Source organism: Pinus tabuliformis, chromosome 5_2, assembly GCF_031772625.1.
Source record: "Pinus tabuliformis cultivar Carrire ecotype Pingquan chromosome 5_2, CPIR1, whole genome shotgun sequence".
Taxonomy (NCBI): domain Eukaryota; kingdom Viridiplantae; phylum Streptophyta; class Pinopsida; order Pinales; family Pinaceae; genus Pinus; species Pinus tabuliformis.
Genome location: NC_142306.1, coordinates 408,169,832 through 408,314,010, shown reverse-complemented (window position 1 = coordinate 408,314,010; position 144,179 = coordinate 408,169,832). Strand labels below are relative to the sequence as shown.

The 144,179-nt window shown below is 36.9% G+C and overlaps 2 protein-coding genes and 1 pseudogene across 2 annotated transcripts; 2 read left to right on the top strand and 1 right to left on the bottom strand.

Annotated features, from left to right (window-relative positions):
* Positions 1–46,315: 46,315 nt before the first annotated feature.
* On the bottom strand, positions 46,316–48,760 carry LOC149159252 (uncharacterized). The gene is made up of 5 exons (XM_089433456.1): positions 48,422–48,760; positions 48,021–48,274; positions 47,778–47,989; positions 47,310–47,577; positions 46,316–46,842 (listed from the first exon to the last, which is right to left on the bottom strand). The coding sequence occupies exons 1-5, from the start codon at positions 48,513–48,515 to the stop codon at positions 46,573–46,575; spliced, it is 1,098 nt and encodes a 365-aa protein (XP_089289582.1). The 5' UTR covers positions 48,516–48,760; the 3' UTR covers positions 46,316–46,572.
* A 5,935-nt stretch (positions 48,761–54,695) lies between these two features.
* LOC149159251 (alcohol dehydrogenase-like) lies at positions 54,696–88,994 on the top strand (annotated as a pseudogene).
* A 655-nt stretch (positions 88,995–89,649) lies between these two features.
* On the top strand, positions 89,650–93,005 carry LOC149159250 (L-ascorbate oxidase homolog). Its single transcript, XM_089434240.1, has 8 exons — positions 89,650–89,775; positions 89,877–89,986; positions 90,093–90,363; positions 90,499–90,604; positions 90,770–91,115; positions 91,855–92,223; positions 92,591–92,669; positions 92,787–93,005. Exons 1-8 carry the CDS (start codon positions 89,650–89,652, stop codon positions 93,003–93,005), a joined length of 1,626 nt encoding a protein of 541 aa, XP_089290366.1.
* Positions 93,006–144,179: the final 51,174 nt, after the last annotated feature.

Sequence of the window (144,179 nt, the reverse complement as noted above, 5' to 3'; positions counted from 1 at the left end):
GAGCGAATCATCTTGTCCCACAAGAGAGCGAATCATCTTGTCCCACAAGAGAGCGAATCATCTTGTTTCAGTGCGCACCACTAGGGGAGGGTGAGTCACCCTGTGGTCGTATGTTGCTCCAGTAGAACTGCAAGCCCCCCAGAGCTCTCAGAGCTCAATGTATGCAACATGCAGGACCCTTTTTCAAAGGTCTCTCAATGACTCCAAGTCGTTCGGGAAAATGACAAATTTGATCTTTCCTCGAGGCTCTGTCCTGTACATCATCTCAGGTCGATGGAGCCTCCTTGATCATCGACTTACCATATCCTAGATAAGGCAGTATTTGATGTCTATCTGCTAGAGCAACTGTCAAATACGGGATTCCTCAATAATCGAATCCCATCTCTGGTTGTCACAGAGAATCACAGTGGTATTCATCATGTGTACAAACAACTCACTGAAGAGCTTCAGCAACCAGACTGCCTCATAGAAGGCCATACTATCAGCAATGTATTCTGCCTTGGTGGTGCTCAGAGCCATTGACTTCTGCTTCCTGCTCATCCAGGATATCGAGGCAGATTGCAAAGAGAAACAGCACTGAGAAGTGCTTTAGTGATCCTCCATCCTGCCTGCCCACTCATCATTCGAATAATCATGTGGTTTCATATTTCCGGCAGTATATCTCAATTCATGAGAGATTGTGCCCTGAAGATATCTTAGAAGATTCTTGGCACCAATCTAGTGAGGCTCAACCAAATATGACCTCACCATGCTAACTGCAACACAGATGTCCGGACAGAGGTTCTCCAAAAACATCAACAAGAATGAGTTTATGAAACTCAGAGGCATTTCCCAAATCTGGTCCGACATCATTACCATATAACTTCTGAAAGTTAAGATCCTCGAGGCAGCCACAAGCTTGCAGCTTATCTTCCCACATTCAGAATCCAACTCCCTCTGTCTCCTATAAATGAGAGGGTCTACACCTGTCAGACATAGGTGCCGGTACGAGAGGTTTATCATCCACAACCTTCGAGTAATGGTTTGGATCGGTTTCACTCCTAGTGAATCTCAGCTGCATTAGACAGCTATCAATCCTCTCATATTATGCCCGAGGTGTTTTTCTTCAAGCCATAGAGGGCTTTCTTCCACCTGTATACATGAGATTCCTTGATCATGATTCTCAAAATCCTCGGGTTGTTCCAAACCTGTGAACCTGCTGCATGAGGGGAATGGTCCCCTTATAATATTTTCCTTCGGTACATTTCAGACATGTACCTTCATGCTTCTTTTTGAATTCAAGCATCCTAGTCACCATCTGACTCACAGACCTCCAAAGTTGAGTCAATGGACATGGTCCCCAGTGGACTTCCTGCAACTTGATACAACCCTGAACTCAAAAACATCTTTAAAAGATCTATTTTCAAACACGTACCTTTCCATCGATAAGTGCCACCCTGTAATCTTTGACTTCCATTTCCGAGATGGACATCAGGTTCGATCAGGTACATAAAAGAGATTTTGGGGTTCCTTGCTTTGGTGGAAGAGTCGACCATTGTCTTTGATGACCCGCATCTCTGTCATTCAGGCACTCCTTCGCATAAGGGCCGAACTCATAACCAAGACATCTACCTTTCCTTCCTGCCCTTAGATCTGAACTTCCCAATGAAGTGATGCCATCAAAAGTTTTGCTGCGCCATTATAATAACATTCTCAGCTTCAACTTCACCCTAGGTGAATTATGAGGAACCCATTGATCCTTTTGTCTTGTCCCAACTGTATTTGCTCTTTCACTCTTGCTTAGGCATTGTCTTCACCTCAGCTCTGATACCATGTTAATTTTTGGTATGTCCTATGCTAGAGAAATTTATTTAAATTTTCACAGTTAGAAATCACATCAGCATTACGATAAACTGCAGATAGAACATAAATATAATATGCATAAGACAAGCCAAGACAAGAGGACACAAGATATGGCGCAAGCCAGGGACAAACCCCACAATGTGTGGGGAAACCCTTTGATCAAATCTTCTTTTATCTTCAAAGTTCAATAGAGAAAGAGAGAGATAATACAAATATACAAGACTGATATTTATGACAGCAGTAGAAAATACATGACCAGAGAAGACAATGTTGGTCGTACAGGACAAAATTTTCCTCTGAAGATCATACATCTGGTATCAACAGGATGTTCAGCAAACTAAGCCAATCATGATCAACCTTTGACCCAAAACATTTCCCAGAACTCTGATGTCTTTCGCTGCACTAGCTGTCACTGCTTCAGCAGTTAGGGCACCAAACATTACAGCACCAGTCCTCCAACAATCATCAAAACAACATTTAACCTTTGTAGTATTAACTCACAAGGCAGCTCCTAGATTATGCTGATGATCTGGGCATATATGAGCCCTTAAACACTCATGAACAAACCTTGACTGTGGTGTTATGGCCTGTGGCCTAACACACAGTCTTCCTGTAGCTTCCAGGCAGCATAACGTTATCCTTGATCCTTCAAAGATACCCCAACAGATCTGATCTAGAGCTCCTCTAACTCGGCCCTCCTACAAGAAGAAAACACAGTCACAAAATGATGCCTAAACAGTCCCTTACCTCATGCTGTCAACAGAATTGTTCTTGCTGCGTTTAGGGCTCCTTTTGCTGCGGCTTAGGGTCAGTCGATGACTGTGTATTATGGCTCCTCAGATCTGCTGCTTATACTGCTTCCTTAGCTGCGAATTAGTTCTCCTCTTAATTGCGGCTAGGTCTTCAAGACCTATAGTTGTACCGAGACCTTGAAATATATGTATCGAGACTCTTAAGATAAGTGTTGAGACTTCTTCGATGCTCTGAGATAAATACTGAGGCTCTGATATATACTTCGATGCTCAATGAGACTTTTGAGACATATGCCGAGACGAGACTTCTGATATATGTATGCCGAGACTAGAAACACCGGGACTTCTGAGATATATATACCGAGACTAGATACACCGAGATTCATGAGATATAAATGCCGAGACTGTCCTTCGAGATATGAGCTTCTGATATATGTATGCCGAGACTAGAAACACCGGGACTTCTGAGATATATATACCGAGACTAGATACACCGAGATTCATGAGATATAAATGCCGAGACTATCCTTCGAGATATGAGCTTCTGATTATATGTATGCCAAGACTAGAAACACCGGGACTTTTGAGATATATATACCGAGACTAGATACACCGAGATTCATGAGATATAAATGCCGAGACTGTCCTTCGAGATATGAGCTTCTGATATATGTATGCCGAGACTAGAAACACCGGGACTTCTGAGATATATATACCGAGACTAGATACACCGAGATTCATGAGATATAAATGCCGAGACTGTCCTTCGAGATATGAGCTTCTGATATATGTATGCCGAGACTAGAAACACCGGGACTTCTGAGATATATATACCGAGACTAGATACACCGAGATTCATGAGATATAAATGCCGAGACTGTCCTTCGAGATATGAGCTTCTGAGATAAACGTCGAAGCTCAATCCTTTACTGTGTATTGAGATATATGTGACCATTCATTGTATATTCGATGTCTGTAATCCAAAGACTTGTGTATGAGTAATTGTTGAGCATACAGAAGATGACAACGTATAGAGTTCATTTGCTGTGCGTAGTTGCTTCCATTGCCAACGTTCAACATTCATCGCTGTGCGTATAAGAGTTGTGCTGTCAGATTCATTATAGATTAGGGCCTGCGTGCCTCGTATCCAACTCTGTCTGCTGCTCATCCTCATATGCCTGCGGCTTCCTGCGGTTAGGGCATCAACCTTGGGCAAGTGTATCTTTTGGTTCTCTCCTTCCAAAACCCCAAACGTGGAGAGGAGATCACCTCAAGAATACATGTCCAAAATGACTTCGTGTCCTCACCAATTTATACTAAAAATGTATAAGTGAATCGACATGACGTTTGGGCTTCTAGAGCCTACATAAGAGCTGGTCGGCTTGACAATAATTACATAAACAAAATAAATTCATATCTCCATAAATACTTATCAGAATTGGATGTTCTTTGGATCAATCCTACACCTCTCAACGAGAGGGATCCAATAAAAATATCAGCTACCAGAAATAAGCTAACCCACATGGATTTTGGCCCTAGTTGCCAATTTAACAACCTCCTTCTTACATGTGTGAATAGTGTGGATGGACTCTTAAGCCACTGCAATCGCATCATGAATCTGGCGATTATTTAGGAAACCAAACTGTTCTCTGGAGATGTGTGAGGATAAGACCAATTTAATATGCATGACAATAACATTTGATATGTGTTTGTATAGAATGTTGCAGAGGGAAATAGGCATGTATTCCCATAATTGTTTTAAGAGGTGTTCTTCGGGATGAGAGCTATAAAAGTCGAGTTGATGGCTCTTGAAATCTTTCCTTCGATTCTGGCTTCCTCCACAATCATCTGAAGGAAGTTGCCCGAAAACTCAAAGAAATATATGAAGAATTCCATGGTCCATCTAACTGGACCTGGGCTTTTATCCTTTGCAAAGGGATCCCAGAGTCTGTGTGATTTCCTCCAAGGTGACAGGGCTGGATAGTTCATCATTAGCAATGTGGTCAAACATAATTGGATATTGGTTTAGTGCCCAAGATTGATCTTGGAATTCAACATCCTCCCTGACTTGATAGAAATGCTCAAAAAAATTTGCAGCTTAAATGTGTATATCCCGGGTCGTGTTCTTGATATGACCCTCTGATGTTTTCATCTGCTAGATTGCATGGCAATTTTTTCGATGAGTATTATACTTGTGAAAGAACTTGGTATTACGGTCTCCTTCCCGAAGCCAAGTAGCTCTACTCTTGAGTCTCTAGCTAATGTCCTGTATATTCAAGATCTCATTTTTCTTTTCTACCAGCAATCTCAAATGGTCCAGATCTTGCTATTTTACATGTTTCTCATACATCCATAACATAATTTATGTGTTTCCGAGCGCTCTACTAAAACTTTTTCCATAAATATATTTAAATGTTGTTAATTGTTTGCATAGAAATACTACATAATTTACTATTGTGTTTCTCCATAATCAATTTTAATTGCCAATAGATGTTAATTGTTTGAATATATGTAGTATTTCTGGTGCTAATACCTAGCCCCCAACTTTTACTTTCACATGTGCATCTATGATATAATGATGTTCCAATACCTAGCCCCCAACTTTTACTTTCACATGTGCATCTATGATATAATGATGTTCCAATCTCACCTCCCTTTCTATTTCCTGGATTTAATGCACTCTGTGCTAAGGTCATTACGATTTGAGGGGCTTTTCCATACTATCATTTCATTATGTGTCCAGGGAAGTTCAAAAGATTTTTTTGCCTTCATTGACGAGTCCATCAACTAACTAACTTATTCCTTAGGCTTGAGATGTTCAAGGATCGACATTGGATATATATATATATATATATATATATATATATATATATATATATATATAAACTACTAGAATCAGTATAGTATTTAGGATGGTTTTTTATTTATGTGAGATGGAGTTGATATATATATATATAAACCATTGGAATTAATATAGTATTTGGGGGTGGTTTGACATAGAGTATATTTTGTTAGAGTGAATTCATATTTTATGATATGGGATATTATTATTATAATTATTAAATATACTATATTAAATTAAGAAATTTTATTAAAAAATTCATAATATCTTACATAACATTTTACATAATATGATTGATTCGTCAAGTGATCTACATTCCTAAGAGCTATCTAATATTAAGGTTATACTTTTAACTAAATATGTCGATATGAACAAACAAATTAATGAATGTCATCTTATATTTTTGTGTTGAACTTTTTTAAATGAAGTTTTAATTTTGATAAATATAATAGTTAAAACTTTGATCATATGAGAATATTATTTTATAATTATTAAGTATACTACATTAAATTAGAAAATCTAATAATAAAATTCATAATATCTTACATAGCATTTTACATAATATGATTGGTCAAGTGAACTACATTCCTAAGAGCTATCTAATATTAAAATTACACTTTTAGCTAAATATGTACCTTCTCCCTTTTTTTTTCTTCAGTACGAAAAAAAGCATGATTTATATTAATATAAGAGATATTTACATGATAGTGGTACTATAAAGAGCAATATCATGTTCTGTATCATGTTTTGTAGCTGGAGAATTTTGTTATAAGATAAGAAACGATCAGGGCCATCATAAGAGCATAGAAAACTCAATTCTTTGGATCATGAATAAGATCAGAAAGATAGACAAATAGTGAGGAGCCAAAAAACACAAATATATACCAGACCCATCACCCATAAGAGTTAGGGGATAGACAACATACCTATATGTGAAAGCAGGAGGCGATTGATTATAATGGAAGCAAAAACCAGTAGAAAACTAGGTACCTAGAATGGAGAAATCTTCTATCAGATATATAGAGTCTTGTATTTGTACCTCCATTTTCCATATACCAAGATCTATTGCAAGGCCCTTCTTTGATAAGTTGTCCACCAGGGAATTCAGAGACATGTCCACATGGCTGATTGTAAAATACGGATTACTGTTCCATAACATTTTTATCCTATTAATCCATCCTAAAAGTATGGGATTCTTGTTTATTAGCTTCCCTGAAGCCAAACCTATTATATTTTTAGAATCCCCATATATCTGCAGCAATTGGATATTTGAGAAGGAGGAAAACTGTAAAAGGCGCACTATAGCCATTGCCTCGGCCTTATTGTTTTTTCCACAACCACCATGCCAATATATGGAATAATGTAGATCTTCAGACATCGATATAAAAACACCACATGCACACATGCCTCTTTGTGCAGCTCCATCAAAAAATGCCCTTGGATAACCCATCGACCGCATTGTATGGATGCCTGGAATGTGAGATTTTCCTGTAGGCAATTTTTTAGGAATAGAAAGATACATCAAAGTGATATGTACTAATGGAGGAAAATTTGTATCTTTCCCCTCACAGAATATGGCATTGTCCCTTTTCTTCCAAACTGTACAGAAGAGAAATAGGGGAATTGATCTATGAGAGACTTTCTGCGAGCTCCACCAGCTTATTGCCACTTGGACATCTGAGTGATCCACTAGATAAAAACCAAAGAAAACTGCAAGATCCTTCCAAAACTGATAAGTATATCTGCAAGTGAGAAAAATATGATTGTTGCTATCTTCCCCATTTTTACAAAGAAGGCATATACGAGGACCAGACCAATTCCTTTTTTGGAGATTCTCCCAGGTTAGAATTTTGTTATGAAATACGAGCCAGGAAAAATGGATTATTTTGTTAGGCACCCCAGTATTCCACAATGATGTGGGAAAGATGAATTGAAATGGGAGCGGAGTCGACCTTGCCAGAACCAGATAGATATCTTTGACCTTTAATTCATCCCAACTCTTAACACCTCTCCATGTAAGATGATCCTTTCCATAATAATTACATATTCTAGAGCCCCTTATTGTTATCATAATACTGGCCCACTGCAGTGCATAAACTTGACTAAGGCCCAAAGAATGAAAATGATTTCATATGGGAATGCCCCCTGCCAATCTTCAATTAGTTGATTCCAAAAAAAGATCCCAGATCTATGCAGAGCCATAATGATAGATAGTGGGATGTTAAAATCCTCCCCCACACCAGTAATATGATCATAGCCTATAAACACATCTTTCCCATTTTGGATGTTCCAGAATAAATTCTTAAGGAAGAAGGATTCAATTCTGCAAAAACTTTTCCAGATAGTTGATCCCTGTAATTTTCCAATTGTGCCTTCTCTATACCAGAATGTAAGGTCTTTATTCTTCATGTACTTCTTTCTGATAGTGGCACTCCAAAAACTGTCCCCATTAATGCACCTCCAAATAGATTTACATAAGAGGGCCTTACCAAAGTTCCTTATATTCATGATGCCCCATCCTCCCAGGATCTTTGAAAGGGAGATTTTCGAAAGACTGGTCAGATGATATTTGCATTTATGTTTTCCTAATATTTCAATGTTGAGCTTTCGAGTGAAGTTTAAATTTTGATACATATAATGGTTAAAACTTTGATCATATCGAAATATTATTTTATAATTATTAATTATATTATATTAAATTAATAAATCTAATAATAAAATTTATAGTATCTTATATTACATTTTACATAATATGATTGGTCAAGTGAACTATATTCCTAAGAGCTATATAATATTAAAATTATACTTTTAGCTAAATATGGACAAATAAATTAATAAATGTCCTCTTAAACATAAACTAATCATGATATTTATGTGTTGAGCTTTCTTGAGTAAAGTTTTAATTTTGATACATATCACTCTTGAAAATTTGATCATATGGAAACATTATTTTATAATTATTAAGTATATTATATTAAATTAGGAAACCTAATAATGAAATTCATAATATCTCACTTAACATTTTATATAATATGATTGTTTAAGTGAACTACATTCCTAAAAGTTATCTAATATTAAAATTATAGTTTTAGCCAAATATGTATATGTTGAGATAGACAAATAGATTAATGAATGTCATCTTAAAAGTAAACTAATCTCAATATTTGTTGAGTTTTTTAGGGAAGTTTTAATTTTGATACATATAGTGATTAATTTATTTTTTTTCTCAGTAAAACTAATTCTATTAAGAAGACGTATAGTACAAAAGAAAGTTACAACCAAGAGTAGCAAGAGCACAGGCAGCCGGAAAGGATAGACTATCCACCTCGGCTCCTGGAAAAAAAGAAGAGAATAGAGCTGAATAGAGAGAAACTAGAAGAAACGAGGAGAAGAAAACAGAGCAGAGGATTCTACCCAACATGGGAAGAGTCAACTATTCTGCATTTTTTCCCTTTCTTTTTACCAACTTTGATCCAGTCAGTAGGGCACTGCTGAGCTGGCAAGATTTGCAAACTGAGCTGGGCTGACTGAGAGGTTTCCTTATCTGAATCCGACGAAGAGGATTCATGATTCCTTTTCTGAGAGATTGGCTGGACAGACAAATCCTCAGGCTCAGCCGAGGGCGGATCCTGTGCCAGCTTTGCTTCCACTTCTTCCTCAATCTCCTCCTCTTCATCCGAGCTGAAATCAAAATCGTCCATGGGGGGAGGGTCGTGAGGCTTCCAGCTTTTGGATTTCTGCTTAGGATTGGCTTTCTTCTTTTGGGCAGGCATTGAGGGACAAGAGCTCTGAAGGTGCCCTGTGTGGTGGCAGTTGCGGCAGCGAAAGGCTGTATTCTTGTAATCCAAGGTCTGAGTCCAATGGAAGTCTCCAATTTTGAGATTGATTTGGTCAGGGAGACCTTTGCTCATGTCTATTTCTGCACAGATTCTGGCGAAGGTGTATAGGCCCTTTTCCCCTCTAGAAGTGTCTATGTCTAGAAGGTGGCCTAGAGTATTGCCGATCCCTTGAAATACAACAAACTGCCATAGATGAGCCGGGAGATTAGGAATTTTGACCCAGATTGGGAGCTTGGTGATGATTGTTGTAGAGGGATCGAAATCTGGGAACCAAGGGGTGAGGAATAAACCCGATGAGCCCCAGAACCATGGCCCTGCAGTTAAAGCTCTTTGGTAGTCCTCTCCAAAGGCAAACACTACAATGAAGAAGCCTTTTGAGCATAACAGAACCTTACAGTTGTTGGTACAATTTGAGTGAATCCACTGGTAGAGGTCTGTTGTGCGTGGCCATAGCCCATTGAACCTGCAAATAATGACATGCTCTGCAAACTTTTGGGTTTGCTCATCCAGCGTTGGATGCATTATTTCAATGGAGGGGGTTTCCTCTAGTTTGTCCACCAGAAAAGGTTTGGGAGCCTGAACTGTTGGAGCTGTCTTCTCAGGCCTTTGGGCATGGGCCGCATCTTTATATGAAAACGCCTTAGCATGATCATAGAAAATTTGTTGAAGATATAATTATTTTGATCATTTTAAATATGCTAAATATGTCTAATATTAATTTGGTCAATTTAAGTTTAACTTTGCTTAGTTGCCTCAGTTTTTTTGAGATGAGAGAGACTTTCATTAACTTGAATGATGAAAAATGATGAAATAAAAATTTAAAGTGCAAAGTGACAATGTAACAATGTTGAATGATAGAAAATGTGAATAATAAGAATATAGTGAATTACAAACAATCTTCATTGCGATCAATCTGAAACTATTTTCTTTTACTATTCTTATTGTCACACCTATTAGTTATTTTCTATTACCACGTTTGAATGAAAAGTGATTAACAATGTTGAATGATGGAAAATGGGAATAATAAGAATGTAGTCAATTACAAATAGTTTACAGTTTTAAGAAGAAGACATTTCAGGTAAGTGAACATTTTATGTAGGATGAAAATTCAAGTATTGTACAAAAGCATGTTAATGTGTATCACTTTTTCCCTTTTTGTGGCAAAGAAGTTTTATAAAAATAAATGGAGTTGGAATGTTTACTCTTAAATTTACAAAATCATCAAGAATTAGGTGGTGGTAAAAGAAGACGAAACATATCAATTTAAATTCAATTTCATGTCATATTTTTTCTAAAATTTAATATATATTTTTTATCTAATTTATTCATTTTCTTTAAAATATATTCATTAATATTTTACATAAACTTTTAAGTAGTGACAGAACTGCGACCCCCCATTTCTCTATTGATTTATGTTTTTTAGTTCCAATTTCTTTAAGAGATGTGTTGTAAACATTCTAAAGGTTGCTAAACAAATTTAAAAATAAAAAGTAAGCATATTTTTTATTTATTATTAAAATGCTAGTAAAAATGATAATATTTTTGTATATATAAAACTACGACCCAAGAAACTATCCTTTCAAGTTTATAAAATCAAATTTTTTTAATAGAAATTTGAAAATAACATATAACAAAATGTTAAAATTATTTTTTGAAATTTTTTAAAATATATTTTAAATTTTTTATAATAAAATTTTTAAATATGATTATAATAACATATTTTATATTATTCAAAATATAATATATAAAATTATTTGTTTAGAAATTCTAATTCTATATATATATATATATATATATATATATATATATATATATATATATATATATATAAAGAGTTTTAGCATTCATTTAACTTTACATATTTAAACCTGCATATTTAAAAAAGTTATTTATATTTTGTGAGTGATTAACCATAGTTTTTACCAATATTTACTATCAGTTGACTTATTTACAAATGTAGTATTTACTTTTTATAACATTATTTATATTTTTTGAACCCATTAAATAGGTTCACTATAGCTTTTCACCAAAATTTATTGTTAGTTACCTTTGTTACAAATTTAGCATTTATTTTTTATAATTAACATATATGAAACTCAACTCATTAAATTGATATTTTTATATTCATTTTTTTTTTAATCTTTTTTTATTTGGGTATTTTTTGCTTTCTCCATATAATGAGACACATTAACATGCTTTTACCCATATAGTTAGAAAAACATTTCTAATTAAAAGTTTTAATATGTAAAATATGTTGTGAGTCGAAGAACGTCTATAAACATATAAACGTTCCATCTAAACGAAAATGTAAAAGTATGTTAGTGGAAAGAACGCTCGAAAAAAAATAAAAAAAAATATTAAACATAAAATTTAAATTTAATAACAAAGTATAAAAAATGTAAATTTATTATTATCACAAACTTATAATATTAAATCTAAATTTAATATCTATTAAAATTTTAACATACCCCGGATGCGGGTGTTCGCACGGTAGAGAGTGTGAGGCCACATGGCCAACATGTGACGCCTCGCGTGGATACATGGGAGGACACTCTGATCGCCGCCGAGGAATTAAACTCCGAGGCATTAACTCAGGGCCTTTAATGAGATCTGAGACGAATTGGGGAAGTTGCAGAGCGCATTTATGGCGCCCAAGGTTCAAGAGAATGTTGAGAAGGTTAAAGCGGAGGTTGGTATGGGGAAGAACCATATTCAGAGTGAGAGGCACGCTGTGCAGGCTGGTGTGGGCAATTTCTTCCTTCTGGCAGACGTTGTGGCTGGTTCAGACAGTGAACAAGAGGCCACGGAATATCTCGTGTTGTTTCTCCCTGTTGAAAGAATTGCGGGCATCACTGTGCTACTGCCAAGAGCCGAGGAGAGAGTCCTTAGCTTCATTGGGAAGAAACTCGAGCAGGAGCTGCCAGCAATTGAAGCTCTGTTCTGCACCTCCAGCTCCACTGTCGAAATGGTCAAGCCAAGAGAAAGAATGCCATGTAGACGCGGCTCTGGTCGAGGGAGCTCCTCACGCCATCCAGCAGCGGATGCCCACCACCATTGCTGCTGCTGCTACTGTCACAGGAGAGCCGGGGCTACCCACATGCAGGCTGCCCAATTCATGGACGCGGGCAGCCCCACAGCAGAACCACCCTCCCTTCCAGCATTTGGCACAGCAGTTTTTACCATTGGAAGCATTAGCGCACACCTCTCCGTCTTATTCATCAAGGATTCCACGGAAAATGAAGACGGTGAGGGCAGCAGGGCGATGCTATACGCTGAACAACCGACAATTGCTGAGGAAAAGGCAGAGGGAACTACGGAGCTGGCTCCCACCCAATCTCAGAAGCAGGAGGCGTCGTCCTCGAAGAACGCTGCAGGGGAAGAAGGGGATGGCCTCCCTGAGTACTATGGATGGGTTCCGATTGTTGAGGAGAAGCCGGAAGAGTAGCACTCAGCGGCAGGCTCCGTCGACCGTCTTTTGGTTCAGGTTCTGTTTAAGTTTTCTGTCACGGTTGCCACCTGTGTCTGGGTATGGGATAAGCTATACGTTTATGTCTGGGTCTTTAAATTTTATGTTCAGTTTTTTATATGCTATGGTTCAGCTAGTTGGTCGCCCCTGCGCGGGCAGTTTTTGCTTAAAAGCCCCTGCGTGGGCGATTATGGTCTGGAATGAAAACTATGATGTGTTTTGTTGTACTGGTCACAACTCCGGATGGAAATGTCGCCCCTGTAAGGGCTGTTATGGAGTTGCAAGACGCCAACCCACAGTGCCACAGTAGGCCTTGGGCATCCTGCTTTACTGACTGTAATGTTTTTATGTACATAATATAATAGATTAGAATAGTTTCACTAAGAAAAAAAAAAAAAATTAACATAAAAATTATTAATACTTATAAACATCAAACTTTTCCATATTAATAAAATTTTCTTGGTAAGTTATTGGAATGAATTTTTTTATTATAAAAAAATTACATCAAGTACCAATAGTTTTTATGTTATAAAAAAACAATTTTGGAAAAGAAGTTTTATTGGGCGTACCCTATAACTCATTAATACATAATTCTACTGAAATCTTAGCTATCATCAGTACATGTGTCAAAACAATTATGAATGATAACATCAGTTGAGCCTAAAAGGAAATTGGGCAACTAAAGGAAATCCCCATCGGGTCAAGGCCCTAAAGTGACACGGCAGGGAGAACTGCCACCAGCTCAAAGGCAAAGCCAGTTCCTATGCAATGAAGAAATAAAACAAAAAACATGGACCCTCTTTTGTTGTCACAACACTGCACAAACCAAGCCAATTCATTGTGGATGAATAAACATGAGTGAAGGTATCCAGAGACTGATAAAAAACATGAAGGTATCCACCCTCTGAGATGAAATATGCCTGATATGGAGACCAAAACCAATCAAGTAGTAAGAAATTCTATATACCACACCAAATATATCTACAAGGTCACCACCCTGCTATAGTGTCTGTGCATTTGTAATAGAGGAACGATGTCTTTGCACCCGCTTTTAAACAACAACTGCCAATGCAAGTGATGTCCTGGGATAGATAGGTGTGATCTTTGGCACCTCGTTTGAACCCTACGTTCCTTCACTTGTACATGCACTCGTCAATGAGCCCACAAGATTTTTTGACAGGATCCATCACTACAATAACCAATCCGCCCACCATAAGCCAATGCCTCTCTGCTATTAATTGAATGTTGTATCACTCCCGTAAGGCGACCCTCGATGAGCGTTTATCATCACAGGACTGGGTTAGGTAAACCCTCTCTTGGAAATGAGATAAGCACCCTTTGATGACTGGGGAGTGAGAAATTTCGGTAGTGGCATTCCCTCCAACAACCACCATCCCTTCCTCCACTCGTACCCTCTACATGGTAATCATGTGGTTAGCTGCAATTACGGACTTCTTTAATGACATCGCCATCGGGGAATTATTAAAATTAATACCAACTTATTAATTCAAATAAGAAAAATATTAAAAATTGAAAAATTAATATTAACACAATAGCAACAATAAATTTTAAAAACAACATCAATAAAGAAAATCCTAATTTAATTTGTCCTTGAATTAAATTAGGAATTAAATTGTAATTATAATTCTCATAGCAACATGTAATAGTTAACTAAGTTAATTTGACTTAGTTGACTTAGTTAATTTGATTTAGGAGTCTATCTATAGTCATGTAGAGTGGTACCTAAATTTTAGGGGCTTAGGTTGAGTTCTTTTGAGTTGTAATTATTTAACTCGGTTTAACTAAGTTAAATTCAGTTAAACTAGTTCCAACTGATAGAGGAATTGGTAGGAAATCCAGTGATGGGGTGTAACCTGCAGTAGTGGGGTGTAACCCACACTGCCCAACTAGTAAATTGAAGATTCACTCATAATTAACTCATGCATGCCAGATCAGAGAAAGACCTAGTTGAGATTGGAGTTCAGGGACAGTGTACTATCAGTTGTAAAATCATCTAAATTAAACAAATGGTGCATGCAATTAAAGGAAGGTCTAAAATAAATCATTCCTTAATTAGAAAAGTCACTAATTTTAGCCATTCAAATTGCCTTTAAAAGGAGGAATGAAGGCACTGTAAGTTTAATCATTGTTTTGGTGAGGACGAGTTGGCGAGACCAAGCAAAAGGAAGCACAAGTTTGTGCACGGATCTTGTGAGAGAAAGGTGTGCCAAGAGAAGCTTGTGCACAAGTTTATAGTGAGATAGATAGAGATAGTGCAAAGGTTGCTCGAGCTTGAGCAAAGCATTGTAATCTTCTCATATTTTCTTACTAATGCAATATACATATAGAAGGGGTTTTTTAGCTGTGGATTTCTCCAAAAAATCATTGTGTTATGTGTGATTGAATTCTCTCTCTTTTATGCTTCATGATTTCATCGATCGTTTATTGCTTTTGCTAATGAGTAGAGTAGATTCAAGTCAATTGTTTTAGCATATTACAATCTGCAGTTTGAATCTACAAGGAATTTCTACATGGCATCAAAGCTATATTTGTAGCAATTTCTACATGTATCAGAGCTAGATTTGTAGAAATATCTACATGGTATCAGATCTAGATTTGTAGAAATTTCTACATGATATTAGAACTGGAATCACTATAGAATATGAGAATATGAGTTTGTCTTTTGCTGGAAAAATCAAATTTGTTGTATCATACTTCAGAGCCAGCAGGATGTCGTTCTAAGGATTGAGACTCGAATATGCCCTTGAGGGTTGTTTGAACTATATTACTTGGAAGGACATGATGGAGGGAGTGTTGGAAGATAACAGGCTTATGGAATTCATAGACAATGATGTTCCTAAGCTAGCTAATGCTCAAGATCTAGCAGAGTGGAGAAAGTGTGTGGAAAAGGTGAGAAGGATTATCTTAGAAGGAGTTTAAGATCATATTGTCTCAAATCTCCACGGTAAGGAAACTCCATTTGCAATGTGGAAGGCCTTGAAAAACCTATTTCAAAACAACCATGACCACAAGGAGCTTGCATTTAAGGACAAGCTAAAAAAGATCAAGATGGAGTAGGGTGAAAATATACCAAAGTACTTGACCAAGTTCACCCAATGTCGAGATGAGCTTGGAAGTGTCAATGTTATAGTTGATGAAGACAATATGGTGAGCCTAGCACTTCTAGGCCTTCCCAAGAGCTAGCACAGCTACCAGGACTCAGTTAATGGGAGGGAGAAGCTACCAAAGTGGGAGCGGTTGTGGTTCGACTTGGTGCAAGAAGATATTCAGCAGAACACTAGAGATGGGACCTCATCCAAAGAATTGGAAGAGGAATTTGCATTAGTCAGCAAAGAAAATAAATCCAAGGGAAAGAAATCCCAAGGAGAGGAGTACAACAAGAAGAATTACTTATCACACATCAACTGTTTTCATTGTCACAAGTTCGGGCACTATGCCACGAAATACCCATAGAAGAAAGAAAGCAAGAAGGAGCATGCAATAGCAACAACAGGTGAAGCTCTAGCTTCACAATTTGAATTTGATTTCACTTTCGTTACATGCATGGAAAGCATTGTAATGGGAAGCATGTGGTATCTCAATAGTGGTGGCTTATTCCATATGATGGGGAATAGAGATATCTTCAGTGACTTGGAGGAGAAAGACCTCAAGAAGAACATAGGGTTTGGAGATGATGGGAGGTATATCACGACCAACATCGGTACTGTTACTTTTCAGAGGGATTTTGGCTCCCCTCTCAGACTCACAAATGTGATGTATGTTCTAAAGCTAAAGAAGAATCTTGTTTCTGTTGCAGTATTGGAAGACCGTGGCTATGATGTGATTTTTAGAAAAGGAAATGTTTTCCTTAGACACATCATCACGGGACAGGTGAAACAAATCAGTGTGCAAGTCAAAAACCTTTATGCATTTGAGGTACAAGATGCATGCAAATCCTTGAGGAGAAAGACAAAGGTTAGAGACTTGGTGGTTGAGAGGGAGCACGAATTACCTCTCAACATGCAGCCTCAAAAGTAGCCTCAAAAAGTTGTGGAGCAACCACAATTGGAGAAACAGAGAGGAGATAGGGTGGAACCATGCACTCAAGCAAAGACCTCTAGTAGGGGGAATTTCGATCCAAGCAGGAAGAAGTAACACATGCAACCATACCTCTAGGTGCGATGTGCGGCGATATGAAACCTTAGTCCAAGAGTTTCATAAATTGGGCAGGGTCTATTAAGGTGTGTTTGTCATGGATCATTACCTTTCTACGGGGGCCTACAATATTTAGTAGCAAGAGGATTAGTGTCAGTCAAATACTAAAGAGTGCAGACCAATGTTGACAACATAGTAGGAGGTTCAATAGCAAAGCTAGAAGCAACACAATTTTCCCAATATACAGTTGCAGACACAGTTGATTCAATTTATTTTGTTTGGATGCTTTTTGGGTTGCAGATGTTGCAGTAGCAACAACAACAGTGACAAGAGTTGCATGTAGAACATTCCAAAGGTACCGGATCAGGATAGAGTTGAATTCCTTTCTTATTGAGAGGGAGTGTTGAAAATAGTAATAAGAAATGGTGAAAATGGCATCAAGAAAGAAAATCCTAATTTGATTTGTCATTGAATTAAATTAGGAACTAAATTGTAATTCCAATTCTCATAGCAACTTGTAATAGTTAACTAAGTTAATTTGACTTAGTTGACTAAGCTAATTCGAGTTGGGAGTCTATCTAGAGTCATGTAGAGTGGTTCCTAAATTTTAGGAGCCCAACTTGATTTATTTTGAGTTGTAATTATTTAATTCAGTTTAGTGGGAGATCTAATAGTGGGGTGTAACCAACACTACTCAATCAGTAAATTGAAAATTCACTCATAATTAACTCATGCATGTAAAAGACCCAGTTGAGATTGGGGTTCAGCGACAACGACAATGAACTATCAGTTGTAAAATCATCTAAATTAAAAAGATGGTGCATGCAATCAAAAGAAGGCCTAAAATAAATCATTCCTTAATTAGAAAACTCACTAATTTTAGTCATTTGAATTGTCATTAAAAGGAGGAATGAGCACAAGTTTAATCATTGTTTTGGTGAGCAAGAGTTGGTGAGACCAGGCAATAGGAAGCACAAGTTTGTGTATGGAGCTTGTGAGAGAAAGGTGTGCCAACTTCCAAGAGAAGCTTGTGCACAGGTTGATAGTGAGATAGATAGAGATAGTGCAAAGGTTGCTCGAGTTTGAGCAAAGCAATGTAATCTTCTCATATTTTTTGATTAATGCAATATATAGATAGGAGGGGTTCTTTTCCTATGTAATTGAATTCTTTCTCTTTTATGCTTTGTGATTTCATCGATCGTTTATTGTTTCCACTAATGAGTAGAGTAGATTCAAGTCAATTGTTTCAACATATTACAATTTGTAGTTTGAATCTACAAGGAATTTCTACAAATTTTTTTATTAATAAAAAATTAATAATAATATAAATGTCTTATTAACATTTAAGATTTTAAATTCAAAATAAAAATTTAATATAAACAAAATTTTAGTTAAACTTCAATATTAATACAATTTTTTATTAAAATAAATACTAAATAAAATAGTAATACAAATTTCTTATAAATCAAAGTTTTTAACTCAAACTTATGCCAACGCTACAAAATAGCTAGTACATATTGCTTAGTTTAATATAGCTAAATTAAAGTAAAAATAAAAAATAAAAATTGTTGATAGATAAATGGATAAACTAGAAATAGTATTACTCTTTTTTATAATGGTTTAAAGTAATAGTAAATCATATTTTCCAATCTCTGAAAACAAATGTTTTTATCAATGATATTGAGCCATGAAAAAACATATTCACTAAAATTAAAAAAAAAAAAAAAATTTATCTAATTTTATTCAACCAGAAAAAATAATATAAATAATAATATTTTATAACATGCACAATTGAATCTAATAAATATAATTGGAACGAGTTTATTAAGAAATGTGACATGTTATTTTATATTATATTTATATTAGAATTTATGCTTCTAGAAAAATATTATGGAATACTAATGAAGCGTTGAGGTTTAGAGTAGTCTACATGGAAAATTTTAGGGGCTAATGTTCGCCCAGTGGGCTAATTTTCCTTGATTTTTCCAAAAAAAGATTCGCCAATTACCAATTTTTATAAAAGACGATTCGCCCAAATTTTAGAATATAAAATTATTTTACCTCAAAAATCGCCAACATTATATAGAGACTATATATAAAATCATTATAGATTTGAATAATTTTACAAATATATCAATACACATTTTATAGTTTGCATATTAGGGATTAGTGAGATTCGCCAATGTTTTTAAACTTCAAGAAAATTTTCCATCCTTAAAATTTTCTTTGAGAGTAGACCTTCAACTCCATTCGTCCTTTATGTTATTTTGAGCATCTACTAAAAATGTCAGATTTTTCATTTTTATTTTACATTTTTTCATAAGCATTAAAACTGATATGAACTAGCACTAAAATCTTACACTCTCAAATATTATATTTAATCATTTCAATAAATTGATAACAAAATCTTAACATAAATATGTGTGAATAATGTGTTTGTTATAGGCTCTCTATTTAGCGTTGCGTAAGGAATTGTCTCTCACTATTTGACTATTGAAACAGCGAAGGAAATCCAAGAAAATTATGCCAAAGTTAGTGGATTATTCAATGCCAATTTAATCTACTTAACAATAAAATAAACTAATATTTATAATAAATACTAAAAAGATATTTATATTAATAAATTTATATTATTATTATTTGTTTACAAAATATTTAAGTATTATAATTTTTTTAAATATTTTATATATAAATGTTTATATATATATATAAATTTTAATACACATTAAATCATCCGTTAACTTTAAACTAAAATAATAATCAATATCACATTATATTTTAAACTAGAATTTAAATTAAATCAATATTTTATATAAAATCAACTTGCTATAAAATATAATGTTTTCAATGACAATGTTTTTAATGATTTCATTTTATACTTTTCATATGAATGAATTGAGGTTGACAAATTGTGAGAGTACAATGAATGTGTGGATAATATTAGTCTGCCACTTGAATCAACCCATGCCAAAATACTATATGTATTTATTGATGTAATTTTATTAAATTGAATGGATCCACCATATTTAATGGCATTGTGTACCCATAGAAGAAATAAGCTAGAATAACATGCAAAACATGTGATACTAAAGAAAGAGTTGTGTTTTCAGGCTTGAAAAGTGGTGCTCTATAATCAATTGCCCACAATACGCCATTCCTCATAATAAACATGCATGTTGCACACCTGTTTAATAAGTGTCTCCATTCTTTCACAAATTAATGAAACAAATGACATGGATGGAAGCCCTATAATCAATTGCCCACAATACACCATTCCTCATAATAAACATGCATGTTGCACACCTGCTTAATAAGTGTCTCCATTCTTTCACAAATTAATGAAACAAATGACATGGATGGAATGTAGAGATCATAGTTGTAGTACACAAATACTATATATATGTAATTAGTCTAGAGGAACTGTCAACACCAAGATCTAACATACATATGTAATAATTGTAGTATCATCCATGAATTATGCTATAATTACAAAATAAGATGTGAACAATGTGAATCAATTATGAACCAATTTGAGAAAAATAAATTTAAATATTATTAGAAAATAATAAAATTTAATATATAAAGTTAAATTATTGTGTAGCTAAGATGGGACTTTTCGCTCTCATCTGGAGCTAGGGTAAGCGAGCGCTCTGAGAACTTCGGCAACGGCGCCGACATCGCTTCTGCCCAGCACACAGGTACAGTAACAGTCTGAAACCGATAGCCAAAACTAAGTTGCAGAGGGCCTGTCACATGGCTCATCTGATGGGGGGGGCGTCAGGGCCCTCCCTGTCACATCCGGAGACGGAGCACGGGGTAGTCTTCGGCACTGTGGATGACGAAATCCTGCATGCACAACAGCATCCCAGCAAGGACGCCAGAGGAAACGACAAAAATGAAAGAGGAAAAAGCGAGGTTCAGAATGGATCAGACGAGCCTGAAAAAGGGCAAAAGGTAACATCTTCCACCTGCAGACCAGTGGCTAAGGAAAGACCCCGTATAGAGTTACCAGGAGAAAAAATAGAAGCACGAATACAGTTCATGCAGGATCATGCCCTCATAGGGAAGTTCATTGGGTTCTGGCCTACGGAGAGAGCACTCCAGGGATGGATAAAGGCGAAATGGAAACCGAAAGGGGATGTCACACTTCAACTGGGACCAAAAGGATTCTTCACGGCTATCTTCTACTGTTTGGAGGACAAGCTTCGGATTCTAGTGGAAGGCCCCTATTTCTTCAATGCAGCTGGGCTTTATCTGAGGGACTGGATCCCCAGATTCAACCCAGATAAAGAAGACTTAACCCTAGCACCTGTATGGATAAGGCTATACTCCCTACCAGCAGAATATTGGGAGGAGGACTCTCTCAAAAGGATAGGCGATGGAGTGGGAACATACATCAGATCCTCTGATGAAACAAAAAGTAGTAAGTTTGTTTCTTATGCCCGCATATGTGTGTTTATCCGCCTAAACGAAGCCCTTCCCGACTCTGTCACCCTCTCCCATTGGGATGAGGAGTATATCCAGCCTCTTGATTACGAGCATGTACCTTTTAGATGTCGAAAATGTCACTCTCTCGGGCATTTATTCAGAGACTGCCCCCAAAATGCCCAATCCATCAAACCCAGCTCCTCAGACTCACCCTCTCAGGATGGCTTTACAAAAGTTCCCAATAGAAGGCGCGCTCACAAAAAACCCCCCTCTGGATCTCAAGCTCATGCACCCAAAACCCATGGTCCCGTAACCAAGAACAGTTTTGATATATTGGGCGAGAACCCAGAGATTCCTTTGCCTGACTCTACGACCAATACTAATATCCCATCTTCCTCAGCTTCTCCTCCTGGATCTAACCCCCCTTTTTCCCCTTCGAATGTCTCATCCCCCTCCTCGCATCAGCGAAGAAGATCTGAATCCCCTGCCAAGGATAGGCATACGGAGAACGAAGGGGAGAAGGAGCGCTCTCAAAACCAGGAATACCCTGGGGAAGAAGAAGAACAGGTGCAAAAAATGGAAGAGGAACCGGAGAGTTTCGATTTACACGGATTGGATATCATAGAGCTGGAAATAGCATGTCAAAAACAAGCATTTGATAAAATACCAGAATTCACGCTCAATAAGCTCGAAATGGTCATTTCTCGAGCCTACCACCAAAGTCAGCTGGGAATACAACCTGACAACCAATGGGATGGAAATCAGTACCTAAAAAATCCCAAGAAAAGAGGCAGAAAAACAGATTTGCAAAGAACAATAGAGATAGGTAAGATCCTGGTGGATTCAGGGAGATGTGCTCAGCTCACAAAGTACTTCAAACCCACCATCAATTGATGATGATGAAGCTAGTTTCATGGAATGTAAGAGGGCTCAATAGCCCAGGGAAACTCAGGATGATCAAACATATGATTAGAATGGAAAAACCACAGATGTGCTTTCTCCAAGAAACAAAGTGTAATAGTGAAATGCTAGGAAGCATTCTTTCAAAAGCATGGCAAGGATGCAGGTCGGTGGCTGTTGATGCCTCAGGGGCTTCTGGAGGCTTGGCGATTGCTTGGAACCCGCAGGCAGTTTCCCTCTCAGATTTCCACGCCTCGCACCACCTCATCCAGGCAACGTTTCACATCCTGGGCACCAATGTCTATGGCAACCTGTCCAATGTTTACTTCCCTCAAGAATCAGGCAGCAAGATGGCGCTTCTAGACACTATAGAAGACCTCAGCAATAATAGAAAGTACCCGCTTTGGATGATAGCGGGAGACTTCAACATGATAACGCAGACGACTGATAAGCAAGGAGGTAGAAGCCGATTGGAACCAGAAGACGCCCATTTCCGAAGTTTCATTCAATCCTCCTCCCTCATCGATATGCCCTTCAGCAACGGCACCTTCACCTGGAATAATCGAAGATCAGGTAAATATCAAATTGCCTCCAAGTTGGACCGCTTCCTCCTTTCGGACAATGCAGTTCACCTAGGCGGCGATTTCTCGGCAGCAATCCTCGCCCACACAGGATCGGATCATTGGCCAATCGCCCTCCAATGGCAGAGGCCAGGTAACACACTCAAACGCCCTTTTCGTTTTGAAGGCTTCTGGCTCACTCATCCCGCCTTTAAAGAGTTTGTTAAATCAGTCTGGAATGCCTTCATCCCTCCCGAGGGCTCCAAAATGTTTCAATTTCAGCGAAAGCTACGCTTTCTCAAAGACCACCTCAAACGCTGGAACAAGGATACATTTGGCAACATCTTCCAGGATCAACAGAAGCTCGCTCAGGACATGGAGAATCTTCATCAACAAGTCATTCAGAAAGGGCATACTGAAGCCAGCCTAGAACAGGAACGCCGTCTGCACAGTCAGATGGATAACAGGAGAAAGCAAGAGGAGATTTATTGGAAACAAAAGTCAAGAGTGCGATGGTTAAAAGAGGGCGAGCGTAACACAAAATTCTTTCACAACACCACGGTGCAAAGAAGAATCCACAACAAAATCCCGTTTTTACAAAAAGCGACAGGCGAGAAGGTGGAAACGCACGAAGGGATTGAAGAAGTCCTACTAAATCACTTCAAGCAGATCCACATGGAAGGAAAAGAAGACAGGAGACAGGCTATCCGAAAAATCACAGACAAAATACCAAAACTCATCTCAGAGGAACAAAACGAGCACCTCATGCGACCCATTCTTCCACAGGAAGTAGATGACGCCATGAGACAGCTAAAGGAAGGCAAGGCCCCAGGACCAGATGGCTTTTCTACCACCTTCTTTCATGCCTTCTGGGATATGATAAGGGAGGAGGTATGGCAAATAGTGGAAGAATCCAGAGCAATGCGATGGCTCTTGCCAGCTCTCAATGCCACTTTCATAGCGCTCATTCCCAAGGAGGAGGATTCCCTCACACCGGACAAATTCAGGCCCATTGCGCTCTGTAATGTGATATATAAAGTAATTTCAAAAGTGATAGCTAACCGTCTGAAACCTCTCCTCCCTGGGCTCATCTCCCCGGAACAATCAGGGTATGTGGAGGGGCGGAACATTATGGATGGCATCCTTCTTTCTCACGAAGTAATTCACTCCCTCAAGCACTCAAAGCAATCAGGTATGCTTCTTAAACTTGACCTTTCCAAGGCTTTTGACAAATTGGACTGGAATTACATACAGGAGATGCTAAAAGCCTTTGGTTTCTGTGCTCCCTGGATTCGCTGGATTATGAATATGATCACCTCTGCTCATTTCTCCATTCTTGTCAATGGCTTCCCCTCAAGTCCCTTCAACCCTTCTCGAGGCATTCGTCAAGGCGACCCCCTTTCCCCCTTCCTTTTCGTCTTAATGGCAGAAGGATTAGGAAGGCTCATTAAGCATGCTCTCCACTCGCATCTGATTAAAGGCATCTCTATTCATAACTCCCCTGCTCACTCCCACCATCAGTTTGTGGATGACACTATGCTTTTTGGTTATCCCTCAGTGCAAGAAGCCCGTCGCCTCAAAGCTCTCCTTAATTCTTTCTCGGAAGCCTCAGGAATGAGTATAAATAATGCCAAATCCCAAATTTTTTTCTTCCACACTCCTCCTTCTGTTAAAAGGGCTGTCTCCCGCATTTTGGGCTTCCCTGAGGCTTCTCTGCCGTCCAAATATTTGGGAGCCCCCCTATCGGCCTCTGCCCTCAAACTTCCTGCCTGGCGACTCCTCTTAGAGAAGTTGGAAAATCGACTCTCTCAATGGACCTTTAGATCCCTCAACTTGGCTGGACGCATTGTCCTTATTAAATCCGTCTTGCAGGCCATGCCTCTGTACTTATTCTCAATTTTGGCAGCGCCTAAATGGGTGTTAAAAAGCTTAAGGAATCTTCAACGCAACTTCCTCTGGAGCAGCGCAGCGACCAATCGCAAGTGGGCACTAGTCAAATGGTCCACTGCCTGTATGCCCAAGGAAAAGGGAGGAATAGGATTGAGGGACCCTGAGTACAGCAATTCCATAATGAATGCCAAGTTATGGTGGCAGTGGATCACCTGCCCAGAAAAACCTTGGGGGAAAGTATGGAAAACCAAATATGCAGAAGACAGGCCTCAAGAGGAGCTCATTCGATTCATTCCCAATGCAAAGGGTTCTCCTATATGGAATTCGGCTAAGCAACATTATCTTCTCATCCAACAGCACAGTTTTTGGGAGATCAGGAACGGACGCATGGCTCGTTTTTGGACTGATGCTTGGAACCAGCAGCCCAAGCTACAAGACACTCTTCACCAGGATATCGTACCAGATGAACCAAACCAACTGCGCAAAACGGTTAATCAGTACTGGTTAACAGATTCGGAGAACAACTTTCGACAATGGAAGGGCAGCGATCGAATCCTCCACCACCCTGGCACTCAAAGACAAGAGGAGCTCACCATTGAACTCAGCAAAAGAAGGATAAGGCATGATGATGGCAGTGATATCCTTAGATGGGGTTATTTGCCAAAAGGTACTTACTCCACATCGGAAGCTTACAAACTGATGAATAACTTCCCCTCTCCCCCAGACTTGTTGTGGAGCAAAATCTGGAAATTGGGACCGTGGCCGAAAATTGCTTACTTTCTGTGGTTGGTAAGCCATAGAAAAATTCTTACTTGGGATAAGCTTAGGAAACGGCGTTATAAGGGCCCTTCAATATGTATGAATTGTGCAAAGGACGAAGAGACTCTCAACCACCTCCTAGTTACCTGTCAATTTGCCAAGAAAATATGGGACAAGGCCAGCTTCCGATGCCAGAAAAGATGTATGGAAGAAAATGATATAGTCTCTTCTTTAAGACTTTGGCCAATGCAACCTTTTGAATGCCAAATCCTCAACCATCTATGGAGCATTATTCCGGGCATTGTTCTCTGGAACATCTGGAAAGAACGCAACCAGAGAATCTTCAGGGACAAACACTCACCCTTAGAAGAAACTTGGAGGAAAATTCACCAGAACATTCAGGAAACTATGGCTCTCCAGAACTGGTCCAAGGAAGACTTCCCTTCCACTGAGGTTGAGCGCAGCATATTAGGCAACTGGCAGCTTCAATTTTCTTCCAGCTCTCTCCTCAGCAAGTCTCCTCCTTATTCCAAGAAGGGAGACTGTAGGTGGAAAGCTCCCCCTAGCAACACCTTCAAAATCAATTTCGATGGAGCCTCCAAAGGGAACCCGGGGGAGGCTGGATATGGAGGTCTCATTCGAGATTCTACAGGTAAAGTTATCAGGATATATTATGGTAACCTAGGGTGGGACACCAACAATTCTGCGGAGTTGGAAGGTCTTCTGCAAGGAATGCTGCAAGCAGAGATTCTCAGTCTTCAATCTGTGATCATCGAAGGGGACTCCCAAATACTGATCAACTTAGCCATCAGGCTACAGAATGGTTCAAAAGCGAGAAGAGTAGCGCCAAGTTGGAGGCTGGAGGCAAGATTGAATGAGGTTGCAAGGCTTATCAGCAATTTCAGAGCCATATCCTTCACTCATACTAAAAGGGAGGGCAACAAAGTTGCGGATCTCCTGGCCAACATAGGAGTTGAATCGAGCAAACCTCTCCTTGCAGGGGATAAAAGCATCCTTCCTAACAGGCAGCAACTTCAGGACTATCAAAATCTCATCATTGCTGATGCTCAACCCCCGGATGCGGGTGATGAGGTGGAGGGCATGGAGCCACACGCCGGGAGGCCGACGCCACTTGCCGCGCGAAGGGAGCCACGTGATGGAGGGGACGGAAGCTTAAATAACATAAGCCTCTGCCCAAGAAGTCTTAATGACCATTAATGCTGGTTGCAGGGGAGAGTGTAGAGCATTCATGGCGCTCTGGTGCCGAGGGAAGGAGGAGGAATTTAAGAATGAAGTGGGAATGTGGCAGAGACATTCTGGGCAAGTTCAGGTTCTGCGGAAGAGTGGGAACATTCTCTGTGCTTGGACGCTTCTGGAGATTTGGTTTTGGGTTTGTAGTGTGGACAGCTTCTCTGCTCCCATGGCGAGAACCAGAGAGAGGCAGCCATGTCGAAGGGGACCTGGACGTGGGGCACCTTCTCGCTCCCCAGCAATGGCAGAAAGGCAGCATCAGTGTTGCTGCTGTTGCAGTCTTCGTCGGGCAGGAATTCCCCATTTGCAAGTTTCTCAATTCCTGGACACAGAGGATCCGCATGAGAAATCGCCAAGGCAGACTGAGAGCCCAGCATTTGGCTCTGCAGTATTCAAGTTGGGCAATTTCAATGCCCACGTTTCCATCTTCTTTGTCAGAGATGAAACGATGGACCTTGAAGGGGCAGATAAGCATGTATTGCCCTCAGAGAACCAGAGGGACCAAAACAAGGTTCAGGGGGAAGAAACAAAAGGCAAGGAGCCTCTCCAGAACATGGCGCAGGAGGCGTCATCCTCCAAAGAGGCAGCGGACGAGGACCTGGACTTTCCCTTTGGCTTCGGGTATCCAATTGTGGAGATGGACCCGGCTGACCTGGACGACCTGGACGACCTGGGGCCAGGCGCATAACTGCATCACTCGCTTGCCGTTCAGGTCAGATTTTGTTGTTTGGTCTCTTGGTCTCTGTCGCTTGGTCTCTGTCTGGTTGGTTGCTCATGTTTGTTTTGGTCAATGTCTCTTTGTTTGGGTCGAGCGGGCAAGCTCTGGTTTATTACGTAATCTTGTTAAGGTGCAGGGTCGCCCCTGCGTGGGCAAGGTCTTCCGGGTCTTCGCCCCTGCGTGGGTGGTGGTTTTTGAGTTTCTGCCCCTGCGTGGGTATGGTTTTGGGTCTCTACCCCAGCGTGGGTATTGTTTTTTCATCTCAACCCCTGCGTGGGCTATGTCTTTGATTAATCTCGGGTTTTTCTGGAGGAGGATATTGGCACTCAGAGCTCAAAGCAAGCCACAGTTGGCTACATTGTCTCAGTGCCATAGCTGGATTGAAAACGTGCTACACTGTTTGTAATTTCTCCTTGTAAATAATATAATTTCTTAGAGTAGTTTTATCGATAAAAAAAAAAAAATTATTGTGTAGCTACAATTTTTTTTGTCAGATCAATATTAATATAAAGTCAATGCAAAACTTAATGTGTAATAACAAATATAATAAGAGAAAATTGAAACTCAAACATAACATGGGAAATAAAACAATGTTGAAAATTTAAATGCAAACTTTTAACACTAACTTATTAAACTTTAAAACTCGATAGACAACAATATTGAAAATTGAAATGTGAATCTATTAAACTAAACTTTTTGTGATTGGAGAAATCTCTAAGATAAATAGACAGACAAGTGGAGATAGAAGATGATTAAGCATCCACATTCACTCTTCCAATTGCATTAATGAGTTCAACTTAAGGTAAGGTAAGGTAAGGTAGGGTAAGGTAAGTTGAGTTGAGTTGCGTTGTGCAAGGCTTTCCACCATTCTCATTATCATAAATCAATAATTAATAAGTAAATAAATTATTATTTTTATATTAATTATTATAAATTGTTGATTAATAAGTAGATAAATAATATCCAGAATTAATTTTATATGTTTATTTATTTCTTAATAAAAATAAAATAAATAAAAAACACAATAAATAAAAAATAAAATTTTATTTTTTGTGAAGTATTATATTTATTTTATAAATAAAATGTACAAAATGAATATAGGAAATGAATAAACGACATGTAATAGTAAAATGAATACATAAAATGCGTGCACAAAATGAATAATGTAAGTACAATAGTAAAATGCATTGTAACCATTATTGAAATGAAAACGTATGATTTAAATGAAAATACTAAAATGTATATAATTGTACAATGTATTCAATCATGGAGATGACAAATATCAATCAATGGATAAGGATACTAACATAAGTAGATACTTATAAATACTCATCACAATTAGAGAATAAGATAAATGTTACAGGTATAAGACTTGTGACAAAGGTTTTTCATGAAAAATGTGATTTCATTATAGTTTGAATTGTGCTATGTGAATATCAAGTAAATATGTAGGACGTTGATAAAGCAATAACGAGGTTGAGATGTGTATGAAGAAGGTGACAAAGTTCTTTGGATAATATATATGATATGACCTCTATAGTCAAAATATTGTAATGCAAGATGTGTTGTATGTGATCCATCCGAAAGACTACAATGCACCAAATAATGTGTAGAGCATGACACTTGTACAAGGACAAAAACATAGTAATTTCACATATGAACAAAATAATTATAAGCAAGAAATGAGGTACAATGTGTTGTGTAACTATGTGCAAAGCACAATGTATGTATTATTACAAAAACAAAGTAATTATAAACAAAAACATATTAATTTAAAAAAAAAAATACATTCTTGTGTGCATGCCTAAATAAAATCTTTGTACAACAACTACTACACTAGACCAATGTGACTCTCCTCTCCTTATTTATGTTTTCCTCAAGCTTCTTTGTTTCCTTCTATCTATGTCTCTGAGTTAGTTTCATTGACTTCTATTTATGTCTAGAGATTGGTTTCATTTTACAAGAGCACTCACATTGGATACCATTATGTTTTAGCTTAACTATGAACATTATAATTTTAATCACAATTAATAATAATTCCCTTATTAATAAGCATTATTTTTTCCCATTCCCAAATATATCAATTACTCAAACATAAGAAAAAAAATATACACAACATTTCATTGACACGCATGATAGATAAGTATTCCATATCTTTATCATGCACAACAAAGAATTATATTCATATTCATTAAATACTAAAAATTGAAAAAAGTTAATACCTTTTTAATTATTTGAAATTTAAAAAGCATTGTAATGCATAATTTTGAAAAGTAAATTTAGTTGCACCTGAAAAACAACTTAAATAACTTCAGCCCATCACAAAGAAGACTTCATACATCAAGTGTAGCAGCAGTCTGAACTTCAGTTTGTAGGTGGCTATGCCAGCCTATTGTAATCTGATTTCTTCTCTCTTGAAATAAAATTTAAGGAAAATCCAAAAAAATTATATAAATAATCAAAAAATAAATAAATAAATAAATAAGAAAAAAAAAGAAAAAGAATTTTTTTCTTGTGATTGTGAAAATCAGTTCTACTAACATGATTGCAAAAGGATCAACCTGAAAACCAGCTTGCTAGCAGGAAGATCAGTTCTAATAAAATGGGAATGTTGCTTGATCTTTAGATGTGTTAACTATCACCAAGAAGAAGCAGGTTCAAGTACAGGAACCAGGTCGTTATCCAAGTTTAGGATAGCTAGCACGAAAATTTTTATTCGGGCAACACTCAATTCCCATTGCATTTATTTTATGGATCAGCACTATACATAAAGATGTCAGGTGAAATTATTCCTTTCTTCTATTCTCATTTTCAAAAGAAAATCCCCTTATTTTCTTCTTTTTATCCCATAAAATTTACCGTCCCTTTCTTCAAAGAAGTTTTTCCTATCCGATTTCGTATTTCCCTTTTTTCCCTTGAAATTTTTTCCCTATTTCGATTTATCACTCTTGGTGGTTTCACTCTTGAATTCCCTGTCGTAATTTCCTGCTCATTCTAAAAATTTACCCCTTTTCCCACTTCTTTTTTTCCCTCATGGATCGATTGTAGGATCTGATGTGAACTCACAAATCAGATCAAAAGGAATATGTCAACACCAAAGAATGGCGAATAAAACCTCCTTTGTATATTCAACAAATTTTTTAATCCAGCCTATGAATTATATCCTATCATAATTTTCTTTTGGTTCCTGTTATGCTACAAATATCCTTGGTGTAGGAATGTGTGTTCAAGTGCAAGCAAATTCGGTGTAGGCATGGGTAGTGCAAGCATGTCTAAGTGCAAGCATGCTTGGTGCAGGCATGGTTGGTGCAAGCACGTCCATGTAGGCACGTTCAGTACAAGAATCCTCACTGCTGAGCGCGCCCAATTCAAAAAAACACATGTTCTGGTGCAGGAACACCTGGTGCAAAATGCGTGTTGAAGCTTATCTTTTGTTTCATGAACTTTTGTACAGGAAGAATAACTGTACCACCTGTAGATAATGGCATTCAGTTTGTATTATGATTAACACTTTGTTTTATCATTTACTAAATTAGGAATAAATCGTTTAAGTACAAAGATATTTTAGGTTATGAAATCTTATCTTTTCAATGAGTACTAAGTACACCTTATGTGAAATCATGGAGTAAATGCGGGATGGTACGATTCTCCCGAAATCCAATACTTACCTTCCCTTGGAAAACTCATCACCTGATAATAATGGCCTCACTCCATATCCGACCTTGCATGACCGTTATGTGAAATTATTGTCTAAATCGTCACCTCTTCCAATCATCATCGCCTGCCTGTACTTGAACCAATTCGCATTCACATCCGTGTAATTTTAATAATGAAGCATGATCTTTCAAGAAATGGTTGATATAACGACGAATGTATAGCTTGATCACCATTTGAGTTCTTTTTGTTGTAATATCTTTTTAAAACTTGAGACAAAGATTGGGTGAATTCGAATAGACATGGCGCCTATAAGAATTGAGCCACGATCCATACAAGAGATGGAACAGACAGCTGAGTACAGGAATAGTCTTGTAATGTTGCAGGAATCTGGGTTCCTCCCGTTTCTGCAGAAGTTTGATGGATTTGACTCAGCTGTGGCAATAGCATTTGCTCGGACCTTTGATGGGAGTTGAGCCAAGGTTGGTTCATTAGAATTTGCAGTCACAGAAGAATCCATATCTCAGGCTATAGGGTTTCCAGCAGTGGGGGAGCAATGGTTCAAGAAGGAGAAGTTAGAAAAGAAATTGTGGCGTCGGTTTGTGGTCAACCCGAAGCAGAAGGTGGACTGGAAGAACGGCCTCCAGCAGAACGCTATGATCGGGAAGTGGAAGGATCTCCTATATGTGTTGCAGAAGTTCCTTACTTGCGAGGGTCGCTACTCACTAACTTTCCTCTATCACATATGCCTACTCTTGCACTTTGAGTCTGGTAATATCATCAATTTCCCGTACTATTTTCTCAGAAGTTTCGAAAAGATGGTGAAAGGGGTTTAGAAAGGGAAGTCCAATCAGGATGCATACAAACTATATCACCATAGGTTGATTACAATCTTAATTAAGAAAGAGCTGGAAGCTAGAAATGTGACTTGCGAATAATTCTTGAAGGAGTTTTAGGGGTGGAGCGTAAAGAAGTCAACTCAGAAGAAGAGTGCAGAAAAGTCGTCTCAAAAGAAGAGTGCAAAAAAGATGGCTCAAAAGAAATGTGCAGGGAAGTCAGCTCAGAAGAGGAGTGCAAGCAAGAATGAGAAATCAAAAATGATGACCTCGCATCCTACTGAGACCAGGAGGTCAGCCAGGAGAAGGACTGCCTCTTCAAGGGCGGGTCATGTTCAGTCGACCTCTCTGATATTGTTGGATGACTCGCCACCTGCTTCACCAGGTAAATATAATCTTTCGGTTCTCACTGAGGCAGCAGCTCATATAGTGGTTGATGGTGACTATGTGGAGAAGGAAGACGACACCCCCTTGTCGGTCCTCCTAGGAAGAATGAAGAGAAGAAAAGTGATGTCGATACAAGTAAGGACCTGGTAGAGGGTTGCATGACGACTTCCTTGGTGATGGGCTGAAAATATACTTTAATACAGTCTCACAGATTGATTCCTCTAGTTTATTACAGTAATAGTCTTTTATTCTTATATGATTTATGAGTCTTAATGTGATTCTCGAGTGCGTGATTTTCATTCCAAAATGTTCTTGATATCTCGAATTAAACATTCTTTTGGTAATTTGAAACTGAACGTCGTTGTGGCACGCTAATCCGTACATGTACGTCATACTGTTTAAGGAAAATATTAGGCTTTATGTGTAATTATTCTTAGAGAGAATCTTTCCAAGTTAAGAAGGTTATGAATGCAGCTCAGTTTGAGTGAATAACTATTACAGGATTGAAGCCTGATGCCACAATTAAATGATATTTTTAGATTGCATGAAGAAGTTCCTTGATTAAAGAATAATGTGTTCTTACTCTGGAAATTAATTATTATTTTAGATGTCAATATTGGTTGAAGCATCTTTTGGGTTAAGGAATTTATTTTGAAAGTTCATTTCACCTTTGCAAATTTTTCTCCCAAAGCTAGCACATTTTTTACTTTCTTATAAGAAGGATTGGAAAACTTGGTGCATGAATCTATGTTCCGATACAAGAAACGATATCCTGATACAGGAACAGAGTGCTCTAGTCTTAAGGCTTAGATTTCCTACATGAAGACATAAATCTTCAAGTACAGGTGTAGAATATACTTCCAACACCTAAACTTTGTTGTGGTACTAGTGCAAGCACATTGCAGAAGTACATGAATAACAACTTAGTGCAGGGAGAAAGATCTATAAGAAGACAGATATCTTCAAGGGTCTAATTATTAACCTGGCACACAACTATACTAAAATTAAACATAGATTTACATTTTTATTAGTCAAAGATTTTTTGCAAGAAGTTTGAGAGTTCCTTTCATTTATTTTCCCGCAAAAGTACTTTATTTCACATTCCAACACTAGAATATCTTTGGTGTAAATTGTAGGGTGATCTTCTTTTTTGGTTCTGCAAGATTACAATTAAGGAAGTAGGAATAGAGTTTGGAAAAGGTCATACCATTTCTGGCATTTCCTGTGTTTCGTCTCTAAGTTTACGAAACCCCCGGGTTGACAATTAAGTGTTGAAGGAGTCTACCTAACCGCAATTCCTACACCAAATAATCTGAAGAAAAAACAACTTTCAAGACAAAATAGATTTTCAAGGTGCATCCTATGGCATATTCAAATGCAAATTGAAAATTGATTACCATCACCATAATTTCCTAACTTGATTGCATGAGGGAGATACTTGAATATGTGATTAAAATATGGATGTAGCCTCCATTACATGGAATACAATTGACAAGTGTTCATGATGTATTAACAAGGAAAGAGAAACATATGTCCTCCAACACTTATCAAATTGTTTATGACCTCAGTAAATTAGTAGGAGTATATTTATATATAATTTTTTAATTAAAGTTTATTTTTTTATCATATATACGAGTTTTGGTTCACCTTGAATTGTTCTTTGAGAAATTAGATTAATGAAAGAATGTTAAATTTTTAACCATTTGAGTTTGAAATCTAAAATGATAATACAAAATTGAAAATGTTTTCATCCATAATTGAATGTTGTTTACTCAAATAAATATAGAAACTACTAAAAATTAGATATAGGCAGTGACAATATAAATAAGGCATGGGTTAAGAAGAGTCTAAAGGCTCCACTTTGATGGGTTCTTTTCAATGTTGAGGGGAGTTGCCCGAGTCTGGTGGAAATTCGAGATGGTCCTCAGTCATCTTCATTCACCTACCTACCCAGGGTCTTCAATATAGCTATAGTTCATTCAAAATTAAAATTGCATCTTCCTTGGCTTAATTATGGCCCAACAGAACTCAAGCTAGCAATATATTCATATGTTGGTACAAATTGACAGTATGCATGTATTGGTTGTTTTTACCTATTGTATGATATGTGGCAAGTATCCAGGAGGTCACTTCACTAGGACATTTATGTCTATTAAGAAACTGGCACTCCCTAGTGATATCTCTCTCTTTTTAATCAAGCTTGGCCTGTATATTTTGTGAGATGTGCTAATGGTAGTGTTGTGCCAAGGACACTACTTATTGATGAGCACAAGTTCCCCCTTGACTCTGATAATATGTCCCCCCTTACAACATCAAGCATACTATCTTGGCATGGTGAATTCCTACTCCCAAAGAACTAATGACTACTATGACCAAGCAAGGATGAGTCTACAACTTGAAAAGATAGACCCACAAACGAGTGTGACAATATGGTGACTCGAAGAAGACACTACTTAGATCGAACACAATGGATAAAGGAGGATATGGAACAGGTGAGAAATACTAGAGATCGATATCTTGAAATTTGATGTGATCATAAGATAGACCAATGACAACAAGGAAAATATAGTACTTTATAGAAAGCTCCCAACTTAAACTCTAGGATAAGCACTTCATACAACTTTAATGAGATAGGGAAGAGTGGCTAGAACCAAGTCAAGGATTAATATTAAATTTGCAAAATAAGCCATAAATTTTCATTGGTATTCCACTAAATAGTTCGTCACAACAGGTCTGATAAAACTTTATTTAAAAATATGAAATCTACATTATTAGGGTTTATTTTTGTTTTTATTTATAAATTTATAGATTATAGTTAATTGTGTATGCATGCAAATTAAAATTATGTATAAAATAGAGAACAGTGAAATAAAAACTCATAAACCACGATTGACATAAGATAAGACCTGGGAAACTATTTTGAGAGAAAACCCAGCTAGAAGGTGAGGTAGTTATGCTCTCTTTCTATGAATAGAAAATCGTTGCAAGTAAAAAGTATGGCCTAAGCCCCATGCCCTACTAGAGTGTATAAATACTCTTTATTTTCTCTATATCCTCTCCTTCTCAACCATTTTTTCTCATCTATGGAATAAATGAACTCCAAATAATGGAACCTCTTTCCTCCTAGTGGCTCGGTTATAACACAACTCGATAGCCTACTAGTGGTTTGGTTTGACTACCTCAACTTTTAACAAGGGTTACAATATGGAATCTTCTAGAATATTCTTTATCATAATCACATGGCTATCCCATTTTCCATGAATAATGGGGGCGAACATGGCATCCTCTCAAATTATGGTGATGAAAATAGGAAGGTCAACTTTTAAGAAACATAACTTTTGCATACAAACTCTGATTAAGGCGATTCTTGTGTCATTGGAAATGTCTCTATGTGTAAAATATGAGAGAAATGTGCTGCATTATATCAACAAATTTTTACCCCCAAAAATGTCTTTTGATGCCTCAAAATTCTCCCACAAGGTTTTAGACCCTAATTTTCCAAATTGGGGCCTGCCACAAAAATGGGTCTGTGAGTTGATTCCTCTCCTTCTCCCACTCTAAAATCATTGATATAGATGAAAAATAATATAATAATCTAATCCAGAACACAACCCCAATGTATCCAAACATATTTAGGCCCAAATGGACTACAGAGTTACGGAGGGGGCTTGCCTAAAGATCATTTCTTCGCTACAAAGTCGGCCTTACAGGAGGAGTAGTGTTTTGCATGTCCATACATAAGACTGAATTCCTAGAAATTCAGAGTGTCATCCTCCGTCTTGAAAGAGTAAATAGCATGGTTGTGTCATCCTTTTTATTCTGGACACGAGGTTGGAAACAAAGCTAAGCCATTAAAAAATAAATGAAGCTCCCCACTAAGAATGGAACCTACAGAAAACTGCAGCCAGTCAAGTAAGCAGGGGGGGTGTTGCTGGTTGAAGAAGTAAAGATGTGAATTTCCAAGGTGATTCATTAATAGTTCTCTTCATATCCATGTATGCAGTGAAAATCCTTGTGTGACATGTAGAATCTTGACAAGATGGCCATTGATGGCCAGTCATTAATTGTTGAAGGATTGAAAAGACTGCACTTATTAGGCTAATTCATGAGAATTGTGGTATCATTCATGGTATACCTTTGCAAATCTCCTGAAATGCCTTTTCACACATGTGATAAACTATGGTAATGAATGTGGAGCAGACCCACTTGGTGTTGCATTGTGATGGCCATCAACATATCATGCAAGACTTAAATGTTCTTTGAGGAGGCATGTTTCCATGTCCCACCAGCTTGTGGGCTGGTAGGGCAGTGGAAAAAAGCTCCTCCCACCCCCCCTTTTTCTACCTTGGTCACCCCATCTAGGGTTGCATTTCTAAACATTAAGATAATTAATCAATGTGAATTTAATAAGCCTTTAAATAATCACTAGAAAATGATGTAAAATCTTATTTTGAAAGTAAATAAAATGTGAATAAATTGTTGAAAGATAAAAGAGTTATAATGTAACTAATTAACATGAAATTAAGAGATTGAAGATTAGATATATGACGTTTAAGTTTTGAAAGGTATAAAAGAGAAATATCCATGCATGTGGTTATAAAATGTAGGAAAACCCACAATTTTTTTCCATCATATTTTATTAGAGATTTTATCCTTTGAGAGGAAAGAAATTTAATTATCGATTTTGTAGGAAAAATATTAAAACACTTTAGAGGAAAATTAATGTTTTAAGATCAAAATTTTAGTAAACACTTTTAAAGAAAAAAACAAAATGGAAAAAAAATTATGAAAAGTCACATAGGAAGATATCTGAAGGACATAATAATTGGAAACATAGAAGTTTCATCCTCTATTTTGAATAGAAAGATGATACCAAAGATGATTGTTGGGTGTGGGTTGAGGGGTGGGAGTGTAGATTTTTCTTAACATTTTAAATTTATTTCATGTTAATAAAGAAGTTATTTATGGGGGAAACTTCTATAAGACATATTTTCTATCATCATGAACCCAATTGTAGACTATTGTCTTTTTTCATGATATGTTGGATTGTTGTGAGGTTTGATTCTTTGTTGTAGACTACTCTCCTATACTTGGTGTTTTATATCACTTTCATTTATATTGTTTTAGCTAAATTTTGATGTGGAGTTGCAGTTGATACTTATACTTGTAATCTTCCCTCAGTTTGTTATTGGTAGTCATGAGTTTTATACAACATATTTGATTATGAATTTCATCCAACTCACTATCTTGTATTTATCTTTTAACTTCATAACATTGGTTCTTTTAGCTGACTAGCTTGAGTGCATGCATTTGAATTATGCACAATGTATCTTTGCATTCAACAGTTAGAATTCATTTTCAGAATTATAAAATAGTAATGGTAGCTAGTTTAGAATTTGGATGGTTTTCTAGGGCCAAATGTTGTGAAGTCTAATTGTGATGTCTCCCTAAGGTGAACCCATGATGTTGATTGTGGGACATTTCCCTATGTCAATATCATGTGATAAGGTTTCTATACTACATGTTCAAGTAGGAAATATATGTATTTCATTTCAAAGTCTCTAGAATATAGCATTGAAATTGAGGAGAGCTTTATTTTCTCTAATCATGAGTCATAAGGGGCTTATCTATAGATTAAAGGATTAATATAACTAGGATTTCAAGCCTATTTTTGTCCCCGCCTTGGGCACATTAAAATATTTGACAATACAATTAATCTTTTTTCCTTTATCCAATTTTACATGGGTGTGGGTTGAGTCTTTGTATTGCCAAGACTTTCTAGCCACCTTCATTACAGGGAAGACAACTCTATTAGGACATTGTCTAACTTAGGATATAGAATTTCATTCTACTTGGATGCTTGATCATGTGAAGTGCATTACTTTTTGTAGATGACATTGATCCAAGTGGTCATCAAGGACTATCTAAAAAATAGCCTTAATATTGAAAGTTTTCAATGAAATTTTTTTAAAACATTTTTTTATTTCATTCCATACATTTTTTTACAAAATTATACTCAATGATGAAAGATTTAATTGAGTCTACTAATTTTCTTGCCAACCAATGAAAAGAAACTCAAAATAAGACATTAAAAAAAAGCTAGCAAACTTACCTTTTTAAAATGAGTTAAATTATCCAACTCAATATTCCCACTCAACTCTAATCATACTCATGTTAAAGTTCCGATATATTAAAGCTCTTATTGCTTAGAGTGTGTCAACAATACTATAGTTTTAACTATTTTTGTGATTTTTTTAATAAACTTAGTCATTACATTTCTTCATTATAAATTACTATTATTCCAACCTCTATATTACCATGTATATGTATATTGCACTACTTTTTTTTTAGTGATTAATACATTTTTCATCATGAATTTTACCGCTCTCCAAAAATAAATTGAAAAATATCTCTTATATCTAATTAACTTAACTCAACTTCTATATAAATAAAAAAATCAACATATAGTCAACGTGGAAACCAACTCTTTAGTCCGAGTGACGTTACTCCACACAGTTTGTCCGATAATTATTTCGAACATTAAAATATAAAAAAACTATTTATTTATTTATTAAAATAGATCCAAAAGAATCGATAAACTTTTAACTCAAAAGAAAAAAAAAAAAAAAACTATAGTAAAAAGTGATAGAACAAAAAGAATATTCATTGATTTCATTTCTTTTGCGATGCAAAGAAATGTGAACCCGTCTCAAAGAAATGTGAACCCGTCTCGAAGCCCAAAAGAGTCACTCTTATGTATGACATACGACACTTAATCATGTGATCCTTTCATTCATATAGGTATGAGACACCATTTCATATCAAAATAAAGAATATTCTTTATTATTGATTTTTTTTGGCCATGGAGTAATATAATTATTATATATTTTTACAAATATAATAATATTTTTTTGAAATTATAATTTTTTAATGTATAAAAAAATATTTAATTAATGGTTTTGGAGTATGTTTTAAAATTGTTTATGTTTGGTTAAGAGTTAGTTTTTCAGTTGTAAAATCATCTAAAATCAGTTGTAAAATCATTTAAATTAAACAAATGGTGCATGCAATCAAAGAAAAGTCTAAAATAAATCATTCCTTAATTAGAAAACTCACTCATTTTAGCCATTCAAATTGCCTTTAAAAGGAGGAATGAAGGCACTGTAAGTTTAATCATTGTTTTGGTGAGCACGAGTTGGTGAGACCAAGCAAAAGGAAGCACAAGTTTGTGCGTGGATCTTGTGAGAGAAAGGTGTGCCAAGAGAAGCTTGTGCACAGGTTGATAGTAAGATAGATAGAGATAGTGCAAAGGTTGCTCAGGTTTGAGCAAAGCATTGTAATCTTCTCATATTTTCTGCTTAATGCAATATACAGATAGCAGGGATTTTTTAGCTATGGATTTCCCCAAAAAATCATTGTGCTATGTGTAATTGAATTCTTTCTCTTTTATGCTTTGTGATTCCATCGATCGTTTATTGTTTTCACTAATGAGTAGAGTAGATTCAAGTCAATTGTTTTGGCATATTACAATCTACAGCTTGAATCTACAAGGAATTTCTACATGGTATCAAAGCTATATTTGTAGAAATTTCTACATGGTATCAGAGCTAGATTTGTAGAAATTTCTACATAATATCACAGTTGGAATCACTATAGAAGATGAAAATATGAGTTTGTCTTTTGTTGGAAAAAACAATTTTGTTTCATACTTCAGAGCCAACAGGATGTCGTTATATGGATTGAGACTCGAATATGCCCTTTAGGGTTGTTTGAACTATATTACTTGGAAGGACAAGATGGAGGCAGTGTTGGAAGACAATAGGCTTAGGGAATTCATAGACAATGATGTTCCTAAGCCAGTTGATGCTCAAGATCTGGCAGAGTGGAGAAAGTGTGTGGCAAAGGTGAGAAGGATTATTCTAGATGGAGTTCAAGATCATATTGTTTCAAATATCCACAGTAAGGAAACTCCATTTGCAATGTGGAAGGCCTTGAAAAACCTATTTCAAAACAACATTGACCACGAGAAGCTTGTACTTAAGGACAAGCTCAGAAAGATCAAGATGGATTAGGACGACAGTATACCAAAGTACTTGACCAAGTTCACCCCATGTCGGGATGAGCTTGGAAGTGTCAGTGTTATAGTTGATGAAGACAATATGGTGAGCCTAGCACTTCTAGGCCTTCCCAAGAGCTAGCACAACTACTAGGACTCAATTAATGGGAGGGAGAAGCTACCAGAGTCGGAGCGGTTGTGGTTTGACTTGATGCAAGATGAGATTCGACAGAACACCAGAGATGGGACCTCATCCAAATAATTGGAAGAGGAATTTGCATTAGTCAGAAAAGAAAATAAATCCAAGGGAAATCAATCCCAAGGAGAGGAGGACGACAAGAAGAAGTACTTTTCAAACATCAACCATTTTCATTGTCACGAGTTTGGGCACTATGCCACAAAATGCCCATAGAAGAAAGCAAGCAAGAAGGAGCATGTAGTAGCAACAACAGGTCAAGCTATAGCTTCACAATTTGAACTTGATTTCACTCCCATTGCATGCATGGAAAGCACTATAATGGGAAGCATGTGGTATCTTGACAGTGGTGACTCATTCCATATGATAGGGAACAGAGATATCTTCAGTGACTTGGAGGGGAAAAACCTCAAGCAGAACATAGAGTTTGGAGATGATGGGAGGTATAACATGAACAACATCGGTATTGTTACTTTCCAGAGGGAGTTCGACTCCCCTCTCAGACTCAAAGATGTGATGTATATTTCAGAGCTAAAGAAGAATCTTGTTTCCGTTGCAGTATTGGAAGATTGTGGCTACAATGTGATTTTTAGCAAAGGAAAGGTTTTCCTTAGACACATCACCACGGGACAAGTGAAACTGATTGATGTGCGAGTCAAGAACCTTTATGCACTTGAGGTACGAGATGCATGCAAATCCTTGAGGAGAAAGGAAAAGGTTAGATACTTGGTGTTTGAGAGGGATCATGAATTACCTCTCAACATGCAGCCTCAGAAATTTGTGAAGCAACCACAATTGGAGAAGTAGAGAGGAGATAGGGTGGAACCATCCACTCAAGCAAAGACCTCCAGTAGGGGGGAATTTCAATCCATGCAGGAAAAAGTAACACATGCAACCATACCTCTAGGTGTGACGTGGGGCAATATGAAACCTCAGTCCAAGAGTTTTAGAAATTGGGCAAGGTCTATTGAGGTGTGTTTGTCTCATGGATCATTACCTTTCTACAGGGGCCCACAATATTCAGTAGTAAGAGGATCAATGTCAGTCAGATACTAAGGAGTGCAGACCAATGTTGATAACATAGCTGGAGGTTCAGTAGAAGAGTTATAAGCAACACCGTTTTCCCAATATATAGTTACAAACACAGCTGATTCAATTTATTTTGTTTGGATGCTTTTTGGGTTGCACATGTTGCAGTAGCAACAAAAACAATGACAAGAGTTGCATGCAGAACATTCCAAAGATACCAAAGCGGGATAGAGTTGAATTCCTTTCTTGTTGAGAGGGAGTGTTGAAAATATTCATAAGAAATGTTAAAAATGGAATCAAGAAAGAAAATCCTAATTTAATTTGTCCTTGAATTAAATTAGGAATTAAATTGTAATTCTAATTCTCATAGCAACTTGTAATAGTTAACTAAGTTAATATGACTTAGTTGACTCAGTTAATTCGAGTTGGGAGTCTATCTAGAGTGGTTCCTAAATTTTAGGGGCCTAGGTTGATTTATTTTGAGTTGTAATTATTTAATTTAGTTTAACTGAGTTAAATTCAGTTAAACTAGTTCCAATTGATGGAGGAATTACTGGGAGATCTATTCGTGGGGTGTAACCTATAGTAGTGGGGTGTAACCAACACTGCTCAACCAGTAAACTGAAGATTCACTCATAATTAACTCATGCATGTCAGATCAAAGAAAGACCCAATTGATATTGGAGTTCAGCAACAGTGAATTATCAGTTGTAAAATCATCTAAATTAAACAGATGATGCATGCAATCAGAAGAAGACCTCAAATAAATCATTCCTTAATTAGAAAACTCACTAATATTAGCCATTCAAATTTTCATTAAAAGGAGGAATGAAGGCACAAGTTTAATCATTGTTTTGGTGACCATGAGTTGGTGAGACCAAGTCATAGGAAGCACAAGTTTGTGTGTGGAGATTGTGAGAGAAAGGTATGCCAAGAGAAGCTTGTGCATAGGTTGATAGTGAAATAGATAGAGATAGTGCAGAGGTTGCTCGAGTTTGAGAAAAACATTGTAATCTTCTCATATTTTCTGATTAATGCAATATACAAATAGTAGGGGTCTTTTTAGTTGTGGCTTTCCTAAGAAAATTATTGTGTTATGTGTGATTGAATTCTTTCTCTTTTATGCTTTGTGATTTCTTCGATCGTTTATTGTTTCCACTGATGAGTAGAGTAGATTCAAGTCAATTGTTTCAACATATTACAATTTGTAGTTTGAATCTACAAGAAATTTCTACAATTTTTTTTATTAATAAAAATTTAATATTAATATAAATGTCTTATTAACATTTAAAATTTTAAATTCAAAATAAAACTTTAATATAAACGCACTTTTAATTTAAAATTTAATATTAATCCAATTTTTTTATTAAAATAAGTACTAAATAAAATAGTAATACAAATTTCTTATAAATCAAAGCTTTTAACTCAAACTTAATACCAGTGCTACATAGTAGCTAGTACACACTGCTTAGTTTAATATAGCTAAAAAAAAAAATTGTTGATGGATAGATGGATAAACTATGAATACTACTACTTTTTTTGTAATGTTTTAAGATAATAGTGAATCATATTTTCCCATCTCGAAAAACAAATACCTTTATCAAAAATATTGGGCCATAAGGAGATATATTCTCTAAAAATTGAAAAAGTAGAAAAAAAATAAATTTTTAAATGATATGATTTTTTAATTTTAATTATTAAATAAAATTATAATTTTTTCATAAAATTATTAAGTTAAAAAATTTAATAAAAAAATTTAAACTTATCTATTTTTAAGATATTCAGCCAAAAAAAAATAATAATATTTTATAATATGCTCAATTGAATCTAATAAATATAATTGAAATGGATTTATTAAAAAATGTGACATGTTCTTTTATATTATATTTATATTAGAATTTATGCTTTAAAAAAATATTGTGGAATACTAATGAAGCCTGTGAGGTTTAGAGTGGACCTTCAACCCCATTCATCCTTGATGTTAGGTTGAGCATCTACGAGAAATGCCAGACTTTTCATTCTTATTTTACATTTTTTTTATAAATATTAAAACTGATATGAACTAGGACTATGAAAACCTACACTCCCAAATATTATATTTAATCATTTCAATTACACTCAAATATTATATTTAATCATTTCAATTAATTTGAGAACAAAATATTAACATGTGAATAATGTGTTTGTTATAGGCTCTATATTTAGCATTGCGTAAGGAATTGTCTCTCACTATTTGACTATTAAAGCAGTGAAGGAAATCCAAGAAAAGTATGTCAAAGTTAGTGGATTATTCAAGGCCAATCTAAGCTACTTAAGAATAAAATAAACCAATGTTTCTATAATATATATATTAACAAATATATATTATTATTATTCGTTTATAAAATATTTAAGTAATATATATATGGATTAAAAATTATGTTTTTATTGTTAGATATACATTAAATCATATTTTAATTTTAAATTAAAATAACAATCATTATCACATTATATTCCAAACTAGAGTTTAAATTAAATCAATATTTTATATAAAATCAACATGCTTTAAAATGACAGTGTTTTCAATAATTTGATATTAACACTTTTGATATGAATCGAGGTTGACGAATTGTCAGAGTACAATGAATGTATACTAGCAATTGTCCCAAAAGGTACAAAGAGAGGCCGATAGGATTAGTGAAAGGAAGAAAGTTTTATAGATAGTGAAGCATATATAAAGGTATGTAGTGACGAAGTTAATAACCACATTGACCATCCTGTACCAGTACATTTGATATTAGAAGAACAAAACCAAAACCAAACCATTCATATTAATATAGTAAGTGTAGAACGCGTTCATACTTTTAAAGTTCAATAGGTTCAATAGATTATTGGCAGCATGCTTTGTTGTACATGGTAAATGAAAAGTGAAGAAATTTGTTATTTGCAAATGTTAAAACAAATCACTTACATTACTGGTTGACAGTAGAAGTAAAACATTAACATTATTAAAATTTTGAAACCGATTTTAAATTCATGTATTGTATTTTTCAAAGTATTTTGTTTTACATACTTAAGTCCTCAAATATAGTGGTTTTAGATTCCATTTTGGCAAACCCACCATTCAAAACACTATGTATTTCTCATATTTATGGACATTTCTTAGCAGGCAATGAATCATATACCATACACAACAAGAAGAAATGATATTCAAAGGAATAGAATAATAGCATGAAGCATTTAACTATACAAGACAAGTGACATATAATATTCAAATAAATAGAATAATGGCAGAGACAGGATATATATTTTACCAGGATGATGTTGTAAATCCACACCCATTGTCCGTACAGGTGGACATAAATTTTAATTGAGTCTATGTTTCTTTTTTGTGCAACATTGCAATTTAAAGTTACTTTCTAATGTATGGCTACCGAGATGAAATTTGATGTTTTCTCTGGTTCTTAGTATAGCAATAGGGGTAGAGTATGAAAGTTCAGGGGGTTATTGTTCCTCCTAACAATAACTGTGCTAAACAGAATCAGTCACAGAGCCTTTTTCATGGCAGGTTCTGTATTACTGACCTCTATTAATGTGTTTTAAATTAGTTATTGCTACCCTGTTTCTCTTTACATGCATGCTATTTTTAATTTATTTGTATTAAAGTACTGGACAAACATTTTGGTTCTAGAGCTGTCCCTGTTGAAAGACAATGTTGTACTTTTTGATGCTCTCTGCAAAAGTTTCATACTGAAGGGATAGAGTGCAATGGAGAATGAAGTACTGCTGGATTAAGAGTATTGTTCATGCTCGACAACTTAGCATTATGGTTATTGGACAAGATGGCTTGAAGATGAGGTGAATTCCTTTTTACTTGTAAATATGTAGCCTCTTGATTCAATCCAAGAAGGGTAAATTGTTTATAATTAATCTTTCCTTAACTGGAAGAAAGTCGTTATAACTGTATTTTTTAGGGGATACTGCTTTCTTATTAAAAATTTTAATTTTTATTGTTGGATCATGTTGCTTCACTATGCACTATCCTCGTTGAAGAATACAAAGAACATGCATATGAACTCTTGCGACTTCCTTATATACGGAAAATTTTGGTACACAGTTCATCTTTATTCTCCATTATGTATTTTATCTTTTGTTCTTAATGTCTATGGAAACATTTGCAAGGCAAAGAGTCTTCACTATTTTGTGCGCAACGTTCTAATCTTTGTGAGCTTTTGAGTCTCGGACACATCTGCATTTTTCTTATTTTCATTGTTGAGTCTTTGAGGAAATTACAACTGTCAGCTTGCAGGTATTTTTCTTGATTCAACTGCTGGATATTTCACCACAAGGGACAGAGTTGCAGTTGATTTACTGCTTGTTGGTTGCAGCCAATATTATAGTACCATGGCAAATAATTTTATAAGTCTATCCAAATTAAAATTAATTTAATCGTATCTTTAAAAAAATTCCAGAACTTCAAAAGGCACTCTGTCAACCAATTTCATCAGTACTAATGTCAAATAATTTAAGAGATATATTAAAATTAAACTTAATTTAACCGCACATTCACAAAACCTTAGAAAACAACAACCCACAGTCTAATCATATCTCATTTGTCAAGCAATTTCATCAGTACTAATGTCAAATAATCGAAGAAACATATTAAACTTAAACTTAATTTAACCCCACATTCACAAAACCTTAGAAAACAATAACCCACAGTATAATCATACTTCAAGAGCAAAAGCATTTGACCATGTGATTTTCGCTATCATATAAGATTAAGCATTTGACCATGTCATTTAATTTCATGAAAAGAGTAATGGAAAGTGAAGCAGATATGGCTGCAATGGAAAGTACATAAAGCTGCAACAAATCATTTGTACATGCTCTGCAACAACTGCCCGTGAAAAGGGGTATTGGAGAAAATTCCAGAGATGCAAAGCACTAAGTTTAATATCCATATATTGCAAAAAAGAAAACCACTTGGTCCTAAATGGAGTAACTGAGATACAGGTCTAATTAACCCTGTTTTAACATTGCTCTCCCAACAAAAAACACTTCAAAATACGATCAGGAATGCCTTCCATTTGGTTGAATAAGTGACCAACCCCAGGAAGGTCATGATAGTGGATGCAAGAAAGCTTTTCACCAATGTAACGCTGCAAAGTCACCGGCACTAATGCATCCTCATCCCCTTGCCATATATGAACTGAAACATCATTGTTAGGAAATGGGTTATTGAGTTCCAAAGGATCAAAATCCCACTTGCCAAACATGACCATCAATGCTGCCTTCAAACGCTGTAGAGGCAAATGAATCAGTAAATAAGGAGAAAACAAATCTTGGATCCAGAATCAGGCATAGTACCAGTATCTTGTTAAATTGGAATTCTTTGTCTAATCTTAGCATTGGTTTATTGAGAAAGAGAAAAGTCAATCAACCTCAAGCAAATTCCACAATTCAATTTCGTTAAGAACAACATAGCATTCTGATTTGACTTTTGAAAATGGTTTTTTCTAGGAAAAGGAGAGATCAAGGTCTCAGATGGAAACCAAAGTCTGTCAACCTCAAGCAAATTTCGAAATTCAATTTAGTTGAAAAACATAGCATTCTGACTTGCCATTTGAAAATGGTCGTTTCTAGGAAAAGCAGAGGTCAAGGTCTGAGTTGCAAACCACGTTAAATAACATAAATAGACAAGAAATTATAATTCACTTTCCAAAAAGAAGTGAGAGGTATAAGGCCTAGATCAAGGAAAAATAAATACTTCAGCAGATCTTCCACTTGCAGCTAAGTTGCGGCCTAGCTCGCGGACATGCCTGTTCAGAGGTTTCCATGTCCCTTGAATAACGCTTGAAGAAGGAAACCATTTTTGGGTATTCCACCAATAAGTCAGCCAAGGGGTATAATAAGCAACACGAAGTGCCCATTGATCTTGTCGGGCTTGCTGATAATAAGCTTCTTTAGATAAATTAACTGGGAAACCAGGCCACCTGTAGTTTATTATAGGTGCTAAGAGTGCAGCACCCGCTAACCTGTGTTACCATCATTCATATTTCAATGTTATTAAAGTGCAGAATCCCAAAATTTCTTAGAAAAGGATCTAGCACAACCGTTGTGTTTCTTAACTATAGTCACAGAGACTGCAAAGTTCTCTGTGTGCACCCTATTTAGTATTATATCAACTAATATCATAGACAATAGATGCAAAGTTGGGAAAAAAAAAGATGAGAACCTGTGTGGTATATATTTGAGGGATCTCCATATCGCGTATCCCCCAAGGGAGAAGCTCATCACATAAAATTTGGGACCAAGATCAAGTTGGTCTGCAAGCTGTTCAATATCTAAAGCCGCACTTCTTACAGATCGCTTAGGATGAGGATCGCTTTCTCCGTACCCAGGCCTGTCGAAGGTTACAATGTACACTCCCATCTCTTTCACAATTTCCTGCAAAACCTGAATGCCATTGTGCAATTACCTCAAAAGCTGGAAAGGTATCATTTCTAGATCCTGTAAAACCATGTGCCATAATGATAGTATACTTTGCTCTCTCTCTGGGAACTCCACTTTCCCTGTAGGCCAAATGTCTTCCATCTTGAAGCCGAATTCGAGGGGCAATAACTGGAGGGCCATTCAGAGATCCACAGATAGCAGAAGGGGGCGGCTGGATGGACTTGGATGCCCATGCAAGGAACCCCACCATTAAAACAATGGCTAATTTTCTCAATATACCTGAAATGCTATGTTGTTACCTTTGCTTAACACTTTGAGTATTTGAGTATGTTAGCTCATAAAATAGGGAAGGCATTCAAAACTACAACAAAATTGCCATTAATGATCAAAAAGAGCAGAAAACAATTTTAGGTTAAACTAACTTACCTCCACTCAATGCATCAGATCTTTTGTCCGACTTGCCCGTTCTGGTATGGGCTCGGGCAGCTGCAGCCGAAACTTTTCGGTTCCCAGCAGCCATATTCTATAAAATATACTATGCCTCCCAGAAAACTAAAATAAAGAGAAAGAAAAGGCGCTTATCTCGGCAGCCTTCCAATAAAATCGACCACACCAAGAGGGCTCAATGCATATGAAAAATACCCAAATGCAAAAACAGGGCATTCACTATGCTTCCTGTCAGGATTTTCCTTGCCAATAAATTCAACAGCTGAGATCCTCCTCAATTTCTTTATCCTTAAACAAAATTCTATGCATGCTCCTATCTAAGGATAGAATTCCCCCCGGTTAGGCCAAAATGTGAATCAACTGTACTGTACATGATAAAATCCAAACACCAAGAAGCAAATCAGAGAAATCTAGGCAAGCCCAATTCAGAAAAACCCAAAAATGTCACATGCAATATCATGCAGAAGCCCCTTTTCTGGTTTATGAATGTCCAATAGCAATTATCACAAAACTTACCTACAGAAACGAATCTCCAATTGCAATTATCACAACACTTACCTCCATCTCGGTTCTGGGTTCAGGCATGCAATATGATGAAGTTGGAGCTATAAATGAGGTTGAAACAGAGCAGAATCCCATCGCATATAGCTTTTCCAAGTCCTTATGCAGAACATTCTTATACCAGAAAACTACTTGCATCATAACCAGTCCCTGCACATGAATTACTTATGTGTTGGCTGGTAATTTGGCTAGGGTGAATGTGTTCGACATTGTCCACTTGTCTCAATGAGCAAGTGCAGACTCGACACAACTTTTTGGACTCTTTTGAGAAAATTTGTTGTTTTGAGTTTACCATTAAGCTGAATAACAAACCAATCACCAAAGTAAGCACAGCTAAATCCAAATTTGTAGCTACTACCTAACATTCATCAACAGGAGCCATTCATTCAAACATGCAACATAAAAACAAAATGCTCAAGAAAAGAAAACTTGTGTTGTTAAAAAGCAAACAGACATTCACCTTCGTAACTCCAAGTCCTTGCAGACCAACCATATGAAGTCTAAACCTTTCCGAATCAGTAGTAAAAGTGGATTGTGCAATGCAAGATGCAATTCGCAAGCAAAAGGATCATATCTTAGATGACTGCAGAAAAAACAAATATTTAAACAACAAATAAATAAATTTTTGAACTAAACACAATTGAATGAAAAAGCTAAAAAAAAATCGTAGCTACTGCCTAAAATTCATGGACACAACCCATTCATTCAAATATGCAGCATGAAAAACAAAATTGTAGCTACCGACTTAAAATTCATGAACAGAACCCATTCATTCAAACTTGCCGCACAAAAACAAAATTATCAAGAAAAGGGAAATTTTGTTGTTAAAACCAAAGAAACATTCACCTTCCTAAGCTGACCCGGCCGTATGAACATTGCAATACCAGTAGTAAAAGTGGCTTTTGCGATGCAAGATGCGACTTGCAATCGAAAGGATCATCTGTTTGAAAAGCTTTCTTTCGATATGTTTACAAAATTTGGCTCTGGCGATTAGGCTTTTTGTTTTGCACTTAGGGTTTCCTATATTTTTTCTTGGCCGCCCTCATTGCATGGGGAGGCACCATTAATGTAATACTCTCGCTTGGAAATCACCCCAAATATCACTGTGTTTTCTGAGTTTTGATGAGTTTATCAGTGAAGATTTTCGTCAAACAGATTAGTAGTATACTGCTATAGATGTCATTTGATGTTTGGGTTTAAATGTATATGAACAGTGAACAACAAGTACCCAAATAATACCCCAACAGCTGACAAATAAAGAAAAGGGCTTTCTAAACACACTTTTAACAACAGATTGGCGCTAGCATCGAATCAGTAATTTGACAAATAACATAAGAGGCGTGATCATTCATTGACTGAACCATTGAAAGATTACACAGAACAAGGATAAGAGGAACCTGGTTTCATTTACCAGTCCATGAATAAAACCTATACAGGCCCCACGTTACTGCACTTCAGCAACCACAACTTCAGTAATACGCTGACCAGGAGGTATACATTAAGAATCGATTAGACATTGAGAACAGGTATTGACATAAGGATAGGAATACTCGACATATTTAACAGAACAGCCTCTGTTGTTGGGCAATCTAAGCCAAAGGTTGAGTCCATTTCCCTAAGAAAGAGCCATTTACCAACAAAACACGGAAGCCATATGAGATGCATGTGCACAGTTCATCATAAAAAGGAGGGCAGTATAGGCCAGAATTTTAAGGAATCATCTGCTTGAGTCTAGGGATTTCTATCTCTGTCCAATGCACAAACTAAGGGAATTGACGTCATGTGCGTATACACGAGTTAGAGATTTTGCTGTAAACGAGATTTGAACAGACTGTCAAATTAAGTTTTTACAGCAGAACCTCTGCTGATGACTGGTCTAACTATAATGAAGATAAATAAATAAATAAGAGATTATAAAGAAGGAATAAGATAACAGTCCATAACCACAGAGAAGATAGGTGGTTAAGGCATTATTGTGGAACAAAAAAATTTCATATATAAATAAACATCCAAAGACTAAGAAAGAAACCATGAACAAACTTGCCTGGAGCGATCACCTCTGTCACGGCTAAACTTGCAGGTAAAAATAGGAGGACTGTCTTCAGGGCGTCAGGGATTAGGGTAAAAATTGACCACGTGATGAAAGCTACCTGCAGCGAGTTGGCAGCAGGGGTCAAAACCGTAGCTGTAGTGGAGAAAGGCGCCTCTCTTCATAACCAAAAAAGACGCAGCAGCAATAGTTGCATTCAACAGACCGATGGATAGAATGAATGAAAAGAAAATAAACACAGAAATAGCAATCACCTCTGTCACAGGTAAAAATGCGCTGATGATCTTTTCCTTGCGCTTGCAAAATGTGAGGACTGTCTTCTGTCTTCAGGGCGTCAGGCTGTCGAAGAAACTGGAAAATAAACCGTGAATGAGGTTGTGTTCTAACCTCCATAGGAACCCCAGAACAGTTAAACGCCGGCGCCATTTTCTCGCAGAACATAAATATCCACCACGCCACTCCCTCAGAACTGTTCCGCCACTCCCTCGCAGAACCGTCCCGCTGAAAAACTTCTGGTTTTCTACCTGCACGAGACTGGAAAACTCCTGCAGAATCCGATGCCACGTGTCGGTATGAGGAGCGAAGGGGCTATTCAGAAAAAGATGCCACGTGTCAGCACGAGAGTGAAAGGAACGACGAAAGTCTGTTCCAAAGGAAGGCCTATCGGCCTAATTAGTCTACCACTTGAATCAAGCCATGCCAAAATACTATATCTATTTATTGATGTAAGCCCAATAAATTTAATGGATCCACCACATTTAATGACATTGTGTACCCATAGAAGAAATAAGCTAGAATAGCATGCAAAAGAGGTGATACTAAAAAAAGAGTTGTGTTTTCGGGCTTGGAAAGTGGTGTCCCATAATCAATTGCCCACAATACGCCATTCCTCATAACAAACATGCATGTTGCACAACCTGTTTAATAAGTGTTTTTGTTCTTTCACAAGTTAATGAAACAAATGACATGGATGGAACGTAGTTTCACAAATTAAACTAGCCGTTTAATATAGTTGTTACTTAATAATATTTGTTTTTAATATATTAATATATTAATATATTAATATTATAATTTAAACATTATTGTTCAAGTATAGCTATTACTTCAAATTACTTCTCTACATTGCTCTCTATTTAAGCCTTGGCCATGGTTTGCCTCTTCATCTGGTCCTGATGATGAACCACACTTGTTGGTTCGAAACACGTAGGCCAAAAAATTCTCTCATGTGATTTCTACCAAAAGACTTTGTTTAATTCATTATGGATCACAGAAGCTTGAATATAGAAAATATTAAAATGTATATAATTGTACAATGTATTCAATCATGGAGATGAGTGGATAAGGATCCTAACATAAATAAATACTTATTAGGCCGATAGGCCTTCCTTTGAAATAGACTTTCATCATCCTTTTGATTCTCAGGTTGACACGTGGCGTGAAATTTGGGTCCAACGAAACGCGATTTGCAGAGGAAGGTCGGGCATTCAGGTTGACACGTGGCGTGAAATTTGGGTCCAGCGAAACGCGATTTTTTAAATGTTTGTAGTCTCCGCTATATGCAAGCAGTTCACTATAACTTTCCTTTCCTCGCACATTTCCACTGGAATCGCTAGCTTCCGTATCTTGAGAAGGTGGAGACTATCCAGCGTTAACAAAGTCATACTCATATCTCCGTGGTGGCATGGAGTCTGCATTGAAACCTGATCCCATTTCCACAATTGATTCTAGCTCCTTCAATACTTCCCTCATCAACGGTCGCTCAGAACCTAATTCCTCAACGCAGCTCAGTGCCATGCCCAAGAGCCTCTCAAACCCCGGTAGTGGATTGGTATCAGCAGATTTTCTTAACAATGGATCCATTAACTCCTCCTGCAAACCACTTATTCCCCTGCTCTATAGGGCCGCCTTCACCAATCTGACCACGAATTTCCCGCCCTGAATGGGGGACCTCGCTGTCTTGGTGTGCGTCCATAGGGAATTATCTACGCAGGCACGAAATGCACTGGATGTGTGGAAAACCGCTGAGTCCAGCCGAGGTAGAAGTCGCTAATGATGCACACAGGGCATGACTTCTGCTGTTGGATCCACTTCTTGATTGGCTCTGCTAACAATCGAAATGAGTAGACGAGAAGAGGGATGAATTTCCGGGGAATATCTTCTTGTAGTTCCTTTTGATCTGATGGGAGGGGGATGTACAGAGGCCGAATGTCCAGGGACTCTGTTTTTGCTCACTGTAAGAAATGTTGCAGGGGAGGGGAATGAGAACGCGTTGTCTGCCATGAGTCCCTTATTAGGTCATTATTAGGTCATTCAGGTAAATGGTTGGGGGGATTTGACAAAGCAAATAAATGAATCTCAATTGTCGTTCTAAATGAGTAGTGAGACTTACTTTAATATCTGAAAAACTTTGCTGTGAACTGGAAGAAAATCCATGTTTAATGCCCCTGAATTACATTAAATTTAAAACACCATCCACTATGAAAGACACACTTGCTAATTTTTAGCTCTAACTATTGCAGAGCAATATTGAAGAGCGCAGATGCTCGAGTATCATCACATAGTTACACGTTGCAGTCACTAGGGCAATACCAAATTTTAAACTATAATCAAAACTCCAACCAAAGAAAGTAATTGAAAAATTACAAAACCCAATCCTGCTTTCTTGCATAATCAATACTGAAATTTGAAAATATAAAATCCTAAGGATACACGTGCACATCCAATTACCAAATTTTTCATGATCCTCTGCAGATTAATCTCCTTCCATTAATGAGCCAAAGGAGTAATCCAAATTGGCAATGCAATATCACCCTGTTTTTTTGCATTTCATATCCTTTTAGCATAAATGCAATGCAAAAGAGAACATACTTCTAGGTAGGCTAATTTGTTTGCATTTTTATTTGCAGGGTTTAATTTGATTTCTGAAATATTTTGGAATAGAAATGATTGAGGTAAAACACTGATATTTTTTTATTTTTGGAATGGGGATTGCCAAGAGTTTCGCTGCTACATCTTAGTTCTAACAGCTTTGAAGGAAGCATTTCTAAAGATATTGGCAATGCTAGAAATTTATCTAACCTACAAATTGACTGTAATAGATTTTCAGGTAAGCTTCCATCTGAGATTGCCAAGGTAGAGCTTTTATCTGTTTTCAATGCTAGCAATAATAAATTTTCAGGAAGTATACCAGATGCGCTTTATGGGTTACATAATCTTGATGTATTGGGTTTGCAAGTAAATTTACTTTCTGGTAACATTTTGTCGAGTATTGGGTCTCTGAAACAGCTTACAGAGCTTAACTTGAAAGGAAATGATATTTATGGTGAAATACCTATGTTTAGCCAACCTTACGTTTAGTTTCCTAAATCTATCAAACAATCAACTGTCTGGAACAGTCCCCAGTAGCTTGAGTAAATTCAGAGAGGCATTTATAGGCAATCCAAAACTCTGTGGAGAAGATTTTCAAGATATCGAACCCTGTGTCAAGATATCAAAAACGATTCTACATCAACAAGAAATTCAACATCATTCACTCAAGGCAATTTCAAAGGAAGTAGAATATAAATTAAGGATCCATCTCTGCCTCCTGCAACACCAACGCGAAAGGCAAAAGTAAGTTTGTTTGTTTGGGCAGAAAGGAAAATGGCAAGCTGTACTGCATGCCAGGTTATCAAATGCAAAGGTAACTACTTCAGTTCAGTTCAGTTCAGTGCAAGGAGTCAGGGCCACATTCTTTTTATTTCATGTATATCATTTCATGGAAAAAATGATTTTCAGGGTCAAGCTGGATTTATGCAAACTGTATGTGTGCAATTTATGCTTCTTGAAATCTGATATATTTTGATTTGAACTTTTGTTACAGCTGCTATTGCATGGGGTGCAGGGGAGCCTCTGAAGATTGAAGAAGTGGAAGTGGCTCCTCCACAGGCAATGGAAGTCTGGGAAGCAAAGGTATGCTATGAATAATTATCATTAAACATCAAGTTTCTGGGAAGCAAACGTATGCTATGAATAATTATCATTAAACATCAAGAAAATTTGAAGGAAGGATATTAATTACACATATCCAACTGCACTGCACTGTATAACACATACAAATATTGCTTTTAACAATGAAATGGAATGACTGATATTGATACTGCTTTGGTTGCAGGGCCAAAATCTCTCTTTCCCCACATTTTGGGACATGAAGCAACTGAGTATGCACTCTGCTCTTGCCCATGAGTTCTATGTATTCAAAAAAATTAGTTAGTCATATTAGTAGGTGTGTGGAATTTCAAAAAAGTTAATTAGTCATACTAGCAGGCATCATGTAGAATTTCAAAAGGGAAAAGGGACAGTAATTTTATTATGATTCATTGGTCACTAACTATAGATATGTTGCTTGACACATAGTTGTTGAGAGTGTTGGAGAAGGGGCGAATGACCTCAAGGAGGGTGACAATGTGCTTCCCTTATTTACTGGAGAATGTGGAGAATGCAGACACTGCAAGTCAGACGAAAGCAACATGTGTGATCTTCTAAGAATTAATACTGACAGGGGGGTTATGATAAATGATGGGAAGTCGAGGTTTTCAATCAATGGGAAACCCATTTACCACTTCCTTGGCACATCCACTTTCAGCCAGTATACAATTGTGCATGTCAGTTGTGTTGCCCAAATTAATCCAGAGGCTCCTCTTAACAAAGTCTGTATTCTCAGTTGTGGGGTTTCAACAGGTAAATCATTTTCTGGACTTTTTGAGGGTAATTTGTTGATGATTGTGAAAAAGAGATCATTAAAAGGATATAATTGACATTGTATATTGTTTTATCCAATTCCTAAAGTTATGGTTTCCTGGACTGTTAATAATAAAATCATCCATGATCGTTCCCTTGATTGAAATTCTTATTCACAATTTATTTTGTTGTGGGATCAGGCATGGGTGCGACTTTGAATGTAGCAAAACCCAAGAAGGGTTCTCTTTATATTTTGTCATTTCAATTATATTATTATTAATTATTATTATTAATTATATTATTATTATTATTATTATTATTATTATTATTATTATTATTATTATTATTATTAATGTTTAAATAAAAATAGTTACAAAATTATTTATAGATCACAAAATTAACTGTATTTTATTAAACATCACATAAGAATACAATAAGTATTGGTTTAAGAATATTATAATTTGACTTTCTAATCGCACTATACAATTACGGGGCCTACCTTATTTCCATCTGGTTATGGTTACCTTCCGGATTTCTATTTCTATGTTTACCTATAAAATAAATAAATAAAAAATGTCTTTCAATTCGAAATACACACAATGGTAAATGTTGACATAATCCAAGTAAATAATGTTGATATTGCGGAACGGTTAATGTTTATATAATCTATTTAAATAATGCTTTTCAAACACTCATGGTTTAAGTAAATAATGTCTTTTCTTATTTGAAATCAACTATTGTTGATCTTACCTTCACTTGAGGAGTTATCATTATTAATTAAGGTGGTTTTATATATGGTATAAGTGAACAACAATTTTAGAAATAATTAATGAGTTTACAAGTTGAAGATAGAAATACATTAGATAACGCGCGGTTATTTTAAAATATTAAATTACAATGTGGAAAAGCATATTACAATTACATAATGTTTTAGTCGTAGTGTCAACTAGCAATGTAAGTGGTTTGTTTTAATATTTGCAAATCACAAATTTCTTCGCTTTTCATTTATCATGTAAAACGGTGTAATTTATTTTTTATTTAAAAAAATAAAGTGTGTTGCCAATAATCTATTGAGTTTTTAGTATGAATGTGTTTTAAATTTAATATATTGATATGAATGGTTTGGTTTTGGTTTTGTTGTTTTAGTATGAAATCTGCTGGTATGGGATGGTCATGGTGGTTATTGCCTTGGTCACTAGTGAGCTTTGTATATGCTTGACTATCTATAGAGGTTTCTTGCTTTTAATAATCCTATCGGCCTCTCTTTGTACCTTTTAGGACAATTTCTAGTAAATACTCATGATAATTAGAGGATAAGATAAAGGTTACATGCATAAGACTTATGACAAAGTTTTTTTCATGGAAAATGTGATTTTATTACAGCTTCAATTGAGCTATGTGAATATCAAGTAAACATGTAAGACATTATAAAATCTTTGCACAACAACTACTACACTAGACCAATGTGACTCTCCTCTCCTTTATGTTTTCCTCAAACTTCTTTGTTGACTTCTATCTATGTCTCTGAGTTAGTTTCATTGGCTTCTATTTATGTCTATAGATTAATTTCATTTTACAAAGACATTCACATTACATACCATTATGTTTTAGCTTAACTATGAACATTATAATTTCAATCACACTTGATAATAATTTTTTTATTAATAAGCATTGTTTTTTCCCACTCTCCAATATATTAATTACTCAAACATAAGAATAAAAATATACACAACATTTCATGGCCACAAATAAGTATTTCATATCTTTATCATGTACAACAACGAATTATATTCATATTCATTAAATAATAAAAATTGGAAAAATTAATAAAAATTTAATTATTTGAAATTTAAAAAACATTGTAATGCATAAATTTGAAAAAGTAAATTTAGTTGGACCTGAAAAACAACCTAAATCATTTTGGTCCAAAAGGTCCATATCAAATTATTCAATTGGTACAAAAAGTTAATATAATAATTTTATAATTATATTAATTGAATATAAGATAGTAATATATTTTATAATTATCTTAATTAAATATAATATAGTATACAAATTTTTGGTTGTGTGCAACATTTTAGACATCAGTCATTTAAAAAAAAAATTAATCATATTTGGAAATTTAATATAATAATTTTATAATTATATTAAATAAATGTAAAATAATAAGAAAATTAAGTAATAATATATAAATCTATTTCCCTGTAATAAGATTATACTTGCATATTTAATTAATAACCTCTTTAATTCTTAATCATAAAATTAAAATTCCTAATTAAAAATTTTAATAGGTAAAATATATTGTTTGAAGAACTTTTCTAATTAAAAGTTTTAATACGTAAAATATGTTGTTAGTTTTTAAACATATAAATATTCAATTACGTTAGACTTTTTATGTTGGTGCTATTATCTTATTGTATATTTGTTTTGTTTTGTTTTGTTTTTTTTTTTTCGGGTCTGTTTTAAGATGCCACTGTTTACAATATTTTTTTGTATGATTATCTGGGATTCTCATCTAACTATTTTCTAGTTATGTTTAGTAGTTATTTGTAAGCATTTATTATCTTATTATATAGATGTTTTTTCGTCTGTTTTAAGATGTCATTGTTTACAATATTTTTTGTATGATTATATGGGGATTCTCATCTAACTATTTTCTAGTTATGTTTAGTAGTTATTTGTAAGCATTTTTGGCCAACTCTTTTCCTGGGATGGTCACTCTAGATATGGAAGATTTTTGTTTCCATCAGTTTATTTTGGTAGATACATTTCTTAGCTTATAATTTCCTAACTTGATTGCATGAGGGAGATACCTGAATATGTGATTAAAATATAGATGTAGCCTATTGAAAATGGCAAGAAGAAATGCTAAAAATAGAAGTGCTAAAAATAGCAGTTTGGGTATTAGTTGGACATAACAATAAGGAATGAAAAATGGAAGTACTAAAAATAGAATTGCTATAAATAGCATTTCGGGTTAGATTCCAATTTTAGTTAGTCCCTGAACTAAAATTGAGAATTAAAATTCGAATTTGATCTTAGAAGTTGTTTGTAAAATAATTAATTAATTCATCTTGAGTTAATTAGTTAGAGAAAATCAAACATGAAGTCTATGTGAAGACATGCAACAATTATCCCTTTGATTGAGGAAGTTATCCCTTAATTGAGGAGATCGGGATGAGTTGTACTCTGAATTGTAATTAGTTAGCTCAATTAACTGAGTTAAGTCCAGTTAGATTAGTTCCAACAGTTTGTGGCACTGATTGTAAGTTCGGTTAGTTAATGCATGCGTGCATGTAACTGTTGCACTTCATATAAATGAATATTCTGTCATAAATAACTCATGCATGTTAGTTCAGTTAGAGACCCAGTTGAGATCAGAGGAAGGGATAGTGTACTATCAGTTGGAGGAATTTTCCTATATAGAAAACTCATCCGTGCAGAAGGAATTATCTCCTTCAAGATTGTGCAGTTACCTCTGAGTTTAGTGAGCAGTGTGAGAGGTGAATTCACACAAGTGGCAGCATTGGACCCCAAGAGAAATTGCACAAGGAAATAAGAGGCTTAGAGGGCAAAGGAGAAGGTTTGTGAGAAGCCTTTGACTGTCTATGAGCAGCAATTGGATTGTACTGAGAACTTGATAGCTTGTGAGCTAAAGCTTTGCGTAATCCGAACATATTTCCACTTGTATGATATTACAGAGATCAGGGATTTTAGCTGAGGCTTTCCCCAGAGTATTCTTCTATGTTTCATGTGTGTTTGAATCTTCTTCTCTGTTATATGTGTTCTATTTGATCTTGCTCAAAATTGATTAAGCTTCCACAAGTTTGATGGTAGAAGTAGATTAAGTATTTTTCTTTAGTACATTGCATAATTAGTTTAATCTACTGTGAAATTTCTACATGGTATTGGAGCAAAGGTGATCAAAGCGAAGAACAATATACAAAGAAGGGAGAAGTTCGAAGTTTCAAGTTCTTGATTATAGAATTCGAATTCTTATCACATCTCAAATTTCCCCAATGGCATTCAACGGTTTAAGACTCGAGTATGCCCTTGATAGCAATTCGAATTATATAGTCTGGAAGGATCGCATGGAAGTAGTATTAGAGGACAATGGTCTAAAGGACTTCATTGATCAAGAAGTTTCCAAGCCAGTAGCGGCTAATGCTACAGAATTAGCGGAATGGAAGTAATGTGTGGCTAGAGAGAGGAGAATCCTCCTAGAGGGAGTTTGAGACCACATTGTCTCGAGCCTCCATGGGAAGGAGACACCATTTTCAATGTGGAAAACATTGAAAGATCTATATCAGAACAACAACGATCAGAGGAAGTTGGCGCTGAAAGACAAGTTTCAGAAAATCAAGTGTGAAAAGGGTGACACGATCTCTACATATCTGAACAAGCTCACCACCTGCAGGGATGAGCTTGGAAGTGTAGGGATCACGATAGCTGATGATGACATGGTGAGTCTTGCTCTCCTTAGTCTTCCTAAGAGCTGGCATAGCTACCAAGACTCGATAAATGGAAGAGAGAAATTGCTAGCTTGGGAACGACTTTGGTCAGAACTGATGCAGGAGGAGATAAGAAGAAGCACCAGAGATGGTTCTTCATATAGGGAGAATGAAGAAGACTACGCCTTAGCGAGTAAGGCAAAGAAAGGGAAGGAGAAGGATTCTCATCCCAAATCGAGTTCTTCCCATGGTGGGAAGAGGTTTGACAAATCAAAAGTGTGATGCTTTCATTGTCATGAGGTGGACCATTTTGCAACAAATTGTCCATTGAAAAAATCCAAGATGTGATCTAAGGAAGGATCAGATGGTGAGGCACTGGCCTCAAAGTTTGAGTTGGATTTCACCCTCTTCGCATGCATGGTTTCATCCATGGTGGGATGTGGTTGGTTTCTTGACAGTGGAGCTTCTTTCCACATGACCGGCGACAAGAGTTTGTTCAGTACCTTGGAGGAGAAAGATTTCCAGATACTCATAGCGATGGGTAATGATGAAAAGTATCGTGTCTCAGGTGTAGGCACAGTTGTTTTTCAGAGAGAGCATGGAGCTTGCATTACCTTGACCGATGTCAAGTATGTACAAGGACTGAGGAAAAATTTGGTGTCGATCACAATGCTGGAAGATAAAGGCTATGATTTAGTCTTCAGTAAGGGAAAGGTTTTCCTTCGACACATCACCACTAGACAAGTGAAGCAAATCAGTTCACGAGTCAAACCTATATGCTCTTGAGGTTCAAGATGCATGCAAAGCCTTGAGGAGCAAGGCAACTGTTGGAGACTTGGTGGTTGAGAGGGAGAGTACATTACCTCTCAACATGCAGTGCCAGAAGAAGTCTCAGGCAATCGTGAAGGAGCCACAATTGGTGAAGCAACTTCAGGAGGTTGTGGAGCAGCCACAACTGGAGAAGCCGAGAGTAGATCAAGTGGAGGCATCCACTCATGCAGAGACCTCTAGTAGGGGGGGAATTTGAGCCAAGTGGGCAGAGGGATCATATGCATCCATACCTCTAGGTCAGAGGTGGAGCGATGTGGAGTGACAGCCCCAAGAAGGTTGGAATAGGGGTAGGATCATTGAGGTACCCAACCTCTTTGATTAGACCTTGCTACGGGAGCCCCGATGAGGAGTAGCAGGACTGGCTGAGTGGGTAGAGACAAATACGGATGGAGCGGTAGAAAGAGCTATAGTGCAGGAATCCCAAGACAATGCAGAGCTAGCAGGTTGCAACAATGCGAGAGGCACAGGAGTGTTGCACCAGTGCAGGATGGCACAAAGAGGTGTGCAACGGTGCAAGATGCATGTAGTGTTGCAGCAGCTTCGAGGTCAGAGAGGGAGCACTTGTCAGTGGCAGAGGGAGCATCAGCATCAAAGGATGTTTCTAGCCCAACAGGGAGGTCCGTTGGGAGATTTTTTGTTTCTAGAGTTGTTGGAGCAACAACACTTGGGAGAAGTGTTGCATGCAGAACATTCCAAAGGTTTAGGATTGGGTTCGAGTTGAATGCCTTTCTTGTTGAGAGGGAGTGTTGAAAATGGCAACAAGAAATGCTAAAAATAGAAGTGCTAAACATAGCATTGCTATAAATAGCAGTCCGAGTACCAGTGTTGGACATAGCAACAAGGAATGAAAAATGGAAGTGCTAAAAATAACATTGCTATAAACAACATTTCAGTTAGATTCCAATTTTAGTTATTCCCTGAACTAAAATTGAGAATTAAAATTCGAATTTGATCTTAGAAGTTGTTTGTAAAATAATTAATTAATTCATCTTGAGTTAATTAGTTAGAGAAAATCAAACATGAAGTCTATGTGAAGACATGCGACAATTATCACTTTGATTGAGGAAGTTATCCCTCAATTAAGGAGATCAGGATGAGTTGTACTTTGAGTTGTAATTAGTTAGCTCAGTTAACTGAGTTAAGTCCAGTTAGATTAGTTCCAACAGTTTGTGGAACTAATTGTGAGTTCAGTTAGTTAATGCATGCATGCATGTAACTGCTGCACTTCAGATAAGTGAATATGCTCTCATAAATAACTCATGCATGTCAGTTCAAATAGAGACCCAGTTGAGATTAGAGGAAGGGACAATGTACTATCAGTTGGAGGAATTTTCCTATATAGGAAACTCATCCATGCAGAAGGAATTATCTCCTTCAGGATTGCGCAGTTACTTTTGAGTTTAGTGAGTAGTGTGAGAAGTGAATTCACACAGGTGGCAGCATTGTGAGCTAAAGCTTTGTGTAATCCAGACATATTTCCACTTGTATGATATTACAGAGATCGAGGTTTTTAGTTGAGGCTTCCCCCAAAGTATTCTTCTATGTTTCATGTGTGATTAAATCTTCTTCTCTGTTATATGTGTTCTATTTGATCTTGATCAAAATCGATTAAGCTTTCGCAATTTTGATGGTAGAATTAGATTAAGTATTTTGCTTTAGTACATTGAATAGTCAGTTTAATCTACGGTGAAATTTTTACATAGCCTCCATTACATGGAATACAATTCACAATTGTTCATGATGTATTAACAAGGAAAGATAAACATATGTCCTCCTACACTTATCAAATTGTATATAACCTCGGTAAATTAGTAGGAGTATATTTATATATAGTTTTTTAATTAAATTTTATTTTTTGATCATATATATATGAGTTTTGGTTCACCTTGAATGGTTCTTTGAGAAATTAGATTAATGAAAGAATCTTAAATTTTTAACCATTTGAGTTTGAAATCTAAAATGATAATACAAAATTGAAAATGTTTTCATCCATAAATGAATGTTGTTTACTCAAATAACTATATAAACTGCTAAAAATTAGATATAAGCAGTGACAATATAAATAAAGCATAGGCTAAGAAGAGTCTAACGACTCCACCTTGATGGGTTCTTTTCAATGTTGAGGGGACCTGCCCGAGTCTGGTGGGAAGTCGAGATCGTCCTCAGTCATATTCATTCACCTACCTACCTAGGGTCTTCATATATATCTATAGTTCATTCAAAATTAAAATTGCATCTTCCTTATCTTAATTATGATCCAGCATAACTCAAGCTAGCAATATATTCATATGTTGGTACAAATTGACAGTATGCACGTATTAGTTGTTTCTATCTATTGTATGATATGTGGAAAGTATCAGGAGGTCACTTCACTAGGACATTTATGTCTAATAAGAAACTGGAACTCCCTAGTGATATCTCTCTCTTCCTAATCAAGCTTGGCCCGTGTATTCTATGAGATGTGCTCATGGTAGTGTTGTGCCAAGGACACTACTTATTGACAAGCACAAGTTCCCCTTGAATCTGATAATATTTCCCCCCTACAACATCAAGCATACTATCTTGGCATGGTGAATTCCTACTTCCAAAGAACTAATGACTACTATGACCAAGTAAGGATGAGTCTACAACTTGAAAAGATAGACCTTCAGACAAATCTTACAATATGGTTACTTGAAGAAGACACTACTTAGATCAAACACAATGGATAAAGGAGGATATGCAACAGGTGAGAAATACTAGAGATCGATACGTGAAAGTTGATGTGATCATAAGATAGACCAACAGCAAAAAGAAAAATATAGTACTTTATAGAAAGCTCCCAACTTAAACTCTAGGATAAGCACTTCATGCAACTTTAATGAGAATGGTAAGATTTATACCATGCCAACTAATGAATGTTCACCAATGCCACATGCTAGAATGAAGTAGTTATTAATTACAAGTTACAACATCATCCTAAACCTCTTAACCACCCCTACAAATCATGATAACCAAGTGTGGAGGGATATGCTAGCACAATGCCTGTAAGTAACTTCAAATAATGAAAATCAAGTAGCATTACAATGGATATTTTCAACCTAATTTCTCTTATCACATTGTAATAAATTTCAGATTGACGCAACATCAAAGTGGAGTAATGGCACATGGTTTGTTGTACTTCAAAATAATTATCACCTTTCATCTTTGGGGTGGTGCAATAGAACATCCTTAATTTGCATGCTTGGTGGTATGGATGCCATGCGGTCCTTCCACATAGCACCTCCCATATCACCCTTTCCACGAGAGAGAGAGAGAGAGAGAGAGAGAGAGAGAGAGAGAGAGAGAGAGAGTCTCTCTACATAATATAAATACAAAATGTAAAAGTTGATTGGAATGTAAAATGTAAAAGTTGATTGGAATGACATTATCTAAAAAAAAATAGTACTAATTTGTGTTATTAGAAGACAAATAACCATTAACTATTTAACAAATTTTGTGACATAGAATTATTTTTTAATCATAGGATTTTCTAATAACATTGAAGAGTCTAAATATGACCAAGGTATATTGATTTTATTTTTTTCTATTAATTGGGACGATCTTTGCTTTTATTTGGATTTCTAGCTTTCTTTTTGTGAGGGAAATATTTGAATTTTCTGATAATAGATATTTACATTCTAAGCATAGGATGTTTATGTTATCCTGCCACTATGGAAACCAAACCAAACACAAAACCTCAATTGTTCCAAAATATCAAAGGGAAAGGAGTTTTTAACTCCAAAAGAGAAAACAACTAGATAATTTGTTTGGCCATAGCAACCCTTCATCTGCATAATGTTAAAAAAATATACATAAAATAAAAAGTAAAGTAAAGAGGTTGATATGCATGCATGCTTTTTTTTTAGAGTCTGTGGTCTCAACATGGATGGGCTCCTTATTGCTTTTAGGAGAGAAACTAGGATCTAGAGGAGGTCCGTTTTTTCATTTAATTCTTGCAAGTCTATAATTCATTTCCATTACTAGTTGCTGCATTTGATTCAAATATGGGATGGTGTCATTCTTGAGCTCATTGTCATCTATAACCACTCTTCCCAAGAGGAATTTAAGGTGCTAGTAGATATCAATTATATACATATATTGATTATATTTTACCCAAGTATGACCAACATGAGGAACCCTATCTACCACCTTATAAAGCACTAGAGCTCAGCTGCTCGCTAGAGAGATCTCGCTCCACTTGAGTAACTTATTCTTGAATTGGATAAGGGGTCATCTCTTGATACCGAGTAGTTGAGCTCTCAGCTCGAGTTCGAGCTCTACAATTGCCTCACTCTTGATAATAGTATGGTCCATTTTGAACTTTGGCCCTTTGCCTTGGCATGGTGACTAGCGAAAGGGATGAGAGGTTTTTAGATGGGCGCACTGAAACCAACAAAAGTAGCGGGTTCCTGATATATCCTCGGTTACTTGACTCAACGTCCTAGTGGCTGAACAAATACATTAGCAAAACCATCTATGGAAGAGTAGCTAGAACCAAGTCAAGGATTAGTATTAAAAATTCAAACTAATCCATAAATTGTTATGGGTATTCCACTAGATAGTTCGTCACAACAGGTCTGATAAAAATTTATTTAGAAATATGAAATATACATTATTAGGGTTTATTTTTGTTTTTATTTATAAATGTATAGATTGCAGTTAATTGTGTATGCATGAAAACTAAAATTATGCATAAAATAGAGAACAATGAAATAAAAACTCACAAACCACAATTGATATAAGATATGACCCGAGAAACTATCTCGAGAGAAAACCTAGCTAGAAGGTGAGGTTGTTATGCTCTCTTTCTCTGAATAGAAAATGGTTGCAAGTAAAAAGTATGGCCTAAGGCCCGTGGCCTACTAGAGTGTATACATATTCTTTTTTTTTCTCTATCTCATCTCCCTCTCAACCATTTTTTCTCATCTATGGAATAAATGAACTCCAAATAATATAAACTCTTTCCTCCTAGTGGCCCGGTTATAACACAACTCGATAGCCTACTAGTGGTTTGATTTGGCTACCTCAACTTTTAACAAGTGTCACAATATGGACTTTTGTAGAATATTCTTCATCATAATCACATGGCTATCCCATTTTCCATGAATAATGGGGGTGAACATGGCATCCTCTCAAATTATGGTGATGAAATAGGAAGGTCAACTTTTAAGAAACATAACTTTTGCATACAAACTCCGATTAAGGCAATTCTTGTGTCATTGGAAATGTCTCTATGTGTAGAATATGAGATAAATGTGTTGCATTATATCAAAACATTTTTACGCCAAAAAATGTCTTTTGATGCCTCAAAATTCTCCCAAAAGGTGTTAGACCCTAATTTTCTAAATTGGGGCCTACCACAAAAATGGGCCTGTTAGTTGATTCCTCACCTTTTCCCACTCTAAAATCATTAAGATAGATGAAAAATAATATAATAATATAATCCAAAACACAACCCCAATGTATCCAAACATATCTAGGCCCAAATGGACTATAGAGTTGCGAAGGGGGCTCGCTTAAAGGGCATTGCTTCGCTATAAACTCGGCCTTATAGGAGGAGTAGTGTTTTGCATGTCCAGACATACGAATGAATTCCTAGAAATTTAGAGTGCCATCCTTCGTCTTGAAAGAGTAAATAGCATGGTTGCGTCATCCTTTCTATTCTGGACACGAGGTTGGAAACAAATCTAAGCCATTAAAAAATCCATGAAGCTCACCACTAAGAATGGCACCTATAGAAAATTGCAGCGAGTCAAGTAAGAGGGGGAGTTGGTTGAAGAAGTAAAGATGTGAATTTCCAAGGTGATTCATTAATAGTTCTCTTCATATCCATATATGTAGTGAAAATCCTCATCTGACAAGTAGAATCTTGACAAGATGGCCATTGATGGCTAGTCCTTAATTGTTGAAAGATTGAAAAGATTGCACTAATTAGGCTAATTCATGAGAGTTGTGCTATCATCCATGGTATACCTTTGCAAATATCCCGAAATGCCTTTTCACACAGGTAATAAACTATGGTAATGAATGTGGAGCAGACCCACTTGGTGATGCATTGTGATGGCCATCAACATATCATGCAAGACTTAAATGTTCTTTGAGGAGGCATGTTTCCATGTCCCACTAGCTTGTGGGCTGGTAGGGTAGTGGCAACAAGCTCCTCCCACTCCCCCTTTTGCTACCTTGGCCACCCCATCTAGGGTTACATTTCTAAACATTAAGATAATTAATCAATGTGAATTTAATAAGCCTTTAAATAATCACTAGAAAAGGATGTAAAATCTTATTTTGAAAGTAAATAAAATGTGAATAAATTGTTGAAAGATAAAAGAGCTATAATGTAACTAATTAACATGAAATTAAGAGATGGAAGATTAATTATATGACGTTTAAGTTTTGAAAGGTATAAAAGAGAAATATCCATGCATGCAGTTATAAAATGTAGGAAAACTGACACTTTTTGTGCATCATATTTTATTAGAGATTCCATCCTTTGAGAGGAAAGAAATTTAATTATTGATTTTGTAGGAAAAATATTAAAACACTTTAAAGGAAAATTAATGTTTTAAGATCAAAAGTTTGGTAAAGACTTTTAAAGAAAAAAAATGGAAAAAAAATATGAAAAGTCACCTAAGAAGATATATAAATGACATAATAATTGGAAACATAGAAGTTTGATCCTCTATTTTGAATAGAAAGATGATACCAAATATGATTGTTGGGTGTGGGAGTGTAGATTTTGCTTAAGATTTTAAATTTATTTCATGTTAATAAAGAAGTTATTAATGGGGGCAACTTCTATAAGACATCTTTTGTATGATCATGAACCCAATTGTAAACTATTCTCTTGTTTTCATGATATGTTGGATTGTTGTGAGGTTTTATTCTTTGTTGTAGACTAATCTCCTATACTTGGTGTCTTATATCACTTTCATTTATATTGTTTTAGCTAAATTTTGATGTGGAGTTGCAAATGGTACTTATACTTGTAATCTTTCCTCAATTTGTTATTGGTAGTCATGAGGTTTATGCAACATATTTGATTATGAATTTCATCCAACTCACTATCTTGTATTTATCTTTTAGCTTCATATACATTGGTTCTTTTAGTAGACTAGCTCGAGTGCATGCATTTAAATGATGCACAATGCATCTTTACATTTAACAATTAGAATTCATTTTCAGAATTATAAAATAGTAATGGTAGCTAGTTTAGAATTTGGAGGGTTTTCTAGGGCCAAATTTTGTGAAGTCTAATTGTGATGTCTCCCTAAGGTGAACCCATGATGTTGATTGTGGGACATTTCCCTATGTCAATATCATGTGATAAGGTTTTTACACTTCATGTTCAAGTAGGAAATATATGTCTTTCATTTCAAAGTCTCTAGAATATAGCATTGAAATTGAGGAGAGCTTTATTTTCTATTTTCTCTAATCATGAGTCATAAGGGGCTTATCTATAGATAAAAGGATTAAGATAACTAGGATTTCAAGCTTATTTTTGTCCCCACCTTGGGCACATTAAAATATTTGACAATACAATTAATCTTTTTTCCTTTATCCAATTTTACATGGGTGCGGATAGAGTCTTTTTATTGCCAAGAATTTTTAGCAACCTTCATTACAGGGATGACAACCCTATTAGGAAATTGTCTAACTTAGGATATAGAATTTCATTCTACTTGGATGCTTGATCATGTGAAGTGCATTACTTTTTTAGATGACATTGATCCAAGTGGTCATCAAGGACTATCTAAAAAATGGCTTTGATATTGAAAGTTTGCAGTCAAGGTCTTTTAACGCATTTTTTGTTCCATTCCCATGCATTTTTTTTACAAAATTATGCTCAATGATGAGGGATTCAATTGAGTCTACTAATTTTCTTTCCAACAAACTAAACGAGGCTCAAAATAAAATATTAAAAAGAAAAACTATGATGGTAGTAAGCTTTCCCTTTTTAGAATAAGCTAAATTGTCTAACTCAATATTTCCACTCAACTCTAATCATATTCATATTAAAATTATGATATATTAAAGCTCTTATTTCTTAGAATAGATCAATAATACTCTAATTTTAACTTTTTTATTATTAATTTTTTAATAAACTTAATCATTACCTTTCTTCATTATAAATTACTATTATTTTACCTCTATATTTTTAATACATTTTTCCATTATAAATTTTACCACTCTCCCAAAAAAAAATTGAAAGGCTTAACTCAACTTTTATATAAATAAAAAAACCAACATATATACACTCGAAGATGTAACGTGGAAACCCAACTCTTTAGTTCCAGTTAAGTTAATCCACATAGTTTGTCCAATAATTCTTTTCAACAATGAAATATAAGAAGACTATTTATTTATTAAAATAGATCCAAAAGAATCGATAAACTTTTAACCCAAAAGGAAAAAAAACTAAAGTAAAAAGTGAATGAACAAAAAGAATATTCATTGATTCCATTTCTTTTGCGATGCAAGAAATGTGAACCCCTATCTCAAAGCGCAAAAAGAGTCACTCTTATGTCATATCACCCATCTCACTCCATGTATGATGTTCAACCCTTAATACCCACTCACACCATAATCATGTGACCCTTTCATTCATATATGTATGAGGCACCATTTCCTATCAAAATAAAGCATATTATTTATAATAATAGCACGGGGCCTTGATTCATACAGAGCATGTCGCTTCCACAAGTATGGTTGTCCTAGTAATACATCACAAACTTCAAGGGGAGCAATGTCACACAATACCTCATCCGTGAAGGGCTTGATGTTGTATGGAAGGCGACACTGCTGGCTCACACGAAGATCTCGTCCTTGGTGAAGCCACCCAATGGTGTATGGTTGTGGATGTGCTGTGGTCGGTAAGCCCAACCGCTTCACGATCTCTGCTGAAATGAGGTTCTTTTGACTCCCGCTATCAACAATGAACTGTATCGGGGAGCCCTTTACCCACATATGGGAGTGGAAGAGACACTCCTCCTCCTCTGGATCTTCGTGTTCATTTTTCTGGATCTTTGCGGTAGCAACTGTGGCGCTGGGATCTGCATCAATGATCTGCTTCCCTTTTTCATACCCCTTATCGGGTTCTGACTCAGAGTCGGAACATGCATCCGATTCTGAAACCTTTAGCTCAGCCACCAGTGACTGCTTGGCCCGACACTCACTTGTGTTGTGAGTGGAGCTCTTATGGAACTCGCACCATTTTCCAGTGTCCTTTCTCGGCTTCGCAGCGTTGTTCTTTGCTTGCAGCTTCGGCTGGTTGTCTTGGGTTGTCTCGCCTTGACTTTGTCCTTTGTTCTGTGGTTTAGGGGCACCTTTCCCCTGCTTTGGATTCGTAGATCCAAAGTCTCGCTTCTTTTGTTTAAACTTCTGCTCGACCTTGACGGCATATCGGTATGCTGCGCCGAGCGAGGGGATGTTTAGGAATTGTATTTCTTCCTGGATGTACTTGTTCAGGCAACCACGGTATTTGAGTATCAAATGTTGCTCCGAATCCTTGATACCCAACTTTGTGCGAAGGGTATGGAAAAGATTGGTGAACTCCGGCACGTCTTGGTCCCTTCCCTGCCACGGCGTGGTCCACTTTATGTATTCATCCTCATAGCTTCCGACAGGGTAGTACTGCTCCTTGATGGCATCCCGGAACAAATCCCAAGTGGGTGCGGCTGAAAATAGTGAGCCAATACTTTTATCCTTCTACTCGCAGTAGGTTTCCCACCAGTCCTTGACGTGGGGGGCTGCTTTGAGAAGAGCAAAAACAATCTTTTCCCGACTCGAAAATTCATGAATAGAAAAATAACCCTCTAGCAGATTTAACCATTTATCTATGGCATCTGCGTCTATTTGACCCTCGAATATGGGGATTTCAAAATTAACTTGTACCTTAAAGGGTGTGGCATTTCCAGAGTAGCTGCTGGAATCCGATGCGTTGCTTCTGGGTAGCCGCTGAAGGATCTGGGCAAAGCTGTCCATCATCGCGTTCCATTGTCGCTCGAGGGCTTCTTCGAGCAAGATTTTGATGGGATCTCCTGCCCCCTCGTCTTTCTTCTCGTCCGCCATGGGAGGCTGTCGGGATTTGCGAGGCTGGTATTGCAAAGGTTCAACCAGTTCAAGCCCTAACTCCTTATATCCCGACCTTGTTGGGGACATGCAAAGAAAAACAGAGAAAAAGCAGACCGCTCTGATACCACTGATCTGGATTTAAACAGGAACGCAACATATTACAGAGATAACCATATACACAAAGATGCAGCGGAAATAATACTTCATTTCATTAATGGAAAATACTGAAATATGCTTACAACTAGAAATGGAAATAAACCAGCTAGGGCGAAGGTAGCTTATCTCTGAGAAGAGATGTGGTGGCTACATGCCTCTGAACTGTCTTACAATGAGGCTCGAAGGCCTATTTATTGTTGAGAAATAATGGAAAACCCTTAACATTCCAAAGCCTAACCCTAGGAGATGAAACGCCAAACTGTGGGCCCCGTTTGGGGTAAATTGGTACATCAATTTCCCGGGGTCGTAACTTTGGCATATGATCTCCGTTTGACGCATACAATAGCTCGTTCGAAAGATATGTCCGAGAATTATCATTGTTGGAATGGGAATCATATTCCATGGACTCATGTTGCCCCCGGATTCCCCAAAAAACGTCGTTTAGGGCCTCAAAACGGCTCCTGAAGTTCAGGACCCGAAAAACTGCTAAAAATAGTAAGTTGTGCTACAATTAAGGAAACTGAAAATGCTGAGAAAGACAATGGTGGGGATCCAGGTGGACTTGGCAAGTGGCCACCAATATCCACCTGGATCATTCCTCCCCCCTTAGGAAGCAATGGTCCCCATTGCATTGAGCTCCTCCATGAGATGAGGAAACTTTTGCTGAACTTGTTCCCTGGTGAGCCACTTGCCCTACTGAAGGAGTTGGCCTGCTTTGACAACTCGATACAGTTGGATATTCTGTTGGCGAGTGTTCTTGATCTGTGTGTCCATGATCCGATCAGTTGCAGCTTGTTCCATGCAATCTGGATTTAATTCTGTGGGTTTGAGCTGTTCTGCAATGTCGGATGTGTCTAGCAATGGTGGAAAGTATGGCCGAAGGCGGTCCACATTGAACACTGGGTGCAAGCCAAGGAATGGGGGAATGTTGAGCTCAAATGCATTGTCTCCCATAGCCTTAGTAATGGTGTAAGGACCATATCGGAGTGGTCTCAATTTCCGATAGGCTCCAGTAAGGCGTTCCTTTTGCAAATGCAACCAGACTTTGTCGCCCACCTGAAACTTGTGTGGCACCCGATGTTGATCATGTCGCTGCTTGTACTTGGCATTTGATTTCTCAAGAATGTCATGGACCTACTGGCGAATATGTTGGATGCGCTCAATGAAGCTGGTGGCCTTATCTGTTTCGGACTGGACATGAGCTGAATTCATGTGAGTAGCTACAAGTGGCATGGCCACATCAATGGGGCATAGTGGCTGGAATCTCAAACCCACCTGAAAAGGGCTATGGCTAGTGGAGCTGTGAAGAGCTCGGTTGTAGCTGTGCTGAACATAGGGGAGGCTCTCGTCCCATGTGCGTGGATGCTTTGAGTTATACATGCGCAGAATGTGCACAATCATCTTATTGACAACCTCTGTCTGGCCATCAGTTTGAGGATGGAAGGCCGTGGACTTCCTGAGTTTGGTGTCCAGCATTGACCAGAGACTGGACCAAAATGTGTTGAGATACCGACTGTCCCGATCTAAGATGATAGACTGTGGGATCCCAAAGTGCACCCACACTCGTTCAAAGAAGAGTTTAGCAGTGGCTTCTGCTGTGATATTCTTCTTGCAGGCCACCATAATGGCCATCTTCAAGAACCTGTCGACGACCACAAAAACACAGTCATTTCCATGCTTAGTGGAAGGAAGGCCTGACATGTAATCCATGGAGATGGATTCCCAAGGTCGACTAGGGGTAGGCAACGGAGTATAGAGGCCGTGCTTCTTAATGGTCGGTTTGGCAATGGCACAGGCAGTACATGATCGGATGTACTTCCCAACATCCTGTCGAAGATTCAGCCAATAGAAATAATTTTGCAATACTGCCACTGTTTTCTCGACCCCGAAATGCCCAGCAGCCCAACTGTAGTGTGCTTCCCAAATCATCTTTGCACGCTCGCTTGAAGGAACACAAAGGTGACCGAGGTGGCATAATAGGGCATCCTGGAGGTGAAAATCTGCAAAATGCCGACCCTCCAAGAGTGTCTGGTATGTGTGGCCGAATTCTGGGTCGCTTTTGTAGAGAAGTGGCCAATCAGAAGTCTCGTGCCCACAAGAGTTGAGCACGGTGGTTAACGCCATGATCGGTGGTCGACTGAGGCAATCTGCAACATTATTGGTGCTACCCTTCTTATACTTGATATTCAAGTGGAACTGTTGCAGGTATGTAGACCACTTCTGATGGCGATCATTCTGCAATTTCCCTTGGGTCTGTATGAACTGCAGGGGTCGGTGGTCTGTGTGGATGACCGTTTCCTTCCCCAAAATGTAATGCTTCCATTTTCGGCAGGCCTGTACAATGGAATACATCTCTTTATCATAAGTGGGGTACTTCCGGACTGTGTCTGAAAGTGTTTCACTGTGATATGCCACTGGATGTCCATGTTGAGTAAGGACTGCCCCAATAGCATAGTCAGAGGCATCTGTCTCGACCTCAAATGGTTGTTGTAAATCTGGTAACGCGAGCACTGGTGCCGTGCAGAGGCGATCCTTCAACTCCATGAATGCCTTCTGTTGAGATTCAGACCAAAAGAATTTTTCTTTCGCCCCTCCCTTGGTGACTTGACTCAAGGGCCAAGAAATATGAGAAAACCCCAACACAAACCTGCGGTAGAAGTTTGCAAGACCTAGAAAGCTGCGGAGCTCTGTTAGAGTGGTTGGAGAGGGCCAATCCCGAATGACTTGGATCTTGGCTGGATCGACATGCGCCCCCTGTTCATCAATGATGTATCCCAGATACTGAACCTGGGTCATGCCAAAAGTGCATTTCTCCAAATTTGCACATAGCTTGTGTTGCCGCAGTGTTTGGAGAACCTGTCGGATGTGGTGGAGGTGCTCTTCCCAACTCTCGCTGAAGATCAAAATGTCATCCAAGTATACTACTACAAAGGAGTTGGTGAATGGCCGCAAGATGTCATCCATTAGCCTCATAAAGGTTGCAGGAGCATTCGTCAATCCGAAAGGCATGACCAACCATTCGAAGAGGCCCTCCTTGGATTTGAAGGCAGTCTTCCACACATCAGAGGGTTCGATTGGTACCTGGTGATATCCTGACTTCAGATCGATCTTGCTGAAATATTTCACCCCCTTTAGTTGGTCTAGGAGGTCATCAATCCGCGGGATCGGGTACCTATTACGAACAGTGATCTTGTTCAGCGCCCGATAGTCAATACAGAGTCTCCACGTCCCATCCTTCTTCTGTACCAACACGATCGGGCTCCCATAGGGCGATGAACTCAGACGGATGTGACCTTTCTGCAGGAGCTCCTGAATCTGCCTCTTGATTTCATCGTTCTCCAGAACGGAGCGCCGATAAATTGGTCCATTGGGTAGCGGCGCACCTGGGGTCAGATCGATGGAGTGCTTGACTTGACAGTGCAGAGGAACCCTTGCCGGGGAGGTGAAGATGACCTCGTACTCCTCCACAATCTTGTCCATCTGTAGTTGTCGTGCAGAGGGACCCCGTCTGGAGGCCGCGACCACTGTCTTCTTCTTTCCTTGAGGGCGTATCATCAGGAAAACAAATTTCCTGGTTTTGGAAATGATCTTACTGCATTGTTTTGCAGTAATCAAAGAGATGGCGGCAGGTGGTGCTACCTCTGGTATCCTGAACAACTTATTTCCCAATGTAATAATAACAGCACGGGGCCTTGATTCATACACAGCATGTCGCTTCCACAAGTATGGTTGTCCTAGTAATACATCACAAACTTCAAGGGGAGCAATGTCACACAATACCTCATCCGTGAAGGGCTTGATGTTGTATGGAAGGCGACACTGCTGGCTCACGCGAAGATCTCGTCCTTGGTGAAGCCACCCAATGGTGTATGGTTGTGGATGTGCTGTGGTCGGTAAGCCTAACCGCTTCACGACCTCTGCCGAAATGAGGTTCTTTTGACTCCCGCTATCAACAATGAACTGTATCGGGGAGCCCTTTACCCACATCTGGGAGTGGAAGAGACGCTCCTCCTCCTCTGGATCTTCGGGTTCATTTTTCTGGATCTTTGCGGTAGCAACAGTGGCATTGGGATCCGCATCAATGATCTGCTTCCCTTTTTCATACCCCTTATCGGGTTCTGACTCAGAGTCGGAACATGCATCTGATTATGAAACCTTTAGCTCAACCACCAGTGACTGCTTGGCCCGACACTCACTTGTGTTGTGAGTGGAGCTCTTATGGAACTCGCACCATTTTCCAGTGTCCTTTCTCGGCTTCGCGGCGCTGTTCTTTGCTTGCAGCTTCGGCTGGTTGTCTTGGGCTGTCCCGCCTTGACTTTGTCCTTTGTTCTGTGGTTTAGGGGCACCTTTCCCCTGCTTTGGATTCGCAGATCCAAAGTCTCGCTTCTTTTGTTTAAACTTCTGCTCGACCTTGACGGCATATCGGTATTCTGTGCCGAGCGAGGGGATGTTTAGGAATTGTATTTCTTCCTGGATGTACTTGTGCAGGCAGCCACAATATTTGAGTATCAAATGTTGCTCTGAATCCTTGATACCCAACTTTGTGCGAAGGGTATGGAAAAGATTGGTGAACTCCGGCATGTCTTGGTCCCTTCCCTACCGCAGCGTGGTCCACTTTATGTATTCATCCTCATAGCTTCCGACAGGGTAGTACTGCTCCTTGATGGCATCCCGGAACGAATCCCAGGTGGGTACGGCTGAAAATAGTGAGCCAGTACTTTCATCCTTCTGCTCGCAGTAGGTTTCCCACCAGTCCTTGACGTGGGGGGCTACTTTGAGAAGAGAAAAAACAATCTTTTCCCGACTCGAAAATTCATGAACAGAAAAATAACCCTCTAGCAGATTTAACCATTTATCTACGGCATCTGCATCTATCTGACCCTTGAATATGGGGATTTCAAAATTAACTTGTACCTTAAAGGGTGTGGCATTTCCAGAGTAGCTGCTGGAATCCGATGCGTTGCTTCTGGGTAGCCGCTGAAGGATCTGGGCAAAGCTGTCCATCATCGCGTTCCGTTGTCGCTCGAGGGCTTCTTCGAGCAAGATTTTGATGGGATCTCCTGCCCCCTCGTCTTTCTTCTCGTCCGCTATGGGAGGCCGTCGGGATTTGCGAGGCTGGTCTTGCAAAGGTTCAACCAGTTCAAGCCCTAACTCCTTATATCCCGACCTTGTTGGGGACATGCAATGAAAAACAGAGAAAAAGCAGACCGCTCAGATACCACTGATCCAGATTTAAACAGGAACGCAAAAAATTACAGAGATAACCATATACACAAAGATGCAACGTAAATAATACTTCATTTCATTAATGGAAAATACTGAAATATGCTTACAACCAGAAATGGAAATAAACCAGCTAGGGCGAAGGTAGCTTATCTCTGAGAAGAGATGTGGTGGCTACATGCCTCTGAACTGTCTTACAATGAGGCTCGAAGGCCTATTTATTGTTAAGAAACAATGGAAAACCCTTAACATTCCAAAGCCTAACCCTAGGAGATGAAACACCAAACTGTGGGCCCCGTTTGGGGTAAATTGGTACATCAATTTCCCGGGGTCGTAACTTTGGCATATGATCTCCGTTTGACGCATACAATAGCTCGTTCGAAAGATCTATCCGAGCACTATCATTTTTGGAACGGGCAACATATTCCATGGACCCATGTTGCCCTCGGATTCCCAAAAAAACGTCGTTTAGGGCCTCAAAACGGCTCCGGAAGTTCAGGACCCGAAAAACTACTAAAAATAGTAAGTTGTGCTACAATTAAGGAAACTGAAAATGCTGAGAAAGACAATGGTGGGGGTCCAGGTGGACTTGGCAGGTGGCCACCAATATCCACCTGGATCAGTTTGTGAGAAGCCTTTGACTGTCTATGAACAACAATTGGATTGTACTGAGAGCTGGATAGCTTGTGAGCTAAAGCTTTGCGTAATCCGAACATATTTCCACTTGTATGATATTACAGAGATCGGGGATTTTAGCTGAGGCTTTCCCCAGAGTATTCTTCTGTGTTTCATGTGTGTTTGAATCTTCTTCTCTGTTATATGTGTTCTATTTGATCTTGCTCAAAATCGATTAATCTTCCACAAGTTTGATGGTAGAAGTAGATTAAGTATTTTGCTTTAGTACATTGCATAATTAGTTTAATCTACTGTGAAATTTCTACATGGTATCGGAGAAAAGGGGATCAAAGCGAAGAATAGTATACAAAGAAGGGAGAAGTTCGAAGTTTCAAGTTCTTGATTATAGAATTCGAATTCTTATCACATCTCAAATTTCCCCAATGGCATTCAACGGTTTAAGACTCGAGTATGCCCTTGATGGCAATTCGAATTATATACCCTAGAAGGATCACATGGAAGTAGTATTAGAGGACAATGGTCTAAAGGACTTCATTAATCAAGAAGTTTCCAAGCCAGCAATGGCTAATGCTACAGAATTAGCGGAATGGAAGAAATGTGTGGCTAGAGCGAGGAGAATCCTCCTAGAGGGAGTTTGAGACCACATTGTATCGAGCCTCCATGGGAAGGAGACACCATTTTCAATGTGGAAAACATTGAAAGATCTATATCAAAACAACAACAATTAGAGGAAGTTGGTGCTGAAAGACAAGTTTCAAAAAATCAAGTGTGAAAAGGGTGACACAATCTCTACATATCTGAACAAGCTCACCACCTGCAGGGATGAGCTTGGAAGTGTAGGGATCATGATAGCTGATGATGACATGGTGAGTCTTTCTCTCCTCGGTCTTCCTAAGAGCTGGCATAGCTACCAAGACTCGATAAATGGAAGAGAGAAATTGCTAGCTTGGGAACGACTTTAGTCAGAACTGATGCAGGAGGAGATAAGAAGAAGCACTAGAGATGGTTCTTCATCTAGGGAGAATGAAGAAAACTACGCCTTAGCGAGTAAGGCAAAGAAATGGAAGGAGAAGGATTCTCATCCCAAATCGAGTTCTTCTCATGGTAGGAAGAGGTTTGACAAATAAAAAGTGTGATGCTTTCATTGTCATGAGGTGGGCCATTTTGCAACAAATTGTCCATTGAAGAAATCCAAGATGGGATCTAAGGAAGGATCAGATGGTGAGGCACTGGCCTCATAGTTCGAGTTGGATTTCACCCTCTTCGCATGCATGGCTTCATCCATGGTGGGATGTGGTTGGTTTCTTGACAGTGGAGCTTCTTTCCACATGACGGGCGACAAGAGTTTGTTCAGTACCTTGGAGGAGAAAGATTTCCAGATACTCATAGCGATGGGTAATGATGAAAAGTATCGTGTCTCAGGTATAGGCACAATTGTTTTTCAGAGGGGGCATGGAGCTTGCATTACCTTGACAGATGTCAAGTATGTACAAGGACTGAGGAAAAATTTGGTGTCGATCGCAATGCTGGAAGACAAAGGCTATGATGTAGTCTTCAGTAAGGGAAAGGTTTTCCTTCGACACATCACCACTAGACAAGTGAAGCAAATCAGTTCACGAGTCAAGAACCTATATGCTCTTGAGGTTAAAGATGCATGCAAAGCCTTGAGGAGCAAGGCAACTGTTGGAGACTTGGTGGTTGAGAGGGAGAGTACATTACCTCTCAACATGCAGCGCCAAAAGAAGTCTCAGACAATCGTGAAGGAGCCACAATTGGTGAAGCAGCTTCAGGAGGTTGTGGAGCAGCCACAACTGGAGAAGCCAAGAGAAGATTGAGTGGAGGCATCCACTCATGCAGAGACCTCTAGTAGGGGGGAAATTCGAGCCAAGTGGGCAGAGGGATCACATGCATCCATACCTCTAGGTCAGAGGTGGAGCAATGTGGAGTGACAGTCCCAAGAAGGCTGGAATAGGGGTAGGATCATTGAGGTACCCAAGCTCTTTGATTAGACCTTGCTATGGGAGCCCCGATGAGGAGTAGCAGGACTGGTTGAGTGGGTAGAGACAAATGCGGATGGAGCGGTAGAAAGAGCTACAATGTAGGAATCCCAAGACAATGCAGAGCTAGTAGGTTGCAATAATGCGAGAGGCACAGGAGTGTTGCACCAGTGCAGGATGGCACAAAGAGGTGTGCAATGGTGCAAGATGCATGGAGTGTTGCAGCAGCTTAGAGGTCAAAGAGGGAGCACTTTTCAGTGGCAGAGGGAGCTTCAGCATCAAAGGATGTTTCTAGCCCAACAGGGAGGTCAGTTGGGAGATTTTTTGTTTCTAGAGTTGCTGGAGCAACAAAACTTGGGAGAAGTGTTGCATGCAGAACATTCCAAAGGTTCAGGATCGGGTTCGAGTTGAATGCCTTTCTTGTTGAGAGGGAGTGTTGAAAATGGCAAAAAGAAATGCTAAAAATAGAAGTTCTAAACATAACATTGCTATAAATAGCAGTCCAGGTACCAGTGTTGGACATAGCAACAAGGAATGAAAAATGGAAGTGCTAAAAATAACATTGCTATAAATAAAATTTCAGTTAGATTCCAATTTTAGTTAGTCCCTGAACTAAAATTGAGAATTAAAATTCGAATTTGATCTTAGAAGTTGTTTGTAAAATAATTAATTAATTCATCTTGAGTTAATTAGTTAGAGAAAATCAAACATGAAGTCTATGTGAAGACATGCGACAATTATCCCTTTGATTGAGGAAGTTATCCCTTAATTAAGGAGATCAGGATGAGTTGTACTTTGAGTTGTAATTAGTTAGCTCAGTTAACTGAGTTAAGTCCAGTTAGATTAGTTCCAATAGTTTGTGGAACTAATTGTGAGTTCAGTTAGTTAATGCATGCATGCATGTAACTGCCGCACTTCAGATAACTGAATATGCTCTCATAAATAACTCATGCATGTCAGTTCAATCAGAGAACCAGTTGAGATTAGAGGAAGGGACAATGTACTATCAGTTGGAGGAATTTTCCTATATAGGAAACTCATCCATGCAGAAGGAATTATCTCCTTCAGGATTGCGCAGTTACTTCTGAGTTTAGTGAGCAGTGTGAGAAGTGAATTCACACAGGTGGCAGCATTGTGAGCTAAAGCTTTGTGTAATCTAGACATATTTCCACTTGTATGATATTACAGAGATCGAGGTTTTTAGTTGAGCCTTCGCCAGAGTATTCTTCTATGTTTCATGTGTGATTAAATCTTCTTCTCTGTTATATATGTTCTATTTGATCTTGCTCAAAATCGATTAAGCTTTCGCAAGTTTGATGGTAGAAGTAGATTAAGTATTTTGCTTTAGTACATTGCATAATCAGTTTAATCTACGGTGAAATTTTTACATAGCCTCCATTACATGGAATACAATTCACAATTGTTCATGATGTATTAACAAGGAAAGATAAACATATGTCCTCCTACACTTATCAAATTGTATATAACCTCGGTAAATTAGTAGGAGTATATTTATATATAGTTTTTTAATTAAATTTAATTTTTTGATCATATATATATGAGTTTTGGTTCACCTTGAATGGTTCTTTGAGAAATCAGATTAATGAAAGAATCTTAAATTTTTAACCATTTGAGTTTGAAATCTAAAATGATAATACAAAATTGAAAATGTTTTCATCCATAAATGAATGTTGTTTACTCAAATAACTATATAAACTGCTAAAAATTAGATATAAGCAGTGACAATATAAATAAAGCATAGGCTAAGAAGAGTCTAAAGGCTCCACCTTGATGGGTTCTTTTCAATGTTGAGGGGACCTGCCCGAGTCTGGTGGGAAGTCGAGATCGTCCTCAGTCATATTCATTCACCTACCTACCTAGGGTCTTCATATATATCTATAGTTCATTCAAAATTAAAATTGCATCTTCCTTATCTTAATTATGATCCAACATAACTCAAGCTAGCAATATATTCATATGTTGGTACAAATTGATAGTATGCACATATTGGTTGTTTCTATCTATTGTATGATATGTGGAAAGTATCAGGAGGTCACTTCACTAGGACATTTATGTCTAATAAGAAACTGGAACTCCCTAGTGATATCTCTCTCTTCCTAATCAAGCTTGGCCCGTGTATTCTGTGAGATGTGCTCATGGTAGTGTTGTGCCAAGGACACTACTTATTGAAGAGCACAAGTTCCCCTTGAATCTAATAATATTCCCCCCCCACAACATCAAGCATACTATCTTGGCATGGTGAATTTGTATTCCCAAAGAACTAATGACTACTATGACCAAGTAAGGATGAGTCTACAACTTGAAAAGATAGACCTTCAAACAAATCTGACAATGTGGTGACTCGAAGAAGACACTACTTAGATCGAACACAATGGATAAAGCAGGATATGCAACAGGTGAGAAATACTAGAGATCGATATCGTGAAAGTTGATGTGATCATAAGATAGACCAACAACAACAAGAAAAATATAGTTATTTATAGAAAGCTCCCAACTTAAACTCTAGGATAAGCACTTCATGCAAATTTAATGAGATTGGTAAGATTTATACCATGCCAACTAATGAATGTTCACCAATGCCACATGCTAGAATGAAGTAGTTATTAATTACAAGTTACAACATCATCCTAAACCTCTTAACCACCCCTACAAATCGTGATAACCAAGTGTGGATCGATATGCTAGCACAATGCCTGTAGGTGACTCCAAATAATGAAATCAAGTAGCATTACAATGGATATTTTCAACCTAATTTCTCTTATCACATTGTAATAAATTTCAAACTGACGCAACATCAAAGTGGAGTAATGGCACATGGTTTGTTGTGCTTCAGAATAATTATCACCTTTCATCTTTGGGGTGGTGCAATAGAACATCCTTACTTTGCATGCTTGGTGGTATGGATGCCATTCGGTCCTTCCACATAGCACCTGCCATATTAGCCATTCCTCGAGAGGGAGAGAGAGAGAGAGAGAGAGAGAGAGAGAGAGAGAGAGAGTTACATCATATAAATAAAAAATGTAAAAGTTGATTGGAATGACATTATCTAAACAAAAAAATAGTACTAATTTGTGTTATTAGAAGACAAATAATCATTAACTATTTAACAAATTTTGTGACATAGAATTATTTTTTAATCATAGGATTTTCTAATAACATTGAAGAGTCTAAAGATGACCAAGGTATATTGATTTTATTTTTTTCTATTAATTGGGACAATCTTTGCTTTTATTTGGATTTCTAGCTTTCTTTTTGTGAGGGAAATATTTGAATTTTCTGATAATAGAGATTTACATTCTAAGCATAGGATGTTTATGTTATCCTGCCACTATGGAAACCAAACCAAACACAAAACCTCAATTGTTCCAAAATATCAAAAGGAAAGGAGTTTTCAACTCCAAAAGAGAAAACAACTAGATAATTTGTTTGGCCATAGCAACCCTTCATCTGCATAATGTTAAAAAAAGATACATAAAATAAAAAGTAAAGTAAAGAGGTTGATATGCATGCATGCTTTTTTTTTTAGAGTCTATGGTCTCAACATGGATGGGCTCCTTATTGCTTTCAGGAGAGAAACTAGGATCTAGAGGAGGTCCGTTTTTTCATTTAATTCTTGCAAGTCTATAATTCATTTCCATTACTAGTTGTTGCATTTGATTCAAAGATGGGATAGTGTCATTCTTGAGCTCATTGTCATCTATAACCACTCTTCCCAAGAGGAATTTAAGGTGCTAGTAGATATCAATTATATACATATATTGATTATATTTTACCCAAGTATGACCAACATGAGGAACCCTATCTACCACCTTATAAAGCACTAGAGCTCAACTGCTCGCTAGAGAGATCTCGCTCCACTTGAGTAACTTATTCTTGAATTGGATAAGGGGTCAGCTCTTGATACCTAGTAGTTGAGCTCTCAGCTCGAGTTCGAGCTCTACAATTTCCTCACTCTTGATAATAGTATGGTCCATTTTGAACTTTGGCCCTTTGCCTTGGCATGGTGACTAGCGAAAGGGATGAGAGGTTTTTAGATGGGCGCACTGAAACCCACAAAAGTAGCGGGTTCCTGATATATCCTCAGTTACTTGACTCAACGTCCTAGTGGCTGAACAAATACATTATCAAAACCATCTATCGAAGAGTAGCTAGAACCAAGTCAAGGATTAGTATTAAAAATGCAAACTAATCCATAAATTTTCATGGGTATTCCACTAGATAGTTCGTCACAACAGGCCTGATAAAAATTTATTTAAAAATATGAAATATACATTATTAGGGTTTATTTTTGTTTTTATTTATAAATGTATAGATTGCAGTTAATTGTGTATGCATGAAAATTAAAATTATGCATAAAATAGAGAACAATGAAATAAAAACTCATAAACCAAAATTGACATAAGATATGACCTGGGAAACTATTTCGAGAGAAAACCTAGCTAGAAGGTGAGGTTGTTATGCTCTCTTTCTCTGAATAGAAAATGGTTGCAAGTAAAAAGTATGGCCTAAGGCCCATGGCCTACTAGAGTGTATAAATATTCTTTTTCTTCTCTATCTCATCTCCATCTCAACCATTTTTTCTCATCTATTGAATAAATGAACTCCAAAGAATGGAAACTCTTTCCTCCTAGCGGCCCGGTTACAACACAACTCGATAGCCTACTAGTGGTTTGATTTGACTAACTCAACTTTTAACAAGTGTCACAATATGGACTTTTGTAGAATATTCTTCATCATAATCACATGACTATCCCATTTTCCATGAATAATGGGGGCGAACATGGCATCCTCTCAAATTATGGTGATGAAAATAGGAAGGTCAACTTTTAAGAAACATAACTTTTGCATACAAACTCCGATTAAGGCAATTCTTATGTCATTGGAAATGTCTCTATGTGTAGAATATGAGATAAATGTGTTGCATTATATCAAAACATTTTTACCCCAACAAAGTCTTTTGATGTCCAAAAAGGTTTTAGACCCTAATTTTCCAAATTGGGGCCTACCACAAAAATGGGCCTATTAGTTGATTCCTCTCCTTTTCCCACTCTAAAATCATTGAGATAGATGAAAAATAATATAATAATATAATCCAAAACACAACCCCAATGTATCCAAACATATCTAGGCCCAAATGGACTATAGAGTTGCGAAGGGGGCTTGCTTAAAGGGTATTGCTTCGCTATAAACTCGGCCTTATAGGAGGAGTAGTGTTTTGCATGTCCAGACATACGAATGAATTCCTAGAAATTTAGAGTGCCATCCTTCGTCTTGAAAGAGTAAATAGCATGGTTGCGTCATCCTTTCTATTCTGGACACGAGGTTGGAAACAAATCTAAGCCATTAAAAAATCCATGAAGCTCCCCACTAAGAATGGAACCTATAGAAAACTGCAGCGAGTCAAGTAAGAGGGGGGGTTGGTTGAAGAAGTAAAGATGTAAATTTCCAAGGTGATTCATTAATAGTTCTCTTCATATCCATATATGTAGTGAAAATCCTCGTCTGACAAGTAGAATCTTGACAAGATGGCCATTGATGGCCAATCATTAATTGTTGAAAGATTGAAAAGATTGCACTAATTAGGCTAATTCATGAGAGTTGTGCTATCATCCATGGTATACCTTTGCAAATATCCCGAAATGCCTTTTCACACAGGTAATAAACTATGGTAATGAATGTGGAGCAGACCCACTTGGTGGTGCATTGTGATGGCCATCAACATATCATGCAAGACTTAAATGTTCTTTGAGGAGGCATGTTTCCATGTCCCACTATCTTGTGGGCTGGTAGGGCAGTGGCAACAAGCTCTTCCCACTCCCCCTTTTGCTACCTTGGCCACCCCATCTAGGGTTACATTTCTAAACATTAAGATAACTAATCAATGTGAATTTAATAAGCCTTTAAATAATCACTAGAAAAGGATGTAAAATCTTATTTTGAAAGTAAATAAAATATGAATAAATTGTTGAAAGATAAAAGGGCTATAATGTAACTAATTAACATGAAATTAAGAGATGGAAGATTAATTATATGACGTTTAAGTTTTGAAAGGTATAAAAGAGAAATATCCATGCATGCAGTTATAAAATGTAGGAAAACTGACACTTTTTGTGCATCATATTTTATTAGAGATTCCATCCTTTGAGAGGAAAGAAATTTAATTATTGATTTTGTAGGAAAAATATTAAAACACTTTAAAGGAAAATTAATGTTTTAAGATCAAAAGTTTAGTAAACACTTTTAAAGAAAAAAATGGAAAAAAAATATGAAAAGTCACCTAAGAAGATATATAAATGACATAATAATTGGAAACATAGAAGTTTGATCCTCTATTTTGAATAGAAAGATGATACCAAATATGATTGTTGGCTTTGGGAGTGTAGATTTTTCTAAACATTTTAAATTTATTTCATGTTAATAAAGAAGTTATTAATGGGGGCAACTTCTATAAGACATCTTTTGTATGATCATGAACCCAATTGTAAACTATTCTCTTGTTTTCATGATATGTTGGATTGTTGTGAGGTTTGATTCTTTGTTGTAGAATAATATCTTATACTTGGTGTCTTATATCACTTTCATTTATATTGTTTTAGCTAAATTTTGATGTGGAGTTGCAGATGGTACTTATACTTGTAATCTTTCCTCAATTTTTTATTGGTAGTCATGAGGTTTATGCAACATATTTGATTATGAATTTCATCCAACTCACTATCTTGTATTTATCTTTTAGCTTCATATACATTGGTTCTTTTAGTAGACTAGCTCGAGTGCATGCATTTAAATGATGCACAATGCATCTTTACATTCAACAATTAGAATTCATTTTCAGAATTATAAAATAGTAATGGTAGCTAGTTTAGAATTTGGAGGGTTTTCTAGGGCCAAATTTGGTGAAGTCTAATTGTGATGTCTCCCTAAGGTGAACCCATGATGTTGATTGTGGGACATTTCCCTATGTCAATATCATGTGATAAGGTTTTACACTTCATGTTCAAGTAGGAAATATATGTCTTTCATTTCAAAGTCTCTAGAATATAGCATTGAAATTGAGGAGAGATTTATTTTCTATTTTCTCTAATCATGAGTCATAAGGGGCTTATCTATAGATAAAAGGATTAACATAACTAGGATTTCAAGCCTATTTTTGTCCCCACCTTGGGCACATTAAAATATTTGACAATACAATTAATCTTTTTTCCTTTATCCAATTTTACATGGGTGTGGATAGAGTCTTTTTATTGCCAAGAATTTTTAGAAACCTTCATTACAGGGAAGACAACCCTATTAGGAAATTGTCTAACTTAGGATATAGAATTTCATTCTACTTGGATGCTTGATCATGTGAAGTGCATTACTTTTTTAGATGACATTGATCCAAGTAGTCATTAAGGACTATCTAAAAAATGGCTTTGACATTGAAAGTTTGCAGTGAAGGTTTTTTAACGCATTTTTTATTCCATTCCCATGCATTTTTTTTACAAAATTATGATCAATGATGAGGGAATTCAATTGAGTCTACTAATTTTCTTTCCAACAAACTAAACGAGGCTCAAAATAAAATATTAAAAAGGAAAACTATGATGGTAGTAAGCTTTCCCTTTTTAGAATAAGCTAAATTGTCTAACTCAATATTTCCACTCAACTCTAATAATATTCATATTAAAATTATGATATATTAAAGCTCTTATTTCTTAGAATAAGTCAATAATACTCTAATTTTAACTTTTTTATTATTATTTTTTTAATAAACTTAATCATTACCTTTCTTCATTATAAATTACTATTATTTTAGCCTCTATATTTTAATTAATTTTTTCATTATAAATTTTACCACTCTCCCAAATTTTTTTTTGAAAAATATCTCTTATATCTAATCAGCTTAACTCAACTTTTATATAAATAAAAAAACCAACATATATACACTCGAAGATGTAACGTGGAAACCCAACTTTTTAGTCCCACTTAAGTTACTCCACATAGTTTGTCCAATAATTCTTTTCAACAATGAAATATAAAAAGACTATTTATTTATTAAGATAAATCCAAAAGAATCGATAAACTTTTAACCCAAAAGGAAAAAAACTAAAGTAAAAAGACAATTTATTTATTAAGATAAATCCAAAAAGATCGATAAACTTTTAACCCAAAAGGAAAAAAAACTAAAGTAAAAAGTGATAGAACAAAAGGAATATTCATTGATTCCGTTTCTTTTGCGATGCAAGAAAGGTGAACCCTATCTGAAAGCGCAAAAAGGGTCACTCTTATGTCATATCACCCATCTCACTCCATGTATGATGTCCAACCCTTAATACCCATTCACACCATAATCATGTGACCCTTTCATTCATATACGCATGAGGCACCATTTCCTATCAAAATAAAGAATATTCTTTATGATTCATTTTTTTTGCCATGGAATAAATTAATTATTATATGTTTTTTAAAATATAATAATAAGATTTATTTAATTATGGTTTTGGAGTACGTTTTAAAGTTGTTTTTGTTGAGCTAAGAACTAATTTTTCTCGGACTTAAAGAAATAGATTAAAAGATTGAGAGGCATATGAGCTGAGTGAAAGTTTACTCTTTTATAGAAGAGCGAAAGTTTACACTCTTATCGATTACCAATAGTTAATTACAAGTGATGTGGTCATTTTTGCATAACCAATGATGAGAAATGTGAAAGCTTATTCCTTTATAGATTACCAATAAATAATTACAAGTGATGTGATCATCCTTAAATAACAATGATAAATAAACTTACATTAATAAATAATAATCAATGATTACAATCATCGTAAAAATTCTCTCACTATTAAAAAAAATAAATACTTTTAAAAATATTTTTAAACTCTTTTTTTTTTTAATATAATAAAAAACATGTTAACGAACCATAATCATTATCCCACTGGTTACATAAATTTTCATACTATTTCAAAAAAAAAATTAAAGATAAAAATTAAGATTCACTCCATTCCACAGTATTCACACTATTTCATCCCTGAACCTAATGAGCACATTACACTTTAATATTCACACTATTTCACCCCTCAACACGACTTTAATATTCACACGATTTCATCCCTCAATACGATGATGACATTTGTCCAACGCAAATCAGTTGGAGACCACATGCAAACACTGCACCTCTTTTTCTGAAGATCCTAAAAACTTGCAGACAATTCCCAAGCCAAGAAATTCGCAGACTAAAAGTTTCAACCACAGGATCGACCGTTCAGATCTCCGGTAAAGGAGGTTCAGTTCCGACCTTCATACTTTCTCACAACTAAATATAAAAAATCAAACACCACCTGCCACCACCTCCTCAGCTGCGCCACAAAACACGAACAGATTTGAAGATCACCATCATCAACCAGAAGACAGGTTTGTTACTGCCTGCATTTCCGTCCAATACATCAATGCAGCGTGCTTAAAGACCATATGCTGTCAACCATAAAAAACAATAATCTCTATTGTTACGCTCTAATTCTTCTCTCGATTTCATGGCAGATACACTAGATTTTGATTTTGAGTCGATTGCTCCAACAAATTGCGATTACCGACATGGGTTTTCTACGATTCTTTTGGAACTCAGAATTCGGAATTCTGCGGCGATACAGAATGCAATTAGTTGGTATGCGGGCTTCATATCTTTTTATGGCGATAATTTGAGATCGCCTCGATATCCTTGGCTTTATAAGCGTGACCCATTTGGCACCCTCATTACACGCTCAGAGAGTGTGCTTGTGAGACTTTTCTGCTTTACATTACTGACGGAGGCTGAGAGGAGGACAATAACGAGTCCTTGAGCTTTATACTCCCTATCATCTTAACTCTGTCAGGGTTGTAGATCAATACAACCACAATCACAGCTACATTTTTGAAAAAAAGAAAAAAATTACAGGCCAGAGGTAGAATGGAGTAAAGACCTGCCAAAGAATTTGTGCATTTTGTGTGTAATTTTAAGGCCTGGCTTGTGTTGGGTTGTTTACAACAAAGTTGGAATAAGGTATTGATCCATTCAGTTTGATTAGAATTGTTTTCATTTTAATGGTTGTGGATTACAAGATTTATGTTGATCGAATTTAAGTTTCTTTGATTTATATCAGAAATTTTTTTGGTCTTAATTACATTAAGATTTATTTGTCGAAGCTTTTTGAACCAGCTAGTATGATTCATTCTCAGGCAATTTGAGCTCATAGCAAATAACAAATCTGTTGAGAAACTAGAATGTTGTTTGCCCATCCTTTTCTTTTTTATATATGAGAATGCAACAGATTGTCTGAAAAAGTCAATTTCCTTTTCTTTTTTATATATGAGAATGCAACAGATTTTCTGAAGAAGCCAATTTCTTAACATGCAGAGTAAAAGAAACCGTTGTTGAAGAAGCCCATCTTGTTGGAAACCAATAAACATATGAAGCAAGCCCTAGAGAAAGGGCCACATATGTTCAGCAAGAATTTGATGGGTTCTTTGAGGCTGTTTTTCATCATAGCATTTTTTGGGTATTCTCTAGCAGAAGATCCCTACAGATTTTTTACATGGAACGTTACATGGGGCACAATACAGCCTCTTGGTATTCCTCAGCCGGTACAGTTTTAAAAAATCTCAGGCCTGTTTCAATGCCAATAGTTGTAGCTCACATATGATTTGCCAGGATTTGTCTGACACATATTCTGCGACTGTTGCAGGGGATTTTAATAAATGGACAATTTCCTGGACCCCAGATCGCCAGTGTCACCAATGATAACATCTATGTGAATGTATTTAACAACCTGGAACAAGCTTTCTTAATAACTTGGTAAATCCTTTGGGTTCTGTCTTTGTGGATTGGCCGATTTAGATTCATGGATTTGTTTGCTGATCTGCAATATTGCATTGAGGTCCTTACACAAGTTCTGGTACAGGAGTGGCGTCCAGCAACGGAGAAATTCGTGGCAAGATGGAGTACCTGGCACAAACTGCCCCATACCACCAGGGAGAAACTTTACGTACAAGTTCCAGGTGAAGGACCAAATAGGTAGCTATTTTTACTTTCCATCATTGTATTTCCAGAGAGCTGCAGGGGGCTTTGGCGGACTAAGCGTAGCTAGCAGGGACCTGATCCCTGTTCCATTCCCTCCACCTGATGGTGATATCACTCTGCTTATAGGTGACTGGTACAAAACCAACTCTACAGTAAGTTATTAATCCATCCCTGAAACATGCATATCTCTTAAAATTAAAGAGACTGGCTATGTTCAAATTCAGCCTGTCCACCAGAGTGTTCTCTTGCAATGCATCAATCTCTGACCATATTCTATCTTTGGGCAGGTCCTTAGAAGAACACTTGATGTGGGCAGATCTATTGGTAAGCCTGATGGTGTTCATATTCATGGCCATGGGCTACCAAATGAATTAGCAATTACAGTGGAACAAGGTACTTATCGCTAATCTCTCTCACAAGGCAGTTTGTTAGATTTAGTATAGGTGTTTCTAGCCTTGCAACGATGGTCCAGTTTAATTTTATTTTATCTGATGGCTGTTGAATCCATTGCTTCTTCTCTTGAGATGTATCTAAAATGACCCATCTGTTTATCTGCAGGGAAAACATACCGCCTCCGAATTTCAAATGTGGGATTGTCATCATCTTTGAACTTCAGGATTCAAGGTCACAAATTGAAGCTTGTGGAGGTAGAAGGATCTCACACCGTTCAAAATGTCTATGATTCTCTTGACATTCATGTTGGCCAGTCCTACTCTGTTCTGGTCACTGCGGATCAGCCACCTCAGGACTATTACATTGTTGCATCTACTCGTTTCACAAGTCCCGTTGTTTTTAATACTGGCATTTTCCACTACAACAATTCCCAGAAGCAGGTTTCTGGACCAATTCCAGGGGGTCCAACAATCGAGATTGATTGGTCTGTGAACCAGGCCAGAACCATCAGGTTTGGTTCTTGCCCTGCTTGCTTGGGTTTTAGAATAATGTATGGGTGGGATAATCGTATAGATTTTACAGATAGATGAGTGTAATCTGTATGATTGCTAATGTTTTACCATTACTAGAAACTATAGATAAGAGATCATCAGGGAAATTGGGGATAGTTACTAAAAATAAATTTTAAAAAATGGTTCTTGGTTTTTAGTTTGAGTGGTTGGGATTGTGGTTTGGAATCTCATTAATTTAGGTTCAAGTTTTTGGAGATATATTCTAGTTTACCTAGATTCAAATCTCTAAAAATATGTTCTAACCTATATTGTTTAAGTTTAAAAAACAAATTAAATTAAAAAAAAAAACTTAAATTAAATATAGTTGAGTTTAGGTTTCTGTGATCCATATCAAGTTAGAGAAAGATTTCGGCAAAAATCACATGGAATCTCATTTGTCGACGCGTTTCGAACCAACCAGTGTGGTTCACCACACTGGAATCTCATTTGTCGACGTGTTTCGAACCAACCAGTGTAGTTCATGGTCAGGACGATGAACCACACTGGTTGGTTCGAAACGCATCGACAAATGAGATTCCATGTGATTTTTACCGAAATCTTTCTCTAACTAAATATAGTTTTCAAAATTTGAATGCTATTGTTATACAAATAAAGCTTAAAAACCAGTGCATTTTAAAATATCTAAGAATTTATACCCATTTTATAGTTATCAAAATTTAAATAGATATTGTTGTGCAGATGGAACTTGACGGCCAGTGCAGCTCGCCCCAATCCACAAGGATCTTTCCACTACGGCACAATCAACATTACTCGAACAATAATCCTCTCAAACTCGGCCCCCATTATCGATACCAAACAACGTTATGCAGTGAATGGTGTTTCCTACTTGCCTCCCAAAACACCATTGCAGCTTGCAGATTACTACAACATAAGCGGAGTGTTCGTCTCTGGTGGCATTCCTGATAGTCCCAACGGTATATCATCTGCTTACAAGGCGGCGGCTGTGCTAAATGTGGAATACCGGACTTTCGTTGAGATAGTGTTCCAGAACAATGAAAACACTATCCAGTCATGGCATTTGGATGGATATTCCTTCTTTGTAGTGGGGTAACTTCTAATTTCCATTATAATTTTATCTCATAAATTTGTTAATGGTTGATTGTAGATTTTGGGAATATTTAGGAATTCAATATCAGGAAAAATTCAAATAATTAAATTTTTTTTTAACTATCAATATTTAGCAATTAATAGTATCTTCAACTTTGTTGCCGAAGATGGTCAATGATAATTTTTATCAAATTTTATATCGTGAGCTTAAGTAGATTATAGATTCTTGAAATATTTGAGATAAAAAAATATGGACGAACTCAACTATTTAACCTCACCCATATCTAAATGCTAAAATATTCTAAAAATCAACAATCAACATAAGAATGCTCTAAATTTTAAAACCTTGAATACATATGGTCTGCAGAGTGGAGAGGGGTGTATGGACACCTGCAAGTAGAGCTCGATACAATCTTTTTGATGCAATTTATCGTAGCACAACCCAGGTTAGTCACCAAATGCATATTTTATTATTATTATTATTATTATTTACCTACATTATTCCAGCTTTATTGCCACAACTACTGCAACAATGACGGTTGTGTTTGTTTGTTTCAACGCAGGTGTATCCACAATCATGGACTGCTGTTCTTGTAACATTTGACAACGCAGGACTGTGGAACCTGAGGTCAGAAATATGGGGACGCCAATACCTGGGTCAGCAGACATACGTGAGAGTGAAGTCTCCTGTGAAATCATTGAGAGATGAATATAATATCCCTAGCAATGCTATCCTCTGTGGGTTAGCTAGAAACCAATCACGCCTTCCTCATAAGTACTAAGATATCAGGGATCTCCACGTCAGCGTGCATAGCTGCTCTAAAATGGAGGTTATCTAAGATAGAAATAAAATGGATGTCCTCGACTTAATAAAGGGACAAGCTCATATCCATCTCTCAGACCACCTGTTTAGCTAGGGTAGGATAGCTTCTTTATCCAGAGTTATCATGGAACACTAGTATATGAACTCCACAGAACCTGTGATAAATCATTACTTACAACTAGATTCCTATCTCATTGTCAATAGGTTATTTATTATTATTTTTTTAATAAAATGGAAATTTTAATTTTGAAGTATTTTATTCATTCTGATTGAATTAATGATAGGTTATTTATTATTATTATTTTAAAATGAAAATTAAAATTTAGAAGTATTTTATTTAAAATTAAATTATTATTATTTTTATATTATAAAATTAGTTTTTTTTAGTTATTTTAGGCATGGTACAAATAAAAGAATTACTAGTAAAATTCTCGCTTTAAATATTTGATTCTTTGAAGGTTTTTTGTTTTTTTTTTTGTTTTTTTCGTTTTTGTTTTAAATTCCTAATTACAACTATAATAATTATCTTTTTAAATATTTGATTCTTCAAATTATTTTGAAGGGTTTTTTGAGTTTTAAATTTTTAATTTTAATTATAATAATTAATTGTGAGTTGGTTGCTAGAAAATTCATTTTTTTTAATAAAGAATAAGTTTTTTATTTAAATTAAATCATTTTTTATTTGTTTAATGGTGTTAAATGTTTATATTTGAGTGGTTCGATCAGTTTCTTTGCTAGTTTTTGTAATAATTTTGTGAATAGATAAAGTTATACATTATTTTGGTATGAATCTTATTATTTCTTTTATAGTAGTCATGTTTGTCTTTCTACTATTTGCAATTTTTAGTAAGTTATTTTTATATTTTTAAATGTTTCTCAATAATTTTGTTTAGCAATGTGTTTTTCTTTTCCTTATCCTTGTAAGTCACGAATTCATTTTTTCTTTATCACCATGACAATGTCAATATTTACGAGTGAAATAGTAAAAAACAAATCTTAAATGTGATTTGTTGGTAGAAGAATGAAGTGCTTGATTGTAAAAATGTTGGATGTATAACAATTAGTTTCTTCAAGTCTTTCTATGCTTGTTATTGTACTTTCTCAATAATTGTACCAACATTCGATTGACAACTTCCATTTGTTTGCAAATTTGGGGGATGAAGTATAGTGAAGTACCTCAACACAATATCCATCCTCTCCCAAGTGTTGTCTAGAACCTAACTAAATCATGAATATATTTGTCAAACATGATCGAGCTTGACAATCCAAAATGTACCTAAACATGGCTGAAAAATATTTCGATTGCTTCTCATCTTGAGATCATCTCTTTTTGCATGGAATGAGTATACATGTCTTGTTTAAGTGGTCTACTAATATGTAAACTGCCATGGATATTCCACTAGATAATTTGTCACAATATATCTATAAAACTAAACTTAAATCTATAATATAAAGGGTTAATTCCTTTTGGATTCAAGATTTGTCATTATTTGTCTTATTGTTTATGCATGCAATAAACAATCTACAAAAAATAGAGAACAAGTTAATACAATCACTAGTAAACCACAATAAACACCAAGATTTGCTTTGAGAGACCCTTTCAGCAAAAAACCTAGCTGCAAGATGAGGTTGTTTTGATCTCTTATGTTTGTAATGGAAATGATGCAAATACAAAGGAGAAGGAACTCTCTATAGAGTTTCCCAAGACCTATGGCCCTTGGAATGATACATAACACAAATCCCATCTATTTTGCGATAACTCTATCCACTCTCAACTACTCTGCTCTACTATGGAACAAAATTCACTCAAATAGAATGGAACCCCTTTTCCTCATAATGACTTGGTTATAATATAACTTAAGAGCCAACTAAAGTTCAACTTTGACTCCTTTAACTCTGAATTAGAGTTACAACTCAGACCCTTTTAGAATGATCTTTGTAGTCTCCATGTGGCTAGCCCATATTCTATGAGTAACAAGGGCTATTGTGGCATCCTCTCGAATTATGGTGGTCATCTCAATAGGTCAAGTTTGATGAGGCATAAATTTTGAATTTGAACTCTTAATGTCTTTCTTAGACCGTTGGAAAGGTATTTATTTGTAGAATACAATTAGAAGGTGCAATACTTATGTTTACAAATTTTACCCCGAAAAAAACATCATTTAAGGCCCAAAACTAGCCCTAGAATATTTCAAACACTAATTCTCCAAACTAGGTCCCACCACTAACATTACTCCACTAAGCTAATTCTTCCAAATTTTGCACTCTGAAAGAATCGAGATGGATGAGAAACTATGTCATGATCCAATCTGGATCATACCTCCTTATTTTGGGAGGATTTTGATCCCCAAAATATTTTACTGAGGGAGGTAAGGAAATTTTCCTCTACTTTCTCCATGGAGTACCATTTATCATTTCCTTAAGTTTTCCTTTCAACCCAATCTACCAATGCTCACGCTTCCTCTTCCTTGTCATTCTAGACATATTCTACAAAATCGTATCCTCGATTAACTCTACTTAAGCATCTAGTGTTAAATCCTCTATGGAAGGTTGGACCTATTCCTCTTCCTAATCCAACATGGAAGGCTCATAGAGATTTAGATTTCCCATGTTTGCCACTAAATTAATGTGAGTGTGTGGGGGTACACTGAGTTTATAGGCATTATCTTCCACATTTTCAAATATTCAAAAGGACCACATCGTAGATCCTTGATTCTTACTAGGACCTTGTAACCTCTCCTTGTTCTAGTGAAACCATACTGTCTCTCACTATGAATAACTTCTCTATTTTTTGTTGATCATGCTTGCCTTTGTGTTTTTCTGATGACTTATTCAATGTCTCCTATACTTGCAAAAGGATATGTCTAATATTCTCAACATATTTATATTCCTTAAAGCATCCCCTATGACATCCTCCCTCATTCTTCCTTATTCTCCATATCCAATATCCATAGGTGAAGGCGAAAAATGTCCAAAACGAGTTTCAAATGAGGACCTGCCAATAGAAGTGTGAATTTCTTAGTCATAAGAGTGTATGTACTATATTTTCATCCCAATTCTTTAGATGCTTCTTATTGTATCCCCCCAAAACCTACAACAAAGTCCTAATGACTACATTTATTTTCCCATTTGTTTTTGGATGGAATGTTGTAGACCTCTTCAACTTTGTGTCCATCTTCTTCCACAATGTGGTCTAAAATGCATTGATAAATCTAGTGTCCTTGTATGAAATGATGCTTGTCAATATCACAAGGTACACCTAGGTCTGTCCAAAGAACAAGTTTGTTTCTTCTTGCCCACTAATGGTCTTTTTACAGGGCATAAGAATGCACATCTTACACAACCTTTCAACTACCATGAATAGTTAGTCATGTCCCCTCCTGTTTTCTAGTAAACCTCCCATAAAGTCCATGGAAATTCTTTCCCATGGAAAAGTGGGCACACGTAAGGGATAACATAGACCTTGTTTGTTATTACTATGCTTGTTGTTACAACAAATCATACATCCTCTTATGATAGCTACATCTTCTTGCATTCTCGGTAAGTACACATACCTCTGCAAATTAGTAATTGTCTTACTTACACCAATTTTTTTGTGCAATATTAGAGGTGTGAGCCTCTCTATTTAATTGTAGTCACTCAACTTTAGGAACACATAGCCTATCTAGCCTGTAGAGTAACCCATTCTCAAGATGATAATCAATTTTTCTATCTCCATTTTCTACATGAATTTGGCTATGAAACTACTAAAACACCTCCTTGAAGTCCTCATCTTTATATGTGCTTCTATATATGCATCATGGGTGAAAGGATTCGCATGTGCATAAGAGTTTGCAAAGTTGTAGTTTTTTATGTGGGTGGCCTTGAAAGCATGATGGTCAATGTGTTTCTATTTCCTTTCTTGTAGTTGATCACTAAATGAAACTACTAAAAACCCTATCCACTCATAATTCTTGGTCTATTGTACTATTACTCTTGGCCCAAAGGTATTGTAATGGTCAATGATCTGTGTGGATGACTATCTCCTTTCCCATCAACTAGTGTTTTCATTATTTTACAACTTATTCTATGGCATTGAGCTCCTTGTTATAGGTATGGTATTTGATAATTTCCCCATGAAACACTTCGTAATGGTAGCATATAGGCCTTCCTCCCTACATCAAGGCCGCTCCCATAACATATGCACTTGCATCTGTCTCCACTTTGAAGGGCTACTGCAAGTTTTCTAATGCAAAAATTGATGCTTGATTGATTTTATTCTTTAACTCTTCAAATTACTTCTATTGACCGTTCCCTAATTGAAAAATCTTACCTTTCATTGTAATGGCATGGAGTGGTGTAGCTATTGCGAAAAATGAGGTTATGAATTTCCTTAGGTATTGTTCTGCCCCAACAAAACTACTAATCCTAGAAACATTTGTAGGCACCAACCATTTCATGATGGTCTTCATCTTAGTAGTATATATCCTGAGCTCCCCTCCACCAACCACATAGCCTAAGTACACCAAAGACTACTATGAAAACTCACATTTATTGATATTTTCCTATAGTTGGTGCTTCTTCAAAGTCTCTAGCAGTTGCATCAAATGTTCTAATGTATTCCTTCCAAGTACCATTACATACCAATATATCATCCAAATAAACAATAACAACTTAATCTAGATAAGGGTGCAATATGTCATTCATCAATCTCATGAATGTAGTTAGTGCATAGCACATGCCAAATGGCATGACTAACCCCTCATACAAAAATTGTCTAATTTTAAAGGAATACTTCTAGGTATCTTCTTCTTTGACAAGAACCTGGTGATACTCTAATTTTAAATCCATCTTGGTAAAATATTTTTTTTGCTGCAACTAGTCCAACACGTCATCAATCTTGAGTAGTGGATACATGTTCTTGAGTGCAATTTTTTTTAATGCCTTGTAATCAATTCACATTCACCAAGTCCCATCCTTATTACTCACAATTATGATGGGTGACCCACACGAAGATGTAATTAGTCGAATAACACCCTACTCTAGTAGTTATTGCAACTACTTGTTCACCATGTTTGCTTCTAGAATAGACTACCTATAAAGTACAATATTTGGTAAAGGAGACGCTAGCAATGATTGAATATCATGCTCCACTTCCATCTTGGGTTGTATCCCTTTAGGATCATGGAAAAATCCCTTATATGCATGTAGCAACTCTTCTAGTTTTTGTCTCTATTCCTTAGTGCACCCTTCTAGGGATTCCTTTGCTCTCATTAACTTTTCTACATATTGATTTTTCTTTTGAAATATTAAAACATACTTCTTAATAGAAAAGATAAATTTAGCACTTATTAGTGAAATTTTAAGCTTTCCCTTATGCATGTTGATTATGAAATATTTTCCATTCCTAATAATGTGATATTAGTTGGTTGTTTACATGAATATTGCATCCCACATGTACGTATAGGGACTCCCAAACATAACTCCACATACTTCAACTGGAACTACATCCAATTCTACTTTGTTAATAAAACTAACACTAATAGCAAAATATTTATTTTACACTATATTGTTACCTTTATTTTTGCATCCTTATTCACCCATACCAATGGACATATGTTAGGATGATCTCAAACCTCCAATCCTAATCCCTTATGTAGGTTTGTTGCAATGAGATTTCATATGATCCTAAGTCAAACACAACATCAAATTTTGTATTCTTGGCATTTATATTTGTATGAAAGAGGTTGGTCATATTTCTTTAGGCTACTCAGATTCACCCCCTCTACACTGGTGTGCAGAAAATCTTCTCATCCACGTCCAAGCTACCTTCCACCTGGTTTCCCAAATATGTGGCTATCAAGTTTTTCTTTTTCCTATCCTTATTATAGTTCTTTAGGTTGTGTTATAGATGTAATTTCTAGCACTTATTCCTTATGTTCCCATCAATGATACAATGGTTGTAGTGATTGCCAGAATTTTTTTACACTAGTATGTTTTCATTGTTGTCTTCTTGTCCTCCCCACCTTTCCATGCTTCTACCCTTCTTTGAAATATTCCTAATGTTTCTTCTACTTTGAACCACTCAACTACCCTTTCTTTTGGCCTATGTTTTCCAAGTATTATTCCTCCACACAAGCCTTGTCCAAAATTTTGGGTTTGAATAGTATCACTTACTTTCAACGACAATTGTGTAGACCCAAAAAATACTTGAAAAGTAGGTATGGGTTCTTAGAGATACCCAACATTATTAACATCTTCCTAAATCTTGTGGTGTACTTTGTATACTCTACCCCTACCTGTACTTGAAGAAATGTCACCAAATCCACTTGTCCTCTACATCCCCTATAAGAGTATAATTGGGACTTTATGAGGATTTTAAAATCCACCCACTTATTTACTAAAAGATCCCCCTCCAACCTCAAGTTTTTCATGTGGATTTCCCAAGAAGTTAGGGCACGACCTTCTACTTTAAAATGAGCCAACGGAATTTTCTATTCCTAATCTATGCAACAAAAATTGAAGTAAAAATCGACCTATTGCAACCAATTATTTGATTTCTGAAAGCATCGATCTCACCTTGATACGACATGACGTCCACCTTTGCTCCCATCTTTAAGAGGGAATGTGAATGGTTCACGGTGCTTGAACTCCACTCCTCTTTCTCAAGTTTTCCGGACTCCTCCTCTAGTTCTTCTTGATCCCTCAATTCCCTTTTGATATGGCCTTTGTGTTGGAACCTCCATATTCTCTAAAAATCCCAATCCTATTGGTTATGGATGCCATGAAGAGGCTCACATGATAGTTTATATTTACAACTTGGACTTCGAGCAATGAAAACATCTTCTCCACTAGATATAGAGGGTTATCATAAACAAATTCATTGTATGTTACTTTGGTTTTATGAACTTTTTCTTAAACCAATCTAATCCCTTACACATTCAAAAAATTCCCAAAGAAACCTACTTTAATACCAATATGATCTACAAAATTCCATGGATATTCCATTGAATAGTTCATCACAATAGTTATATGAAACTAAAATGAAATTTACACTATGAAGGGTTAATTTCCTATATATTCCATATTTGTTATTATTTGTATTGCAATTTATGCGTGCAATAGATAATATAGAGAAAATGCAGAACAGGTAAAGACAATCACTCACTAACTACAATAAACACGAACATATGCTTTGGGAAACCCTTTTGGGAGGAAACCAAACTAGAAGGTGGAGCTACTCTTCTTTCTTATGTCCGGAATGGAAATGATGCAAATACAAATGAGAAGGAACTCTCTATGGAGTTGCCCAAGACCCGTGGTCATGGACTGCTACATAACACAAATCCCCTCAATTTTACTCTCTATTTATCCACTCTCAACTATGGAACAAAATGCACTCGAATATAAGGGAACCCCATTTCCTCTTAGTGGCCCTGTTATAGCACAACTCAATAACCAACTAGTGGTTAACTTTGACTCCTTCATCTTTGAAACAAAGTTACAAATTTGACTCTTTTAGAGTCTTATTCATAGTCGCCATGTGGATATCCCCATTTGCATGATTAACGGGGTTTGTTATGAGATCCTCTCAAATTATGGTGGTCAATATCGATAGATTAACTTCTAGGAGGCATAACTTTTGCATCCAAACTAGCATAGCATTGGGTAGTTGAACAAAATATACAAGAAAAGTATGAAGAAAAAACAAATCCTTAGGGAATTTTGAGGTAAAAAATGAGATTCAAAACAAAAAATATATTAAGAGAATTAACTTTAAAAGAGCCAATAGGATTCAATATGGCGATGTCGTCCATAGGGGAAAATATTTTGGAAGGAAAAGAAGAAAACTACTCTTTTTAATTGTATTTCCAGCTTATCTCCTTGTAGGTTCACTCAAATTCAAGAGTAGACATTTGTTGGATGCAGAATTAAATTCCACATCCAACGAGTACCCACTCTGCATACTTCTGAGTTGATCCATATAAAAATACTTAAAAATACATGAAAAATATGTTGAACACATTTTTTCATGTACTTTCAAGTTTTTTGATGTGGATCAACTCATAAGTACGCATATTGGGTACTTTTTAGATGTGGAATTTAATTCTGCATCCAACAAGTGTCTACTCTTGACATTTGAGTGAACCTAAAAGGAGATAAGCCAAAAATACAATCAAAAAAATAGTTTTATTTCTTTTTCTTTAAAAGATCATAAGTATTATTCTATTATTTTAAATATTATTTTACTATTTTCTTTAGGAGACCCATTTTATACCTCAAAATTTCCCTAATTCCTATATTATATATATATATATATATATAAACAACTCCAACAGAGTTCTATATCAAGAAAATCAACATGTTTTTTTCATAGTATATATCTCGAGAATATTGGATAGAAAATATCAATAAGTTAAAAACTAACAAATAATTATAATAATAGATATTAGTGAGATAAGATCTAGGTTATTCATAATGTAAAAATAAATAAAAATTGCATGTTAATATTTTTCTATGTTGATGTTCACATGAAATGAATATTGTGAAAATATTATGAATCCTTATTAGAGCCATGGATGGCTCTTTTAGTAATTGTATATGAACTCATTTCTTCAAAATTTAAGAGGAATCAAAAAGAAATTCCCTCTTCTCTTCTTAGCATATTCTCATGGAAAAATCCCTTGTTCGGACTTTAGAGAAAGCTATACTGGCAAGGTCGCCTCCTCCAAAGACCTAGAATAACAAGAGGCTTGATTTGTAAATGACGAACTTATATCCCACCCACTTCACCAACACGGATCATATGCAAAAATCTAAGTTCTTGTCTTTGCGTTCTCTTGGTTGAAAGGTATGTTCTTTCTTTAACAATCTACCTTACCTTCTAAAAAGATGATAGGCCTTGGTTCTCATTTTAGTCTACACACAACAACCAACTCTAATCTAGATTGAGTAGATGGCTTCTTCTCCCACATAATCTTGCAATTCACTTGCTCATAGTGGTTGAAAATTTTGTTTTGCCTTCAAGTCTAGTTCATTTCTCTATTTTTTGGCTAGGTAGGACCAATGTTATCCACTAATGGCACACCTTGGTGGTATTCAAACTACATACTACTTTCCATAGCTAGTGAGGTTGGTGTCAAATGCACAATGCTTCCACTCCCTTCAATGTTACTTATTCAAAATAGGAATTGAGTAGATGGCTTCTTCCCCCACATAATTGTGCTAGTCACTTGCTCATAGTGACTGGAAAATATTTTTGCCTTCAGGTCTAGTTCATTGCTCTATTTGTGGCTAGGTAGGACCAATGTTATCTGCCAATGACACACCTTGGTGGTCTTCAAACTACATACTACTTTCCATAGCTAGTGAGGTTGGTGTCAAATGAACTATGCTTCCACTCCCTTCAATGTCACCTATTCAAAATAGGAACATAAATCCTATTTGGTCATGCTAAGAGTTTGTGTAGATGTTGAAATAACAATGGAAATATCTTGACAATTGTTTAAGTGCAAGCCTAGAGTACCATCATCAAACTATCAACTAGTAACAACTCTAGTTTTAGCTTCCATGAAAAGGAAGAAAAATGATGTGCTAAGAATTAACTTGACCAAAGAATAGAAAATTTGACTAGCTAATGAACAAACCATCTAAATAAATGAGCAAGTCAACTTACCAATAGATAAGTTGACAATATGAGTGCCTAGTCAACCAAGCAAGATAAAATCGACTAGGATGGAGTTCAATTAACCCAAAGGGAATTATAATATTCTAGTGTGAAATTCTAATAAACCAAAAACTAAATTTCAATATAGAGAGGTCATACAACATGTGGGGATGTACAACTAACAAATAAGTGTAATCATCTAGAAAATCACAAAATTGTAATGTATGGCCCTTTAGGTCAACCTAGGGAATGATGAATCCCTCCAATAAATGAAACTAAAGTGTAGTGAGGGAGAAACTTGCTCCAACATTTAAGAAATCAACAAGCAAAATATAGTAAGCATAGGGAGGAATCTAATTGACTAGACAAGAAGAAATTCCCCCCAAGTAGAGATGCAAGTGACCATTCCTCAAATAAAATTCTTAGGGGCACACAAAATCATCTGAGTAAGTAGGAAATGACATAGGAAAGTGGAAATGTCTAGGAAATGTAAATTCAACTCAAGGATTAGTTTTCACACCCAAGGGGTTATGAGCTTTCCCGAGCATGAACTAAAATTCCATATGTGATGGAAACTTTATAAGGAAATGGGAGAGTAGACATGATTTTCTCATATAGAAACTAATCAGAGTATATTATTCAATCAAAAAATAATACAATATAAATACATCAAACTTTATCTAAATATAGAAATCTTAACCACACTAAAAACTTATTGAAAGAATATTTCAACCACACACAAAACTAGGAGCTAACCAGATAGAGAGATCTCTCAAGCCCAACTAGATCTAACAACCTCCTAAATATTTAGAAACAAACAAATCACACACACACACACATATATTATCTTTACCTCACAATGACCTATACATTAACAACCCACAACCGTATGATATGAGAAAGAATCACATAGTAAACAATAATCCAAGTAACTATTAATAATTCCAACAAAGTCACCAATGTAAGAAGTAAAATGTCCCTTGTAAGTGGTAAAATGTCTCAATTATAGGACAGAGTCACCCAAAGAGTGAGAAATCAACCTAACTATGTAGAGAGTCACCCTGTAAATGAATCTCAATTCAAATGGGGAGATGGTAGTTTGTAGGAGAGAAAATATGTTATCAATCATAAAAAATAAATTTAGCAACTCCCTACATTTTTGTAATACACAAATAACAACATAAACTTTGAATCAGGAACTGATACAATTATCCGTTTTGTTGAGGTAGTTAAAAAATCAACCGATTTTGAAAAGTGGTGATGCAGAATACGCACACACACACACACACATATTAGCATAGTTTTTGACACTTCAATTTTTTTATGTACATTAGTTTTTAGAATGTTAGTGATTTGCATGCTGATTTTAAAAAGTGTTGATTCTGCATGAGGCCCTTTTTTTAAAAGGCTTATTTTTTTACTTTAAATTTTATAATGTATTAAATGTGAATAACTATTTTCTAAATTTAACGAATGTATCTTCGGATCGGCGAATGGAGACTAGGCGATCGGCGGGCTAGGGTTTGCAGGTGGAATAGCAGGGAGGGCTGGAAGAAACGAGCGCAGGGGAAAAGAGCAGGGGAAGTCGGGGTGGAGCGAAAGGGATAGCAAGAAACCCTCGCACAGGAGCGGAAGCTTTTCAATCAGTTCGTGCTGAGGGCAAAAATGGAAAATCGGCAAGGGAGGGGAGAGATCCCCTCCTATAAAAACATAGTTGCAGGAGAGGCAAGCGGCAACGGCATCCAGAACGAGGCCAGGGAGAATAATAAAGAAGCACCAGTGATGGGCAAGTTGTGGCAAATGAAGACCGGAGGAAAGTGCTTACCTAGGGCACAGAAAAAACCCAGATACGTAATACCCAACAACAAGCTGGAGGAGTACAACAGCTATATGAAAGATCATGCACTGATCTGCAAGTTCGTAGGGTATTGGCCTACTGAAAAAGAACTATACAGGTGGATTTACCAAAGGTGGAGGCCAAAAGGGCACATTGAGTTGAAACTAGGAGCAAAAGGGTTTTTTACAGCCATATTTGCGAATCTGGGGGATAAAGAAAGGGTTTTTGAGGAAGGGCCATATTTCATGAACAACGCAGGACTGTTCATGAAGTACTGGGAAGAAAGATATAACCCTGATAATGAAAAGATGCTGGAAGCCCCGATCTGGGTCAGATTGTTTGGATTACCAGTGGAATTTTGGGATCCTGAGATTATGGAGGGGATAGGTAACACGATTGGTGCTTTTGTCAAGGTAGCGGAAGCAACAAAAAAAGGCAAGTATACATCTTACGCAAGATTGTGTGTATACATGAATATAGCTGAACCTCTGCCGGAATACATAGAACTGGAATACCACGATGAAGTTTGGCAACAGCCATTAGATTATGAGCATATCCCCTTCAGATGCAGAAGATGTCATGAGTATGGTCACCTATATAGACAATTCCCTTTAAACAAGGAGGAAGAATACATAAGGAAAAAAGAAGAACAACAAAGGGAAGCAGAGAGAACTGAGGAGACATACAAGGGTTTCCAACAGGTTACCAGAAAGAAGAAAGTAGGTAAAGAAGGACTAAGAGCGCAAACACAAACGAAATCACTGAGCATTGAAAGTCAGAACAAGTTCAAAATCCTCCAGGAAAATAGTGAAGAGGGTGAGGACAAAGTGGTAGAGGAAGAAGATCCAGAAAATGAACCCATGGAAATAATCAAGGAAACCAGAGAAAAAGACACAGGAGCAAGAGCAATGAATGAAGGGGAAACAGCTAAAAAGATAGAAATACTAACTAACCAAACCCAAATGGAGATGGAAAGCCAGAAGGAAAACGAGGCAGAGGAAGAAAGAATTATGAGACAATTAATTCAGGAATGGAAAAACTTGGACGAAAGATTCATACCAAACAGTAAAAAACAATTATATAAGGAGGATTTTCAAAAATATAAAGAAAGGAATGGGGAGAATATGGATAAACATGATACCACAATAGGAGAACAGGAAAAAGGTCAGATTGGAATAGGCAGGGCTGGCAAAAGCAGCAGGAAAAGAGGGAGGAAAACAATGAATGAAACGATCCAAACAGTTGGCGAAGTATTGATAAATTCAGGTAAAGTGATACCTCTATCAGAGGTATTCTTCCTCTCCTCCAAGAGTTTAAAATGATTATTATCAGTTGGAATATTAGGGGTCTGAATAGTAAGGGTAAGCAGAGATATATGAAAGAGAAACTTAAAAAAGACAGACCAAGTATTATGATCCTACAAGAGACAAAGATCACCATGCAGCAGATGGAAGGAATAATCAAAAATAGTAAACTCCAATACGAAGTCATGGGACAAGATGCAATCGGTTCAGCGGGAGGCATTGCAATATTGTGGAACCCAAACGAGATAATTTTTGAGAGCTGGACCAGCATGACCAGAATCCTTACAGGCACAGGAAGAATAGCGGGGACGAAGGAAAGGGTCATCATCTCAGGGGTGTATGGTCCTCATACTCCGGGAGACAGAGAAAATTTCATTAAAAATTTGCAAGCAACTCGAAGATTACATCCGGAGACAGCATGGATTGTAGGAGGAGATTTCAATTTAATCCGGTCCCTAAAAGAGAAAAAGGGAGGTATAAGGAAAACATACCAATATATGGAAATGTTCAATGACATGATAGATGGTCTGAGGCTGGTTGATTTACCAACTATCAACGGAGTCTATACATGGAACAATAGGAGAGGGGGAAGGAATCAGATAGCATCCAGATTAGATCGGTTCTTAGTATCAGAAACAATTATGAACAGAGATGTATTCATAGAAGCAAAGATCATGCCATCTCTTGGCTCAGATCACTGGCCGATTAGACTGGAAGTGGATATTAAGAATAATCTTGGCAAGAAGCCCTTCAGATTTGAAGCCTTTTGGCTTAGAGACCCGGAATTTATCAAAAAAATGGAAGAATGGTGGACGCAAAGCACAGTACAGGGAAAAGGAAAAATGCATACCTTCCAACTTAAACTTAAGGAGCTAAAAGGAAGGATAAAGAAATGGAACAAGGAAGAATTTGGAAATATCATGGAGGAAAAACAGAAGCTGGAAGAAGAAATGGAAGCTTTGCAACAAAGGATAATAAATGAAGGGAGAACAGAGGAAAGTAGCAGAAAAGAAGGGATAATTCTAGGAAAACTGGAGGAGAGGAGAAAGCAGGAAGAAGTTTTATGGAGACAGAAATCTAGAATAAAATGGCTCAGGGAGGGGGAAAGGAACACTAGATTTTTTCATCAAGCAATGATACAACACAGGCAAAGGAACATAATACTTTCTATCAAGAACGAGAGTGGAGAGAGGATTGTTGATTAGGAAGGGATTGAAAAAGTGTTGATGGAATATCACAAAGGAATATTGACTGAACCTCACATGGACAGGTCTGAAGCTATAAAGGAAGTTTGCACGACCATTCCTAGGGTTGTAACTAAAGACCAGAATAGAGCCCTAATGAGAGAAGCTAGTTTGGAAGAGGTGGAGGAAGTGGTGATGAGCATGAAGAAGGGTACAACGCCAAGACCGGACGGCTTTACGGTTGATTTCTATCAAGCGGGCTGGCACTATTTGGGAAGGGAGATTCTGGACCTGATAGAAGAATCTCGTATAAATCAAAAGGTATGGCCAACACTTAACTCCACTTTTTTCACTTTGATTCCTAAAAACGACAATTCAAAGGATGCTAAGGGATTTAGACCTATTGCCTTATGTAATGTTATCTACAAAATAATTGCATCACTGATGGCCAAAAGACTGAAACCCCTGTTAGACAGTTTAATATCCCCTGAACAAACTGGTTTCGTAGAAGGTAGACAAATTCTAGATGTTCTAGTGGTTACTCAAGAAGTAATTCATTCACTGAAGGAAAAGAAGCAAAAAGGAATGATGATTAAATTGGACTTGTCGAAAGCTTATGATAGAATCAACTGGAAATACTTGGAAGAAATTTTGGGAAGTTTCGGTTTTGGTAATAGGTGGATAAAGTGGGTTCACAGTCTTATATCAACTCCAAACTTTTCAATATTAGTCAATGGAACTCCCTCGAAAACCTTTAAGGCATCTAGAGGAATAAGACAAGGCGATCCCCTATCTCCTTTCCTATTTATTCTAGCAGCAGAGGGTCTGGGAAGGTATCTTAAAAAAGAAAGAGCAGCAAATAAAATCAAAGGGCTAAGACTATGGGGTAATTAATTTCCAATAACCCATCAACAATTCGTTGATGATATCATGTTATTTAGGGAGCCAACCGTAAAAGAAGTGAGAAATCTGAAGAAGGCTTTGGACTTATTTGCGGAAGCATCTGGGATGGAAATCAATAAGGAAAAATCTTGCACCTTTATATTCAATACCATAGAGTCAGTCAAAAGCCACTTGACCAGGATGCTAGGTTTTAACCAAGGGGAACTCCCAACGAAATACTTGGGAAACGTACTGGATTTCAACTCTAAAAGATAGAAAAACTGGCAAGGAGTCCTAGAGAAATTAAAAGACAGAGTGGCTAACTGGGCCTTCAGAACCTTAAATATTGCTGGAAGGATTGTTTTAGTGAAATCAGTGTTGCAGGCAATCCCCATATATCCGCTATCGATTATGGCAGTACCTCAAGGGGTTTGCACCAAGATCAGAGAAATCCTGAGGAAGTTCATTTGGGGAGGTTCGTCCCAACAGAAGAAGTGGGCCTTAGTATCATGGAAACATCTGACGAAACGAAAGGAGGAGGGAGGCTTGGGTCTGTGCGATCCGGATAAACTCAACAAGGTGCTCGGTGCAAAACTTTGGTGGCGATGGCTGAGAGGGGGCAATGACCTATGGAAGCAACTATGGAGGCACAAGTACAATATGCCAGATACTACGGAGGATATTTACCGGATGCAGGAAACCCCGAAGGGCTCGGCAATCTGGGATCTAGCCCGTCAAAATCGAGATATAGTAGAAAAGAACGCTTTCTGGGAAATTCGAGGAGGAGGGGAGGCCAAATTCTGGGACGAGAAATGGCAACAAAGGGGGAAAATGAGCAGAATACAAAAAATCCAGAACATACAGGAAAAAATAGGAGACAACCATATATACGTCAAAGATTATTGGAAAGAAGACGAATTGGATGGAATATGGCGGAAATGGACAACACCAGAGGAATGGGGCATCGAGATAGATCAAGAGCAACAGGAAGCGTTCATGGAAGAGGTAGAGTCCAGGAAAGTAAAAGCTCGAACGGGTAGGGATATCCTTAGATGGGGGAAGTCAATGAAAGGATCCTTTACGGTCAAGGAGGCATACTATCTGGCAGACCAACAGAGAATCAATGAAGAAAGCCAAGACTGGAAGGTCATCTGGGGTAAAAATTGGTGGCCGAAAATTACCTTATTCACATGGCTAGTAGCTAAGGACAAGATCCTGACGTGGGATAAACTTCAAAAGAAAGGTTTCAGTGGGCCTTCAAAATGTTATCTGTGCAATAAGGAAGCGGAAACTCAAGATCATCTGTTAATCAAGTATGTATATGCCAGGAACCTATGGATGGAAACCGAAAAACTATTCCAGAAACCTGAGAGGTCCCCGAGAGAAACAAATGAAGTGATTTTTCATTGGCAGAAAGAAAAATTTCAATGTAAAGTATTCCGAAAGGCCTGGGATCGCATTGCGGGTTTTGTGATTTGGATGGTATGGAAAGAAAGGAACCACAGAGTATTCCAAGACAAATCTAAAAACACGGTAACAATATGGAACAGAGTAGTGAACTTAACTAGAGAATCAATTCTGGTAGAGAAGTGGGATGCGGATGACTGGAAAGCAGATCAGGGAGAGGAGCAAATTCTAAAGAACCTAAATTTGAAATATGAAATGGTGCATAACAAAAAAATTGATAGACTTAGTACGAGACCTCAAAGCTATGACAAGTTTGCATACCCCAAAGACAATTTTATGAAGTTAAACTTTGACGGGGCATCGAAGGGGAACCCAGGTAATGCCGGATTCAGAGGAATCTTCCGAGACAGTCAGGGAAACACCAGATGGATCTATGCAGAGTGGGGCGGCGAGATGACAAATAATGAGGCCGAATTATGGGCGATTCACCAAGGTTTGAGAATTGCGATTCGAAATGGCTATAGAAACTTGGAAATAGAAGGAGACTCTCAGATAGCAATTGAAATCCTAAAGAAACTTAATAACGGGAAGAACTGGGAGCAGGTCACCAATAGCTGGCGAACGGCAGGGATCGTTCAAGAAATGGCGGATCTTCTAAAAAGAATTGACTATAAAATCTTTAATCATGTGAAAAGGAATGGAAACCGAGCGGCAGATTTCCTTGCGAATTGGGGTTGCAAGGGTCGAAACGGCAAGATTGACAATCAGTGGAGAACGTTGCGGCCCAACAGAGAATGGGAGGAATTGGCCGGTATTATTAATTATGACCATGAACAAGCAACGAATGAAAATAATGAGCAAGCAGCAAACGAGAATCATAGCATTCGTGCGACGGGCAGGTGAGATGGATCGGCAAGCCCAGAAATTTAATGAATGTCAGACAAGGCGGGGAAATGATATAATGGACAGGCATGCTGCAGTACAGCAGAAGTGTGCGACGACAGGAATGAAGCAACCACCACACAGCAAGATAATAAACGCAAGTGATCGGAGAGGAGGAAAAAGAGGTATGTCAGAATCCATAAATGGAAATGAGGGAAGACGGATAATTGATAGGAAAGGCAGAGGGCAAAGAAACAGGTGGCAGTGGAAGGCCAAGTTGACAGGTAAGCGGATTAGAGCAAGGAAGATTATAAACGGGCGGCAGCGAAGGAATCGACAACGAGGAAATTGTTTAGGAACGCAGAGAGTGAGGAGAGGAAAGGTGGTGGAGAACTGGTACAGAGCGAAGTTGCGCCGAAAACTCACTAAGGCCGCTATGGAAACCAGGAAGAGAGCAAGGGCAGTAGAAGAACTGGAAGCCGAGGAGCGCAGAGATAGGGACAAAAAAGGCAAGGCGGTAGCGAAGGAAGAGACAGTTGAGGAGATATATGAAATATACGACGAATCTGAGGAGGAAGAGGACCGGCAAGATCAGTGCAGGCAGGGTAAGGAGCGAAGCAGAAATGTAGAAGGCTGGGATACCTAGCAAACCAGTGATGAGCAGCTAGGACAGCGGGGAGGAAAGGTAAGGCAGAGCGGCAGACAGAGGGGAAGAAGAGGTGCGAGAAGCGGGATGGAACCGAGCAGCAAGAGAGGCAGAGGAACGAGCAGATACCAAGGAGAAAGGGGAGGACGACAAAGGCAGCGAGGGAGACCGGGAAAAAAGACAAGTCGGTCGTTGGATAAGAAAATTCAGCAAGCAGAGAAGGCGTATAACCAGAACACGAACCCAAGAATTAGGAGAATTATCCAGAATATGGAGGAAGACGCCCTTCAAGCTCAATCCGACTCAGAGATGGAGGATTGGGAGTTCCTACTCCACGACCCTGGCAACACTAGGGGTAGAATGTCTTTATTTAAACAATCCTTACATATATATTGGGTGATGAAAAGATTGCTGGCTAAAGCTCTGGAGCAAGCTGCAACAGAGATGGCAGAACTGGCGCAAGGAGTCCCCAACCTAAGGAGGGAGCTGAGAATTATTCAGATTACATTGGAGATGCAAGAAAAGAAGCTTGAGGAGATTCAGCAAATGATAAGGGAAGGAAATCAGAATGCAAACAAGGAGACTACCCAGCGACCAGAGGCAGAAGCTGACTAAATATAAATATGTATTAATTTTGATGAAATTGCATAGTATAGATAATTTCAGTTTGTTTCAAATATTAGAAGAGGAAAATCGTTATATGCATGCAAGTAGGATTAGAAACCTGCAAGACTGTTTAGTGTATTTAGCCTGGATAATCAGACTATGGATCTTTTATTTTTGGTCGGCTATTAAGAACTTTAGGTGGCTTAAATACTCGGTTTCCCCAAGAGGGCGAGTTGAAGGCAACCTTACTCATGCTGTTTATTTTGATTTGAAGTAATAGAAAAAAAGAGCAACACCGTAGCTTACAAAAAAAAAAAAACTATTTTCTAAATTTAACAATTTTTGAAGTGGTCTTCTTCTTCATATTTTCTTGTTTTCCTTTAATATTTTTTTTATAGTGAGGTCTTTATTTTTTTGCATAGTTAAAGAAGAAGGTCGATATTTTAAAGTTTTGATATTCTGCATATTTATATATCGTTATTAATTTTTCAATGCACATCAAATAATTGTCTCTAAAAAACAATAAATTTTAAAAATTGACATAAAAATAAACATTTTGAACATAAATATAACTAAGAAATTACACATTTTGATATTTTTTGCTAGAAATGACATGTCAAAATCACAATTTTTATAGGAAAAAATTAACAAAAAATGGTTAAAAAATAGTTTTTTTTTTTTTTTTTTTTAATGAATTTCATGTCAAAAAATAATAATAATCACAAATTTTTACAAAAAGTAATGATTCACATAAAAATTAAAGCGAAAATCACATAATACAAATATTGAACATATAACAACATTAACTGAATACTTATTCGTCTCATAAAATGTGAAAGTCAAAACATTACAAGTATAACTAATTAATAGTTACAAAAAATGAGTTTGATTTCCAAACATAACTTAAATTTAATCAACAATATCACATAATCCAAACTTTTCATCCTCTAGAGTTTCATCATTCTCTTCTTCCACAATATTTTCTACTTCATTTTTCTCATATTCCTCTTCTGATGGATTGTTGATGTTTGTGAATCTCTCAATGTACGCCTTTCCAATCATTCCATATAATGGTGGTTGAGGTTCCTTTTCCTTTTTTCCACACGTGATTCATTAAAATCCCCTTTCCTCAACCCAATTTCTTGCATTGCATCTAGAAGAAATTAAAGAGCATTAATTCTTTGCTGCATAAATTTACACTGTACTAGGTCTTTTTCAACGACAATACAATTTCTTCATTTTTATAGGCAACATGCTAGTGTTGTACCTAATTATCAAGCACAAAATAAATAATGAAGTAAATTAGTATAATGACATATAAATTAAGGAAGATGATATTGAAATTCAATTCTATATAATAAAACTTACCTAAGTCTGAAAATAAATCCAGAACCCAATCTCCTTCATTTGAACATAAGTCTATAAGATAGTTAATCAATGACTGCAGTTTTTGATAAATGTTAACTATCTCTCATTTTTCTTCTTTATCTTCATATGTTAGTTTTTTCACAACAACATTACAAACCAGTAATTGGTTATGCCTCTTTCCATCTACCCGATTAAGAAGCATAGACTTATAGTTATCATCTTTTGCCCAACTATCAATATGGATGAACTCACAATCATTTATAATAGGTTGATCTTCACGCTTAAAAAGATTTGAGTTCTGCCTATAACATAAAATAGTAAAAGTTCAATTAACTTGTACATAAATGAATTCTTTAACATTAATCAAACATAAAATTTCAACATCTTACCATGTGTTAAAGCCTCGAAAATCACTATGACAACATGGGGGAAAACCACCCGGTCCAGAACTTAAAAGAAACTCCTTTTCCGTTTCGTATAGTGGCTCCGACTGGGGATACACGGACCAATTTCCTAGAAATGGTTGATTTTATAATGTTGATGGAATGATATAGGATGCAACGGGAAATGACTAATCTAAATTTAATCTAATCTAACTACTAAACACATGCATATATCTTTAATCTAACATTATCTAACTACAATATACCCGGGAATCAAATATGATTTGCGATCTACAATGATGTCTTACAACAATTTGTAATAAACAACATTCAACTGCCAAAAGAAATTAAATCATTTAAAAATAATTGTTTTGGATAAATAGTTAGACAAAATGATTGAGAAAAATATATCACATATAAAAATTGTTCATGTATTCAAAATATAACCAGAGTTAACATCAACAAAAGTGCAATAATGCGAAACTATAATTCTGGATTTTATACACAAAACAATTGAAAGAAGAATTATTGCTTAATACATAAATAAAACATAATCATACGATAAAAGTACCATATATGATAAGTCTTTCTCATGTGCTTCAACAATATTGACCCAATCTTATTCAATCCAACACATTCTAAGAGTACAAAAGTGCATTTGAGTAGAGCATGCTAGATATTTAAAGAAAAATAGATCTTGTTCCATTCATTTCATCAAAACCTCCTCAAAAGTACATAAGTGTAATGTTTTGAAAAGTGTTTGATAAAAATTTTGGATCCCTATCTAAATGCATGAGAGGGGTTTAAATACTAAACTATATGTCTCAAAATAGATTATTACAAAAATAGTTGAGGAGGTTTCAAACAACCTTCCTCAGAATATGCAAAAATAAAACTAAAACAAAAATAAACTAATGACTAACTCCTTTGAACTTGATCTCTAAGGTCACAAATATCAGTCATTGCAAGGCGGTTGACCAATTGCATATTTTAACTGCCCAACAAATATGGCATCTGTCATTGCTGGTACCATATTTTGTGTAGAGGTTTTTAAACACCTCAGAGTCATCCACAAGCTGTGTGGTTTTACTAGAAACTTCCAGTACATTTCCAATTTAGCCCGTTTAACTGTTTGATTGCCTCCTCCTTTTCCCGTGTTGCCTGTTTCCACTGCTTCTCTAGTTGTTTGACATTTGGAAGAAACCCTGGTACACACTTCTTGACAAGATTGAGGCCATGAAGATTTCCATTAATGGATTTTATTATGTTGTTTGTGGCTATCATTTTTGTCCTTTATGCCTGTTTCAACTGAGAATCCTAGTCTGTAAACAAAATATCTTTATGAGACTCTTCCAGCTTTAGTAGGTCAACCTTTCTTCCACACTTTGATTCTTGCCAGGTGATAAATTCATAAACCTTTTTGTGGATTTCGTCGTACTCAAACCTCATATCAATAACTTGATATGTTAATTTATCACTGGTCTCACAATAAGGATTTATCTGCGAGATTTTCTGGAAAAATACTTCCTTTTGCTGCATTAGTAGGGAATTGAGGCTGAGTGTTTCTTTGATGAATTCGTCGATTTGTGGATATCGTGGCTTGTATTTTCGAATACTTTTCTGCTAATCTGGCTTGGTGTTGTATCCTTATCTATTCGAATTCTCTTGGAGCTGGGCTACTTATAATTCTACTTGTTGATTAGATTTTTCTTGGGCTAATTATTGTTCTAGCAACATAATTTTCTGTTCCTTTTCCTTCAGCGGCATTTGGACCTCTGTTGTCTTGTCGATGGTTGTTGTGGCATAGGCTCCTGCGAACTGCGACATCTTTGTGAAATTCTTAGATGGGTCAATAGGTGAGTCCTTCCATACAATATCCATTGGTTCATTTTCCGGAGTTGTAACATCCATGACATCTAGTTTCCTTTTCTTCCTTTGTCTTTTGACTACAGCCTTGTGGGTAGGACTGTAGAATACATCTAACAGAGGTATTTCCTGAATTCTTAAGACAATTTCTGAAGTAGGAATAGAAGGAATGATCTCAATGTCCTAAGTTCCTGTAGCTCCTTCCCGTGCTGTTTCTGGATTTTCTTTATGCTGGGTTTGCTTGGGAGTTTGCATTTCAAATGTTTTCTTAGGGTTTATTTTTGTGTGGATATTTTTATTGAACTGCTCCCATTCTTGTTCCAGGTCGATGATTGGAGCTTTACTTGACTGAGTTGAAGTAGAAGCAACCTCTTCCTGTTTCATTGCTAAGGCCTTCTTGACCATCTCTTCTGTACTTCTAGCTGTGTCTTTTTCAAACTCTTTATTTGTGTTTCCTCCCCCATTTTGAGGTTGCCTCTTTGAGTGCTCTGACTCATGAGTCGACCTCTCTTGGGTTTCTTCTTCCCTCCAAGCTTACCCTGGGAGTTGGCTCCCTTATTTGTTCAATTTTCAGTAGGTCCAATGGGACCTTTAATAATCTCTTTTTCCTGCACACATGGAAATCATTAATATCTTCTGGGGTCAAAAGTAGTGATGCCATATGCAAAACTTGTGAAAATGTTTTTGCATGTAGGAAGAGGTCATCAAAGGTGTCCTCTTCATGGGTGAACTGTTTAACTTTTACCATAGTAGTAAATTCCTTAACAGTGCCATTTGGGTCGTATTGCCTTCCCGGAACTATAGCTAATTTTAGAGACATAATAATCTCTACTTCTTTTAATGCATGCCCATAATCGTGTAGTGCAAAATAACCACATTGTAATGGGAATGTAGGCCAAGTGGCCTTCTTCTGCTCTTTCAGTCCTCTGGTCAATCCGCCTTGCCCTACTATTTGGTAGACTATTTCTCTAGCCATTAGTTTGTCGGGGACATAATATGGGAGGACAAGCAGTGAAGCAATGCTCCCAAAAAATCTAATGTAGGTGAATGTCTCTTCCCCAAACCATTTGGCTACTGGCAAGATATCTACTTTGGCCTCTTTAGAAAACCTAGGGACAACTCTATCGAACACTACTTTATGAATAGGTAGCATAACCCCTTGAAAGATTTTATAAAAATGGGGGTGGAATTGAGATTCCCACAAAATTTTATGGTATATATGGATGGGAAGCAGGTTTTGTAGATTCCACTTCCATCCCTTATTGGGAAATTGAGAAAAAAAAAAATTTGCATCCAAACAAAAGCACTCGTGAAGAAAGGGGGAAAAGTCCTAAAAGAAGGACTTCTTTTCCTTCTATATTCTATAATGGCCTTTGCCAAATTGTATGATAAAATTTGAGCCTAGTTCATAATTTTTGCATTCACTGTTGCATCTATTAATGGGAGCCATTCCACGGAAAACTTGGTGCTATCAGGTCTATCGAATAACCTACATATCATTGTTGTTGTGAAACTATGAGGGGGAGAAATGGATGTCGTTGAGTACATACCAGTTTTATTCCGTTTGAGTTTGCCTCCGCTTGATCTCCAGTTTTATGTAACATCTAATGGGTCCTCATTTTCTTTGGCAAATTTCTCAAGGAACTGTTTGTTGTAGATACTTTAAGGCTCTGGTAATTGGTACATTAGTCGTAGGTTTTCTAGTGAAAAAGACCCCATGACCTCTTACTTGTTATTCTTGAAGCTTCTGTCTGAGATGTCTACCTCATCAATTACCCATTTGGCCATATTGTGTATGGTATTATCTTTGGTCTCACAGATATTTCGTGTAGGAATGAACATGCTGTTTCGAAATAGGAGGTGTCAGATGACTCTTGAGAATCAGTCGTGGCCTTTGTTACTAGTGGCCTAGGCTTCTCTTCTTCTAGCAAGTTATACATGGACTCCCATGTCGTGGTTCCTCCGTCCTTGTTGCATGTGGTATTAGAGAAAAGCGGCACCATGTATGATTTCTCAGATGTAGTCGCCTTTCCCTTCTTTTCCATTCTTTCTAACGATGTTCTCTGTGGAGGTTCCTTGAAATGGAGAAAAATGGAAGTTATCGGATAACCACAAGAGAGAATGACAGTGAGAACTAAATGATAGAGTTAACCTCAAAAATGTGACAAGAAAGGGGCTTTTATTCAAAACGCAAAAGAAAAGATATCGTATCACGTCAAGCCACTCTTTAACATAAATTCCATTAAACTTATTAAATAGCCACTAAGGTCTCTTATCATTGCCTTTATTACTCATTAAACTACCACATCGCAAATGGGAAAGAAAAACTTTAAGGTGGTGATTTTAAATTGTGAGAACACTGATTTTGCAATTGCGATAAGATTATCGCAATATCGCACTATCACATTTTGGTTGTGCGTTTTCCTAGATTTTTTTAATATTCTGTGGGATGCGAGATGAGCAACATATTATTTATTATTTAGAGCATAGTTTTCCTAAATGAGTAATTATTTCATAAAGTGCTTTTCACTAAGTGCCAGACTTAACTTACAATTTATAACATTTTCTTTTATCGGGTCTAGGTTCTATCGCACTTCGCGAACTCTCGCAGTTCATAAGATTGGCTTTTAAGTAAAGTGTTGCAATAAGTATTGACTCTCTCTACCGCAATATCGCATTTCGCATATTACGACATGCTTTGTGAGTTGCGTCCTTTGTGAAAGCCGATATGCGATTGTGATAAGTGCTTCATTTTATAGGAAATGCCTTAAATTTTAGCTTTGAATGAAAATTCTAATGATATCCTAAGTTAAATACGATGATTCCTTCCTTTGCAATTCACGAATTTCGGTTGTTAATTAACCTTTGACATGCTTGGTCCAGTGATATGCAAAAAAAGCCTTAATTGCTAGTCTTAAAGGGTTTTGACTCAATATCTTTATTTATTTCTAAAAATTTAAAAGAAAGCGCCTAAGTAGTAAATTTTCCTTGGAGTGTTTTTATAAAGGGTCCTCATTTATTAATATAATAATAGCCATTAAATCAATAAATGGGGGGGGGGGGGTTGTTGAATAGCACAATAATTGGTGATTCACTGGAAGAACCAGTTATCTCTAATAGTTTTTTGAAATTTCTAAAACTTCTAAAATAAAGATAGTTCAAAAAATAGGAAATACATGAAATCTAAGATAACATTTCTTTGAATAAGAAAACAAAATCCACCTAATTATCATCCATTTGATTATCCTTTTCAAAATTAAAATTCCTTTGTTTACATCAGTCTTTACTTGGTTTTAAAGATAAAGCAAGGGGCTCTTGTAAATTAGCTTTTAGATGTACTCATTTGTCACGGGTAGAGCCTTTGCTACTAACAGGAATCCATAGCCTCAACAAGGTTACCTTTTAACCAGAAATGATTCAGTATCCCATCTAGATAAGAGTGCAATTTTTAGAGATAAATTCAGATTCATATACTTACTCTTTTTTCTTTTTTTTTTCTAAACAGTTTTTTTTTCTTTCCATTTCTTCTACTTAAAGGTCACTGTCTTGGTTTGGTGGCCATAATTGACAATGCCATTCACCAGTTGTAAATCAACTGAACAAGCTGGCTTGTGATGAGACCCATTGTCTCTTGACTAAAATAATCTCAAGACATTATCCTTTTTTGATATGTAGTATTGGTAATGTCAGTTTATTACTTTCCTATGAACATGGTAAGTCAGCTCTTGATGAAACCTCTTATCCTTTAAGTTTAATTATATTTTAGAATTACACTCTAAAAAGAGAAAATTTTGCCAGATGGGGAGAACCATTGACTCCTTAAGAGTTTCTGGATGACAATTATAGAGTTGAAGATGCTTATCTACAAAGAGTCTTTGCTTTGTTAAAGATATTTTTCTTGACTTATGGTAGAACAAAGGTTTCTTTATAAAGTTGAGTTTTTGTAAAGGACAAGTAATTTTGGTGGAAAACTAGCAAGTTTCAAAGCAATAGAACTTAACTTATGTTTCAAATATGAAAATTAGCTTCTCAACAATCTCTATTTATACAAGCGAAAATTCAAAATATAAAAGAGATTATTATTGTAAAGGCCAAAAGTAACTGTTGTTTAACTTTTATTTTCCTAGAAAAATTAAAGGCAATAGTGTACAAGGGATAGAAGAGGTTATCTTATATGAAAAATATTTCTTCAAAATCTACCCATTAACAGGTAGAGAATCTCTCTTGCTTGATAAATTTTGCAATAAAAAGGTGGATGGGTTGATTTGTTCCACAATCCGAAATGGGCCAAGCCACATTGTCTAGAATTTGGTATGCTTACCTTTTTCCTCATGTGCTTTATCCAATTTCAATACAAGGTCTCCGAGCTAAAAGGATTTAGGACTTACAGAATTTGCATCAAATGAATATTTAACTAACTGTTGATGATGTGCATGTGTGATTTTGGCTTTGTCTCTTTCTTCTTTGAGCTTGAGTATTTGTGATTGCCTTAATTGCATAGAAGAGGAAGGAGTTTCTTCAATAAATTGAACCAGGTATAGAGAGAGAATATCTACATTTGTAGGGAGAACAACCTCTTTCCCATAGACCAAATTAAAAGGAGAAGTGCCTATTGAGGCCTTTTATGTTATTCGATCTGCCCATAGAGAAAATGTTAAAGATTTGTGCCAATTTTTATGACTTTGATTAATGGTTCGTTTGATGATTCTTATGAGATTTTTGTTTGTAGATTTGGCCAAACCATTTCCCTGAGGATAATAGTTAGCAGAATATTTAAGTTTAAAACCTCTTTTAAGAGAAAATTCTGTCATAGCATTGCTTGTGAAATAAGATGCATTATCAAACATGAGGGAAATTGGTAGACCAAATCTGACAATAATAAGTTGGCCAATAAATTCAATGATGTTTTTAGAATTGGCTACCTTAAGTGGAATTGCTTCCACCCATTTTGTGAAGTAATCAGTTGTTGTAAGGATATATCTATGCTGCTTTGAAGAGTGAGGAATGATCTCACCTATTATGTCCAGTCCCCATTGTTCAAATGGTTGTTCAATGTTGATCGACTGCAATGGTAATGCGGGTTTCCTCTGTCTTCCAGCAGCTATTTGAAAATTTTTACATTTCCTTACATATTCATGTGCATCTTTGAATAAGGTTGGCCAATAATAGCTAGCATGCAGGATTTTATGTGTTGTTGTGTCTCCTCCAAAATGTCCACCAGCTGGTCCATCATGGATTTCCTGCAAAACCTTTTCTGCCTCAGATTTTTCAAGGCATCTGAGTAAAACTGAATCATATTTTTTTCTAAACAAAACATCATTGATGATCTCATAGTGCTTAGCTTTTATCCTCAAAGCCCTTTTTCTTTTGTAACCTTGACATTTAACCATTTTAGTTGGTCTAATCTCAATGTCATATTCTTGCAATGTTGTTATTGAATTTGCTCTTTTCTCGCCTACTTCTCTTTGCTTTAGTAAATTTCTCACTGCTGAGAATGGAACTACTACCTTAGCGTGAGTCTTGAGAAGAAAGGGTCTGAAATGTTTTATTGATTTGAAAACAACGAAAGCTTGTTTTTCAATGTCTGAATAATTTAATTCAGCCCCCTACAGCTTGGAGCTAAAAAAAGAAATTGGTGCTTTGATTTTGTCATCATTGACCTATGTCAATATAGCTGGATATGATGTCTCAGAAGCAAATGTATATAAAATGAAATGATTAGAAAAATTCGGAGTTGCTAAAGAGGGAGAATTTAGGATTTCTTGTTTAATTAGATTAAAAGCTTCATGCCCGATATATCCCTATTTAAAAATAGAATTTTTCTTAATCATAGATTGGAGGGGTAAAACAATTCATGAAAAGTCAGGGACAAATATTTCGACAAAATTTATCTGACCTAGGAAAGATTGCATGGATTTTTTATTATGAGGCAAAGAGATTTCAGAAATTTCTCTTATTCTATCAGGATCAATGTGAATTCCTTCTTTGGATATGATAAATCCAAGGAGCTTTCCTTCACTCAAAGCAAAGAAATATTTATTGGGATTTAGAGAAATTCCATATCTCTGACAACGCTCAAAGTTTTGTTTCAAATATTTAAAATGATTATTGCGCTTTTTTGAATACATAGTTATGTCACCTAAATAAATTACCATTGATTTATTAACCAAACCTTTGAAAGTTATGTCCATGGCTCTTTGAAATGTTTCACCAACATTGATTAAACCAAATGGTATATTTTGGTAGGCATAGGTGCCCCATTTGGTTCGAAACGTGGTCTTTATCCGGTCATCTAAATGTACGAGAATCTGATTATAACCTGAAAATCCATCCAGAAAATAAATTTTTTTTGAGCCTGCAACTGATTACAGTATCTGTTCCATAGGACGTAATGGAAAGTTGTTCTTTTGACAATCTTTGTTGAGATTATGAGATTCTATACATATTTGAATATCACCATTCTTTTTCCTGATTGGAACAAGGTTAGAAACCCACCTTGAATGCCTGACATGAAAATTTACTTTGTGTAGTATTTACCGGATTATCCATAGTATCATATTCATCATGTTGACGTTTCAAACCCCAACGGGGATCCATCATCAGGACCAAAAAATGGAGTTCTTCTCTCAATTTTTATCCTTGAGATTTTGAGAAGACAAATCTCATTCCATGTATCCCCTCCGTACAGGGAAGTAATGTAAGACTTTAAGCTCATGTGGTCGTTATTTTGTGTAGTATTTACCGGATTATCCACAGTATCATATTCATCATGTCAACATTTTGAACCCCAAAGGGGATCCATCATCAGGACCAAAAAATGGAGTTCTTCTCTCAATTTTTATCCTTGAGATTTTGAGAAGACAAATCTCATTCCATGTATCCCCTCCGTAGGGAAGTAATGTAAGACTTTAAGCTCTTGTGGTCGTTATTTTGTGTAGTATTTACCGAATTATCCACAGTATCATATTCATCATGTCGACGTTTCGAACCCTAAAGGGGATCCATCATCAGGACCAAAAAATAGAGTTCTTCTCTCAATTTTTATCCTTGAGATTTCGAGAAAATCTCATTCCATGTATCCCCTTCGTACAAGGAAGTAATGTAAGGGAAGAAGTAATTTATTTTGGCTTTGAGAAGCTTATTCAATTCAGATTTGATTTGATATTCTAAATTCAAATGAATCTTTCTCAACTTTTGATGTATAGGATTTTTATCGGATATCATGGGAATGGTATGTTGAATGATGGAAGTATCATATGTCTTAATATTTTCATAGTTCCAAGAAAATACATTTTTGTATTTATTTAACAAATTAATAAAGACTAATCTTTCATTAGGTGTAATACCAAGTCCTAGATTGATATTTTGAGGTTTAAGGTCAGTTCTAAGATTAACTAATTCAAACCTCAAAGTTGAACTTTGAAGTTTTGAGTTAGTGGGTTCCTTGAAGCTGTCCTTAAGATCATATAAGTCTTCTAGCTTAACCACAGATTTATGTATGGAATTTGCAGTTATCTCTTGCTTAAGTTAGCTGTCATGTTGATCTTCATCTATTATTTGGTCATCGTAATAGCCTTTAGATGTTAGAAAATTTATGACATATGAATCATTGTTAAAGACTCGCCAATTGGTGATATTGTCAAGAATAGAAGGCCTAAAAATTAATTCAATAGAAAAGTGATCGGGGCTATAATCTCCTGGTGGAATGAGCTTGGATGCAACATTAGCCAGAAGTTCGGCACTTGCATTTTGGAGTCTTGTGATCCAAATCTTGGGAGGAGGCCCCCAAGATCTAAAAAATTGAAATCGATCTTGGGGGGAGATACCCCCAAGATTTGAAAACTTGAATTGCCATAAGAAAAAAAGAGGAGAATGCCCAATAAATAAAACCACAAATAAACTTTTATTTAAAATAGTAATGAAAATAAACCATCTAGGGTGATGGTAGCTTATCTATGAGAAGAGATGTGGTGGCTACATGCCTCTTAATTGTAAAGGCTACATTGTGGCAGACAATCTGTCCTTTTACAAAATGTGACTTGTTACTCATAGTATTTCTCAGTTACAATACCACGGGTCAATTCCATGGGTGAATGAATACCAAGGGTGGATTTTACAATACCACGGGCGGATGCCATTTACAATACCATGGGTAAATTCCATGGGTGAATGAATACCATGGGTGGATTTTACAATACCACGGGCGGATGCCATTTACAATACCATGGGTAAATTCCATGGGTCGATGAATAATATGGGTGGATGATTACCATGGGTTGATGCCATTTTCCATTCGGATCATTCCTCCCTCCTTAAGAAGCAATGGTCCCCATTGCGTAAAGTTCCCTCCTGCGAAGCCTTTGTGGAATATGAAGAGCCACTGAAGATAAGGGTTTTATGTGGTTAACCCAAAACCCTGATAAACGAAGATCTGAGGATAGAGATACCCTGTAATGCTTGTGACCAATTGTGATTCTAACAGTGTGCGGCTTAGCAAATGGACTTCGATGACAAGGATTTTATGCGGTTGACCCATAACCATGACGTTGGTTGCTGATGAAGTAGCAGGTGCCTACATAGCCTGGGGTGGGAGGGCACGTCTCCAAATAACCCAAGCCGAATGCGGTTATGTTGAAAGTGATGAATGTGAAACAGGTGCCTACTAAAGTGGGGTGGGAGGGCACGTCTCCAATGGGAACCCACTCCGAATGCTACTCCAGAATTAAAATGGACATAACTCGGCCAATATAACTCAGAATATTTATTATAACCTGTTTTTAGAAGCAGAAGGATCATTTTGCATCTTCCCATGAGTTGGAAACCCTTATCTGGACACTTTGAGATCTCAGATTCGCAGTGCAACAGTTCCGCCGTCACAAAATTTTTGATAAAATAGCTGATTTTAAATCAGCGATATCTCCCACATCCGAACTCCGATTCGACCCATATTTTTTTTGAAATTGGGTGATTTTTCGGGAGGAATCCAGATCTGGTATTTGTTTTTGTAAATTTTTTACAAAATGTTTCAGATCTGATCTGCAAAGTCGCCGCCCAAAAAAAATTCCTGCAAAAAAATGAGAAAAGAAAAATTCTTCTTGCTTGACCCAAGAAAGTGCTCTGTGGAGGTTGTAGCACATGCCTAAAGTTTGTTGAATATTGCTGCAAAATTTGAAACTGAAATATGCATCAAACCCTCATTCCCATGGAATCATAACCTACTCTGATACCACTGATCCGGATCTTGGAGGAAGGCCCCCAAGATCTAAAAAAAAAATTGAAATGGATCTTGGGAGAAGAGACCCCCAAGATCTGAAAACTTGTATTGCCAAAAGAAAAATAGGAGAAAATGCCCAATAAATAAAACCACAAAGAAACTTTTATTTAAAATAGTAATGAAAATAAACCATCTAGGGCGATGGTAGCTTATCTATGAGAAGAGATGTGGTGGCTACATGCCTCTTAACTGTAAAGGCTACATTGTGGCAGACAATCTGTCCTTTTACAAAATGTGACTTGTTACTTATAGTATTTCTCAGTTACAATACCACGGGTCAATTCCATGGGTGAATGAATACCAAGGGTGGATTTTACAATACCACGGGCGGATGCCATTTACAATACCATGGGTAAATTCCATGGGTGAATGAATACCATGGGTGGATTTTACAATACCACGGGCGGATGCCATTTACAATACCATGGGTAAATTCCATGGGTCGATGAATAATATGGGTGGATGATTACCATGGGTTGATGCCATTTTCCATTCGGATCATCTTGGGATAGGGGAAATGTTAAACGCTGTAAAATGGGAGGTGAGGTCCTGGACTAATGATTGATAATGTTTCAAATGTCCGGAGAGACAGTGTATAGTATTCCTCACTTGTTTAATTACAATTTACGAATATCCAAACACTTGAAGATATTTTATATCAAGGTCGATGGCTTTGTACATCCATTGAACTAATGCTTCATATTTAGCAGTGTTATTTGTGCATTCGAATTCAAGTCTGCATGCTAACATAGTTTTTCCCCTTCGGGGCTAACCAATATGCAACTTGCTCTAGCTCCATCGTTAGATTTAGATCCATCAAAAAATAATTTCCAAAATAAAGACTCAAATATAGGTTTATCTACAAAATTTATACACTTAGAAGAATCTATTTGAGAAGCGATATAATATAATTTTCTAAAAAGGGTGAAGTATTGGCATTGAAATTGCTTAGAAATGATTCAACTGAATAATTTTCAATGATATTGCTGTTGTATGCGACGGGCTCATTTTCTCCCTCTAGTTCTGTAACGATATATTTTTGATGTTTCTCATGGTCAACCCTTATTTGATTTGTCTTACCATTATAAGGAAGCCACATATGGGACCAGTCGGTTGCGAAATAGCCATGAAAATTTTCTAACTAGTCTCTTCTAAGGATCAAGTCGTAGAATTATGGGATATCAGCCACAAGAATGTCAATGACTTGACATATTTTCGGGTTTGATGAGAGTCTAATAGTGACTTGATTGAGTTCTCCTATAACTTTGACTTGAGATCAATCTAACTGCATAATGCGAACAACATATTTTTGAGGTTCCACATTTAATTTCGCACAAACTGTTCTTGGTATAATGTTGGATGAAGCTCCAAAATCAACTAAAAAATTGTGTATATTTTTATTGAAAACTTCAAAAGTCAAAAGAAATGGAGGTGTATGGGATTTGGATCTTCCTCCTATTAGAGAAATATCAGTTGAACTAATTTTGTCTTGAGCAACCTATGAGATTACAGTAGCGGGAAGAGGAGAAGTCGGGACTAATTTCAATTCTTTGAGCAATAATTTATGTTGATGTTTTAACTTGCTAAGCTCATAGAATGTAATATTAGCCCTAGTCTTTTTCATATCTTCGATGATGTTGTATTCCATTTCATCAGAGACTAGTAAGGTTTTGGCTGAAGGTGAAGAATTTGATTGAGGAGTGGTTTGAGTGGATTTGGGGGAAGATTTCTTAACTATTTCCTTATCTTTGGGAGCTAGAGTTGATGCTTTCTGTTTTTTATTTGTTTGTGGAAAGTCAGCAATGATCCTGCTCTCGGTTGCGACGGGTAATGCCTCTTGTGATTCTTCATCAGGAAGGATGAAATCCCACATTCCTTGTAATTCAACTACTTCGTCATTAGTTTGTTCTTCAGATGTTGAGATTTCCTCTTCCTCAACATTCGATTCAACATTTGATATTGTAACTGGAGGCTTAGGATCAGAGGAAGGAATTCTTTTGTAAGGTCTGTAAGATTTCCTAGAGGAAGTCTCAGCTAGCTTTTTTTTTTATGTCGATCATTTCATTGGACATGGTTTTAAGGACTTTTTGTAGACCTTCAAGATCAAAAAGGATCTTTACGTGCTTTTCTCTTGGATTCATCCCTTAAAGTAACCTTCTTGGATTTTCTTTCTTCTAATGCATTCTTTTTCTCTTAAGAGAAAATGCATTTTTCTACAGCTATGTATTATTTCATGTTTTCAGCCAAAGTCAGTTTGGCAGCACTATCGAGAAAAATGGTTGCATTTGAGGGAAGAGAAGAAATGTACCATTCATTTTGAACTTCATCACTAGGCTTGAATGTCATTTAGATCTTATTCAATAACTTATTAAAACGTGAATTGAATTCCTTAATTGGTTCTCCAGGTTCATCTTTCAAGTTGGAGAGATCGTTGAGAAGGGTTGTTGTCGATCGGTCATCTCCAAACTTGGTTAGGAATTGATATTGAAAGGCATCCAAACTATTAATGGAACTAGATGGTAATGAAAAGTACCATGATCTTGTTGCTCCTTGTAAGGTATAAGGGAATAATCTTACAACTACATCTTCTTCTACCATTGCATTCAGATTGATGGACAACATGAAGTTGTTTATTTGTTCTTTAGTAGGTAGACCATGATCAGGGTTAAATTTTGGCAACCATTTCATTGGATGTGTAGGTAGTGGATGTAATGGTCATGCCACTCGAACAACTCTTGGATTTTTCCATGGTATTTGAGACATTGTGAGTATCTGTGTAGAACGATGTTCTAGTATTTTAATGTGATTTGGTAGAGGAGGTTTGTGCTCTAGTGCTAATGTAAATCATGATCTGGAGTTGTGAGGTGGATGATTGATTTTGCAATGAATTGGATGGAGTGAATGAAGGTGTTTCCGGTGATGATGAGAGGATCTTACTATGAGCTTCAAATTGTGTTTTCTTAGTTTTCCTTCTAGGGTGTGGCAAAGGGAATTAAAATGGGGGAATCCCAAATTTTTCGCTCTACGATCTGGTTAACCTTTGAGAGGAAGGAAATTGAGAAGAAACACTAGTTTGGGATAACTCAGATTCTTCTTGATATAGAGAAATCCCCTACAGTTTATGGATTAAAGACTGAACTTCAGGAGTTTCTATAGAAGAATATTGATCTGATTTCTTTGGAATCATAGTAGTGGATTCTAAGGATTTATTTACAACTTCACGCCTAGGATTTGGGGATTTACAATGCGGCCGAGAAGTTGGAGGTGATAGTGAGGTAGTTTTACTCTTATAATGGCTTACTAATTTAGATTTTCTTTCCATTCATAGTTAGGCCCTCCTTCTAGCGCCAAAATGTTGAAGCCTCGAAAATCACTACGACAACATGGAGGAAAACCACCCGGTTCGGACCTTGAAAGAAGCTCCTTTTCCATTTGGTATAGTGGCTCCGACTAGGGATAATGGGACCAGTTTCCCAGAAAGGGTTGATTTGATAATGTTGATGGAATGATATAGGATGTAACGGGAAATGACCAAGCTAAATGAAATCTAATCTAACTAATAAACACATGCATATATATTTAATCTAACATTATCTAACTACAATATACCTATGAATCAAATACGATATGCGATCTACAATTATGTCTTACAAAAATTGGTAATAAAGATCATTCAACTGCCAAAAGAAATTAAATCATTTAACAATAATCATTTTGGATAAATAGTTAGACAAAACGATTGAGAAAAATATATCGCATATAAAAATCATTCGTGTATTCAAAACAAAATCGAAGATAACATCATACAGAAGTGCAATAATGAGAAACTATAATTCTGAAATTTATACAAAAAACAATTGAAAGAAGAATTATTGCTTAATACATAAATAAAACATAATCACATGATAAAAGTACCATATATGATAAGTCCTACACATGTGCTTCAACAATATTGACCCAATCTTATTCAATCCAACACATTCTAAGAGTACAAAAGTGCATTTTAGTAGAGCATGCTAGATATTTAAAGAAAAATAGATCATGTTCCATTCATTTCATCAAAACCTCCTCAAAAGTACAAAAGTGTAATGCCTTGAAAAATGTTTTGGATAAAATTTCTGGACCCCTCTCTAAATGCATGAGAGGGGTTTAAATATTAAACTATATGTCTCAAAATAGATTATTACAAAAATAGTTGAGGAGGTTTCAAACAACCTTCCTCAGAATATGCAAAAATAAAACTAAAATAAAAATAAATTAATAATAAGTCCTTTGAACTTGATCTCTAAGGTCGCAAATATCAGTCATTGGCTTGAGCTGAGGTGGTTGGCCAATTGCAGATTTTAACTGCCCAACAAATATGGCATCTGTCAGTGCTAGCACCATCTTTTGTGTAAAGGTTGTTAAACACCTTAGAGTCATCCACTGGTTGTGTGGTTTTACTAGAAACTACTAGTACATTTCCAAATTCAGTTTGTTTAACTATTTGATTGCCTCCTTTTCATGCGCTACCTATTTCCACTATTGCTCTAGTTGTTTTAAATTCAGAAGAAACCTTGGTACACACTCCTTGACAAGATTGGCACCATGAAGATTTTCATTAATGGCTTCTATTATGCTATTTGTTGCTATCGCTGTTGTCATTTCTGCCTGTTTCAGTTGAGAATCCCAATCTGTAAACAGAATATATTTATGAGACTCTTCCAACTTTGGTAGGTCAACCTTTCTTCCATCCTATGATTATTGCTAGGGGATAAATTTAGAAACCCTTTTCTGGATTTCGTCTTACTCAAACCTCATATCAATAACTTGGTTTGTTAATTTATCACTGGTCTCACATTAAGGATTTATTTGAGAGATTTTATGGCAAAATACTTTCTTTTGTTGCAACAGTAGGGAATTGTCTATGGGTGTTTCTTTGATGAATTATTTGATTTGCGGATTATTTTTAAATTTATCTATAATGGCTTGTATTTGTGAATCCTTTTCTGCTAAGTTGGCTTGGTGTTGTATCCTCATTTATTCGAATTCTCTTTGGAGCCAGGCTACTTGTAATTCTGCTTGCTAATTAGATTTTTCTTGGGCTAATTGTTGTTCTACCAACATAATTTTGTGTTCCTTTTCCTTCAGCAGCATTTGGACCTCTTTCGCCTTGTCGATGGTCACTGTGGCATAGGCTCATGGGAACTGCAACAACTTTGTGAGATGCTCATATGGGTTGATAGGCGAGTCCTTCCATATAATATCCATTGGTTCTTTTATGGAGTTGTAACAGCCATGGTGTCCAATTTCCTTTTCTTCCTTTGTCTTTTGACTACAGCCTTGTGGGTAGGACTGTAAAATACATCTAACCAAGGTATTTCCTCAATTCTTAAGACAATTTATGAAGTAGGAATAATAGGAATGATCTCAATGTCCTAAGTGCCTGTAGCTCCTTCTCATATTATTTCTGGATTCTCTTTATGCTGGGTTTGCTTGGGAGTTTGTATTTCAGGTGTTTGCTTAGGCTTTGTTTCTATGTGGAGATTTTTATTGAACTGGTTCCATTCTTGTTCCAGGTCGATGATTGGAGATTTACCTAACTGAGTTGAAGTAGAAGCAACCTCTACCTATTTCCTTGCTAAGGCTTGTTTGGTTGTCTCCTCTGTACTTCCAGCTGTGTCTTTTTCAGACTCTTTATTTGTGTTTCGTCCCCCATTTTGAGACTGTCGCTCTGAGTTCTCTGACTCATGATTCGACCTCTCTTGGGTTTCTTCTTCAGAGTTTTATTTGGAGCTTCCCTCTGAGCTTACGCTAGGAGTTGGCTCCCTTATTGGTTCAATCTACAGTAAGTCCAATGGGACCATTAATAATCTCTTTTTCCTGTACACATGGAAAGCATTAATATCTTTTGGGGTCAAAAGTAGTGATGCCATATGAAAAACTTGTGAAATTTTTTCTGCTTGTAGGAAGAGGTCATCAAAGGCGTCCTCTTCATGGGTGAACTATTTAACTTTTACCATAGTATTAAATTCCTTAACAGTGCCATTTGGGTCGTATTTCGTTCCCAAAACTGTAGCTAATTTCAGAGACATAATACTCTCTACTTCTTTTAATGCATGTCCATAATCATGTAGTGCAAAAGAACCACATTGTAATGGGAATGTAGGCCAAATGGCCTTCTTCTGCTCTTTCAGTCCTCTGGTCAATCCACCTTGCCCTATTATATTTGGTAGGCTATTTCTCTAGCCATTAGTTTGTCGAGGACATAATATGGGAGGACATGCGGTGAAGCAATGCTCCCAAAAACTTTGATGTAGGTGAATGTCTCTTCCCCAAACCATCTGGCTACTGGCAAGATATCTACTTTGGCCTCTTTAGAAAACCTAGGGACAATTTTATCGAACACTGCTCTATGAATAGGTAGGATAATCCCTTGACATCTTTTATAAAAATGGGGGTGGAATTGAGATTCCCACAAAATGTTATGGTATATATGGATGGGAAGTGGGTTCTGTAGAGTCCACTTCCATCCCATATTGGGAAATTGAGAACAAAAACAAATTTCATCCATAACAAAAGCACTCATAAAGAAAGGGGGGAAAACCCTTAAAGAAGGACTTCTTTTCCTTCTATATTCTATAATGACCTTTGCCAAATTGTCTGATAAAATTTGAGCCCAATTCATAATTGTTGCATTCACTGTTGTACCTATTAACGTGAGCCATTCCATGGAAAACTGGGTGCTATCAGGTCTACCGAATAACCTACATATCATTGTTGCTGAAAAACTATGAGGGGGGGAAATGGATGTCATTGAGTACATAACAATTTTATGTCATTTGTGTTTTCCCCCGCTTGATCTCCAAGTTTGCATAATGTCTGACGGGTCCTCGTTTTCTTTGGTGAATTGCTCAAGGAACTGTTTGTTGTCTAGATTTTGAGGCTTTGGTAACTGGTACATTAGTCGTAGGCTTTCTGGTGAGAAATACCCCATGACCTCTTGCATTTTATTCTTGAAGGTTCCACTTGAGATGTCTACCTCGTCAATTACCCATTTGACCATATCCGTATATGGTATTATCTTTGGTCTCGTAGCTATTTGGTGCAGGAATGAACATGTTGTTTCAAAATAGGAGGCGTCAGATGACTCATGAACATTAGTTGTGGCCTTTTTTACCAGTGGCTTGGTCTGCTCTTCTTCTAACAAGTTATACATGGCCTCCCATCTCGTGGTTCCTTTGTCCTTGTTGCATGTGGTATCAGAGAAAAGCGACACCATATCTGATTTCTCAGATGCAGTTGCCTTTCCCTTCTTCGCCATTCTTTCTAACAATGTTCTCTACGGAGGTTTATTGAAATGGAGAAAAATGGAAGTTATTGGATAAACACAAGCAAGAATGACAATGAGAATTAAATGATAGATTTAACCTAAAAAATGTGACAAGAAAGGGGCTTTTATTCAAAATTCAGATGAAAAGATATTGTATCACGTCAAGCCGCTCTTTAACATAAATGTCATTAAACTTATTAAATAGCCACTAAGGTCTCTTATCATTGCCTTTATTACTCATTAAACTATCGTATCGCAAACAGGAAAGAAAAACTTTAAGGTGGCGAGTTTAAACTGTGAGAATGTTTATTTTGTGATTGCGATAAGATTATCGCAATATCGCACTATCGCATTTTGGTTATGCGTTTTCCTAGAGTTTTTTAATATTCTGTGGGATGCGAGATGAGCAGCATATTCTTTATCATTTAGTGCGTAGTTTTCATAAATGAGTAATTATTTCATAAAGTTCTTTTCACTAAGTGTCGGACTTAACTTACAATTTATAACATTTTCTTTTATCGGGTTTGGGTTCTATCACACTTCGCGAACTCTCGCAGTTCATAAGATTGGCTTTTAAGTAAAGTGTCGCGATAAGTATTGACTCACTCTACCGCAATATCACATTTCACATATTATGACATGCTTTGTGAGTTGCGTCCTTTGTGAAAGCCGATATGAGATTGTGATAAGTGCTTATTTTATAGGAAATTCCTTAAGTTTTAGCTTTGAATGAAAATTCTAATGATATCCTAAGTTAGCCTTGGAGGCGTTTGGCCCAAAAATGGACCCAAAACACTCCCGAAGTCTCCAAAGTTTGCTTAAAATCATGCCAAAGGATCCAAGCATGTCCTAAAAGTCTTCAAAATCCTCTTAAGGATCATTCAAAGTCAAAATCATCACATTCTAAGAGCCCTTGGTAGGGCGGAAATACACTATCAGGAGGCAAAAACACTCCAAAACCATTAAAAAACCAGAATTGTAGGCTTAACAATCCAAATGCATGGCAGTTGTCCGATCTGGTCGATCAACATTCCAGATCTAATTGGTGGATCACCTCGTTAGATTTGATCGACATATGTAGGTAGTAGAAATCAGCGCAAGACACCGCCGATCAGCGATCGCCAATGATCGGATCGGTGGGTTGCAATTGGTGGAGGCGAGTCGGCGGTTATCGGCACAGACTAGGGGGAATGAGCGATTGCGATCAACGATTAAACGTGGACCATTGATCACACACACAGATCGATGGCCCATGTTACATCACCGGATCGCTATCGATGATCACCATGGAGTGAGGCCTTTTCATATATGTGCGCGATGCGATAAGCTCGGACCTGAGGGGTTTCAGAAGAAAAAAATATATAGTTTCAAGTCTGCAAAAGGCCATTTTTTAATATATTTGTTGTGTATTTTCATTGTTTAAATGAAATACAAAGGAAGCCTGGGGCAGTGCAATTGCGATGAAGCCTAGACCTGAAAGGGTCCGGGAAGTGAAAAATATAAATTTTGAAGTCTGCCAAAGTCCATTTTTAATGATTTTCAATGTTTTGGTGCATTTTTGAAACACAAAGAAATCACAAAACAGGTAGGATTTCAGGCGGGCCATGGGCGGTAAGTGGTTTATGCTGAGCTCTGTCTGATGCCATACAGCGGCTGCCACGTGTCCAAGATGAGGAGAGAGAAAACCGCCCTCATCGGGCGGTTAACTCCAGTACAAAAGAGGTGCCTGAAATGGATCACCACCGTTGGATCTAGGACTCCCAGATCAATGGTGGAGATGTGTTATCACTACAAGGGCAGACCTGAGAGGAAAATAAGCCATATCTAAGGATTTTTTAAGTCTGAAAGAAGCAGAATGGGCGAGATTTCTCAGTATTACAGCATTTTCTGTATATAACAGAAAACAATCATTATTAAGAATTTTAAAGAGATCATAGAGGCCCGAATAGCCATTCCATCATTCAAAGGGAGACAGAGAATAGAAAGGAAATAAAAAAGGATGGAAGGGGAATTGAAAGGGCCATAGCATGCGGAGCTCATTCCAAACCGACAAAGCAGTCATGGTGTAGACAACGCAGCTAGCCCAAAATAGAAATTTCACGGGGCAGCACAACGCATCAATAGCCCAACACAACTCATCAAACAAACATCATGGAGCATCTCTGGCATGAGAGAGCTCCCTGCCAGCATAACCAAAATATCTGAATGCGGTTATTCCTCTGTCAGAAGGTGAAAACCTCCGAGCCATGCTTGCCCATAGAGGGAATCACACAGTTAAGGGACATAGTGGATAGATTAAGACTCTGAGCCTTTGAGAGATCAGGAGCATTGTAAAAGGCCTATAAAAGGTTGAAAACTAGATGTAACAAGGGTTCAACTTCTGGAGACTATAGAGACTTTGCTACTCAAGCGTCTCATCTTCATTCAATAGTAATACAAGCTTCTTTTGTTGTTATATGTTCAATGTTTTTCTCTTCTGCTGTAAGCTTGCACTTGAACAGTTTGTTCATGTTTCTTTTGTGTCTAATGCCAGATAACTGTCATCTTATCTCTACGTTGATAAATTAGATTTGCAAGCTTCTTTACTGCCTGTAGCTAGCCATTCATATGTGGTCATATATGCATCTATTGGTACAATCAGTATTCTCTTTTGTTGCCTGTAGCTAGCCATTCATTTATGTTCATATATGCATCTGTCGGTATGGTTAGTATTCTCCATCCATTCATTGAATCTACAAACTATTGAGCATTAGTGGTCTAAAGCCTTGTAATATGAGGGTGCTCATGCATGTCTTAAGTAAAAATATAGTTGAAATGGTTATCTGGCTTGATCCAAATCATCATTTATTCCAATAGTTTAAAGAACAATATTGAAGATTATATGTTACCAGGCATCTCTGAGCTACAACCTAGGAGAGTTTCCTAGAGTGATAACATAATTGGCACCGTTTCCAGGGAGAAGAAACTGAAGCTCAGCTTCCCTAGGAAACAACAGAGATCCAGCTTTGATGATAGACAAAGTTTGGGCACATTTTTGGTTGTAATCATCTATCTGGCGACTCTACTGGAGGCCGAACCTTTTGGCGACTCCACTTCATAGTTTTGGCTTAGTTTGTGAGGCATACTCGGAGAAATCCTCAGAAGCTACAAGCTGACCCAGTACCTGACCCTGAAAAAATCATCAAAGAGAGAAAGGTATTGCAGAAAGGAGCATCAAGTTCAGGTAAATCTAAACAATCTCCTATATCTGTTCAAGAAAATCCTGCAATAGAATAAATACATGTTGAGAGTATAGCATCTAATACTAGTAGTGAAGAAGAACTCTCAGATATTCATAAAGATCCTTATTCTTTAGGTTTTCCTTTTGTTTTACGCCCAAAGACAACCTTACCTCCTATCCATCATACTCCTTTAGCCTTATCAATCACTCCTCAGCCCTCTATCATTCAGACTGCCAGTACTCTTTTAGCCACCATAGCTATGGCAGGTCCACAAGCACCCACCAAAATGGAAAGAATCATAGCTGCTAGGTATGGACATCTGATACTGCCCACTCCTTTGAATGTTATGCCTACTGGAGAATATCAAAAGTATATGCTTAATTTCACCGGGACTGAAGGTGTTACAACTGAAGAACATCTTGAGTCATTCTATAGCTATGCTGATAACCTGGACATTAGTGAAGACGATGTCTGGATGAGAGTCTTTGTCCAAAGCCTAAATGGAGAGGCTATAAAATGGTTCAAAGAACTGACCCCAAGATCTATAGCGGATATTGAGGCTTTAGATGATGCATTTCTAAAACATTGGGGGGATAAGAAGGATCTCCTCTACTACCACACTGAGTTTGGGAACTTAAACATGGAAAATGGTGAGTTTTTGTCTGATTTTAATAAGAGATTTAACCGCATGTACAGCAAGATACCAGCTGAAGTGAAACCCACCACTACCTCCACTAGACTCGTGCCTTTGATTCTGGCTTCTATTTACTGTTGAGGGAGAGGGGATGTTCTTCTTTGGTTGATATGCAAGATGCAGCCCTGTAAGTAGAATCAAACATCATGGCTGCTGAGAAGCTCAAGGGAAATGATGATAGAAGGAGACAAAGGGGCAAGTCTTCATCATCCTATGATCCTAAGATAGATAAAATGACCAAGATGATAGAATCATTAGCCTTTGAGATCTACAAATTAAAGGTTGAGTAGCATTTTGGGAAAGGAAGAGTTCCTAACACCTTTTCTCCTCCAAATCCAAATCCATATAGAAGAGCAAATGAGCAGTTGCACATTTTTCAAAGAAACAAAGATGCCAATGAAGAACAAAGGGTGAAGACCGCTTTTCAAAATGTAGTCATGGAAGAAGAGTAGTTTGAGGAATATGATGAGATACATTGTATGGAAGACAAAGGCAATGCCACTTTTTAAACCAAAGCTACCTATGAGAAGTCATTATTCAATGAATAGATCAGCCAAGAATGGGACGGTGAAGCTATTCTACAAACTGAAGATCAACAAAGATATAATCTGAGGTCGAAGATGAATAATGTCAAGGAGACTCCTGTTCATAAAGCAGTTGTCCCTGTAGAACATCAAGCTAATAAGTAGAAGCAACCAGAATTTTATCCTATTGTTAGTTCCTAAATCTACCTTAGGCTGAGAAAGGTAGGATCTAGGGTAACATCAAACCATGCTTAACCTAGTAGCTAGCCCTACTAGGTCGGGAGAGGGCTCTCTCCTTGTCAATATCAGAAAAGATGGCCAATGAAAGCTTGAGATGACTGATGTAATGACTAATTTTAGGTTAGGTATGTGTACAGAGGTGTTTTATTGAATTTGATGATATTTTGTTGGCTCAAATGTGAAAGGCAGATTTGGGCCCGGGAATGAGGCTTAGTTTTGCAGAGATCTCTATGGGGAAAGGTAGGCAAGTGATTTGGTACTTCAAATTGAATGAGATGGAGAGGTTTTAGACAGATGAGGAGTTGAAAAGGGCAAGAAAAACTCAAGGATCCTCTTCAAACAGTTGAAAACATAGATAACTAAGCAAACCCTGGGTAGAGCACAACACATTCAGTGTATTCTACCTTTATCCTTGTTTGATTTAGTTAAGATGAAATAAAAAGAGATATGGCATACATAAAACACATGTATACTTACAATTATAGAAGAAAACACAATACCAAAGCAAGATGCCGCATAAATCCCATAAAGTGCTGCAAACTATTGGTCTATTCCTTAGCCAAACTGCTGAAATGAGTATACAATAAGCTCCAAGCTTTCCCCAAAATCCAACCATGTTAATGACTGAAAAATTACAAGATATAGGAAACCAAAAACTCATACTAGCCTCTAGGGGTCGAGCTCATTATATTAGGAGCTGTTCCAACAAAATCTAAACTGAGAACTAAAAAGTAGGCAGTGGAACAGCTTGCCTCTAAAAACTAGGAAACTGATTCATTCAGTTGCAAACTACCTTTTGATGGATGAATCTACCTTTATGAGTGAAAATTTAGCATAATTACATCAAAATCCATCATGTCACATTAAATTACATCATGATTTTGACAATTAGAAGGAAAAAAGTTAAGCTGTGAAAAAACTAGGCAAAAAACAAAGTTTTTGACCAAAAATGAGCAAAATTCCTCCAATGTGTCGCGCTGATTTCCCTATGCGTAGCACCTTTTTGAAGCTGATTTTGGAGGCCTTCCCGGTGTCCAAATTTTCTCCAAGTGAGATTTTTGGAAAGATCTACCTGTCTACTTTCCAGCACAAGTGGAATTTTTGAATTTGGCCTCCATTTTCCCCTCCAAAACTGAGTTCTCCCAAGATTGCTTCCTGTGTGTCAAAAAAGGGGCAGAAAGGTCATTTTTGGGGTGTTTTTGACCTTTTTGGAAGCTCAAAACCTATCAAAATTTCTTGGCCATTTGTGAGCATGCATATTTTTTCATGAAAAATCCAAATATGCTGATTTTTCCTCAAAAGGATGTCTCCATCAAAAGCGAGCGCCAAGTGGCGCGGCGCATTGGGTAGAAAAGTCTGTTTTTTAAGGCAAAAATTCAAAAAATACAAAAAGTGTCCCAAATTTTTTGAAATTTGGGCTGAGTGCCCTCCATTAAGTGCTATGCTGGGCCAAGGAATCCTCAGCCAAGATCTGAATTTTATCTTGCTCTTTTCGCCTCCTTGATGCCTTCTTCAATTTGGCCTTCAAGTTCCTGATTCTTGCTTGGCACACCATATTTTTTGACAAGTAGTGATATGCCATGTTTCTCAACATATTTTTCTTGTTGATGGCCTTCTCCAACATCCTCTCCAAGTGGATATGTGTCCTCTCCAACCAAGACTCACGATCAACATTGATTTCTTGTTCAAGTGTTGTGAACTTGACTTTCCTCCTTTTGGCAGCTTGCCGGTTTTCTCGTATGTTTCTTAGCTCCATTATGATTTTCTGATCCTCTAGATGTTTGTTTATTTGCTCTAGATATTTGTCTATCCACTTGGCTCTTTGTAGGTTGAGAGACAAATGCTGAATGTCAGCTTGTTGTTCTTGGATGATCTCTCTAAGCTTTAAGCTTTGTGAGCCCAAATTGGTGTCATCATCCTGAATAAGAATAAAATCTGTCTCCTGACCTCCTGAAGGCCCCTCATCCTGTAATGGCTGCTTTCCCTTGTCCTGTACCTACTTTGTTGATAGAGGAAGCGATACCCCTTCCACCCTGGGTGGAGATAATACTCGCTTTGCTGCTGCAAACAACCTTCTAGTGCCCTTTTGGTAGGTGACATATACTAGCACACTAGCGGTTTGTGTCTATTGAAGCTCCTGCTGATGTGAAGGTCCACCTCTCTCATGAAAAGCTGCTAGAGGTACTTGAGGAGCAGTGAAGACCTCATGTGAAATGAAATCCTCCCATGAGATGTTTTGCAAACCAAGCTGATGCATGACCACAATATTAATTAGTGCAAAATGATATATGTTGTTATACTGCTGCTGAGGAGTCTTCTTGTGCACTAAGGTGGTCATCTTTTCAATTTTTCGGCAAATAAAGTAGGGGAGTTCATCATTCTCACCCTAGTGAACTGCATCAACAATCTGATATAGTAGGCATACGGCGATAAAACTAGCCCTCACAGCTGAAATACTTAATTATGAGTTTCATCAAGGGAGCATATGAGTCTTTCAAATACCGGAAGGGAAAAACTTTGTTGAGATGTCTCAAATAGCCAGCCTTGATGTAAGGCTCATAATGTTCCATGTCAATCTACTGCCTCTTATTCCACTTCTCACCGACATTGGGAATGCCAATTGCTAGAGAAATAGACTCCGGTGTGAAGGTGAATGTCACACCTGCTAGAGTGACTTGGCCATTTTGAAGATGGAGCACAAACAACCTGGCCAACTCATGATGGTATTGGACTCTCTCTACCATCTCACAAAACTGATAACAGGATTGGCGATGAAAACATGTGATAGCAAGAGGACAGGCCTGCAGCTCGACAAGTGAAGTAGGCTCCTCTTGTATATGTTTGCCACCCTTGTGAGGTCTTCTTGGTGCATGCATTTCTCTAGGAGAATCATTGTGTGTCTCCTCATCTCGGTCATAGGATCGATCAGACTCCATGTTTGCTAATGTGTGAATTTTCTTGATGAGTATGAAGAGATTTATGGTGTTCTTAGTTTTCTACTACCAAGGATGAGAATGTATGAGGGAATGTGGAGGGAGAGGGTATGAGGGGTTTTGGGAATGTTATTGACAAGTTTTTTGGGAAATAGGGGATTTAGGGAATAGTATGTAGGCTTAGGGACAACAATTAGGGTTTAGGAATTTATAACTAGGGTTTGGGATAGTGGGAGTTAGGGATATGGGAATTAGGGAATGAGTAGATGAAACTGGAAAATAAATGGAGGAGTCAAAGAGTGAGGGAGTGATGGAGTGGACTTGGTAGCAAAAACACAAATGCAAACCCTAGGCAATTGTTTTTGAGCAAAAATTGCAAGGAGGTAGGGTTTGAGTTTTATCTCATTAAACCACCACAAATTTTAAGAGAAACTCATTCACTAGCAAGGGAAGAAGGCTTGACTTACTTGCACACCATAGGATTGAGCAAATTTGGAAATTTGAGAGAGTTTATGGGTGAAATTAGGCTTGCAGCTCTATGCGCCGCGCCACAAACCCAACGCGCCACGCCTTCTCTATGCATCGCGCCAGTGTGTTTTTTGCACTATGGAGGGCGGCCCAATGCGCTGCACCAGCTCTATGTGCTGCGCCCACAACCCAATGCGTCGTGCCCCCGAACTTGCACATTTTTTGCTGCAAACTTTCTCCCTTTCTCCAACACGGCCTTCTCTTGGTCAATCTTTCTCCTTTGAATGCAAATGAGCTCTTTGAACATGACCAATGAGTTATATACAAGAGATTTTGATTTTTCACTCATAAAACCCACTTTTATAATGTTTGCATTGTGACTTACTTTTTAAACTCTGTTTTTGGGCAGTTTACTTCATTTTTGCCTTTGATGAACTGAATGATTTGATTTTTTGTTTGCCTTGTAGGGGATGGAGTTGCTGAAGCTTGGCAAGGTGACCAGGGTTGCCATTGAAGTTGTTTACATATGAAAGAACTAAAATACATCAAATTTATACATAAAAACATAAAATACTCTGTTTTTCCTCAAAACAGGGTTTTGAGGAAAAATCAATCACTGAGTGAGTGGTTATGGAAATTATTGTTGTTGGAACTTTATTTGACCTTCCCACGTGTCTGCTGACCGTCACTAAGCATTTTGAGACCTTATTGATGAAAACCCTAGACCTAATGAGACCTAAAACCCTAAAAATGACTTTTACTGATTTAAAGACAAAAATTGACTACAGATGATCTAGATGAATGAAAATAGGCCAACACATGAGGGAAAATGTATAATAAGCCACTACCGTCAGATGATCCATGACCCTAATGGAATGCAGCTAATCGGGTGAGACACCTAACATGCAATGCAACAAGAGAATTTGATCACTGACAGAGGGATGAAGATACCAACACTAACACCTATCATCCTCAAAGCTCCAACCATAGAGGTAAGAGGCCTTGAAAAGTCCCCTTCCTATTTTAGTTTTCAATTAGAAATTCAGAAGCTAAGAATACCTATGCCTTTGATTGAACTAGTGAAGAATGATTCCTTCAAATAATTCATCCTTGAGGCTCTTGAACCTAAAGCCATCCAAGCCTCCACTGACTATGTAAATCTGCTAGATGACCAACCAGCTGTTATTCTCAGCCCAATGATTGAAAATTTTGAAGACAGCTCTCCATCATTCTATGTTTCTCTGTCTATTCATGATAAAATCCTTCAAAATTGCCTTCTGGACAATGGAGACAGCCATAATCTAATGCCAAAGGTTGTCATGGATAAATTGGGTCTTGACATTACCAAGCCTTACCATGACCTGTTTTCTTTTGACTCTAGAAAAGTGGAATGCCTAGGACTAATCAAGGATCTAGCCTTTATTTTGTCTCAGCTGCCCACGAAAAGAATGATGATGGATATTGTGGTAGCAGATGTCCCCCCTAAGTTTGGCATGTTACTTTCCAGAGGTTGGATCAAGAGATTAGGTGGAACAATGCAAAATGATCTATCCTATGCTACTACCCCAATTTCTGGAGGTGAAATCAGGAGGTTATACAGAGAAGCTCAGTTGGCTTATATAATCAGTGATGAAAGGAATCCCACCAATCATCCCATCTATGTTGTTGACACTGATTTTGGAGCTTGTTTTCTTTAGATTGAAGAATCTCAGCTGGCCTCTACTCAGCTTAAGAAACCAGTTTGCCAAATCTCAGAGGAATGCATTAATTCATCTTTTATATTAACTTTTTAAGTCACAAATGACACAACAGAGTATGAAGCAGAACTTATCATTCAGCAGGTGTACAAAACCTTCCAAGCAAATCATCCAAGGCTGAAAGCATACAGAGATGAGGTGAAATATCGACCATCTATGCCTGATAATATCAAATGCTAGAAAGTTTTTGAAGTAGATGATCAAATTAATAGGCTTTTGAAAGTCTTTGATGAATTTTCTAATATGCACATTGACTAAGAGAAAGAAACCTTCGATAGAACAATAAAAAGGGTCAATTTTCAGTTTGGCGATTGTTTTCTCAAAAGGGATGCATTAAAGGAAGGAGGAGATGTTTTTGATGTCCCTGTCAATGGCCTGCTCTTCAAACTTTATTTCAATGAAGGCTTTTAAGCCTTGGTATTGTAAATATGTTTTTTTCAAGTTTTATTTCATTCTAAATAGACTCCATGCCCAATGCAACACTAGGAGGAAGATTTGACCTTGTTTTTGACAAGAAAGGCATTGTTTTGTAGTTCTTGAAACCTCACAGGGAGGATTTCATCCCCAGAAGGAGCTAGTGTTAGCCTTGGAAGCGTTTGGCCCAAAAATGGACCCAAAACACTCCCAAAGTCTCCAAAGTTTGCTTAAAATCATGCCAAAGGATCCAAGTATGCCCCAAAAGTCTTCAAAATCCTCTTAAGGATCATTCAAAGTCAAAACCATCGCATGCCAAGAGCCCTTGGAAGGGTGGAAATACACTCTCGGGAGGCAAAAACACTCCAAAACCATGAAAAAACCAAAATCATAGGCTTAACAGTCCAAATTCACGATAGTCGTCCAATCTAGCCGCTCAACAGTCCAGTTTTGATCAGCAGATCACATCGGCGAATTTGATCAGCACAGGCAGGCAGTGGAAATTGGCACAAGACACCGCCAATCAGCAATCACCGATGATTAGATTGGCACGTTGTAATTGGCAGAGGCGAGTCGGCAGTTATTGGCACAGACCAAGGGGAATGGGCGATTGCAATTGGCGATTAAACGTGGACCGTTGATCACACACGCAGATCGACAGCCCACGTTACATTGCTAGATCGCTATCGGTGATCACCATGGAGCGGGGCCTTTGCATATATGTGCGCGATGTGATAAGACCCGGACCTGAGGGGTTTCAGAAGCAAAATATATATAGTTTCAAGTCTGCAAAAGCCCATTTTTTAATATATTTTCTATGTATTTTAGTTGTTTAAACGAAATACAAAGGAAGCCTGGGGCAGTGGGATTGCAATGAAGCCCAGACCCAAAAGGGTCTGGGAAGTGAAAAATATAATTTTTGAAGTCCGCCAAAGTCCATTTTTTAATGATTTTCAATGTTTTGGTGCATTTTTGAAACACAAAGAAATTGCGAAACAGGCAGGATTTTGGGCGGGCCATGGGCGGTAAGTGGTTTAGGCCGAGCTCTGCCCGATTCCATACAACGGCTGCCATGTGTCCAAGATGAGGAGAGAGAAAATCGCCCTCATCAGGCGGTTAACTCCAGTACAAAAGAGGTGCTCGAAATGGATCACCACCGTTGGATCTAGGACTCCCAGATCAATGGTGGAGATGTGTTAGCATTGCAAGGGCGGAACCGAGAGGAAAATAAGCCATATCTAAGGATTTTTTAAGTCCGAAAGAAGCAGAATGGGTGGGATTTCTCAGTATTACATTGTTTTCTGTATAGAATAGAAAACAATCATTATTAAGCATTTTAAAGAGATCACAGAGGCCCGAATAGCCATTCCATCATTCAAAGGGAGACAGAGACCAGAAAGGAAATAAAAAATGCCGGAAGGGGAATTGAAAGGGCCACAACATGCATGGTTCATCGCAAACCGACAAAGAAATCATGGTGCAGACAGCGCAACTAGCCTGAAACAGAAATATCATGGGGCAGCATAGCGCATCAATAACCTAGTGCAGCTCATCAAATAAACATCATGGAGCATCTCTGGCATGAGAGAGCTCCCTGCTGGCACAACCAAAATATCTGAATGTGGTTATTCTTCTATCAGAAGGTGAAAACCTCTGAGCCATGTTTGCCCATAGAGGGAATCACACGGTTAAGGGACAGAGTGGATAGATTAAGAGTCTGAGCCTTTGAGAGCTTAGGAGCATTGTAAAAGGCCTATAAAAGGCTAAAAACTGGATGTAACAAGGGTTTAACTTCTGGAGACTGTAGAGACTTTGCTACTCAAGCGTCTCCTCTTCATTCATTAGTAATACAAGCTTCTTTTGCTGTTATATGTTCAATGTCCATTTTCTCTTCTGCTCTAATATTGCACTTGAACATGTTGTTCATGTTTCTTTTGTGTCTAATGGCAGATAACTATCATCTTATCTCCATGTTGATAAATTACATTTGCAAGCTTCTTTACTGCCTGTAGCTAGCCATTCATATGTGGTCATATATGCATCTGTCGGTATAGTTAGTATTCTCTTTTTCTACCTATAACTAGCCATTAATTTATGTTCATGTATGCATCTGGCGGTATGGTCAGTATTCTCCATCCATTCATTGAATCTACAAACTATTGAGCATTAGTGGTCTAAAGCCTTGTAAGCTGAGGGTGTTCATGCATGTCTTGAGTAAAAACGTAGTTGAAATGGTTATCTAGCTTGATCCAAACCATCATTTATTCCAATAGTTCAGAGAACAA

Bases quoted from the DNA above. Each gene is read 5' to 3' on its own strand.
- LOC149159252 (XM_089433456.1), bottom strand. From the start codon at position 48,515: ATGGCTGCTGGGAACCGAAAAGTTTCGGCTGCAGCTGCCCGAGCCCAT. The intron at 47,990-48,020 runs GTAATTGCACAA...CAGGTTTTGCAG, and splicing joins ATACCTTTCCAGCTTTTGAG to GAAATTGTGAAAGAGATGGG. The intron at 46,843-47,309 runs GTATTTATTTTT...TTGCCTCTACAG, and splicing joins CAAGTGGAAGATCTGCTGAA to CGTTTGAAGGCAGCATTGAT.
- LOC149159250 (XM_089434240.1), top strand. From the start codon at position 89,650: ATGGGTTCTTTGAGGCTGTTTTTCATCATAGCATTTTTTGGGTATTCT. The intron at 90,605-90,769 runs GTACTTATCGCT...GTTTATCTGCAG, and splicing joins AGCAATTACAGTGGAACAAG to GGAAAACATACCGCCTCCGA. The intron at 92,224-92,590 runs GTAACTTCTAAT...TATGGTCTGCAG, and splicing joins TATTCCTTCTTTGTAGTGGG to AGTGGAGAGGGGTGTATGGA.